A 144,179-nucleotide genomic window follows, 5' to 3' on the forward strand; every position below is an offset into this window, starting at 1 on the left:
ATAATGTTTACGCCACGATCTAGATTTTAACAGTCCTCCCTTTTCAACATATCTAGCCAGCTTGTTAATTTACGTCAATCCCCATTATATTTCTTATTTCGAGGTCATACAATGCTTTCATGTGTTCAGTTTTGAAGTCCGAAGTCTTAGGGCACATGCAGTTAGCAATGAGCGAACACAAAGGTGGTAAACATTGAATACCTAGGCAACACCCACACAGTATCACGACCGGTATCAATATAAATGTGAACAACCTCCATCCCCAGTCCTTCAAAGTGCCCCAAAACCAGCTTCCAAGCGACCATCCTTCCTGTTCCTGGTGAGCCTCTGAGGAAAGTCTGTGGAGGTGTTCGATTGCTTTGTAGACTGAGGGCGAGTTATCTGGCACGTAGGTGCAACAGCTGGATCCAATGATGCGGCATGCTCCTCCACGGTCAGCTAGAACTACATCTAGAACAAGGCGGTTCTGAAGAGCCAACAGGCGGACTGCCTGAAGCTCGGCCGTATTGTTAGTGAGGATGCCAGCCGTGATGTTCATGGTCGTTTCTACTGCCTGGGTCAGGTGTCGGATGGCGACAAGTCCCTTCACTGCATCCAGGAACTGTGCTCCAGTGGAGTCGGCTTGTTCAATGTCCCTTGCGCGCTTCTGCCGGTGATGGTTGGCTGGGGCCGCGTACGTTGGAGGGAGAATGAAGGCGATGTAGCAAGTACCCCCCCAACTTTTTGGAAGCCAAGTGTAAGCTTTGGTGCCACAAACAAAGTACATATTCGGAGAAGCAACAAAGGAGGGGGGATCGATGGAGTCCAATGTTCTGGTGATGTGGCAGGAACTGTGACCCACCAGCTGTGTTCCCAAGCCTTCGAGGCACACGAGGCCTGTGACATTGATAACAGACAGAGCCACCGTCAGAGTGGCAGCAGTTCGTTTCCGTAGGTAGGAGAAGGTGGGTCTGGCTGGATTATGGAACACCTGCATTTCGACTCGTTCCTTGGCAGGGATGTCCATCTGGAAGGAGGAGCCAGAGGTCAAAGGACAAAAGGGAGCAGAAGTCCTTCCGGTTTTGTTCAGCCAGAACCCGTGGTAGAAGTGTGACACTGTTTGACCAGAAGTGGCGTTGTCCTTGTAGCTCTCTTGCAAGAGGATCAACCAGGCAAGGCAAGAACCGTGAACTGAGAAAGGGGAAAGGGTGAAAGGGATGGAGTGTCCGGTGGCATGCGGGAGCAACCCGCAGATCCAGCAGTTTGTGGCGTTGACGGCAAGGTTGTGTTGGTGCAACAGTTGCACGAAGGAATTGTTCCAGAACTCCTTACACCTTTCTCGGAGCTGAGGCGAAAGGGAGATCAGGTGATGTTCTTTCATAGTGGTTGGCTGTGCAGTGGTCCGCAATATCTGATGAGCGGGTGCGCTCTCTTCCACGATCCAGAACGAAGTCATGAGGAGGAGGCAAAAGAGGAGGACAATGAAAAGGGCAATTGTCTTCGATTTGTGTATACTGTCAGTCTTTGGGTTTCGATAACAGGTATTTCCTGTTGCTTCCATCATCTTCTTATCTGGCGCTTCCATCATCTTCGAGGTGCTCGGTAGTGGGCAGAACCGCAGACTTCGTTTAGCCTCTCTTCGGGTAACCCTTGGTTGTGTTTAGGCTACCGTTCTGAGATTCAACTTAGTCTGTGGTCTACTTAGCCGAAGCTCCCTCCTTTCGACGCAGGAAATACCCTTCCCTGGATGGCACAGTGGGATCAGAGAATTTTGCAAGTTCGAGTGCCTCGGTATCAGGATAACAGTTCAATGATGGCCGGTCTTTGTTCAGCAGTTCTTCTTGGGTGCTGATGTTTTCTGTCGTGGTCAGGGTCGAGGAGACCTTCTTACAGTGGTGTGCGTGCAGCCAGTGTCGCTTCCCCTCCACTCGAAGAGCCGTTCGGGTGGTGATCAGTACTTGCCAGGGGCCCGTCCACCGGGGTTCCAGACTCTTCGTCCGTTGGAAATTCCGGATCAGCACATAATCTCCCGGTTGGATATCGTGACCCGGACCCCTGGAAGCATCGGGGATGGCCTGCTGCACCTGCTGATGAATGACAGACAATGTTTTAGTCAATTTGCACAAGTAATCAGACAGTAGGACGTCTGGGACGTCGTGAACGGAGGTCGGTTTAGGGGCAGTCCAGAGATTCATTGGTCGCCCAAATACAACCTCGTAGGGGGTCAAATGGTGCTTAGTGGGAGTGGAGCGCATCGATAGCAATGCCAGTGGGAGGGCATCTGGCCATTTAAGTCCTGTGGTGGCCACTATCTTCGACAGTTTTAGTTTCAGTGTGGCGTTGTGTCGCTCAACTAAGCCAGCAGATTGGGGGTGAAAGACTGCATGAAACCTCTGTTTTACCCTCAGCCCTTTCAAGATTAGTTGGATAACTTCAGCTATGAAGTGGGGGCCGTTGTCGCTCCATAGAATTCAAAACAAAAACAGGGGGGAACTATTTTACTAGTTCCACCAAGTTGCACAGCCATGACCACCGTATGAATCCAATGAATTAAATTTCAACCATGTTCATCTTCCTTTTTAACCATTTTTAATTTTGATCCGTTTAATTCTTTATCCTTTTCAAGCATTATTTCAATTCGTTTTATTCATACACTTTCCGTTACTGGAATATTCAAACAAACTCCAAGGCACAGGTTGATTCTGCATATCATGATGTTTATTTTTAAAAAACCCAATGCATTTCGGGATATAGAAAATCCCTTCGTCAGGGGCATCTAGAAAACGATACAAAGTGCTTGATATTAATATTTAGACCAACATTATCTATCTTATGCAATTTTGTAAATGATGTACAACTCATATTACTCAAAGGTATTCAGAGGGGTAAACAGTATATATCACGTTTTTATGTCACGTTTTTATACACTTACTTCTGATATACATTGATAAAGTCACTACTTGGGCGCCTGTGTCTGCAACTCTGTTAATGTACGAAAATGCATAATCTAACCCATCCCTTTTAAAGTTAAGCTTAGTTCTCGTTTCTACCACCCAGCGGGATTCCTACCATTTGAGCTTACCATGACATGCCTTTTTTCTTCAAAAATGTAGCTCCATCCAAAACACTCAGGTCCTAATCATGCTCTTTCTCTAGTTCCGGCATGTTGCTTTTCCGAGCGTGCTGACGCACAAGCTTTTCAATTAACGCAGCGTTTCTGCTGCTAGTGAAACCCCAATTTTTATCGACTCTCCGCCCTGTTAAATTACCCTCAGGTGTTCAACTCACATTCACCTTAAGCCTGAACTTCAATCCGCTGGCTACACCCACTGCAGCAATCCCACATCTATTGTTCAAGCAACTGCATCTCCCAGCATACACTTTGTCAACCTAAGTTAAAATATGGGTTTACCAAAATTATACATTTCCACTCAAAACTGTTTAAACATGATCGCAAAACCCAATGGAAAAATTGTTCAACCTTTAAATCCTGTCATTTGATAAATGCGATGTGAGTCTTAATGAATTAAAGAAATATATTTTCATTACAATTTACATAAGCATACCTTAAACTTTCTTTTGCGTATTTTTCGAACTTATTAACTAGTTATGTTCACCTTAAGCACTTATTTTTACTAGATCGGAAAGATCATTCCTATGCCATTGTCCCTCTTGGTTGCTTGCTCTTGTCTCCCGTTCTTGTCGTACATGCTTAATTTAATTTTCAACCAAATTCGTAATCATTTTTTACTTCTTTTGCCTTCAGGGTGCAATCTCAACAAATTCGAGACGAATAATTCTTGTTAAGAAGTTCATGGTGGTGAGATGCACACCAACTTTTTTCCATTGTTTGTCTTGTTTAATCCGATTCCACTTTTGCAAGCGTGCAAACTTGTTTTGCGCTTCGCCTCTAACGCTGCATTCAAAACAAAAACAGGGGGGAACTATTTTACTAGTTCCACCAAGTTGCACAGCCATGACCACCGTATGAATCCAATGAATTAAATTTCAACCATGTTCATCTTCATTTTTAACCATTTTTAATTTTGATCCGTTTAATTCTTTATCCTTTCCAAGCATTATTTCAATTCGTTTTATTCATACACTTTCCGTTACTGGAATATTCAAACAAACTCCAAGGCACAGGTTGATTCCGCATATCATGATGTTTATTTTTAAAAAACCCAATGCATTTCGGGATATAGAAAATCCCTTCGTCAGGGGCATCTAGAAAACGATACAAAGTGCTTGATATTAATATTTAGACCAACATTATCTATCTATGCAATTTTGTAAATGATGTACAACTCATATTACTCAAAGGTATTCAGAGGGGTAAACAGTATATATCACGTTTTTATGTCACGTTTTTATAAACTTACTTCTGATATACATTGATAAAGTCACTACTTGGGCGCCTGTGTCTGCAACTCTGTTAATGTACGAAAATGCATAATCTAACCCATCCCTTTTAAAGTTAAGCTTAGTTCTCGTTTCTACCACCCAGCGGGATTCCTACCATTTGAGCTTACCATGACATGCCTTTTTTCTTCAAAAATGTAGCTCCATCCAAAACACTCAGGTCCTAATCATGCTCTTTCTCTAGTTCCGGCATGTTGCTTTTCCGAGCGTGCTGACGCACAAGCTTTTCAATTAACGCAGCGTTTCTGCTGCTAGTGAAACCCCAATTTTTATCGACTCTCCGCCCTGTTAAATTACCCTCAGGTGTTCAACTCACATTCACCTTAAGCCATAGAATTCGACAAAGGCCGTAGCGAGGGAAAAACTCTTTCAGTAGTACTTTGGCAGTGGTCATGGCAGTGTTATCACGGGTTGGATAGGCTTCTACCCATTTGCTGAAGGCACACACAATGACTAATGCATACTTCAGGTTTTGGCATCTTTCTAGTTGGATGTAGTCCATCTGGAGGATCTCAAAGGGATGGTCGGGGACCCCAAACCCTCCCCGGGGTACCACAGTTCCTTTCCCAGGGTTGTGTTGCAAACAGATAAGGCATTGCTGGACCAGACGTCTGGCTGAGTCGGGGATTTTGTCGTTGTGCCAGACTTTGGAGATGAGTTCGATCATGGGGGCAGATCCTATGTGCGCAGGGGAGTGAGCCATAGTCAGTATGGGGATCAGGTATGAATTGGGTAGCAACCATTTGTTAGTGTCCTTTGTCCGCCAGCAGCCTTCATCGTCTTTCAATCCCACCCGTGCCCATTCAGTCAATTCGTGTGGTGAGCTGGCCATCTGGATGTCCCTAATCGTTTCCCTAGCGTCAGTCCATTTTTCTGCTTGTGACCTGGTCACATACATGCGTGTCGTTGTCCTATTCTCAGCTGTGGTTCGGGCAGTGATGTCGGCCAGCGCGTTTCCCTGTCCGACTAAGTCTGTCACCTTCTTGTGTGCCTGACATTTGATTACCGCTAATCGTTTGGGGAGGAGAACTGCTTCAATCAGGGCGGAGACTAAATCTCCGTGGAGGATGGGCGTGCCGTGGGACGTCAAGAATCCCCTTTCCCTCCATAAGAGTCCAAAATGGTGAACCACTCCGAAGGCGTACTGGCTGTCCGTGTAAATGTTTGCAGTAGTCCCTGTCGCTATAATACATGCTCGTGTGAGGGCAATCAGTTCTGCCGCCTGTGCGGATCGCTGCGCGATGCGGGCAGTTTCAACTACGGTTTGGGCTGTGGTAACTGCATAGGCAGCTGAGGTGGTGCCGTCGGGGAGTTTTATGCAAGAACCGTCTACCCATAGCTCTCCGTCAGGGTCTGTGAAGGCGGTGTCCCGGAGGTCAACTCTACTCCTAGTCTGTTCGTCTGTGAGGGTCACACAGTCATGTATAGGGGGGACATTCGGGTCGTTTTCGGGCAGAGGCAACAAGGTGGCTGGGTTCAGTGTGGTGCATCTTTTCAGCGTAATGTGGGGTGCAAGCAGGGTTAGTTCGTATCCGGTCAGTAGTGCGCTAGTCAGGTGTTGCATCTTAGTCTGGTTTAGGAGGGTGTCAACAGAATGGGGCACTAATACCGTGAGGGAATTCGAGAGTACGATCCGCTCACTTTGTCGGATAGAGACAGCAGCGGCAGCTACGGCTCGAAGGCAGGCAGGCAAGGCTCTCGCTACGGGGTCAAGGGTGGCAGAGAAATAGGCACATGGTCATTGCTTGGGGCCAATGGTTTGAGTCAGGAGAGACAAAGCGCACCCCTCCCTTTCGTGAGTGTAGAGACAGAAGGGCTTTGTGTAATCGGGGGTTCCTAGGACCGGTGCAGAACAAAGGGCGTCTCGAAGTTCTTTGAAGGACGATTGGCATTCGGGGGTCCAAGGGAGTGGGAAGGGGACATCTTTGGCTAGTAGGGAAAGTAGTGGCTTTACAATAAGGCTGACATTTGGCAACCACTGCCGGCAGAAGGAGGTAAGGCCTACCAGGGAGCGGACTTGTTTCTGGGTCTTTGGGACAGGGGTGTCTAGAATGGCCTGAATTCGATCGGGTGTAAGTTTTCTCCCGTCTTTGGACAAGAGGCGGCCTAGGTAGGTGACCTGGGGTTGGCAGAATTCCAACTTCTTCTTGGAGACCTTGTGGCCATTTTCCACAAAGAAGTGCAAGAGTTGGATGGTGGCTGTGACCGCAAGTGGAGTGGTGTCGGCCGCCAAAAGGAGGTCATCGACGTACTGTACCAACACCACTCCCTCCGGTAGCTGAACGGCGTCCAGCTGCCTCTTGAGGGCCTGGCTATAGATGCTGGGGCTTTCTGTGTAACCTTGGGGAGCTCTACAAAATCCATATGAGCGGGATTTTAACGTGAAGCCGAAAAGGTAGCGGCTGTCCGGGTGGATGGGGATGGAGAAGAAAGCGTTTTTGAGGTCTATTACAGTGAAGGTGGTGGCTGTGGAAGGAATCAGGGTCAGAATGGTGGCGATATCTGAGACTACGGGGTACTGAGGTACAACTACCTTGTTGACCTCTCGAAGGTCGATGATGAAGCGGTACGCTTTCTCATCTCCTTCGCCCTGCTTCTTCACAATGGGTAGGATAGGGCTGTTGCAAATATTGCTGACTACTTCCTCTACCACTCCTGCCTCTACCAGGGACTGGATTATCATTACCAATGCCTTCTCACCTTCGGGCGATATCTGATACTGTGGGAGTTTTGGGAGTATCGCATCTTGGCGGACAGTTATGCGCACGGGGTCGATCATCATTCGTCCTACATCAGCGTCAGTTTTAGCCCATAGATACAGAGGTAGAGAGTCAAGTAAGGATGCGTCAGTGTCAGAGATGGAGAGCATGTGTCGTGCATGATGAGGTCTGAGCAGAGTCGGGTTATCGTACAGAATGACTCGAACCCCGTCCTGTGAACACCTGATAGTAGCTCGGAAATGCTTCAGTAAGTCAAGTCCCATAATGGCATCGGGGGTGTTGGAGGAAAGCAGAAACGCCGTGTCAGTGGGGTTACTGTCCAAGTCGAAGGAAACCGGTGCGGATAAAGGGTTAGTGGAGGGCGTTCCATCAAAGCCTATTGATGTTATGTGTGAGCCAGACAAGGGTGCCCTTGGAATCAGTCGTTTAGATAACGCACTACGTGTCGCGCCAGTGTCTACCAGAAATGGAGACTTCGTACCTAGGACCTTAGCGGTGACGTAAGGACCTTGCTGGTCAACATAGAGCTCAACTGGATCCCTTCCTTGCCCTTGGCAGTCCTATGCAAAGTCGTGAGCGTTGTCGCAGTCAGACTGTTGGCACTGATTCTGTCGGGGGCGGTCAAATGTGTTCGGTCTGCCAGGTCTGTCATTGTTGGTGTCGTGGGTGTGCCCTCGTCCCTGCACTCTAGTCCTGGGGCTATTTGCCATGTCCCTTGTCTCTTTATTTTTTATCATTTCCAGGAGGACCGGGCATTGAGACTTCCAATGGCCAAATCCTTTGCAAAACGCACACTGGTTGTCATCGAGGTCTGTTCGTGGAGCGCCGGGTGTGGGTGTGCGGTCTCTAGGGGGTGAATTTCTAGGGGCATTCGGCTGGTAGTTTCCTCTATACCGTTCCCTTCCTGTCGTCACTCCTTGCAATTGAGCAATCATCACTCGTTCTTTCAAGTCCTTTTTCTTTTTCTCAGTCGCCCTCTCGTTCTCGTTCTTTTGGTGTTCGTAATACTGAGCCATCTGAAGGATAGCTGCAGGTTTGGAGGCCCCCCCAACTACTCTCGCTCGTCTGTAACTTTTGGGAGACCTCTTGCGATAGACCCTTTACGTAGTTTTGCACGAATAGGTGTTGTCCGGTTGCAGTGGTCATGTCTTGGCCACTGTAGTCGGAGAACACCGTCTCAAATCGGGAGAAGTATTCTGATACGTCTTCCTGGGGTTTCTGACGGCAAGCCGTGACTACCGACCAGTCTACCTTCTTCTCTGGGATCAGTGTCTTTAGCTTCTGAACTATTTTGTCCGGGAGTTCCAGTATGTCTTTTACAGGTTTCTTTCCGGGCTCCCGCTGCCTATCTAGTTCACTGAGTTGATTCCAGGTATGTCCGAACAGATCTGTGTGGTCGGCTTTTCGGATTTGCTTCCACACATCAGCCGGCAGACATAACCCGAAAAACAAGTCAATGTCCGCTAGAGTCATTATGGTTGAGCCCAAGGCTGTACCTAGTTCGGTATAAAATGCTGTCGGGTTCTTTCTTAAATCGGGCAGGGTTTGCCTAAAAGTTAAAATATGTAGAAACCATCGCAATGGACCGCACACCGCTAGCCCCTCCTCCGGATCGCCCCTAGGGACTCTGGTACATGGAGTCCTTGAGTGGATCACCCCAGTGGGTGCAAGTAGATACTTGTTGAACTGATGATCTCTAGACCCGATACATGTCCCGGGTTTTCGGATGTCGGCCGAGACATGGCTCGGGTTTCGGGATAACTTCCCTCATCAGTAGAGAAAATAGTTAGGGGTGGAAGAGAAGGCCGCCAAGCAACCGTCAATGGCCTCGATGCCCGAATTTGTGTGCGGTCCATTGCGATGGTTTCTACAAATTGGCTCCCTTGAGCTTTGAGTCGACGGGCTCCTGGACGACGCACCTGCATGCCGGTTCGGGCATCAAGGCCATTGACGGTTGCTCGGCGGCCTTCTCTTCCACCCCTAACTATTTTCTCTTCCGATGAGGGAAGTTATCCCGTAACCTGAGCCATGTCTCGGGCGACATCCAAAAACCCAGGACATGTATCGGGTCTAGAGATCATCAGTTCAACAAGTACCTACTTGCACCCACTGGGGTGAACCACTCAAGAACTCCATGTACCAGAGTCCCTAGGGGCGATCCGGAGGAGGGGCTAGCGGTGTGCGGTCCATTGCGATGGTTTCTAAAAGTTAAAATATCTTGCCGATCCCATGGTTGATAAACCCAGTTGTACACGACCCTCCCCTTTGCATCTGCATGGTTGATATCGTCGTTCGTTCCCTGACCTCGTGGGGGAACCCAGTAGGGGGCGGCTTCTCTGATAGGCATCATAGTGTTGCCTACTTCTGATGAGGACCCAGTCGTTTCGGGAACTGTAATCTTAACTTCTGGTTTCTGTTCCGTGAGGTGTCGGAAAACCTCAAGCGTTTGCATGAAGAGGTCCGCCGCGTCACGCTCGGCCTCGTCTCCAATATCGACTTTTCTATATAACGCTGTCAGTTTAGCAGGACCCCGATTCTGATACCTATCCTCATATGCGTTCAGGGTGTGGTAACTAAACCGTAAAATGAAATGCCGTCTGTGGCTACCGGCATGTGAATTGTGCATATCCATCGTGTATTCTTCGCTCTCCTTCTGTTCTACCAGTGCCTTTACTATCTTGTCAATTCCCTCCCGCTCATCTTTGCTCAATCTATTCAGTCTAGCCGGTGGCTGCTTGCTAGTCTCGGGTTCATCTGATGTCGTTACTAATGCGGCCGGAGCGGAGGCCGTGAGGGCTGGGGCACTAGCTCCAAGGTTATTCTCATTTGCACTCGGAGCTGGCAAGTGCTGTACTAGGGGTTGGGAGGGGGCATATGGGGGGGGCATATAGATGATCGGAGGACCTAGCAGCAACTCATCGTTCGCCCGTTGTTTGGAGGGCAGCTCAGGGTAGAGCGTAGAGGGGGTCCTAACAGGGCACTGGCCTGTCGACTCAGATTCCTGCTTTTGTCTGGCTTCCTCTCTTTCTTTTATCTCTTCTTCTAGTTTCTTAGCGGCCAGGTGGGCTGCCTTTCGTAACTCTTTTCCTATTCTTGCTTCTTCTCTTTTATTTCGTTGCTCTGCTTCTTTGCGCCACATGCCGAAACTATCAAGCATAGTGGGCGTGGTTTTATTGTTACAAAGGGCTGTTTCCAGCACGCTTATTTTTGCGTCATCGAAGGATCCTATCAGTGGCCACTGACTTTCCTGATCCTTTTAAGTATATTTATTCCATAACTTACTATAAGCTACGGCGACTAGTCCATATTTTAAAAACATATCCTTATTAGGGGTGCCCTCCAGAGGAGCCGGATGATCCACCTTTAATAAGCGGTCCGGGCTGAACCAACTACTGACCAATGGGGAGAAGATAGGCATGACGGGTTACAATGGGGACAAAAGTCTGCACTACCTATCCTTCACTACTTTGCGAAGACTGGACAGAATATTTCTATTCTGCAGTATTCGCAAATAGGGAATACCCAATGAGAGAACCAATATCGAACAATTAATGTCCGTTCAATCAAACAATCAGTGGCGAGAAAGGAATAGGCACGACGGGTTACAATGGGGGCAAAAGCCTGCGTTACCTATTCTTCACTATCTGCAAAGGAGGACAGAATACTTTTATCCTTTCCCGTTTGTAGACAGAGAATTCTCGAGAAAACAATCCTCGAACAAACAATGTTCGGGCAAACAATCAATCAGTGGGGGAGAAAGATAGGCACGACGGATTACAACGGGGGCAAAGGCCTGCGTTACCTACCCTTCACTACCTGCAAAGGAAGAGAGAATACTTTTATTCCTCTCCGGTCGCAGACAGAGAATCTCCAAGAGAACCAACAATTCGGAGAGTAATACTAGTATTTTCCAATCAAACAATCAAATATTTCCCAGTTTGTCGTGTAACACGACCTTACCCGGACCGTATGGACAGTTTCTCGTTTTCCGCTTCCAGCGCCCGATCGTCCTCTATTCTCCGTAATTGCTGTGGCACTCCTGATGGTTCCCAGTCAGGACCGTAGATCACTCGAGAGAGGTCTGCTCGGAACCAGTGAAGTTCGGATGATCGGCTGCCAGACGAGGGTCTATCGGGCAGGTGCACTTCCCGATCATTGCAGTCGTTCACTCCGTCGTCGGGACCTCTCCCACTGGATCCACGTGTCGCTGATGGGCCCCACGTTTGGGACGCCAATTGATGAAAAAGGGTTCAGGCAGGTCAGGTCGATTACCCCTTTCCCATATTTGCCCGGCGTTAGCCGCTTCTCACCCAACTCACGATTACCAAATAAAGAGGCAGGCGCTGGAGACTGGAAGGCAGGAAACAGGAGTTTATTTCCGACTGAACAGAACACGTCAAATCAGACAACAGGGTATCTTCTCGAGGTGCTCTCTCAACATCTCTGAGGCCTGGCCTCTTATACACTGGTTTATTACTTTATTACATGCAACACAGTCTTGGTAATGCTTTGAAGTACGGAAAAGGCGTCTTTGGAATCCCCGGTTCAGGCCCGTTCCCACACATATCTACAGTAGGAGTCCCCACCCCAATCTCAGCATGATGGCTATCGCGCAGCTGGACATTCCGCTGGGAACAGGAATGCGGGCGATCGATCGGATCTAGGGGTGTGAGGGCATTGATTAATCCCCGCTCCTTTGATGTGAGGCGAGGTCCTACTGTAGGGGCAATAAACCGCATCTGTTGGGCTAAGTGATGGCCTGGGGTCGGGCCGGACAATCGGGCAAGGAGGAAGAGGTTATCAAAGGGCCCGTTTTATGGATGAGATGAAAGAGTGTGGGGGTTTCGGCACGGGATGTGGCTCGGAGGCAGGGTCGCGCTGGAGGTGCGTTATGGCCCAGGCAGGAGAGATCGGGGGCTGTCCGAGCGCGGGGGATGCTTAAGAGGCGAGAGGGTGAAGGGGGGGGGGGAAGACGCACTGGCTATCGACAGTGGGCAGGGAGATCATGGCATTCAAAATGGCTGCTGCTTACGCGCACGCATGGATCTGAAAAGAGACAAGATGGCGCCGATAATGTTTACGCCACGATCTAGATTTTAACAGTAGTGCGATCTTTTAGCTACCGGCAGCAAAAAGCTTTACCCGTGTCCCGCAGGGAGGAGCCATCAGAGAGTGGTTTCTGCAAAAAAGCTAAAAACATGGCTCTTCACACAATAGACAGGGATTTAATAATTATCCATTATAGGCAGATCACTGATTCCCAGAAATGTCAGTTACTAGTCTTCTGAGCGTACTTATGACTTGCGCTACCACACTAAAAATTAAGTCTCCTGATAGATTTCAGGTCCCTGATCAGCGTTCTCCTCATTCTTCATAGGACACATTTTGCTCTTAAGTTGGTGGTGGGGATCGCCAGGATCGTGGCAAGAGTCATCCTGTGCCACAGGGACATGACCAGCCTCGTCAATTTGACGTCAAGGGAAAACAAGAGGATCAACCTCGTTTTCGACTTCTTTTTCAAAAGAAAAAAGTTGCCGCTTTAACAGCGAGATATGCCTCAGACATTGAGAACCCGACTGCTGGATTGGACTTGGGTGGTGACTCTGCTCGACAGCGCTTTGGAAGTTACCATAGTGCAGAAGGCACTGAGTCCTTGTGTGGAGGCGACAGCAACTGAAATTTTAATTACAGTAGAGACAGCTGACACCCGAGTTGCCCCCCTGAAAGACCCTATAATATAGGTTTTTCAAATTGAAGGTGACATTGAGCCTGTAATCACAGGGATTTTTTGGGAGAATCTGTCCTCCTCTTATGACATTTTGTTGGCGGAGGCGGATTGGCCCCCACCGTTTGTTCTGGCCGCAGCAAGAGGGGAGGACATGATACTTCCGACTTATTTGTGTTATGTCCCCAAGGAGCATGCAGAGGCCTTTGCACCTGAGTGGGCTTTGGCCCTTGTGCCGGCAGTGTACTGTAATCAAGTAGGATGGGTTAAAGATTCTCTGCCACATGAGATTCCTATGCCACAAGCTCAACCCCAATATCCCATCCGGCAGGAAGCTAAAGGTCCGGTTTCTGATGTTCTAATTGAGTTGGAGTATCAAGGAGTGATCGAGACCTGTGTGTCACCGATGAATAATCTTCTTTTTACTGTATCGCATAGTTTTAGATTACAGCTATTTGAACACTCATCGTCGTACTTTTGCGGTACAGAATACCCATAGCTCTGCTCTTGCAGACAGTCTTGTTCGAACGAATAAAATAACAGTTTTCCAAGGGCTTCTATAGCCACAACCTGTCCCCTAAATGCAGTCAACGGACAGCATACACGACCGGTGGAAAACAGAAAATATTATGGCGTTTACCTAAGGAGTATAAGAATAGCCCTGCTGTCTTCGCCGTCTGTGCTATCTCTTTGTTAGACAGCATTGACCCTGATGCATACTTGTACATTAACGATATTTATCTGACGGGAGACGAACTTTGGCCGCATCTATGCCCTGTTGACCGCATCATTTTCATGTTTGCGGACTGCGGGTACAAATTTAACTTTGCTAAATCTCACATCGCTTGCCATGAGGTGCTCTTTTTGGGCTATGAGCTCAATAATGAAGGTAGGGGCTTAGCACCCCACTTTCTGGAGAAATGCGCAAGTTTGCGCTCTCCAAATACTCTGAAAAAACTTCAGTCTTTGCTGGGATTATATTCCCGATAACGCCCAGCATATCAAGCCTGTTTATGCTTTGATACAACCTACATCTTCTAAAGCCAGCTGGCTTGTGGAACATTCTGCTACTCTGCAATCTTTGCAGTCTGATCTACTTGAATCTAAGTACTTGTTAACGTGTGACAACCACACAAACCTGGTGATAAAAATTGTATCAGGCGTAGTGGGTTTCACCCACTTGATGTACAATGAAGGCAACACAGTTCCTATTGCATACAAATCTCATTTGTACACTTTGGCCGAGATGCAATTTTCCACTGTTGAGAAAGTTTTGACAGCTGTGTAAATTGCAGTACTGAAGGAATGCGCACTGGCGCATGGGAAACGCATTTTGGTGATTACTCCTTACCCTTCCTTAAAAGCAGTGCCAAAGGCAAGTGTACCAAACTCTTAAGCATTACATCCCCGTTGGATACAATGGCCTACTTCTTTGATGCCTCCTGATATCACGTTTATCTTTGACCCATCTCTTTAGACACAGGAGTTCTTGCAGTATGAACACGTTCATTCACCTCCTCTGTCATTTCTCCCTTTGAAAGAGTACACATGTATTATTTACACCGATGGCTTGGCGCAAATGGCCACCGGCTCTAAACATGCTTAATCAGCGGCTTGTGCCATTGTGGCTGGTATAATGGCGAACTGAGAGTTCAAGTCTAATATAGTGCATACACAGGCGCTAGGTGACTGTACCGCCCAATTGACCGAGCTGCGCACTCTAGTTCTTGCTCTCGAGTTTGCAGATCTGAATGTATCTACTCTCATTGTGTGTGATTCTTATTACTGCGCTTAGTCTTTCAATGACAACTTATTCTTTTGGTCTCAAAATGATTATCGAGATTCTAAAAGCAGTACAATTAAGCATAAAATGCTTTGGGTTTGTGTGGCAGATCTTAAACAACGTCTGCCCCTCACACATGTTATACATACTCTTGGCCATCAGCGTGTTGGAGCACAAGCTTTCGGTAATTCTTTGGCTGATGAAGCAGCCAAATCTGCAGTAGCCACTTGTTCAATAGCAGCCATTACAAGGTCCAAAACTAAGATCGATAATGAGATCTTGACAGCTGTAGCTGCTACTACGAAGGGCATTAATTATCCAGAGGGTTTCCCTTCAAAGTATTCTTATCAGTGAACTCTCAAACAAGTTCCTTTTGCAAGAATACTGGACATTGGTGATTGGCTGATTTCCAACGTGGACGGCAGATGCTCTTTGATCAAAGCCGGACACAAAGGCTTGGCTTCGGCCCATGCCAGCGTGTATGCGAAAGTTTCTATCTGGCAGCAGCGTTATTGGTGGCATGGTTTATATAAACAGACCTGTAATTATGTACTTTCTTGTGACATCTGTCAGCAAATTAAGCCTTCTACTGTGACACGCCCACCACAAACACAGCTATACATTTCTAATAGGCCTTTTGGTTGTGTCTATCTTTAACTGCTATGAAGGGGTTTAAGTGGCTCAGTGGGCTAAATAATTAAGAGTAGGGATATATGTTTGACCCCCATATTCTCAGGTTTGTATACCTGCAGGCTGGCTTTTTCTCCTTCTGCAGGCAATAAAACGAGTACCTTCAGTAGCAAAAAAGATGGGATATAGGGTTGCAAGAAACTCCTCTGAGGTAATGTGTGCCCTACAAAGGACCCAAGCATTATAATAAATGAGCTCCATACACCTCCTTAGTGCAGTGCACGTATCTGCAATCTGGAGATAGAATGCCTTTAGTGCAACAATGAAGGGAAGAATGGCGCTGATGGGTCTGACTGTGTGAGTGTGATTGTGAGTCTGGCTCCATCTGTCTAAGTGTGTTAGGTGCTGTTTTTTATACTGGGAAAGTGCCTGTGGCAAAAAGGCTTTGAAAGCATATTTCCAAAATAACAACAGCAAAAGTACATCAGCCTTCTGCATGATCACAGGAGTTTTTGTCCCCTAATTTGTCAGTGCACATGACTTAATTTTCTCATTCCAGGATTCCTTTTTACCTTTAGTTTTTCTCTATAAATTCTTTATCGAATGTGCAGTAAAATGCATCTTTTTGCCTCTATTTTCCTTTTTTGGTTGTGAGTGAGTACCCTGAATTCCCCTCCGCCTGTAAGGGTTGCCCACTTCTGTCACTTGCCCCATGAAATTACTTTTGTACCCTACCACTTCTGAAAGTCACCAGCTACCACTGTCAACCATACACACCTCACTAATGCAGAGCACCATTGAGCAACAAAGACCCATCTTTCTGCCCAGGATGCCTAATCTGATCACTGGAATTCCAAATAGAAGCCTGTTAACATACTGACACTGCTGCTTGTTCTGTCACCACCTGGATCCATGGACGTCAATGCACCAAAATGCTTGGGGTAGTGGTAGTGCAAAAAGAACAATTGATGGACAGAATGCAGAACAATATTGTTGGACTTGGCCCTTTTTGCAGGGTCATCCCTAAACTTTTTGCCTTTCTCCTCGCCTTTTTCTGACATGGTGTTGGTGGTTTTAGGACTCTGGGCACTTTAGCACTGCTGTTCAGTGTGAAGTGCATGTGCTCTCTATGTTAAAGATGGTAAGATTGGTCTACACTTGTTTGGCCTATTTCATTTACCTGTCAGTCCCTTGTAAAGTGGTACCTCATATACCCAGGGCTGGTAAATTAAATGCTACTGGTGGGCTTGCAGCTCTGATTGCGCCACCGGCCAAAGTAGCCTTTCAAACCTATCCTAGGCCTCTGCCATTGCTGAGCCTTGTGCGCGCAGTGTTACTGCCGCTGTGATGTGGCACCTAAAGTGTGTGCCATGGCTGTGACCCCCCCTTTTACTGCATGTCAGTCACCCCTAAGGTAGGCCCTAGCTAGCCCTATGGGCCGGGTGAATTGTAGGTTTAAGATAGGACATGTACCTTAAGTGTGTTAAATGCCCTGGAAGTGACAAACAGCCATTTTTTGTTTCTCACTACTGTGGGGCTGCACTCCCATATGAATGCATTGTGGATGATAAGTGTTTCAGTGGTAATTCCTGATATGATAGGAGCAGCGTAGTAAGTTTGGTATGTTTGAAATAGTAATAATAAATGCCACGCAATGGTGTGCACAGATTTATTATGACTATTTTAGAAATGCCACTTTTAGGAGTTGGCATTTCTGTGTGCTATGTGTCTTCCTGCCTGATGTGAATTGCATGTCTGGCTTTTGAGTGACAGAGGCTAATGAGGTGTGAGTGGCTCCAGGAGGGGCAGGGTGAGTCAGCACTAGGCTGAATGGGACATCTGCATTTGGAGTAGTGGGAGGAGTAGTCCCTGGTCCCTGAATGTGATTGTACCTGCCCTAGTGAATGCTAGCTCCGCCTCCCTGTGGTGTGTCTGATGACGAGCCCCCACCTAACAATGGAGAAGAGGTGCCCTGTCAACAGAGTGCTCCAAAAAAAACCAGAACCAGTTGGGACTGGTTCCCCCAAAATCCCTGTGCTGCAGACAAAGAGTATATGTGTATAAATACTGGGGCGGTGCTTACTTGTACCTGTCTTGGGAGGCCGAAGGACTGCTGGGCAAGGAGGAACCGCTGTGAGACCCAGCTGCAGCTTCCTGGGGGTCACTATGTGCTGGCCTGCCTGTGCCCAGCTCAGCCCCTCTGCATTTTAGACTCAGCGCCTCAGGAGTACTACCTTACCCATCCCCAGGGCAGGGAGGGCTGGGGTTTCGCACCGCCGAGCTGTACATAGGCTCTGAAGGAATCCCCAATGTAGGGATTCCAGCGTAGGGATTGCTCTGAGTTGCAGGGAGACAGCGGGAGCCTACTCTGCATCTTGGCTTCAAAGCGGGAGCCCACCCCGCATTGAGACTTATTTGCAGAGGTAGTTCACCCCGCATTTTACTGACCGAAGTGGGTGTCCACCCTGCATCTGTGATTTCCAGCGGGAGCCCACCCCCACATTGGTGATTTTCGAGCGGGTACCCACCCCGTGTTTCAGGTGAAGAGCGGGTGCCCACCCCACTATTCTTTTTATGTGAGGCGGGCCACCCTGCACTTGTGGAGAAGAGAAATCACTGCCACGGCCCGAGACAAGGGAGAGAAGATCTGCCGGCTCGACCTGGAAGCCAGGCAGAGTCCGCCTGACTGTGGGCGGGGCTGCCCACAGAGTCCGGAAGTCAGCACAGACCTGAACGGGGCTCCAGTGAGCTGGTGGGAGCCCCGAGTATACAGGAGGAAGCCTTGCTGCATGCAGAGCCAGTGAAGGACCGGGTGAGGGGAGACAGGCAGCACTGCACCTAAGTCGAGGCGGGGCTCCCATGTGGTGACGATGTGTGGTGACGAGAGCCCCGGCGTGCAGTTCAGAGCCAGCCAGAGCCTCGTGAGCATCAGATCAGAGGGCGAGCGGAGTGCCCAGCAGAGCCCGGTGAGTAGGGCTTGGTTTGCTGATAGCGGGGGTGAGACGCACCCCCAGGTGCCCCAGTGCATAGCGCCCATCGGGCATAGTTGGTGCCAGTGCCTATTCTTTCCTGAGCGGTCCTGCCGGAGAGCGGGTCTCTTCAACGTTGGGGGCATTTTTGTTCTTAGAGTCCCGGAGTGGGGCTCAGGTGGCACAGTGGTGCCAGGCCTTTTTCAGAGCTGCACCGCACCAGCACCGAGGCCTGTAAGGGTGATCTGCCTCTGCCTTCTTGGTACTGATTTTGCTCCCTTTCCGCCAGGGGTTGCAAGGAGCAAGCCATGCCTGGAAAACTCCACGACAATGCATATATCCAGGAGCATCTCACTGACAAGTGACACTGCTTACTAACAGACAGAAGCCTCTATAGATGAAATCCTCCTGCTATTTCCTTTCCAATGGCCACCATTATTATGCTGCTATCCATGGCTTTCTTGGCATCAAGAAGGTCCATAACAGGAGGGAGAGAAAGAAAGCACGAAGGAATTAATCAAAGCCGTACCTTCAATTAGTGCACACTTCCCTTACACTACCATGCCCTCCCATTCATCACAATAAAGGAGTACATACCACAGTCTTGAAATACTGTCTTGAGCTATTGGAAACATTTGCGGTCTGGTCCACCTGGGAGGTGACAGGCAGATATATTTACCTGTTTCTGGTGTTTGTATGGAAATGTATTTGGTGTGAGCAGGGCCAGGAGTAGTTTGAACTTCAATAGAGGAAGTGGCAACAATACAATTCCTGCTCCAGTCCACACAAAACCCGAGAGCGCATGCGCTTTAGCTCACTTGAATTCCCATGCGCTTCTCCACAGCTAAAACGCTGTGGCTCGTGACTTTTGTCATTTTACAGTTCTAAACGTACTCTAATGCTGCGCCACTCTTGGGAAAAAAACGGGAAACAAAATGACTTCTCTTCAGGCTTCATAATCCATCATTTCGGGAAACTGCTAAATGGTTGGATAATTTTAATTACCTCTTTATGTCCCAGCGCTAGCGCTGTCTGTTCATCGCCGTGGAATTAAGTGCTGTGTGAGCTACAGCACAGTGTCCAAATAAATTCTCAGCTTCAACAGAAGCCGCTAATCCTGTTACGATTACCACATAAATAAAGCACAGCATTTCTAGTTTAGCCCTGATGAAAAATAGCCCTCATTTAATAAGATGGCAGTGGATTTGTGAAACTAAGCATGGGAATAACCTGAAATGTTAGCAACTGCGAAGAACCTCCAATCAATTACTATGAAGCACAAACAATACAATAAATGTTTAATTGTGTTGAAATATATCTATGTATAAAACAAATCCAAAGTCTCATCAAAATGCAACTGTTATCTGACATAGGAGACATGTACATATATCAAACATGTACTGTCTTGACAAATACAACCTCACACAAACTTATTTGCAATTACTAAGAAAGAATATGGCCCTCGCGTGCCATGCCTTTTTACGGTCGGTAAGGCTCGGATTCATAGGCTCGGGTGTGAGTTATAGTTCCCTTAGTACTTGAGAGAACCCTGACTATAAATGTTGAATTTCTATGGTTTTGTGTGTGTAAAATCTGAACCTAACAGTAACATCCCTGGGACCTTTGTTTTTTTAGTTAATTTCTAAGGCCTTTTAAATTCTATTTCCCATCTGTATGGTCCCTGTAACCTTTTTGTTTTTTTTAATTAAATTTCTACTTTTTTATTGCTATTTCCTAGCTATAGCGTCCCGCAACCTTTGTTTTTTTCAGTACATTTCTACGTTTTTTTCAACGAAAGTAGGGGCAGATTTACAAGCCACTTGAGCCACTTTAGCATCACTTTTCCCACGTTCAAAATGACACAAAAGTGGTGCAAGGGCATTGTAAGGAAGCCCTGTAATATTTAATTATAATTTCATACAGTCTAGGCAATAAGAACAGATGGCCCAGATGGCCCTGCTCAAGCTGCCACAACAACAGGCAGTTGCCCAATCTGACTCGTATATTTAAGACATGGTAATAGTATTTGTTGGTTGCTCGAAGTAATCAATAATATAATTATTAGTTCATATTTGCTTTTATAATGAGTCTCTATCCCAGTTTCTTTTACTTTTTAAAATATCCGTACAAAGTAACAAAATCCGTCACTACCCTGACTGTGACGCTACCACATGATACTTTACCACGCAAGTCGCTAGAACAACTTGCCTTAGGGGGGCGCTGGACTTTAAAATAGTTTAAATTACTATTCCAACTCAAGTCTATGCAACCATAGGGAAGGTGTTGGGCTTAAAATCCAACAGCAGTCCAACAATGCGCCCTGTGGAGCAAGTCGTTGTAACGACTTGCGGGTTAAAGGTCGAGGTAGTGGCTGTGTTTTAAAGGCTGGCTGTTGTTCTGACTGCGGGGCAAAGGATGTTTCTCTGAACCAATACATTCTCATGAACCTCTGCAATGGGCAGTAACGATTTGCAAATCTTCTGTTGATCCGGGAGAATAAAACACAAAAGTGATGGGATAAAAGCTTGTACTTTGGGTAGTATCCCAACCCATCCTTTCATTGCTAACCATGCCTCCTCAGATTGGACTCACCTATATGCAAATCAACCTTGGCCCTGCTCCTCATCCGAACAGTCCAGCCCAAACTGCCATGCTAGATCCTCACCAAGCCAAAATACAAGCATCCCAGGGCCAGTGTTGCCCTGATAAGGGCACACCAGCCAGGTAGGACCTGGTTTCAGTGGCACAGTGAGCACAGGACCAACATCTGGGCATACCTTTGCCACTTAGGATGTTCTTGAAATTTGTCAAACCACTGGCAATCACTCAGGGTAGTATACCAACCCATCATTGTGTGTTTGATGTACCACCTAAGTGTCAAGGATGTGGACCTGCACTGGTAGTTCAGGGTGGACTGTTCCCATAAGGAGCAGAGTCAAGGCTGATTTGCATATGGCTAGGTCAAACTGGGGTGGCACCTTTTGCTTGTTTTAGGATCCTGGAAAATAGACATAGATGGGACTGGATTACCCTGGTTTTGGATACGGGTCCTGGTACCATGAATGGCCCAAGGTTTAAAACGTTGAAAGAATGAAATCTAACACTACATCTTTGACATTTTGGTGGTACTTAGATAACCCCTACTTCCAAGCAGTGCTTTACAATTCATTTTCATAGCAAACACAACTTTTGAAAAAATCACAGGGTTCATGGTACTAATTTTTGGATACCTGGTACTCAGACCGGGGATTCTCCCCTCTGTGATCATTAATGATATTATATGAGATCTCAAGTATTTTCATCAATGCTTTCACTTAACATGTCATGAGTGATATGAGTATGCAGGGTTGGGGACGAGTTGGTTAGTTTACCTAACCATTGCTGGCAAATGACAGTGCTTTTTGTAGCCATAACTGAATTTTTAACTTTTTTCAGTGCATTTCTAAGAATTGTTAAAAGTACTTTTAGGTCAGGTCTTATGACAAAAGCTAACCATAATTTCTCTTTAATCATTCTTTTTCAGTAAAAATAAAGGTATTTGGGTTTGCCATTGTGATGATGAAATACATATATAGAGAAACATGTGGAAAGTGTGAAATATTTACCATGTTTCACAGATTTTTGCAAATATGATCTTTATACCGCTGCATGTACAAAACTGTCTGCTGTCCACTTTCTGGGTAATAATGTTTACACTGGCAAAATATTTTCACAGTGATGAATAAAATATTAGCTCCAAAAATGTATTAATGTTGCATCTATTATAGACAAGAGTTTAATTAGATGTCTTAGGAAACACCAATAACATTAAGCCAGATTCATCAAACTTTCATGCAGCGCAACGCAGCAAGACACCTTGCTTCATTTTGTTGCCTTAAAAATTGAGGGCATAAATGCACCATATCTACAAGATATGGCGCATTCCTGCTCTCTGTCTGCATTGTCATGCACTTACTAGCCAAACGCCAATGCAGGCATCCTTGCGCAAAGGAGCAAGGGTGCCTGTGATGCAGCACCTTCCTGCACAAAATCAATCTTTAGAAGGCTATTCCTCTTTCTAGGTGTGCCGCAGAATGCAGCAAACTTAGAAAGAGAAAACAACAAGGAGAAATAAAGATATTTGGCCTTGCTACACCTCTGGTGGGAAGGCATTCAATTCTGAAGCATTCCCAGGTCTACCGGTGATGGTAAATCTGGTAATGCCTCAGAATACATGGGTCGATATGTGGGAAGACTAACTCTCCACTCATGTACCACCCCCACCAAGTGGAGGTGGCCTTGCGTGGCTTGGTAAATCTCATTTAGCTTTTGTGTTGCCCTTGTGTGGCACAAGGGTGACACAACGTTTTGATAAATCTGGCCCTAAGTACTTAGCGGGCAGCTGCATGCTAAATTAAGAGATCACCACTGGCCCAGCTATGCTCTCTGTGCTTTCATAGATGCCGCATACTACTGCGCCTGCACATCTGACATGTTTTTGAATGTCACACACTAAACCTTTCTGCTTTCCAGAAACAAATCCCCAAAAAGAGAGTTTTTCTGAAGTGCAAAAAAATAATGACCAGGTTGTGGGGCTAATTAATATTTTATGTTCTATTTGTGACTGAAAAAAAGGAAACTAAATGGTCCACTCTCAATAGGACGAGCAGTATCATGCCTTTACTCCAATGGCACTTCTTCCATGTGCCATCGGAGTACGATTTATGATGGCAGAGTCAGTGGGTTTACTGCAGTTGGAAAACTGATGGTCAGCCTGGCTCATAATTGAGTAGGCAGATCTAGGGTTTGGCGTATGGGGCACTCCGGCACATCTCTGATTGAGTACCCAGCCTGCCCTACTCTAAATGAAGCCCTAAGGAACTGATTCTTTAGAAATATCTATATATGAACACTTGTATGGCTGGCCAGCCACTACACTGCCACCTAGGGTGACCAATTGGCATTGGTGAAAATTCAGGACGGTGAGTGTAAAAATTCAGGACAAATGGTCAAAATTCAGGACACAAATTCAGGACAGGAGGTCAAAATTCAGGACAAAACTTCAGGACAATTGGATAAGTTTTACAGACACATCAGAGGTCGCGCAATAGTATATAAGTAAGCCCAGCCATATCCAAACATATTCAACCATTTGCAAACCTATCCATCATGTATTCTTCCATCTATCCTTTTACTCATCCATCCTTTCATCCATCCATCCATTATCCATCCATTTACCCTTTCACCGTATGCATCTGTACACTCATCCATCCACTCTTCTACCCATCCATCCATTCACTCATCCATCCAGCCATTTACCCTTTCATCCAGCCATCCTTTCACTTACTCATCCATCCACCCAGTCACTCATCCTTCCTCCCTTTCAGTCATCCATCATCCTCCCTTTCACTCTCCATCATCCCTTTCACTTAGCAATCGATCGTTCCATCCACCCGCCCATCCATCTACTCATCCATTCATGAATCCATCCATTGACCTCAGCACTCATCCATCCTTTCGCTCAACCATTTATCCTTTCACTCCTTCACTCATCTATTCATCCTTTAGTCCATCTACCCTCCCTTTCACTCACTCATCCATCCTTACATCCACCCTTTCACTCATCTGTCCATCCATTCACCCTTTCACTTATCAATTTATCAATCCATCCATCATTTCACTCATCCATCCACCCACTCACTCATCCACCTTTTCACTCATCCATCCACCCTTTTACCCATCCAGCTACCCTTCCACCCATACATTCAGCTATTTACCTTTTCTTCCTTTCATCCTTCCACCACTCACTCATCCATCCCTCCATCCTCTTTCATTATCCATCTATTCAATGTTTCATTCATCCATTCACCCTTTCACTAATTCATCCAGCCATCCCTTCACTTACTCACTCGCCCACCTTTTCATAATAATTTTGAGATGAGCCTTTTTGAGCTGCAGGAGCCATTCCTGGACTAGGACAGAAGCCACCCAGGGCAGAGACAGGATCCACCACAGGAGGGAGGAGTGGGGGGGGGACAGGGGTGGGCATGCGGTATTCTAGTATCATCTTTGTCTCTTCCAGGGTGGGGTAGGGCTCCTCACCCCCTCCTGGACAAGACAATGAGAAGTCAGTCACTCTTTTCAAAATGTTACTTTTGCCATCCCCCACTGTGATGTACAGTACTTAAGGGAGCTACTCCAAGAGAACTGATTTAACTGATTGTCCTCCATACTTTGTTAATCACTGTGGGTGCGATTGTGCCATTTCTTTATTTTATTACATTAAAGATTGCATGTTTGAAGAATCAAGGTTTGCTTACAATTTAGTGACAGTAATTAAGCTCTGTGCTGTGAAGAGAACCTCGTGCTGCCTCGGTGTAATCGAGACCGGTTGTAGGATGTTTGGAGCCCTGGGCAGAAAGGGAATGTCTCAACCAAATTGCAGAGACATGACGCATTCCGGGCTGTTTACATCTAAATGGATGCCCCCTGCTCCTGAACCTGCAGCCCCTCCCTCTCAGTCACCTTCGAGCACCTCTTAACAGCTCATCAAGGGCTGGAGGTGTGAGGGCGGCAGCTTCAAGAGCAGGGGCATCTATTCAGATGCAAACAACCCTGAATGCGTCATGTCAAGTCAAGAAAGGAGGTGGGTGGAAGCTGTGCCCGGTTAAAATGACGGACAAATAAAGAATCCTTAACGGACAGATGGCCGAAATTACGGACTGTCCGTGAAATTTACGGACGGTTGGTCACCCTACTGCCACCTTAAATGTATTTCATACAATGGTGGCTGCCTCGGACCAGGGGTAGTGGGGTGGGGGGACTAAAAGAAAATAAATAAAATTAACTTAACTTCGCCACCGATGCTACATGCCTCTTCTCCGTTGTCCGCTGTGCGGCTCTCCTCCGTGCTGCACCCCGAAAGCACCCAGGCTCCCTGATTCTCCCAGCCAATCACGACGCTGCAACAGCATCGTCGTGATAGGTCTGAGCACTCAGGCAGTGCCTGGGAGCCTGGGCTTGTTCTCCATCGGGCTGTGCTACACAGCCATGTGGAGAACATGTTAGGTGCGCATGACTGTTTGGCCGGCCCAAGAGGGCACTTAGGGAGTTCAAATCACTCCTGCTCCCTCTGATGGCAGTGAGCCCAGCCCGCCCCGCCCTCACATTGCATTGAGTGGCACAGAAAAATAAAATAAAAACGTTTTATCATTTAAAAAAGAACCTTAGCCTTAGCCGAGTAGCCACCACTGATTTCATAAGCAATATGAGCAACCATTATAGTAAGGTGTGAGCAATATCCATTAAAAATGCTTTTAGTCAAACAGACTGTGTAGAAAATGTCAATATATGCGATAACACTATATAGTTTCTTTTTAATATGGAACACCTTCAGTTACCATGGTTCCTACATTCTTCCTGCATTTTTGCATGACACCATTTTTAAAAGTTGACATGTTTGGTTTTCTGGGACTGCATTTCAAAGTCTTGCTGGTTGATGTGACAGACTGACCCCCCTGTAAGCACATATATATGAGTTTTCTCTTCTTACGTAAGCCTTCAGAATCATCATGGCAACACGTAGCTGAAAACTGATTATATTGTTACAGCATCAAGGTACACGGTGTTCTCAGCCTCTAATTTGGCATGCTGCTGCCGCTCTGCTAGGTATGTGCCAAGAATAGCACAAGAAAGCAGGAGTATTAATATCCCCTGTCTTATCACCAAGGAGCTTCAATCAACTCATTAGCCTTTAGCATAATTAGGAAGAGTGAGAATGATCTTTCAATTGCAAAGCGTTTTGATGTTAATAGGCATGGAACCCCTAGTGTCCTGAAAGGGTGTGGGAGAGACAATGGATGCCCCAGGGAGGGCTGAATGGGCTTCTTGTGATCACTGCACAGTCTATTTCCAGACATCCAGGCTTCTTGGAAGGGATGTTTTTTTTAGGCTTGTGGGTTTTGTCTGCTCCAGGTGTGGGTGACACAGAAGCTGCCATCACTACATTCCCAGAATAAATAGCATCAAAAATTGTAGGCACAATTCAAAGTCAAAGGGTATGGTAGCCTCTGTGCTCACATTATACTCTTTTTGGTGCAGATGGACTATAGAGAATTACTACTGAATATGACATATTGATATCATCCTCAAACATGTGTGTTGTCATTGCGTTTGTGCTCATTTCTTCCTTTTTTTGTACGCTGAGACTCTGGCATGTTATTGAGCCGTGGCTGCCAAATCATAAGGCAAGCAAGTGGATGTCCAGAAGTGCAAAGGAAACAAAATACATATGTACCATGCTGAAAACCATTGTCCATAGAAGAATGGGGATTCAATATGGCTGCCTAAATTCGATTTTCAAATTATATCCATGGAACGTGGGGGATAAAGTCAAATTATTGTTGCTCAGAACCAATGCCATTATACTTTAGCATAGTGGCACTTTACTGGCATTAGGGCTACATTGATTTTTATTGATACTGAGAACATAATTTAGGGACTAAAGGTACAAGAGTCATCACATGTTCTCCCAAAATTTCAATTGAGCATCATACTGCTTTGCCCGTGGATCTAAGCAGGCCTCATTAATAGTGTTAAACACAGTGTGTTGATGCCACCGTGTGAGTTGCTGGTTTAGTCCATAACTGATGTAGCTAACTTGGACTTTCATTACAAGTGGCCTAGTAATGCTGATAGGGCAGAGACAGCTGTTACCGGCCTTATTGGGATAAACGTCCGATCAGAATACTGTGGGTTGGGAGTTCTTCACATGGGCATATCGCCTGCTGAAAGTAGACAAAATGTTGGATGATATGCTGAAAGTAATTTGAAATACCCATGGTGATAGGGTGTGGTATTTTATTATCCCATCAGTAATTCTTCATTTTCTTCTTAGAAGCCACAGGGACCAACACATGATCCTGCAGTTTTCTCCCACAGGATCATGAGTTTCCAGTGGTGTGAAAGTGGTTTGACCTTAGATTGCTTGGGGGATTGAATGCATTATTTTAGTTAAGGGACTCGCTGACACTGAGCAGCTTCCACAGCATAGGGCCAGAAAGGTTTACTCTTCTGAACAAATGTCTCTTCTTGTCTACCTAAGTGAACCAACGCTCACTCTTGAAGCATCAGGGAGACCCAATCAATCCTTGTGAATCATGTTAGTTCTGATGAGCATGTTATTCCCCAAGGCGGGCTTAATCTGACTAAACTCAACTCTGCTCATCAAACTGTAGCATCTGTCATATGATCTGGTGGCGAGCATCGCTTTGTTGGCATCTATCAGCATAACCACATTGCTCTGACATACATGTGTGTTGTTGCACACAACCGCGTCGCAGAAAAAGGCATAGAGACCACACTTGTGGAAAATGTGTACAACATAACAACATAATAGCAATTGCAATGAGGAAGCAACACTTTTGACTCCTAGTCCTAACTTCTACCAGTCTGCTCTTCTTTTGCCTGCAGCTTTGACTGCCTTTTGTGCCCTTAGCTTCAAAATGTGAAGACGACAATCATACAACCACATGTAGACTGTCAACAGTTGCAATAGCGGAATTTCCAGAGACAGTGGACACATTGATAGAGTCAATAATCCAGTTGGCTCAGGCAGCATGGAAAGCGGAGGAATAGGCGATATCATGCATTGGTGATGGTGAAAGCAAAGTCGCTGATGGAGGAGTTGGCAGCAATAAGACTGATGGCACTGGCAGTGTAGGTGGCATTGTGGGCTACAGCGCCATGAGGGATCAAATAGCAGAAATAAGAGGCTACTGTGTCTGGGAGCTTCAAGAGATGTCTTACTCCAGTTTATTAGTGACATATGCAGGCATTACAAATCACAAATGGGACAGCATGGCTGAAAAATGAAGGAAAGGTATCTTACTTGAGTAATGATGTAATTGGAGGCCAAACAGAATCAACTTTGGTTACGTCCTGCACGTCAGATCTGAAATAATGAGTTCCATTGACTTCAATTTAGTAAAGCACCCAAATATTATGCAGTTTGCTGTGTGCTTTCTGTAATTGTTCTCTAATATTAATCAGTTTGTTTTTACTTTACTATAGGAAGTTGTCATGCCTTTAAGGTAGAGTTTGAAATGCCTTGGAATTCTATGTCCCGTTGTTGTGTTCTGAGTGTGGTATTCTGTGTCCAAGCTGTTGATTCATGGCTGGCCTAGGAAGACTACGGTTGAGTATGCGCTTTAAAATAAAGCCTATTTCTTCTCAGCAAAGCTTTCTGGCTGCTCCTTGACAACAGACGCCCAGTCTGAACCTATCACTTCAGGAATTACTGTCTTAACATGCACCTGAAAAGATATGAGAGTATCACTACCAGAGCGAGCCCTAGGCCAAGACCCAGATGAAGGAGAAGAGGCAGACCCATTAATTTCAGTTACACTCGTTGTAGCATGAACGCTATATGATGTGTAGGTCAAATTGTAGGTGTTTTCCATGAAGGTCTATAGGATTGACAATCATTTGCATGGTGTACCCCCAGATCTGTGCTTTGACTGTTTTTACTTGCTGTAGAAATCTGTGCACTTTACCTCTGTTAACCGGTGATAAACTGACTGAGCTTCTCCTTTCAAAATGATGAAATTGGCATAGCCCTAAATGGTATATCTACAATATAAATAAGGTCCTAGTATATGGTACAAAATATACCAAGGGCCTGTAAGTGTAACGTCACTAGTGGACTAGAGTACCTATTGTGCCATTCACTACAGTGGCAGTATAAAACATGGCTTCAGGCCTACCACTGTAGCCTGACTTTATCAGCGTAAAGACTACAATGTGACCTTTCAAAATAAACCCTTCTGACAGGTCAAAATCTTCCTTTTACATATAAATGCGTCACCTCTATGTAGGCCTTGTAGTCCACAAGGCAGAGTGCATGGCATTTAAAAGTAGGTCATGTAGAAATGTAATGTTAGGCATACATACACTTACATAGACTAACACCCAATAAGCCATTTTCCACTGTGGAATGCCTAGCTGTCCTATGCAAAAACACCAGAGAATAGATTAAAAGTCCTAATATTGTATCTCAGGAATGGAGACATACTCGAAAAATAATTAAACAACTCTTTTTAATAGTTTATAAAAGTCCAATTCAATGGTGAAGTCATATTTGTAATAAATCTAAATGAAAAGTAACTATAGAGGCTATATTTGCATTTTCTCTCCCACTTCTGCCAACCAGTAAGTAGAATTTGAATAGGAGTGACAAAAATGGAAATGCCTCTTGAAGGAAACAATAGGCTGACCTGAATGTGCTGAGATGACTCATCTGAAGATCCCAGAATATGCAGGGTAGGAGGCTGTGATCATCCTTTTTATCCTTTTTGACATTACAGTGCCAAATCCGGCTTGAGTGTCAAAGGCTGCTTGAAAGGTCTGCTGGGTTTAAATATAAGTAAAACAAATTTTCCCTTGGGTTATGGAAGGAACAGGATACAAGGTCCAACTCACAAGTAGGTCATACCTCACAAGGTGCACAATAATACCACTCGTCAAGGAAAATCCCACCTAATATTCGAAACAGTTGCTAAATAGCACTGAAGTTTTACAAAAATCTTTTATTATTAAAAAACTGGTTACAATGTTAAAATGTCAATACACTTCCTATCTATCACAGTTATATGCAAAACAATTGATAAAAACAATTCACAAAAGCAATAAATGTAAAATCCCAATTACTATGTGCTTACAAAATCTACTACATAAAAAGAGAACAATGGTGATACAATATAGTTTGTCTTTTAAAAGAACATATTCTATGGGACATTTTAGAAACCTGGCCTGGAAACACTCATTTTTGAATCTGCCGGTCTGGGGTTGCCATAAAAAGGATGGAAACAGGATGCCAACACAATTTCTGTGTATCCACTGTCTGGTTGATGGAAAACACTACATTTGCACAACCAGACGTCTGTCTCTCGGTTTATTGGCGGTACAGTGGCTGACTTAAACTCAATTTTGATGTTAGATGTGGGAGGACACTAAGATTTCTATAGTATAATCCCCCCACACATAGTCAACCATTAGTGCTCACGTTTAGTGTTCCCGCAGACGTTCACCATCTTGAAAATGCCTAAGGTGGGTAGGGTTTACCCCAGGAACCTTTACCTCATTGGTTAGGGCAAGCCCAAAAGTCATAGCCATCCACTAGCTTGTGCTGGGCATAAGTGCGGCATCTTCAGGCACCCACTTCAGAACACTACAGGACTTGAGGGTGATCAGAAAAGGACTGTACCAACAGTCTTCAATCTGAGATAAGCCGTGAAGGAGTAGACTTGCTCCTTCTTGTACCCTGGACTTTACAATTGAGAAAATCGTTTTCTGATCATGTTGTGCATCTAGAATCTTTTTGGAGAAATACTCTTTTTTTTGGCTTTATTTGAAGATGATATTTGTTCTACTTATTCTGAAGAAGTTTAGTTCTTCTAAGGTGTAGGCTCTTCTCCATCTTCGTTCCAGTTGTTTGCATTGGAGGTGGAGCTCTGCTAATGTGGGTGTGAACCAGGGTGCTGAAATGTTCGGGGTTTGTTTGTTGGTGGGCTGTTTTAAGGGAGCTAGCTCGTTACTAGTGGATGTGATCCATGTATGGAGGAGTTGGGTATCATCTAGGGTATTTCCTGACAGAATGGGGATTTATGCACTTGCCAGGTGTGGCAATTCGGTGTTTGTTACCATCCTGGCCCAAATACGACTTGGTAATGGGAGAGATATTTGATTAGGAGGGACATTTGAGTCTGAGGTATTAATGTAGAATGGAATTAGCATATCATCTGACCATACTTGGGGGACTGGAGTGTTAACCGTTAGTGAAGTGAAATTAGAGTATACTTCATCGAGAGTGTGACCAGCCTGATGTGTGGGTACTGAGACCAACTGATGAATTCCAAGGGTTTCTAGGATTTCAAGAAAGGTATCTACTCCTGGTTCATATTAGCATTCTAAATGGAGATTAAAGTCCCCTAAAAGTGTGAAATTAGAGTAGCTGAGCGTGAGGTGGCCTAATGTTTCTCCTGGAGGTTCCAAAAATTCCAGGCTTTCCGGTCACTTTCAGGTTGGCGAGATCAAAGTTTATACATTGAAATCCATCCCGGAAGATAACGGCCACTCCCCTCCTCTTAATTTGTTTCTCTCTTGTCTACAGATAGTGTATTTATGGGGAGTGCTAGTACTATGTCCGGATCACACCGTTACTTACGCCATGTTTCTGTAATAAAAAGGAAATCAAGTTGTAACTCAACAATCCGTTCTTTGATGTCTAGAGCGTGTTTTGCAAAGGGAACACGCCACCCCTTTAGCTGTTTGTTGAGTGATGTGTCATTCAATGTTTTGCATCTGATATCTTTGATTTTTTAAGTTCCTGATGAGGGGTGATACCCCCAAACTGGCCCGGGATGCTTGTTTCCAGTCCAGAGAGAACCTGACTTGGCAGTTTGGGCTGGACTATTTCCATGAGGAGCAGGGTCAAGGCTGAATTGTATGTGGTGGGTCCAAACTGGGGTGGCATGGTGAGCAAAAGAACGATGAATTAAACCCAGATCTTTGTGAATGGGGTGAATGTTTGTATTGTGCAGCATTCCGTCTACCATTTGTTCCTTTAACTTTCTATAAGTGGCATTTTCAGAATTGCAAATTATTATCCGGCTCACCCTAAGCTGTGATTTTAAAATGTGATTACAGAGACATCAAACTAAAAAAATCTTTCCCTTCATAATTGGGAATTGCACTTAAAAAATTTAATACAGTAATCCCAATCTTATCCTGTTGGAGTGATAGGCCTTGCAGTAGTGAAGAACAAATTGTAGAGTTTTTCGCTATCAGGACATAAATTTGTAGATTTATGTAGTGCAGCTTATCACATGTGAGGGTATCCAGGTGCTGTACATGGGCAAGGGAAGATTAAGTGATTTGCCCAGATTCACAGGATGTTTAGTTGATTCTGAGAAGCAAACCCAGAGCTCCAGCTCCAGAGTAGGTAGCTCTGGCCACTGTGCCACTTCCTTTCCTCAAACTGCAGACACACAAAACTTAAATGTACGTGTCCTACCTTTTAAATACATTGCACTCTGCCCTCTGGGTTGTCCAGGGCCTACTTCAGGGGTGCCTTGTATGTATAAAAAGGTAAGGTTTAGTCCTAGCAAGAGGTTTATCTTGCCAGGTCAAAATGGCAGTATAAACTGCACACACATGCTCTGCAATTACAGGCCTGAGCACTGGTTAGAGGGTTAGTTCGGTGGGTGGCACAATAAGTGTGACAGGCCCATGAGTAGTATTTCAGTTACAGGTCCTGGGCATATGTCGTTCACTTCATTAGGGATTTATAAGTAAATTAAATATGCCAGTCCTAAAGCCAATGAGGTTAGAAAAAGTAGAAGGCAAAAAGTTGGGGGAAGACCACCCTAAAGCTGGCAAGTACAACACATACCCCCGCCTGAAAGTGGGGAGAGCTACCCATCCCTTGGGAGTTCTCATCACTAAGACAGAAAAATCTGGAGAGACCATCAGCATTGGCATAGTCTAACCCCGGATGGTGTTTTACCATAAAGTCCATTCCTTGTAGGGAGATGGACCACCTCAACAGTTTGGGATTCTTATCCCTCATCTGCATGAAACATCTTAGGGATCTGAACCAGGAAGTGAGTACCAAGCAGGTATGGTCTCAACTTCTTCAGTACCCAGACCACAGAAAAAGCTTCTCTTTCAAAAACACTCCACTTCTGTTCCTGTGGAAGTGTCCTCTTACTAATAAATGCTACTGTTTGGACTAGACCCTCTTCAATCAGCTGTGCTAAAACTGCCCATATGCCATGCTCTGAAGCCTCCATCTGCATGATGAATTGCTTGGAGAAATCAGGTGCCTTGAGTTCAGGTGCTGTAGACATTGCTTCTTCGAGGGAATCAAAGTCTTTCTGACAAGCGTCTGTCCAGACCACCAATCTGGGCTGCTACTTGGAAGTCAGTTCAGTTAAGGGGCGAAAATGACAGCATAATTGTTAAAACATCTACTGTAGTAGCCTGTAAGGCCTAGGAAGGCTCTCACTTCTGTTTGGGGTTTAGGTGGTTGCCAGGCCAAGGGAGTATCAATCTTGACCTAGTAAGGCCGTACCTTGCCCCCACATACCAGGTATCCCACGTACACCAATGAACCCTGCACAATCTTGTACTTTCAAGCCTTGATGGTCAGCCTGCCTGCTGCAGGGACTAAAGCACCTCATGGAGGGTATGCAGGTGTTATTCAGAACTGGAACACTAGCAATATCATCTAAAAGGTGGCATAAAAGTCTTCCTTATCAGCCAGCCCTCTGTCAACCAACATTTGGAAGGTAGCATGGGCATATTTCAAGCTAAAGGGCATCATCTGAAACAAGAAGGGGTTGTCTTGGGTTGAAAATAGTGACACCTCTTTGGACCACTCAGACAGAGCGATCTGCCAGTACTCTGATGTCAAATCAAAGGTACTTAGGAATTTGGCAGTGCCCAGCCTGTCAATGAGCTCATCAGTTTGGGATGGGGTATGCATCATTCCTGATGACTGAGCTGAGCCCTTGGTAGTCCATGCAGAACTGTAGTTCTGGTGTGGTGCCTGGTGGGACATCGTTTGGTACCAATACCATACGGCTGGACCAGGGACTATTAGAGGGCTCAATTACCCCTAATGCCAACATCATGGAAACGCCCTCCTTAATGCTAGCTCTCACCCTGTTTGATAAACTGTTCATTTTGTTCTTCACAGGTGGACTGTCTCCAATATGAACATCATGGACGCCTTTATGTGTGAGTCCAGGGGTTAGTGGGAACTGTGAGGCAAACTGTCCCAGCAACTGATTACAGTTACTCTGCTGTTCTGGCGTCAGAGAGGAAGAGAGGTTGACACACTTCACCGACCCAACATGTTCCTGTGCATAGGGAAAATCATGGAGAGGTTCACTCTCCTCTTTCACCCTCTCATCTGTCACAAAGATCATGCTCACTTCTGCCCTCTTGAAGCAGGGCTAAGTCAATTTACATGGAGCACTTTTAGGGTGTTCCTAAGGGACTGGCGGTCCATCCGGCCTCCCCCTTTACCCTCCCTGATTTTGTATGGGCTGGTCCTGCAGTCCTGGAGACCTTTAAGCTCTAATGGCTTTATGACCCATACTTTGAAGCCAGGGTGATACTCCACCAGAGTGCTCTTAACAGAGCTTCATGACTTATTGGCTGGCCTTTAAATTTCTTTTTGTCTTCTTCCAGAAGTGATGCATCTGGTTGTGGTGGGCTGACATGTAGTAGACCACATCCTGGGTTGGGCCACCCCTCTTTGAAAAGGTTTAGAGGTCCCCTAACGGGGTGGCCATAGATGAGTGCAAAGGGACTGAGCCCTACTCCTTTCTGTTGCACCTCCCTGTAGGCAAAGAGATGGCATGGCAAGAGGACATCCTACTTATGCCTCATGGGCTCAGGCAAGCATATGAAGCAGACCCATAATCATTACCTTCAAAGTCTCGTTGAATCTTTCTACAAGAGCATTGGTTTGGGAGTGATAGGGTGTGGTGAACTTGTAGGTCACACCACACTCATCCTACATGGACTTCATGTACACAGACATTAAGTTAGTCCCAGTGTCATACACTTATTTATTTAATGAGTTTTATATAGTGCTGGCAAGACCCCTAGGTATCAGAGCGCTTTACATTTGGTGACACAATGTTACAGAAAACGATAACAATTACACATTACGTCAAAAATAAACAACATATTAAAAGAGGAAAGAAAGGTGAGAGAAGTAGGGGGAGGGGAAGTGTGAAGGGGGAGCATGAGGGAAAAGATGGCAGGAGAGACGAAGGGAAGTCTGCCCAAAGACCAACTGGGTAGGTGACGATCGAGGAGGGAATCCACAGCCTGTCTCCCCTTTAGTTAAACAGGGTAACTCCATCGGCATCAGTCAAATAGCTAGGTCTCAACTGATTGTTTCTTTTCTTCTTTTTTTATGTTTAAATACCTTTATTGCATAGAATGTAGTTTACACAGCACTTAGCCTACAACCCCCGGGGGCCGGCTGCGTAAAACGCAAATCACATGAAATATTGGCGGGATAACACAGTCATGTGGCCGACAACCCTAGGGTCCGGTGGCGTGGTACAACAAGAAGGAAAGAGAAATAAGTTGCACACATTATACATTGTATATCACGATGAAGTAATAGGTCTGTTTTTTGTTTTATTGTTAGTGTTCATAGTGTGACAATAGTTCTCTGGCATCGGAAACATGCTATCAGTAGTTCGTGTTCTTGGGTAATTATAGAGAATAACCATAACAGTAACTGACACTGAGAACAGGGGTAAGAAAAGCTAGATGTTAGTCGCATGTGATGCCGCTCAAGTGTCAATAGGTAGGTGGCGGTATAGCGCACCAAGGCAAAGGAGCAGTCTCGGCTGGCAGCGGTGTCAGGAAGAGACCGCCATGGCCCTGATCGGTGCGCCTGTTGTCCCTATGTATGTGCTGTCCTCCAATATTGCGGTGTTAGTGCGGAGGTCAGGAGCAATGGGCATTACATAAAACTGTCCGTCCGCGTCCGGGCGTCGCAGTTCCCGGTCATATCCCCCAGTTCATGTGTATGGAAGTTTGTGGCATATGGTTGCCAATTGAGTTTTAAGTGGTAATAGGAACATGATCACCAATAGCACATGCGTGACATGTACAGTGTCTCGCCAATAAAGAGAGAAAAGGCCCTGGTCGTGAAACATGACCAGCTTATAAACAAAACGTGAACTGTATCAGGGGAAGGTTGGAAGAGGAGTGCAACGGAAGGGTGAAGGTGTCTGCGTGTAAAGAAGGAAGGAGGGTCGCACCTGTAGATTAGGTTCGATGGTGTGGGATCGAGATAAGTCGTGAGAGCAATGGGGTCGCGGGGAGGGGGGTCAGCGCAGGAGCGTACAGGTGAAATCCCCTGAGCGTGGCAGTCACAACAACCACACTCAAGGCGCGGGGTCAGCATTTGTCGTGTGGGAGAAGGAAAAAAGGTAGAGACTACTTGACAGTGTTAAGCGGGCTAAGAATTGCCAGTAATCTGTAGTGTACAGGGGCTGCATGTGTGGTTCTCCTCATATGCATGGATCGCGGCTTCTACACAAGGGTACAAATCTTCGGCCTGGGCTTGGTCGCAGAGAAATGAGGGGGGGAAGGGATGGAGGGAGCAGTTGGCGCTCGGGCGCTCCGCTACGTCCCATGCTAATGGGTTAGTCCAGGTGCAGGCCTGTTCAGGTGATGCCCTGTTCCAAACTTGCCTGCTGAAATGACTTAAGGACGTCATCCCAGAGCTGTGCAATGGAGAATTTCCTGAGTCCCGCTGTCTCCTCCCGGTGTAATACTGTGCTTTCCGCCCTTGCCCAATTGGTAAAGGACGTGTACCAATGCCGGGTATGCGGCGGCGTATTGGCCTTCCATCGTTTGGTCAGGAGACGTTTGGCCGTGATCAATCCCAGGTCCCAGAACCTGATCGGCACCTTGTTTAGCTTGCTGCGTTTATAGAGCCCTAGGATGCAGGCTTCCCAAGTTCGCGGCACGTTTTCGTTAGTACATTGTGTGAGTAGTGTTGTGACCTCGTCCCAGTATGTCTGGATGGCGGGGCATAGCCAGAGCATATGCAAGAGGTCCGCTCCAACTAAGGAGCAGCGCTGACAGGCAGTGTCGGTGATTGAGAAATACTTGTTAATTTTATCGGGAGTCAGATAAGCTCGGTGTAATATATAAAATTGTATGATCTTGAATCGGGGATTGCGCGGGACATTAATCGGTCCAACTAGCACCATCGTCCATACTTTATCAGTCCAGTCTCTCCCTCTATCCGCCGCCCACTTCTCTCTCAGCTGTAGGGTGGAGGTTTGCGTATGGGTTAGTAGGGCCTGCGTCAACCAGTGTACAATGTGGGAACCATTGCCCATAGTATGTAAGTATTGTAGGGAGTGATGCATTGGTGGCTCTTCAGATATGTCGCCCCAGGCGGTGGTCAGTGTGTGTATGAGGGATGCATGCAATAGGAATTGCCCAGCTGGGAGATCTGTGTTAGTCGTAATGTCAGCAAAAGGAAGTTGAGCTCCATCCGTATAAAGGTCTCCCATTGTTTCCACGCCCGCCCGCGACCAGCTCTCCAGCACAGTCTCTGTCAGCACCCCGGCCACTCTAGGTGTGCCCAGCAGGGGGAGTATCGAGGCATACGGTGTCGTCGTTCGGGTGAGTCGCAGGCATCGTAGGAAGCATCTGCGCGCCACTGCTAAGTGCAATTGGGAGGGGTAGGGGGCCCGAGTCAGTGGATGAAACAAGGTGCATATCTGTGTCTGGGTCCAGAGGGTGGTGTCCGGGGCAGTGTCTCCCAAGTTGTTGCCACTTAGCCATCCCGACACCCATTGCAGCTGCGCTGCTAAGTAGTACAGCTCCATATTGGGGACCGCTAGGCCTCCCGATTCAGTGGGCATATATAACTTTGTTAGCGCCACACAGGGCCGGCCTGTATTCCAGATAAGACCATGGAGCAAGGTTTCGAGGTCGTGGAATACTCTGGTGGGGACATATGACGGGATGTTGGCAAAGTAATATAATAGTCGCAGTAGGACTATCATTTTTGTCAGCACTACTCGGCTGGGCATGTTTAGGGGCAAAGTCTTCCAAAAGCCTATCTGTGCGCGAATAGAGGCAATCGCCCGTGTCAAATCTCCCTCCAGTACATCTAAGGGGTTCCGATATATGTGAATTCCCAAATATCGGAACGTAGTGGAATACCACTGCAGCCTCTCGCCGCCGAGATGGATATCACTTTCAGGCGTATCCGGGCTAAAGGAGTAGGCTCCTGACTTGGACCAGTTGACACGTAATCGCGACATATCTTCGAATGTCCGAAATATGTCAGTGAGAGATCTCGGGACATCGGTCAAATCCTTGACATACAGGAGAAGGTCGTCCGCGTAAAGCGATATCACATGGACACCGTCCGCCATCGGGATTCCCCACTCGTCTCCCTGAGTCCGGAGAATCGTGGCTAGGGGTTCCATGGCTAAGGAAAACAGCAGGGGCGATAGGGGGCAGCCCTGTCTGGTGCCTCTCCGCAGTCGGATAGCGTCAGAGAGCTGTTTGCCTGTGCCTACACGGACCGTTGGCCCTTCGTACAGCATGTCAACCATGTCGCCATAACCACCCCCAGGTCGTATTTCTCCATTACTGCCCTCAGATACGGCCATTCTACAGAATCAAACGCCTTTTTAAGGTCCAATACCAGGCAACCCGCTCGTGGCCAGTGGCGGGTGGCGTATTCCTGTATGCGAAACAGGCGGCGAATATTATGAGAGGTGTGGCGCGTTGGAACAAAGCCGTTCTGGTCTTGGTGCACTAGGGTGGGGACCAAGGGGGCTAGTCGCTGGGCCAGGGTAGAGGCGAGTATTTTATAATCCGTGTTCAAGAGGGCCAGGGGGTGATAAGAGCTCATGTGTGTGCCGTCTCTGACTGGTTTGAGTATTGAGACAAGGTTGGCCTCGTTGAGTGTAGGAGGAAGGGAGGAGTCATCCGCGGCCGCAGCGTACATCTTCAGTAGCTCAGGAATGAGGATGTCCGAGCCAGCCTTATAAAATTCGTCCGGTAACCCGTCCGGGCCAGGGGATGTACCGTTGGACAGGTTGAAGATAGCGGCACGAAGTTCCTCAGGTGTGAGCGGTTCCCCGAGTTTGTCCCTCTGTGCGTCAGTCAGGTGTGGCATTGGTAATGGGGAAAGGTATTCCGCTATGTCTGGATGTGGGACGCGGAGCTGGGAGCGATATAAGGCTCCGTAGTGGGTCGTGAATGCTTCGTGGATGTGGCGCTGTGTGTAGAGCAGCCCTCTCCCATCTACTTGTATCGCCGACACTGGGGCCGTGCGATCCTCCTGCTTTATCAGCCAGGCCAGTAGTTTGCTAGGTTTATCGCCTATGTGGTGTGTGCGCGCTGAGTGGACGGCATAATTAAGGTTGCGTAGGCGTTCTAGGAGGCGTGCGTGTTCCGCCCGTGCTTCTGTCAGGGAGTCGCTAGCGCCATCGACCGCCTCCTGTTCACGACCAAGCAGGTCGGCTTTCAGTCTTTTTAAGTCACCTTCTAGCTGTCTCTGCATGTGTCCCTGTGTGCTCAAGCAGTGCCCTCGAATCACCACCTTAAAGGCGTCCTATTCAACCTGGGGGGAGGACGCCGTGTCAGAATTGTCTTCAAAGTATTGCGCGACTTGTGTGAGAAGGGAGCCGCGGAAAGCCGCATTTAGCAGGAGGGCCGGTTGAAGTCGCCAAGTAGGGATGGGCGGGTGCGGGCGCTCCCATGCAACGGTGAGGATGTGTGGGTTATGATCTGAGTGTGTGCGGCCCATGTAGCGCGTGTCTGCAACAAGGGGGAGGAGGTCAGCGGATACCATAAATCTATCCAAGCGCACATGTAGATCATGTGCACCTGAGTAGTAGGAATACATCCTTGTCGCAGGGTTGTGTGTCCGCCATGCATCGTGTAGGTCCCAGTGTGTAGCCCAGCCGGTCAGCGCTTTCATAGCGCCGTGTGCCGGCGTGCCATCTTGAGGTGGGGAGGAGCGGTCTAATGTCGCGTCTAAGATACAATTATAGTCGTCCCCCAGGATCCACGGGATACCATGCCAAGCCGCCAATGTTGTCGAAAGTCGGGCGAAGAAGCCGCCCTGGTCAGTTTTCGGGGAATATAAGGAGGCCAGTACAACCTGTTGCACATCCAGTCTGCCTTGGCCACTATGTATCTGCCATCAGGGTCTATGTGGGTGCTTGAGGCCGCCCAAGGGGTCCCAGGACGGACCCATAGGAGCGTACCACGGGCAAAGGAGGAGTACTCTGTGGCGTATAGTTTTCCACGCCACCTGCGGTGTAGTGCGCGCACTTCCGTTTTGTTCAGATGCGTTTCTTGTAACAGTGCTATATTTATCTTATGGCACTTTAAAGAAGAGTAGATCTGGTATCTTCGTGTTGGTGTATGCATGCCCCTGACGTTCTAGGTACATATCTGGATGTCAGCCATGGTCACCGACTATGCAGGTCCTAGTCTCACCATCCGACCCTGGTTCCCTAAGCGGAGCTCCACTTCGACCGCCCCGTCCCATCCCCGCCTCCAGTCCAACCACAGCTGCATACACATTTAGTATTGACCCACGCAGGCGTAAAGGGGTGGGGAGAACAGGGAGCACAAAGAGGCTAGGAAAGGTAATACAACTGTAAATGCCAAAAGGTCGGCTGCCCAACATGTCGCCGTCCAAACACTCAAGTGAGCTGAATAAACTATATAGTACTAGGGGGTGCTAAGTGAATGGCAATAAAAGAAGTCAGGTAACAATATTGTCTACAGGGGTGGTATCGTCCCACCCCGGGCCAGTAAGGAAAGGCTTCATCCGGCAGGCATCACCGGGCCCCAGCCCGCCCAATGACGTGGGAAAAATGTCTGTCCGATGCCATAGGGTGAAAGGAAGGTCTGTGTGTTGGCTTTCACCTCCGTTGGAGCCGGGCCATAAGTCTCTAAGGTACATGCGCCCACAGCAGAGGGAGAGTCGCCGTGGCGGCGCAAAGCAGGTGCGTGTTAAGTCTGCAAGATATTACTCACTGCGTCCCGTTGCTGCTTTGCCGCTCGGGGCTAGAGGGCCCCCACGTCCGTCGTCGTTGAATATCGCTCATCTCAGGACGAGCGAGGACACTGTGGGTATGGCAATGTTGTCCATGCGCCGTGGAAGGGAGCTCTGAGTTGCTCCTCAGGTGAGAAGGTCCGCTGTTTGAGGTGTGACGTCCGGTAGGTCCGCGGATAACTGGGAGTCTGGCAGACCGTAGATGGCTTCGTCGTCACTCGGAAACGTGTGCGGGCTGGCATTAGGGGCAGAGGACGGCGCCGGAGAGCCGCTGATCTCCGTAACTTTGCGCAATGCATCTCGTTGCTCCTGCAAGATCAAGTCCACTGGTGGGGAGTGTGCCGCCATCTCCTGCGTGTGGGAAGGTGTGGGTGATCTGCGCCCGCGGCGCCGTTTCGATCCCCGTGTGCGCGACACCGTGGAGTTGCCCTGCGCTTTCCGAGGCATCTCAGTCACTCCGCCATCCAGCCAGGCCTCACCAGTGAAGAAATGGGTTTTGTCTTGCGCTACCACTCTTAATTTGGCGGGGAAGAGTAGGGAATACTTGAGACTCGCCTGCTGTAGCCGTCGTTTCACCACCAGGAAGGAATGTCTCTGCCTTTGCACCTGTATTGTGTAGTTGGGGAAGAACATCACCGTGGTGTTATCAATCCGGACTTCGCCGAGCTTCCTAGATTCACGGAGAATCGTGTTGCAGTCCCTGTAGTTGAGGACGCGAAGGATCAGTGGTCTGGGGTTGGAGCCAGTGGGAAGGGGCCTCGTGGGTACGTGGTGCGCACGTTCCACCACGAAGTGTGGTGATAGTGTGCCCTCCGGCAATAGGTCTCTCAGCCAGTCCTCCACTCGTCGTGTGGGGTCCATCCCTTCCCATTTCTCTGGTATGCCAACCAGTCTGATGTTGTTCCTTCGCGCCCGCCCTTCCGCATCCTCAGCGCGATCTTCAAAAATTCTACCCTGTTGAGGAGGTCCCCTATGTGTTTGTCCACTGGCTGACCTTGGGTTCCAGTGTCGCCACCGCTCCTTCCAGGGTTGTGGTGCGGTCTTGTAAATTCTTGTGGTCGACTCTGAGGTCGGTCAGGTCTATCGCTACGCTGTCAATTTTAGTTTCCAGGGAGGTGCGAGTTTGTTGGAGGGATTCTTCCAGGCGTTCCATGACAGCCAGCACGTTGTCCAGTTTCGACGTGACGTGGTCGGTATCCATCTTGGGTGTCTGCTTGACCAGTTTCCCTTTCGTCGACGCGCCTCTGGTTCCAGTGCGTGTTTTCACCCCTCCAGACATGGGCCAGGTGTTGCGCAAGAGTTGTTTCTGCGCTTTGAGAGGGGTCGTCACAGAGCGTGGCGTGCAGCACTAGTGGACGAGTAGTCAAATCTTTAGGAGGTCGGCGCTTCTGGGGACAGGCCGGTCACGCGGCAGTGCCAGTTGGAACGTCAGCAGGTAGGTCTCGCAGTTCTGCTTTGCGGGGCCGGAGCTAGCGCTGGTGTCCTCCTGGGTGGTTACGGGACGGTAGGGCAGACGGAAAGCGTGCACAGCAGGGGTGTAGGTGCCTCAATATGTCAACTTTCCGCCTGGCGCATGCTGTCCGTCTCCGCCAGTGTAGTACTCTCAGGGGAGCGAGTGCCCAGTCGGAGGTACGCAGTACTTATCACCCAAGGGGCCCGTCGCTTCTCGTCAGCTCCCCCCAAGATCTGCCATCTCTGCTTATAGGTGATGGCTGCACGGGATTACCAGTCTTTGGGGGGGTGTCTCACCAGTGGTCAGCGATGGTGGTCTCCCCTCTCCAAGCCGGGACATGGGCCAGTACCGGGCATATCTTGGTGTGCCACGGGGGTTGTTGTCTCTCAGTAGTCTATCCTCGAGGGCCCCGGTGTCTCCAGTCTCAAGGGTCCGCACCTGTGGGGCCCCTTTGAGCAGATGTCACTTCAAGCGTGCAGCAGCTCAGCCCCCAGGAGCCAGCAGCACACCAGCGCGACTCGGGGGCGAGCAGGTGCCCTCTCCAGGACTGCAGGTCTCGTCGGAAGCGGTGGCGCGCGTGTCGGTGCGCCCGGCCACGTGTGCAGCCCAGCCGCGGGCGTGAGACTCCCGCGCAGCTTACCGGGTCTCCAGCCCCCGCAGCCCCCACACTGCGCAGCGTCCCGCTGTCCTCTTCTGGCGGTAGAAGCCGCCTCGCCACCACAGCGCTGTAGCAGGTGCACAGTGGCACCAGGAGTCTGCCGCAGCCACACAGCCCCGGCAGGGTAGGGGCAGCAACCCAGCCCATCTCCACGGGCGACGCGGGTTCCAGCAGTGCGTCGTGTAGGCCGCCACTCGAGGCCTGGTTCCCCAATCGGGGCCGCGGTCTCGCATATTCAGACACCCCGGGGCTGAGATGGGCAGGGCGGGTGCAGATCTCTAAGCGGTGTGCCTCTCCCCCGTCGCAGGTCTCTGCGGTGTTGCGGGGGCGGCGGACCACGCCCGTCGCATCCAGGCACACCCACGATGCAGCCAGCAGCACAGGGTTCCAGCACGGCCGATCCGCCGTCGCAGCCGCCACAGGCCCCGGCACCATCCGGAGTGCGGGGCCGCCCCGCCTCACCAGCTCCACCGCAGCCCTTCACGGCGGTGCGGTCCGATGGGGGAGCAGTGCTGCAGGGGGGGCCACCTCAGTTGTGCAGTCTTGGGGACAGGGGGAGCCGCACGATCGCCCCCCCGCAGTCGCCGCAGGCCCCAGCAGGGCTTCGTGTAGGCCGCCACTTCAGGCCCGGCGATCTGATCCAGTCCACGGGCTCGTGTAGGTAGCACTCCTGGACAGCAACGTCCGGTGCGGCCGCAGTCTCCTAGGCAGTGTCGGTGCAGAGCCAGGAATGCAATCAGCTGTAAAAATCGGATGGTGGGTGGGTGAACGTTCTCTCCGGTTCCGCCCACAGTTTCAGCCTGCACAGGAGATTTGTAGCAGAGAATCGGCCCGGGGAAGGGGAGCTCGGATCGGAGCTCTACCCTACCACGTCTGCCTCCATTGCGTGCTAAGCCACGCCCCCATAGCTAAGTCTCAACTGATGAGGGAAAGTTCACATAAGAAAGTCCTGTGGATAAACAGGGTGGGACCCTTGAGCAAGGACAGGTAAAGATCACCATCAGAGCTCTAGCCACCACAGTTTGGGTCACTGATCTCAGAGGGATGGCCTCTAGGTAGCGGATGCCATGGCCCAACAAGACCAGGACAAATATGCTACCTAAGGCAGTGTTGGGGTCCAAGGGTCAAATTATGTTGATGCCCGCCCTTTCAAAGGGCGTGCCAACGACTGGTAATGGGACTAGGGATAATTTTGTTTTCCCCCTGATTTTCCACTGGAATGGCAGGTGGGAGACAAGCCTGGTGAAGTTCTTGTCTAGCGGTAAAGTTTCTGCCAGGGAGTAGAACCCAGTAGGAAGGTCCTGTAACACTGGGGGACCACCAGCACATGGATTGCTCCATTACCAGGAGCCTTAGGCTCACTATAAAAGATCATTCTTTTAGTAGATTAGGTGACCCCCAGAGGCTTTAACTGCTTCATGGGCTGATGCCTGTTGCCTCAATCCCTCAAGAGTGGAAAGCTCTTTCTGTGCACTGCAGAATTCCTCACTGTTGGGCCCACCCTCAATTTTCCAGCTAGCAAGCTCAGGTAGGTCACCGAGTGTAGCAATGTCTTCCCCGGTTGTCTCTGGGTAATCCTCCTCAGGGACCCATCATCCTCTACCACAGGACCTTCAAGGGCTGGTTTCCCCTTACATTTCCCCTTTCCTCTGCAGTTGTCTGGGCCATTGTTCTGGGCTCCAGATGCCCTTGACTTCCTTGGCAGGCAGCCATGGACCGTGTGATCATTCAGACCCATCATCTCCAAGTGAGCCCTGAATTGATCTCCACCTTCATCCAGGCAGTGTGCTCCAGAACATTGCCTAACAAGCAATCAACAGGCATGGCAGGGCTCACAGCAACTTTCAAAGAACCTGAATCTCCCCCACTCTAAGTGAACCAGAGCCACCGGTAGATGGTTGTCTCGAATGTTGGTGACTAAGACTTACTGGAATGTGTTCGGAAGGGCCTGCTCTGCAGAATCCAGCTGACATTTGACAGTAGTCATGCTGGCTCCTGTGTCTCGCAAAGCCTTCACCCTGTGCCCATCAACGGTGACCAACTGCATATACTTTGAACTATTTGTAAGCATGTGGGCACTAGGCACCATTTCTTTATCCTCCAGGGAAACTAGGGACACCTCTGTTTGCCCCCCAAAGTTAACTCGGACTACCACCTCCGAAGCATTACTCTAACCATCCCAGGTGTCTGCCCACCGGTGGGGGCCTATGCCCTCTTGGGACATTTGGAGTTGCCTCTTGGAGTGCCCATATTTGTTACAATCAGTACTTTGGGGTACAAGCCTCCCTGTCTTGTGAACATAGAACACCTTCTTATTAGGATCAGACAGGGACTGTTTACCACTACTCTCTTGAGAATGTTCTTGGGGGCCTTTTGAGAACTCCTTATTTTTTAGTTTTTCTACTCCCTCTTTTTTCTGTTGGGAACCATGAAAAGACATATTTTTGGACACTCTGTCCACCTCCTCTGCAAGTTTCCTGGGGGTCAGTCAGCTTACCGTCCGCCAGGTGCTGGTGCAACTCAGGAAAACAGATATTGAGCATGTGCTCTCTCATGATTAAATGGTACAACCCATTAAAATCACTAACCCTGCTGCCTCTCACGCAGCCATTCAGTGCCGAACAAGAGTCGTGCCCAAACTCTATCCAGGATTGGTTGGGGCGATTCTGGCTGCATTAAAGTCAGTGCTTCTCAGGGGACATGTCCAAACCTGACAATTAAAATGGCCTTCATTAGGGTATACTTAATTTATGTCCCCAACCTCTAGCATGAGATGTGTGTCCCTCTCCAGTGTAGGCATATGTTTCCACAGGCCACCCCTCCAGTACTCCTCCGGAACCCTATGAACCTTCAGTGCAACTTCATAAGCAGAAAACCATTTATCAGTGTAATCTCCCACCACATAAATGGGCACCAAAGCCTTTTTGCTCCATGTGAAACTGCATGTCTGCTGCCACCATCACTGCTGGAATCTGCCTGCCTGGCATTGATATCCAACTCTTTTCTCTGCTAAGCCTCTCTCTGCTCCAGCCTTCTTTGCCTCCCTTTAAGCCTTTCTCTCCCCTGCCTTCATTTTTAATTTGGCCATCTGCAACTTGATTTCTCTCTCGCCTCCTCCCTCTCCCTCAGTTCCTCTGGAGATAGGCCACAGGAAGAGGCACTGCTCCCTGTTCTCAGAGGGAGCTCAAATTCAAGGATTTCGCCCTCAGCCAATGCAGGTGGTTCCGAGGAAGAGACATTCTCAGGCTCTCCCAATCCATCATTCTTCTGCCAAGGCCCTGAGCACATATTGTAATTCCACTTTCTTGGTGGCACTCTTGGAAGGGAGCCCCATCTCCTTGCAAAAGTCTTTAAGCAGGGCCACTGGTTAGGTTTCCAAGTTGGCCAGCTCAATTTCCATGGTTCTAGTGGTAGAACCTGCAGCCAGATACATAATTTTGAGAGAAAATACCAATCAGGGAGGATTAAAAAAACATCAATATGGTCTTGGAAGTGCAGGTCGGATACAGTCCCAGATAAGTCACTCTGAAACTTCACCTCTTCACGTTTGTGTCAAAAGTCCCATTCGCGGGGGAGAAATTGGCTGGGAGGTTGGAGAGTGTCACTGATGGTGGTCGGCGTGTCGCCAAGAGCAGGCTGGGTATCATGGACTAGTGAGCTGGAGCCTTGCAGTGATGACCCACGTAGTTGGACGATGCTTGCTGTACGAATTAATGAACTTGCGGCGGCTTGTGCTGATTCTCTGTGTGAGTGGTACGGTTCTGGAGCAAACAGGCCCATTCGTGTTTGTGAAGAGCCCAAGAGCTTCTCTTTAATAGCTTAGATCCACACCAGGGCTCAGGAACTTGTTGAATATGGGTATAGGAGCTGTGAGGAGCCTGATATGTTCCTGAGACTCATATCAGAAGGCTAGCAGACTAGCCCTTGAGTCCTGTAGTATTGGGTATGTATATACTTTTTCTCTTACAATAGTATCAAAGTTTCCCTCATAGACCATAATATTTATATCCAATAGTTACTTTGCATAATTACAAATTCAATACAAAAAGTACACCCCTAAACAAATCCGTTTTTCTCAAAATATCTTTTTAATTTTATCAAAAAGTTTGTCGTTATAAAATATTATTTGTTTTTGTCTTTTTTATCACATCAGTTCATCAAGTTACAGAATGAAGGCTTCAGTCCTACAATACATATGTTCATTGATACATATATTTCTTTTAAGCCATGATAGTCATAAAATATACAAATATAAAAACATATATTACTACACCCCCCTGGATCACTTCACTCACACACACTTATACCAACTATCATACCACTACTTTCACTCTCAGAACATCAATGCAAACTATATCCCAACATGGTACTCAAGAAGTCTCGATAACAATGTATGAGACTCAGCACTAGATTGGTCTACGCGCGTTTCGGTGGATTAAATGATGTTCGACAACCACCTTCTTCAGGACCTTGTTAGATATAACACTTGTAGATTCCAGGGGACATGTAAGTCTCAACCACCAACGTCCTAATGGTGTAGATATTTTCTAATAATCAGAGTTGTCCGTTTAAAGCATCGGGAAATCTTATTCACACTTCCCATAAAGGCACCAAGTACGCATGGTTCACATAGCCAACTGTCCTATTCCAATGCTGTGAAATTTAATTTAATTTCTTCGGAGGTGTCACTGGGAGACCGACATAGAGGCAACGATTATCTATAGGAAAAGGTACTGCATAAGCATCACTATTATTGGACCACAACAAGTCGCTATGAAAATACCTAGATTTGATCCATTGGAATTGATAAGGAAGTTATTGCAGTCCCTCAGGACGATATATTTACTGAGCCCTCACAGCATTGGAATAGGACAGTTGGCTATGTGAACCATGCGTACTTGGTGCCTTTATGGGAAGTGTGAATAGGATCTCCCGACGCTTTAAACGGACAACTCTGATCATTAGAAAATATATACACCATTAGGACGTTGGTGGTTGAGACTTACATGTCCCCTGGAATCTACAAGTGTTATATCTAACAAGGTCCTGAAGAAGGTGGTTGTCGAACATCATTTAATCCACCGAAACGCGCGTAGACCAATCTAGTGCTGAGTCTCATACATTGTTATCGAGACTTCTTGAGTACCATGTTGGGATATAGTTTGCATTGATGTTCTGAGAGTGAAAGTAGTGGTATGATAGTTGGTATAAGTGTGTGAGTGAAGTGATCCAGGGGGGTGTAGTAATATATGTTTTTATATTTGTATATTTTATGACTATCATGGCTTAAAAGAAATATATGTATCAATGAACATATGTATTGTAGGACTGAAGCCTTCATTCTGTAACTTGATGAACTGTTGTGATAAAAAAAGACAAAAACAAAAAATATTTTATAACGACAAACTTTTTGATAAAATTAAAAAGATATTTTGAGAAAAACGGATTTGTTTAGGGGTGTACTTTTTGAATTGAATTTGTAATTATGCAAAGTAACTATTGGATATAAATATTATGGTCTATGAGGGAAACTTTGATACTATCGTATGTACCTTCTCCTCTTTTCCCTGACCACATTGGTTCTATAGAGGGGGTCCCCAAAATTTGCATATACTTTTTCTCTTTAAACAGAACTTTAAGGGGTAGAACTTAGGGTATGGAATGGGTAGAATGTTAAGTAGGTACTTTGCTATATACGGTGTGCTATGGAATGTAGAGACACACTGGGGGAGATGTGTAGAAGTGCGTTGAGCTGTTATATATCCTTGTTTGAAGAGTGATGCAATAAACAACTTGGAAGCAATGCTTGGTGTATATTGTTACTACAGTAATTTGGCGATGAGAGGGAGCAGTTTCAAACCTACAGACATGTACCACATTTTTAATATATTTATTCTGATTTGCATTGCATCGGTAAGACAACACACTGATCAATTCAAAAGTGAAATACAAGGATTTATGCAGTTTTTTAGGCAACGTACTGTTTTTGAGGTAATTTTGCATCTCAGTTCTCCCAAGGAGTTTCTGGCAACTCCTGGTGAACGTGACCTTCAGTGGGTTGAGTGGAAGGAGTGCTTTCTCAACTACATAGTTAACATGGAGGACAGTAGAGGATTTTTATTGTCAGAAGGAAAAGAAAGGATTCCAGTAATGAGCGACTCTTTCTTTCAAAGGATACAGGAGAAACATGAAACTATTGAGGATTATGTGTCCATTTTAAAGAAGCTCGTAATCATGTGCAGCTTTAGCCACTTGCACGATGAACTAATACACGACCAAATTGTAATAGATGCTAAAAATAAATCTATAGAGGAAAGATTGTGGGCAAAAGAATAAGCTAACCACAAAGATATTATGGCAATAGTCAGGAAGGCAGAACTATCAGAGCGTTGTGCCGAAGTTATATTGTCTCAGGAGAGGAAGGAGAATTTAGACTCTGTAAATGAAGGGACTGACAGTAAACAAACGAATATGCAGACTAGTGCCTGTCACAACGACCAAAGAAAGGATAAACGAAAGGGAGACAATACCGAACAAGGGAGGAGTGTGAATATTGTTTATTTTCATTGTGGTAGATCACATTCAGCTAGGTTTGATAAATGTCACTAAATCCGTACAATGCTTAGAATGGGACTTGGTAGGTCATTATGCTACTGTATGCAAAAGAATAGCAGCAAAAAAGATGAGAATGTGGATGATTTAAATGTGAAAAATGATTTTCGAAGGAAGGTAGTGTTAAACATTGTGGGAGGAGGAATCAACACACTATTATGTTGGGTCTCATTCCTGGGAGTTTCCTTGCAAGTGGCGGCTGATTCCGGTTCACCCTACACAATCATTGTAGAGTGCGTTTGGTAGAAACACTTTATTGCAAATATTCCAAATCACTTAGACCCTCCAGATATCACCTCAGACAGTTACATAGGAGAGAGAATTGATATGGTAGGATTTAGAAAATTGGTGTTGGATGTAAAAATAGACATGCATTGTGCAAACTGTACGTAGCTAAGGATAGACCCTCAGTGTTGGGTGGAAAAGACACGAAAAAATTGAGCACTATTTTAGATCCCAACAGTGAAGAGCAATTGTTCGTAGCATGTGAGGGATAAGACAGTAAAAAAGGGGTGTTGTTTCATGAATATACTTATGAGTTTGCAGGTAAAATTGGGAAGCTTAAAAGGTTTACTCCTCAGATAAGGTTAAAGAGTAAAGCCACACCAAAAACTACTTATAGCATGTAACATACCATTCATTGTTAGAGATGAAGTTAAAAAAGAATTAGAAAAGTTACTTGAATCACATATTTTTGAATCAGTTGGAGCATCAGAATGGGTCTCACCATTGGTTGTAGCCAGAAAGGCAAATGGTAATGCACATTAATGCGTTGACATGAGGGGACTGAATAATAATATTGTGGTGTGTCAGTTCGCATTACCAAAAATAGACAAAATGCTGTCTTTAACAAGACTAGCTAAAGAGTTTTCAATGTTGGATCTGCCGGCTGTGTACCAATCGATAGTGTCGGATCGGAGGAGCATCAATGTTTTATACACCTTTCGGCTGCTACCCATTTAGATGTATGCCTTTTGGGCTAGCGTCTGCAGCAACTGTGTTTCAGAGACTCATGGCACAATTATTTGGACACATACCTGAAGTTACATTCTTTAAGGATGAGATTTTAATTATGGGTAAAAGTAATAAACATCATGATGATGTGTTAAGAAAGGTGTTGCACATTCTAAAAAAGAAAGGGGTGATAGCAGAAATTGCTAACTGCAAATTTGCAGAGAAAAAGTCACATATTTAGGCCATGAAATAAGTGATGTTGGAATCAAACCTAAAGAGAAACTTGTGGAAACCATAAATAAAGCTATGTCTCCCAGATCTAATGATGAACTCAGGTCCTTTTGGGGCCTAATGGAGTTTTATTCAAAATTGATCAAAAATGGCTCACATGAATCGCATGAGATTAATATTGAAGAGCAAAGCAACATTTATTTGGAGTGATATGTGTCAGAAATGTATTTATTAAAATTAAGCAGGTTATAAGCAACGATTTAATTTTGCAAGGCTTTAAGCCCACTTCAATGCTTTAGTAACAATGGATGTCAGTGGGAAGGGTCTAGACAGTGTACCCACCCAAAGAACTAAACAAGGGAGAGAAGTTGTTATAGCATTTGGGTCTCAATCCTTTTAACCCACAGAGGAAAAGTACTCTGTGATAGAAAGGAAGACATTAGCGTGTGTTTGGGCATTGAAACACCTTTGAAAATTCTTGTGGGGAGAAAAGAAATGTGTATTGAAGTTGGATAATAAAGCCATAACCAAATCATTACCTACAGAGGTTTATCTAGAGCATCTGCAAGAATCACTAAATTATCGATGCTGTTGCAAGACATCCTATATGAAGTTCAATAAGTACCCAGTGTCAAAAATGTAACAGTTGATTTCCTGAGTAGAATGTCACTACCTCTCAGAGAAATTGACCAGGATCCCTGAAATTATTTTTGTTTAGCAGGTATATTACTGATAAGAGTATCAACTGTTTAAAGAAGAACGAATGGATTGAAGCATATAATAAGGATGATTTAAAAAAATGTGAGAGATAAAATTGTGACTGGATGGGGAAAGTTATAAAAACTGAGATACTAGGTGAAATTAAAGCATTTCTGGAATACATGGTGTGCTGGTTCATGTAGATATATCATAGTCCTGGTGGATATGTTTTCCAGCATTGATTTTGATGGACAATGGGGTACAATTTAAGTCAGAAGAAATGAAGACTTTGGCCATGATGGCTGGATTAGAGCAGAAATTCACTGCGGTATATCATCCCAGGGAAAATGCTGTTGTGGCGAGGGTAAATACAGTGATTAAAGTCATAGTACAATTGGCCAGTAGAGGAAGGAAAAATTGTAAGTATGAATTCAAGAGGATGTTATGGACATATAGAGTAATGCCACATGATTTGTTTGGTGAAAGTCCTTTAGTGACGCATGCCGCATTCGAAAGTGAATCCTAGTTGGATGAATAGAAGTAAGAAGTTGAATTGGAATTTAACAGAAATAAGGAAATGCATTATGGCATTGCAAGAAAAAAAAAAATATATTTTGATTCTAAACATGGTGTGCATGAAGTGCATGTTAAAAAGGATCAATGGGTTTGTGTCAAGTCAATTAGGAAAGTTGTTAAAGGAGAAAGTAAATTTAGCAGTCCTAAGAAAGTGGTGAAAGTTATGAACAACACAGTGGAGTTGGACGATGGCAGTACTTCACATCAGTTGTATTGCACTGGCCAAACATTACAATGAAAGGTAAAATAATGAAGGGAGTAGAAGTCGTAAAGATGTGTCGGGCAAGTTTTGTTTGTTGGAAGTTTTAAATGAGGAGGAGAATAGGAATGAGAATGTACATGATGTTGTAAATATGCAGGAAAGCAGGAATTAAAGTGGTGAAGGTGGTCAAAATGTTTAGCTTGACATATTGCGAGAAGATGTCTCTGAATGTTCTAACATCAACAAGCAGCTTTGGAAGAACAAGTAAGAAACCAAATAAATTCGAAAACTATGTCTGTACTTAAGCAATCGTATATAGGACATTTATATGCCTAATTAAGGCATATAGGACATTGATATGCATAATAGTTGTAGCATTTTTGTTTACGTTTTTTATGTTGTTTTTTTTCTAAAAAGGGGAATGTGTAGTATTGTGTTTCTATATACTTGTTCTCATTAAATATAACTTTAAGGGGTAGAACTTAGAGTATAGAATGGGTCAAATTTTAAGCAGGTGTTTTGATGTAATGTTGGGACACACTGGGAGGGGTGGTGTAGAAGTGTGTGGAGCTGTTATACCCTTTGTATGAAGAGAGACACAACAAACAAGTTGGAAACAATGCTTGGTGTATATCATTACTACAAGTCCCTCTGGAGTACTGGGTTCAAGATCGGTTCCAGGTCCATGTCTTCTTCTCCAGGCTAGAAGACAGTAGGGAGAAAGCCAGCACAGCAAGGTAGCAGCTCCTCAGAGTGGCAGTCCAGCAGAGTGGCAGTCCTTTCAGCAGCACAGCAGTCCTTCTACTTGGCAGAGTATCCACAGGTCCAGAGGTGTACTGAAGTGGAAGTGTCAGGAGTCCAGTACTTATACATAGTCATGCCTTTCAAGTGGGTAAACTTCCCAGAGATGACTTTGAAGTGCACACAGGTCCTCCCTTCCTGTTCTGGCTCCAGGTGCACTACACAGGAGTATGCAGCCCTTCGTGTGGGGACAGGAAACAGCCTGTTCAGGTGTAAGTGAGGTTTGGTTCAGCTCCTCCCTCCCATCCTGTCAGGATGGCCCATCAAGTCATACCTAAGCTCCAATTGTGTGTGGCTATCTAGAGGGAATACACAAAGCCCATCTGTCACCCTTCCCTGATGCAGATCAGAGGCTAGCAGCAAGCACCAAATGGCTAAAGAAAAAATATTCCAACTTTCTCAAGGTGGCATTTTCAGAAGTGCAATTTAATATCTGACTTTAACATATGTTGTGATTTTAAATTTTGATTCCAGAGACAACAAACTTGAAAAGTTTCTCTTCAAGGAGTTGAGGGACATCCACTATAAGGTACATACTCAGCTCCCAAAACTTATAGCGCCAAGACTGCAGTAAAGATCGCCTCATATTGGTACTGGACTCCAGCTCGCCTACACAAAATCAACCCCACCCAAGAAAACAAATGATGGAGATGTAGTGGAGGGACAGGAACACTAACGCACATTCTCTGGGACTGCCCAAAATTGGCAGGTTTTGGGAGGAGATTTTAGCAGCGGTAGACACACACTTCAATACCAAGCTCCCTAGATTTCCTTATATAACACTGGGTCTCACAAACCCGCTTACCTACCTACTCACCTCGAGGAGAGGTAGCCATATAACGTTAGCACTCAGAGCAGCACACCAAGCTATACTCACTCTATGGGGTACTGATGAGAGCCCGACAAAACTAGAATGGCCACATCGCATCTGGGATTTACTGGAGATGCTCTCTTCAGCACTCAAGTCGGAGGGTGCACATTCTGGGAGATTTGGTGCCCATTTATAGCACTCCTATCACAAGAATTTACTAAACTCACGTTTCCTTGATACCTTAGACTTCTATGGCTGACGGAACACCCCCACACGTTAGATGCATCTGGAAACTTGGGCACTAATTAGTGCTACTAAGATAGATTAGGAGATGCAAGCACCCAAGGGGGGGAAGGGTGAGGGAGGGAGGGGAGTTGGGGTGTATCCTTTTTGTAAACTTATTTTGTGTAATTAACCGTTGCACTGCAACCGGCTAGGCTGAATGTTGATGCCGAGTCGGCCATACAGGTCCTTGGTATAGCACTATGGCAACAATAAAACAAATTTAAACATAAAAGTTTCTCTTCATAATTGGGACTCACACTTAAAAAATGGAATACGGTAATCCCAATGTATGGGAGAGATAAGCCTTGCAGTGGAGAAAAATGAATTTGAGAGTTTCACTGCACCCTCCATCCGGGTTGCCTAGGGCCTACCTGAGGGGTGACATATGTATAAAAAGGGAGCGTTTAGGCCTGGCAAGAGGGTTTTCTTGCCAGGTCAAAATTGCAGTGTAAACTGCACACACAGGCTCTACAATGGCAGGCTTGAGCCATAGTTAGAGGGCCTTTTAAGTGGGTGGCACAATAAGTGCTTCAAGCTCACTGGTAGTATTTAATTCACAAGCCCTGGGCATATGTAGTATATTTTACCGGGGACTTATAAGTAAATTAATTATGCCAACTGGGGATGAGCCAATATTACCATGTTTAGGGGAGAGAGCACAAGCACCTCAGCACTATTTAGCAGTGGTAAAGTATATAGAATCCTAATGCCAACAAAAACGAGGTCAGAAAAAGTGGAGGAGGTAGGCAAAAAGTTGTCGGGAAGACCACCCTAAGGCTGTTCGGTCTACCATCCCCTGTCGGGAGAATTTTCCAGCAAATAGTCCTGGTCCAGTTTGTGGGGTCTTTTGAAGGTTCTGTTATTATGCAGCTGTCCTTCTTACCCTATATTTGTGTCAGAAGGGTAGGCGGCGTGTATTTTCATCATCTCTAGCACTGGGAAATATGGTCATTTGTAGCCAGGTGAACTGGGTTTGCCATTAGTTAAATTCTACAGTAAAAAGTGAGACTGCTTTTTGATTTGAAAATGTGTCCAAAGTACAGATCCCAGCTAATTTGAGAAGTGATTTCAATGTTAAGAATCATCAAGATCTCTTCACATAATCTTAAAATTTCCCTAAAGTCACCAACTGAGATTAGGGGTGAAAGCTTGGAGAGCCTGGTTCCATGCTCTGGAACCTACTTCTACTGAAAGTCTGTTGCATTGCTTCTTTTAATTCTTTAAATGCCAGCTGAATACCCACTTGTTAAAACTTATCTTTAAAACATGTCTTTAATTTGGAGGAGATATAAGTCAGCATATTCTTGAGACTCAATATTATGTTTAAGAGTATTTGATTATATTTGTAGTAGGTGATTTTATCATTTAAAATTTGAAATCATTTAGGGGCATATTATCAAGGGGGTTTATCTCCGCTTTTTTGGCTTTAGAAGCCAAGAAAGCGGAGATAAAAATATCTCCCTATTACCTAGCTGTCGCTAACACCAGTTAGCGACAGCTAGTAGGAGATAGCGACCATCTTGGACCCCACTTTGCATGTCAGTGATATTTATCACTAATGACATGCAAAGTGGGCGTGCCAAGATGTTAGTGACTGGAAACAGTCGCTAACATCGCTATCTCCTATTACCCACTTTTGGAGATATTCGCGCTAAGCGCGAATATCTCCAAAAGCTAACACCTGCCCTGAGCAGTTCTTAGCCAGTTATCCAATGGGAGGTGGATAACATGGCTAAGAGCATTAGCTCGGTAATGCCTGAATATCGCGGACTTTTCAGCGATATTAATGCATTGCGGCCGTTTTTTATCGCATTTGCGATAAACCTTGGTAATACCAAGGTTTATCTGCGATAAAAATCGCCGCAGCTCAGCGGTAAATGTTTGTCTCTAACCAAGCAATAGCGATAATTATCGCTATTGCTTGGTAATATGCCCCTTAGTTTGTGAGCATCTTCCAGGTGATATGCTCTGGCGTTGTCTGAGCTATATAAATGAAATACACACAAATCTAGTTTGCCTTTGTCCATATGTTTATCCATACATTTTTTTTAAAAAGGGGATTGCTCTAGTCTATTTCACTTGATGGAAATTGTATTTTAACAACCTTTTTGGATTCTAAGAAGGGCCAGCACCACTTTCCTATGCATAACTTCATTACATTTTTATGTAAAAAGTTGTTATATATACAGCTGGCTAAGTCCTGCTTGGGTCTTTCATTTTAACATTTCACAAGACCTATTAAATGTTCTTCGGCTATGATGCCAAGTGGCACTTGTAGTGGGAGTTCACTGGATGATGATGTTCCATTGTAAGTCTCTCCAGACATATAATGGCCAGATGTAAGAAGCCATTTTGTAATCACAAACTTTGTGACTCACAAATTCACAAGGTTTGAAACTGCAAAATCTCGTTTTAATATTTACTAAACCTGTTTTGTAAATAGGAAAAACCTTTTCACTGCATCCATTCTGAATCATAATTCGGAAGTGAAAGGAATGTCCCCTCCTAATTGTGAGTTTAAATGATATGTATCAATGGTTTTCGTGGGCAAAAGCGCCACTTCCTGCTCCTTCCAATGTAGCATGAAACGGGAAGCATCGTTTTAAAGCAACACACGTTCCTTTAAGGAACAGGGGCTGCTTAAAAAAGTTTCCTGGTTGGGAATGCAAATACAGAGATGGTCTCCTGTTCTTTGCAGGCAACCGTCCCCGACTTTGTAGCCAATCACAGTGGCTCACAAACTGTGTGCTGCCTAAATAATATTCATTAGGCAGTTTATTCTGTGATCCCCCTCCCCCCTCCCCCCGCAACTGGTGATTCTGCCGATTGTACCTAGGTCACACTACAAAATCAGAAACAGGTCTCAAAAAGTTAGTATGCACTTCGCAACCCCATTTTTTACATGTCGCTTTGCACATTGGAGTTAGGTCTAATGTCCTCCTTTCCACTGTCTTTGCCTGTAAAATGTACTACCACTGTTTATGGTTGGCAGTTGTGCGGCTGACTCTGATAACTAGATTGATTCTTTATTCAATAGTTGCATCAACTCTATCTGAGTGTACATTGTTTTGGATTACTGGAATGCATATAACTAAGCTCTCCACTTAAGTCTCTGTGCACTATGAACATTCAGTTAGTCTTTACTAAATGCCAGAATGAATAAATACGATAATTCTAATTCCATATACAGACAAACAAGATTTTTAGACCATTGTTTATATTTTGAGGTGGGTGTCTGGATGCTAGGTAACCCCGCCCTTGTGGGTTGTGGATGTGACGTCGGGAAGTCGAGCACTATATAGGTTCATTGTAGGCACTGGTTCAGTGCCTGATTACATCTTCCAGTTATTTAGGCTCACTTTACATTTGTTAGTACATTCACTTGACCATGCATACCTTCACGTTTGTTGTTTTCTGCCTTCTTCATTCCTGATGCAGTATTGACACAAGCCTCAAGTAAGAACAAACCTCAAGTAAGAACAAATGCTCTCTTTGCCACTGGATTCAATCTACCCTGGCTGATGAAGGGTGTTACCCAGAAACTGGTCCCAGGATGCTTGTTTTTGGTTCAGGGAAGGCCTGGCATGGCAGTTCGGGCTGGACTATTCCCATGAGGCACATGGTCAAGACTGATTTACATACAGCTGTGTCTGAACTGAGGTGGCAAAGCGAGCTAAAGAATGATGATGGATTAAACCCAGATCTGTGACTGGGGGTGAGTGTCTGAAAAGTTTCAGCGCTCCGTCCATCATCTCCTTGTGTTTGCTTTTGTTCGCCCTAAATTGACAGGGTATCCCCAGACGTGGCTCACTTTGCCACTGGATTCCAGCTAGCCTGGCTGATGAAAGGTGTTACCCAGAAACCGGTTCCAGGAAGCTTGTTTCCCATTCAGGGAAGACCTGGCTTGGCAGTTCAGGGCTGGACTGTTCCCATGAGGCACAGGGTCAAGAATGATTTGCAAATAGCTGAAGTGAGCTAAAGAATGATGATGGATTAAACCCATATCTGTGACTGGGGGTGAGCGTCTGTAAAGTTTCAGCGCTCCATCCATCATCTCCTTGTGTTTGCTTTTGTTCGCCTTAAGTTGGCAGGGTATGCCCAGACATGGGTCCCTTGCTCATTGCACCATCAGGATTCAAGCAAACCGGGCCGAAGAAGGCTGTGATGCCAGAAACCGGTCCCCGGGAGCTTGTTTCCTTCCCAGTATAAGAATTGGCTTGGTAGTTTGGTTTGCCCTGTTCCCATCATGCACTGGGACAGGAACAGACTAATTTGCATATAGCCAGGTTCTGAGCTGGGATAGTGCAGTGAGCTAAAAAACGGTGATGGATTAAAACCATGATCTCTTGACTTGGTAAGAGTATTCTGCATCATTCAGAAACTCTGTCCATCACCACCCCCCTTTTTCAAAATCGGTTTTATCCACACTATGTGTGGGAGGGTATACTCAGACGTGAGTCCCTTGCTCATTGCACCATCAGGATTCAAGCAAACCGGGCCGAAGAAGGCTGTGATGCCAGAAACCGGTCCCCGGGAGCTTGTTTCCTTCCCAGTATAAGAATTGGCTTGGTAGTTTGGTTTGCCCTGTTCCCATCATGCACTGGGACTGGAACAGAGTAATTTGCATATAGCCAGGTTCTGAGCTGGGATGGTGCAGTGAGCTAAAAAACGGTGATGGATTAAAACCATTATCTCTTGACTTGGTAAGAGTATTCTGCATCATTCAGAAACTCTGTCCATCACCACCCCCCTTTTTCAAAATCGGTTTTATCCACACTATGTGTGGGAGGGTATACTCAGACGTGAGTCCCTTGCTCATTGCACCATCAGGATTCAAGCAAACCGGGCCGAAGAAGGCTGTGATGCCAGAAACCGGTCCCCGGGAGCTTGTTTCCTTCCCAGTATAAGAATTGGCTTGGTAGTTTGGTTTGCCCTGTTCCCATCATGCACTGGGACAGGAACAGACTAATTTGCATATAGCCAGGTTCTGAGCTGGGATGGTGCAGTGAGCTAAAAAACGGTGATGGATTAAAACCATGATCTCTTGACTTGGTAAGAGTATTCTGCATCATTCATAAACTCTGTCCATCACCACCCCCCTTTTTCAAAATCGGTTTTATCCACACTATGTGTGGGAGGGTATACTCAGACGTGAGTCCCTTGCTCATTGCACCATCAGGATTCAAGCAAACCGGGCTGAAGAAGGCTGTGATGCCAGAAAACGGTCCCCGGGAGCTTGTTTCCTTCCCAGTATAAGAATTGGCTTGGTAGTTTGGTTTGCCCTGTTCCCATCATGCACTGGGACAGGAACCGACTAATTTGCATATAGCCAGGTTCTGAGCTGGGATGGTGCAGTGAGCTAAAAAACGGTGATGGATTAAAACCATGATCTCTTGACTTGGTAAGAGTATTCTGCATCATTCAGAAACTCTGTCCATCACCACCCCCCTTTTTCAAAACAAGATTTTTAGACCATTGTTTATATTTTGAGGTGGGTGTCTGGATGCTAGGTAACCCCGCCCTTGTGTGTTGTGGATGTGACGTCGGGAAGTCGAGCACTATATAGGTTCATTGTAGGCACTGGTTCAGTGCCTGATTACATCTTCCAGTTATTTAGGCTCACTTTACATTTGTTAGTACATTCACTTGACCATGCATACCTTCACGTTTGTTGTTTTCTGCCTTCTTCATTCCTGATGCAGTATTGACACAAGCCTCAAGTAAGAACAAACCTCAAGTAAGAACAAATGCTCACTTTGCCACTGGATTCAATCTACCCTGGCTGATGAAGGGTGTTACCCAGAAACTGGTCCCAGGATGCTTGTTTTTGGTTCAGGGAAGGCCTGGCATGGCAGTTCGGGCTGGACTATTCCCATGAGGCACATGGTCAAGACTGATTTACATACAGCTGTGTCTGAACTGAGGTGGCAAACCGAGCTAAAGAATGATGATGGATTAAACCCAGATCTGTGACTGGGGGTGAGTGTCTGAAAAGTTTCAGCGCTCCGTCCATCATCTCCTTGTGTTTGCTTTTGTTCGCCCTAAATTGACAGGGTATCCCCAGACGTGGCTCACTTTGCCACTGGATTCCAGCTAGCCTGGCTGATGAAAGGTGTTACCCAGAAACCGGTTCCAGGAAGCTTGTTTCCCCTTCAGGGAAGACCTGGCTTGGCAGTTCAGGGCTGGACTGTTCCCATGAGGCACAGGGTCAAGAATGATTTGCAAATAGCTGAAGTGAGCTAAAGAATGATGATGGATTAAACCCATATCTGTGACTGGGGGTGAGCGTCTGTAAAGTTTCAGCGCTCCATCCATCATCTCCTTGTGTTTGCTTTTGTTCGCCTTAAGTTGGCAGGGTATGCCCAGACATGGGTCCCTTGCTCACTTTGCCACTGGATTTAAGCTAGCCTGGCTGATGAAGAGTGTTACCCAGAAACCGGTCCCAGGATGCTTGTTAACAGTTCAGGGAAGACCTGGCTTGGCAATTCGGGCTGGACTGTTCCCATGAGGCACAGGGTCAAGACTGATTTGCATGTAGCTGGGTCTGCTCTGAGGTGGCGAAGCGAGCTAAAGAATGATGATGGATTAAACCCAGATCTGTGACTGGGGATAGGTGTCTGAAAAGTTTCAGTGCTCCATCCATCATCTCCTTGTTTGCTTTTGTTCGCCCTAAAGTTGGCAGGGTATGCCCAGACGTGGGTCCCTTGCTCACTTTGCCACTGGATTCAAGTTAGCCTGGCTGATGAAGGGTGTTACCCAGAAACCGGTCCCAGAATGCTTGTTTCCGGTTCAGGGAAGACCTGGCTTGGCAGTTTGGGCTGAACTGTTCCTATGAGTCACAGGGTCAAGACTGATTTGCATATAGCTGGGTCTGAACTGAGGTGGCGAAGCGAGCTAACGAATGATGATGGATTAAACCCAGATCTGTGACTCGGGTGAGTGTCTGAAAAGGTTCAGTGCTCCCTCCATCATCTCCTTGTGTTTCCTCAAGTAAGAACAAGCACTTTCTTTGACTGCCTCTGATAACATCTTCAGTCAGACTACCTTCCCTCCTCCCTCTACCTCAACCACCAACCCTAACATTCCATTAACAGCGTGAGGGGTCTTTATATATATGTACATAGACACACACATGCACATGCACGCACACACACACACACACACACACACGGATATTTAAAGGAAACACACACAGCAAGTGAACACTTCAACAATGCCAATAAAATATAAAGGTAAGGATAACAAAATATACCATACTGAATGCAAAAGGGAGCCAATAAAGGTCCAGTACCTAGGGGCTGAAAGTACTAATCCAACCAACAAGGGAGGTACTGTTCCTGTCAGAGAGAAAGGAAACTAGAAAGTAGAAAAAACGGTGGACAAATCATGAAGTGGGATATCCTTGGGGATGTAATGCTTAATAATCAGGCGTTGATAAAGGGTGCATGTATTAGGGTGTCCTAAATGTGTGGGGTGGAGAGATAGTGTATTCAAGGGTGAGGAAAATTCATTAAAACTGTCTAGGAGATACCAATTTTTTTTAATGTGATGGCAGTGAATATACTATCACTCCACCCCACACATTTATGACATCCTCATACTTGTATCCCTCATCATACGTCAAGAACAATAAAAGATCTCTGCTAAAGCAACCCTATATGGGCCACGTAGAGCACTGCAGCACCTGTGAGGTGCAGTGCCCAATGATGAAGCATGACATCCCCAGGGATGTGTGAGGGCACAAAGAAGTATAACATACAACATCAGGATACCACACCTGACCATTCTGAACCTTAACTGTAACCAGGTTTTATTTACTTACATCTTTTCCAGTCTGTGTTGCTCCCATTCTTCTGCTACGTTCTCCTTGACAAAGGGCTATTGTTCTATTTCCTCCCAATGAGGTCTAAACCATAATTTGACAGCTCCTCTGCTTCCGTCTTCACTACTGGCCTCTTCATTTCCATATCCAGTCAGCTCCAGAGTCTCTCCTAGGTTCTAGGACATAAGCCTTGTCCCAGCTAGGACTAGGGCTAGTCACAGCACTTTTGCATAGAGAGAGAGGTAAGTATAACAACACCATTGATACTTAATATTGCCACGTTGTTTGCATTCTGAGTAACTAAAAGTCTTACAGTGAATCTTTTTATATGTCTCTCTGTCTGTTAAGATATCTGAGCAGTGGTTCAGAGGTGATTCTCAGTTGCCGTGGGCCCCATTCTAAATCACTGTCTCAGGTATCTTTACTTTCATCCATTTATCCCCAATTCCTAACCTGTGTATCGCTAGTGAATAGCTGGGATGAATGAGATTAGGCCCTACATCTCTTCTTGCAAACTCCCTTGTTGAGTAACCTTTAACTTGTAGATGGGATGTCTAGCTGTCTTCCTTTGTATGTGTAACCTAGTAGCTGCAGCTCAGATGTTCCATTTGTACGTTCCCTCCAGAATTTCTCAGCATGTCATTGCTGCTGTGTTATACTGCTGTGGCTAGTGATGACGTTGCTACAGGCAATCTGAGCCATATGCAGTTAACCCACTTGGGTGGTGGATCTTTCAATGGCATGGGCTCTGTAAGCTCTGGGGGGCTCATTCATTATGGGAATTATAAATCTGCATGCTGAGAAGGACTAATCTTTACAGATGCATACAGTGTTCAGCAATTCACAAACTGCAGGAGTAGCACACCTTTAAAGCTGTGACTCTTGCAGCTTTCCTAATGTACTATTGAGTAATGTCATTTTTAAAAAGAATTTCACCAATGTGTAATTTAGCATGTAATAAAACAACACACTGTGGATAGGATGGCCAATGTGCAAAGGCATTTTTTCTGTTTTTCTCAGTGAGGAAAACATTTTTTTTTCGGCAGGGTAACTATTTCCTCTTCACGTTCTTGAAGTTTGGGTTTGATCCATTCCCTTTCCACTCTGGAAGAGGCAATAATCAAGATCTTTTCTGGACAAAAACTCACTTTGTTTCCAGAAAAAAAGAAATAAAAAAAGCTCTTGCTTCTTGCATGGTTAGGTATCTTTTTCCACAAAAAAACTCACCAGCTTCTGTAATGCAACATTGTATGAAAACTCACAAACAGATTGTGTGCCTCATGCCGGGACAGGTGCGCTCAATTTAATTTAGAAATGCTTCATTTGGAAAAAAGACAGTGTAAGTCTTAATAGTAAAGATAAAATTGAACATCAAGGTTTAAACGTACTGCTATGACAATCAGGGATAAAAGAACGTGAATCACTAGAGAAAACAGTTTCACACACTGCTGGTTTAGAAATGACTGTTAAAATTGCAGAATATGATTGCAATAAAGTCTGAGGGGCTTATTCACAAAGGTAACCTGATACAAAATTCTAACTTTACGACTTTTGGTATTCACAGAGGAAATTTACGAGTCGTATTTTTACTTCCGCAGGTCGGATAAAGTGTAATCAATAGGCCAGAATGCAATTTTTACAAAAGGGAACATTAGGAACATGTAATAAATGGTAGAGCAGGTCTTGAAAATCAGTTTGGCCAGGAAATAGGGTGTAGCCGGACACTACATTATATCCCAGAAAAGCTTTCTCCTTTTCATCATGGTACATGCAGTGCATAATTTGTCCTCCCCTCAGTGTTGACTGTGGTGTCAACACTACAGTCAACACTGAGGGGAGAGCAAATTGCACCATGATACAAAGGAGCAAACTTTTCTGGGTTATGATGTAGTGTCTGGCCATACCCTTTTCCCTGCCCAAACAGTTTTTCATGACCTCCTCTACCCTTTATCACACATTCCTAATATTCCTTTTTGTAAAAATTGCACTCCAACCCATTGATTACACTTTATCCGGCCCGAGCCAGAGATTACGGCTCGAGCCAGAGAGTACGGTCCGGGTGTGGAGGTTCCGGCCCGACTGCGGACATAAAGATACGACTCGTAAATCATCTCTGTGAATACCAACATTTGTAAATGACTTCTGTGAATACTAAAAGTCGTAAAGTTAGACTTTTCTCTCAGGTTACCTTTGTGAATCGGCCCCATAATGTCTAGGAGGGATTAGTGAATGGTGTAATAGTGAATGCGATCTACTTCATTACATATCCCAATAGAACAGAGAGCGAATGCATTTTGATAACATTTTATCATATTAAAGAGGGTAAAAAAATGTGAAGGTGCACTGCTAGATTTCTTTTGGTAAAAGACCTCTATGTGAGAAGACAACAATTTTCTCTGTGTTTGGCCTATGCTGGTACCATTCACACATCTCAAGGATTTAGGGCCTGACTTAGATTTTGGGGGATGGGTTACTCCGTCACAATGGTGACAGATATTCTGTTTGCCAAAATATAATTCCCCTAGGATATTATGGGATTTATATTTCGGTGGACGGGATAGCTGTCACCAATTTGAAGGAGTTACCCATCCGCCGAAGTCAAAATCTGGCCCTAAATTTGAATGGAGCAATGATAAATATAGGTCACACAGTCTTCAAAGAAGGCATGCCTTATGTTTTTTTTTAATATATATATTCGTTGTTTGATTGCTTAAAACCATAAATCAGCATAAACCGTACATTCACATTTTATAATAAAAAACTTCTCAAAATTCAATTTTTGGCAATAATACTATGTAAATGATCAAGTAAATTTACATTCACTGTGAGACAAGTGATACTGACCCACCTAGCAAGCAGCACAATATTCAAAATGATTAAATTAGGCAATAAAAGAAGATGTGGGTACATGAAAAAGCTACCTCAGTAAAACAGGGTTGTGAAAAATGCAAGAGGCAAAGGAGCGGCAGACTTATTTCGATAAGAATTGGTTATTATGACCAGTTAATCCTTTTAAAAAATAATACATGCTAAAGCTCAATTTGTCATAAAGCAATAAAAACCTAAAAAAACTCAGTACATGCTACATATAGCTAGTAATATAGGGCCATATGTAGGTAAATTCTATTTACCGATTCTAAAATACAGAATGTTACCAATTCGGTATTTCAGAATCGGTAAATGGTATGTAGCTAAAAATTCCGTAAATATTACTGATTCGGTAATATTCGGTATTACCGAATCGGTATTTACCGATTCGGTAATTCCCATTCATTCCTATAGGAATGAATGGGAAGCCATTCACTATTACCAATTCGGTAAATACAGAATCGGTAATAGGGGGATCACATTCAAGGGTGTCACATTGACACCCTGTTGCACCCCTGAATCGTGCATGTGTGCACGTGGCACACATACAAGCCCTAAGGGCATGTATGTTTGCCACATGGCACTGTTGAAAAAGCACAAAATTGCTTTTTCAAAGGTTTTCGATACTTACCACCAGCTTGTAGTTGGTGGCAAATAACGAATCCTTAAAGCACATAAGCACTCTTAAATGTGCTTCCTACATACCCGATTTGGTACATAATGATTCGGTAAATACAGAATCGGTAAATACCGATTCTGTATTTACTGAATCATCACCTACATTGGAAATGGCTCAATACCGGTCGGTAAGCCTGAAATTTACCAAATTTCGGGCTTTACCGACCAGTAATGAGCCACCTACATCGGGCCCATAGTATATTACATTTTTATAGGGTGCATCCCACTGAGAAAGGCTTGAAAGGTAGTGCCACCACAAAGAAGCAAACTCAAGGCAAGCGTGACGGCCAAACCCTTCTTTGGTGCTCTCGGGTTACCGATCCTTTGTGTAGAGCGACAGTTCTCCATTATGCAGCCCTTTAGAGTATATGTATCATCAGAAAAAATCTCTGGAATACTCTTAGGTCTTGTTACTGGTCAGGGCTGCCTCTATGCACTAAAAAGCTGATCTGCCTTCATAGATGTTGTTTAGACTTGTGGCTGATGCCTCACCATGAGTTATATCCCAACTACTTAAATTATTAACAACTGAGTCCACAAATGTGACTAATTGAATGGTCATAACCGTGTTGTCCAGATTAAGAGCATTGATAATGGCCTGCTGCACTTTTGGATGCCTAGTTTATTTTCTGGCCTCAGGAGCACTTTCTATTCTTCCAGTATAGCAGAGAAGCTACAGACAATATGTTGGAATGATTCCTTCTATGCACTACAGACCGTGCATGTTATTGCTTCCGATGGCCTAGTCCACCAAGCTACATGTTTCAGAAACAGTAATTTCCTTAGCCTAAGAGCCATAAAAGTAGGTTTTGTATATCTTGAATATGTGCAGGCGAGATATTGTTGTTGATGCCTCTGCTGATAGGAGTTAATAACTGCCCATGAGTGCCTATGCTTTGCCATTTACAACCGTGTCAAGCTGCCATGAATGAAACCATACTCGCCTTCTGATAATTTGCTTGAAGACATTTTGAAACATGTGCGAGTTCCAAAGATCTGTGTTGTTCAGATGTTGCAACATTGTTTGAGGTGAAAGAAATGAGGCCGTTTGACCCTGTCAGACTGAATTTCTTGCCAGAATAGTGCCTCCAAAATTCCCTTCCTGGCTGACTGGAGTTTGTGGCAAATATTTAGAAAGCACCTTCCCGTGGCATACGTTGATCAAGAAAGTTGAGTTTGAGTTAGATCTGTGCAGCTGATGAAGATCTCGGCAGGACAATGCCCTTGGAAACATGCTAGGGTGGTTCCCCGGCTAAAAAATCCTAACATGGATGCGGCCAGAACGGAGAGTTTCTGTTCCCTCTCCCTCCTGCCCTGGGTCTCTAAAATCTCTGAGGTCTATGTCAATGCCATTCTGACAGAGTATCTGGAGAAAAATATCATACTAGACCCCACTCAGAATGGTTTTCGTTCTGGTCACAGCAAGGAGTCTGCCCTCTTTGCTGTCACCGAACATCTGCGATAGGCCTTGGACGAGGGTCATACTTCGGCACTGATTTTGCTTGATCTCAGTGCTGTGTTCGACACGGTTTCCCACCAGATCCTATTGAGGCGTTTGGAGGAGGTGGGAATAGCAGGTGCTGCCCTGGGCTGGTTAGCCTCCTTTCTCTCCAGGAGGACATTCCAGGTTGCCGCCTCTCCTTTTGTTTCTAGAGTCTATGCCACTAAGCAGGGGTACCGCAGGGCTTGGCATTGAGCCCTACCCTCTTCAATCTGTATGTTCAACAACTGGCAAGGGTGGCTAAGGACAGAGGGCTCATGGTTGTGTCATATGCAGACGATACTCAGTTGGTAGGCACATTCTCCAATGTCTCGGGACGTTTGTAAGTTCCGAAGCGATCTTGAGGCTGTCTTGGAGTTGATGACTGCCAATTGTCTCCAGCACTGGTGGCCTGCCACGCTGGGGCCAGCACCTGCCCCAAGCAGGTGGTAGAAAACCTAGGGGTTTGGGTTGATACCGCCCTTTGCTTCCGTGCCCAAACCAAGAAGGTGGCAGGGACTTGTTCTCAGCTATTGTGGGGCTCAAGCCTTTGCTAGGCTTTTTCGCCCCCCCAATTAGACAGGTTATTGTCCAGGCTTTGATTTTGTCAAGACTGGACTGTGCCAGCTCCCTCTATCTGGATATTAACCAATCTGATATTGTCAGACTACAAAGAGTTCAGAATGCAGCGGCTCAAGCTCTACTTGGCCTGCTGAGGAGGTGTCCTATCTCTAATGCCATCCATCGCCTCCACTGGTTGCCTGTGGTCAAGCGTTTAGAGTTCAAGGCCCTTTGCATTACTTTTAAAATTCTTAATTTTGCATCTCCATCTATTCTGGCCAACTTGCACACTTTCTACATCCCCTCCTGCCAACTTCGCTCTATTGGACACAATCTTGTGGTTGTCCCTAGGGTGAGGAGGGCTCGTGCTGGAGGGCATTCCTTCCGTGTGTTGGCCTCGAAATTCTGGAACGCACTCCCAACTGCTATCCACAGCATAAAGTCCTACCTGCCTTACCGTAGAGCTATGAAAACATTCCTCTTCCCTCCGCTATGAGCTTTTTCTTACTACAAGCTGTGCAGTTTTCTGTTTTCAGCGCTGGGATGCCCCTTCGCTGGGGCAGCCGTGCGCTTTATAAGTCACCATAACATAACATAACATAACATAACATAACATAACATAAGAGTTGCTTTAAAGGTTCTAGTGATCAAGTTATTTAGAAGCTTGCCATCCCTCCCCATCAAGATCTTGCTGCCAAAAATTAAGGTTGGAATGACCTTTGCCCTCATTACCTTCATGAGTGGATCAAGACTAATCCCCCACAGCAACCTGCACAGTTCCAAAAAAGAAGACAAGAGGGCCAGGGCTTTTGCTTCCACCGCCCTCGTTTAGTGGACAAAGGAACACTTTGTATCAGTTTTAACACCAAGATATTACATGAGAGTTCCTTGGAAATTTTGTTGCCATAAAAATGCCAGATTCCTACTTTATTGATTTTTCTGCCCAGGACGAGAATCTATGTTTTATTTGGAATGACCCCCAATCAGTTTGCATCAATTTAAGAGTTCAAGGTGTCTAATAACTGCTGCAGACCAACTTTCATGTGGCTCAACAGAACAAGCTCATCTGCGTAAAGCAGGTTGATAATCGTTCACCCTCAAACTAGGGTAGGTGGCTATTTGTGTTATTGAGGACGCTAGACAGGTCAGCAATATATACGTTGAAAAGTATTAGGGCAAGTACACACCCCTGCTTGACGAGGTGATGATTTTCCTAGACACGCACGACTCATTGCCCAGCTTTTCTTATGTTGCTCTATCAAGGGTTAGGTCATTGTTAGGACTGTACCTTCTTCAGTTTCATGAGAGAAAAGTCAATGCTGACTCATCATGTGTGATTGAAAACTATTTCTTGCAAGGGCTTATGCTTCTTATCTCAGTTTATATCCCATTGTTTACAAACACCTGAGTTCAAAAAGCAAAAGAGTGCTAAGAATGTAGATTTTTTAAACATTTCAAAACTAAGTAAAGAATCTGTAAGGAGTTCCAAAAATCTAAAAACGAATGCAGTTAATAATGTAATAGGTTTTCCATTTTCTAACAGTTTTGGAGTTTCATTTCACCGTAATAAAGTTCTATTCCTCCTACAATTGGTGGTTGAAAGCATTCAACAAAACAAAAACAAACCTTTAAGTTAAGCGTTGACAACTCTGTTCTACTTAGTACTCCCTGAAAAATACATGTATAATTCTACTGCATTTATACATCATATTGTTGACCACTGTAATGGTGGTACACAGTTCACTTTGAATATGCAAAAGGATGCCCAGGAGATTTTAATGGTAGTGCTAAATGTGCTAGAAAATGAGGGATTCCAGTTAATGACTTCTTTAAAATAAACTATTCATGGAACCATGAGTATGTCTGTTGTTCTTATACAGGTGGAACAGACATTTAATAATAGCAATCTGTGTACCTTACAGTAACAGATTGCAAGTCAGTACCTTTTGACAAATGTTTTGGGAAAGCTGTCCAGAAAAAAATTCTGTCCAGACTACACATTAGTTGTGAGACAGTTGAAAATATCATTTTCTCATGCTACAAAGATGTAGAGCTGATGGTAATACAATTAATACCAACTTTAAAGCTGGTCAGATATCAATTTATAGGAAAATATATACCGCTGTTGCCATTATTTTTCATTATGGGGAGTCAATCAACTCTGGGCACTACACAGTCTACTTTAAAGATTCAGGTGGCTGGACTGGATGTAATGACACATTTCTTACATTAAAGCACAGGCTACCCTGAAAACTTCCAAATTCCTATCTCTTTTTTCTGGAACTAAAGTTCTTGAGAGAAACAAATTTTACAAAAGTCTGCGTACAGATAAACAGACACAAATCGTTAAAGTTTTTTGTTTTTTTACCTGATGTGGCCCACCAAGGATATTGACTATATAATAGTTTAAAACATGTTAGTATTAAAAAATGAAGGGCTCATAAAATAAAATAATCGTTATGAATGTGCATATTACAAACACCCTACATCACTTCAGTAGTGATATTCTCTCATACATTAAAAATGCAAATTACAGTTTGTGCGTGTGATGTCAAAAACTCTTTTTTAAATGCAACTTTCAAACATATAAACTATGTGTTTTTTTAATAAATCTAATTGATTTATTTTTCCCCAGAGTTCAATGATAGATTGCATTTTAATTAATTAATCAGACTACACACACAGTTAGTATTCTGGTGTATATAAATTGTATATATTACTTCAGGATATATTAAGTGTAAATGCAATTTTCTACAACAAAATAAGTTAAATATTTACATTACACAAATAACATAAATATATTAATAATAACTTAACATGTTCCTTTCGTTTCTGTTAAGGTAACAAGTGTCATAAAAAATGTCAGTATTTATCCACATCCTATTTGAAACCTTCATCACCCATACTTTATACCCGCGTTTACAAACCTTCTGTTATCTACACTACACATTTAAAACAAAACAAAAAAAATAGTTGCAAAAAAGAAAAAAAAGTCAAAACTTTCAAAAAACAAAAAGAAGGTTCTTTTCAGAGCTATGTGGTAACAATAAAGACAACAATGTAAATATAATATCTATGTAAGGCTAATAGGCGTATTTGGTGCTCACAAGACTTTTGCAAGAATTTCTAAGAAAAACTAAAAATTCATACAAAAAGGTAGCTAATGAAACTATAGTAGCTCTGAAAAGAGCCTTTTTAGTTTTTTAACATGTTAAACTTTGTTTTTATTTTTTAACATTTGTATATGTTTTTTGCCTTTTTATATTTTATAACAGGGTAAAATTAAAACATAGTGTTTGGAAAAAAATGTAACAAACAAAATATCTCCTTTGACCCAAACTGAAAAAAAAAACCCTGGAAAACAATAATACCAAAAAAACCTTTTGTACAAGCTTATCCTGCGCAGCTCAACTCATCTCCACTGAAAAAAGAACCTGCTTCCACATGCACACAAGCAGCAGAAAAGAGCTTTATTTAAGTAAGCAGGATTATTATCTGCCTCAGCAGAAAGTACCTGAGCGGGCGCAGTGTCTGCGGGGTTGAAAGGATGTTGATGCCGCTAAGGGCCTCTCCATTACTGTGGCACAAGCTAGCCTTGTAGAAGAATGGAACCATAAATGCCTCCACATTGCAATAGGGCTCATGCTTTACAGATTTTAAGTCCTCCAGTTAAACTCCTTTTTACAAGGTTTGCACATCACAAACTTAGCAGACACCTTTTTACCTCCTGGTCTCACCTCACAGAATTGCCACACCAGAGAATATTTGGCAGGTCGAGGAGGCTGAGATGGTGGAACTCCTCCTGCCTGCTCATCTGAAAAGAAGTTCATGTAAGGTAAACACAACAAGTGAACAGGGTCTGCCCACACCAAAATACAATACACAAGTGAAGCAAAAAGGATGACGTCTTCCTTTTGCAAATAATGACATTCTGACTAAATAAGTACAATGCCTTCTTTGGGTGTGTTTTCTCTCATGGCGTTCTCACAAATGTCCGCTAGTGTCTTTCGGCATTGTAAAAACATTCTTGCTTTATGTGTTAAATGGTACAATATATAATCAATTTTTGTAATTAATCAACACCTCTATGGTCTTACTTTGTTCAGAATCACAAGAAAACACTGTTTTTAAGTTAATTCCAAAAAAAACATCTTGTGGCTGGTTCGCAAGAGCTGAACAGGAAGTATAGCCCCTCAGACTCCATGCAGGGGATTGTGTGCTTGTCTCTCACGAGAGACTTGTGAGAGTAATTAATTTGTAAAAAAATATATATAGATATATATCATAAACATATATAAATAACACCCTTATTATGATTTAATATTGGATATCAAGTGCACACAAAAAAAAAACACTTCTATACCATACTAAAAATATATTACTCCACGATCTCACAAGCTCTTTAGGAGTATTAGCATACTCAAAAAATAGATTTAAATGGTCAAAATGAAAAGTATACATTATTGATACAAGCGATCACTCTATTTTTCTGAATTGCAATTACATCATCAAAGTAAAACACACACAAAGCTCTTGAAAAGCCTCACATTAAATTATTAAGGAACTTTCTGGAATGAACTCTGAATCTGATAGTTCCAAGAACATAGGAAATGGGGAACGTCATCTAAAATATATACGATATAAAGCCATTCTTTTTCAAAATGATCTGTGGAGGCTGAATATATTCTCCAGACATTCTACAATGTATACATTAAAAATGCATTTACTTTTAAAAATAACCTGGAAATTCACTGAAAAAAACAAAGGATACAGTAACGCTATAGTTAGGTGTGATATAAGTACCTGTTTTTGTTAAAAAAATTGCCTTAGAAACTCACTGAGAAATACAAATATTAAAGTAACATATAGTCAGGTGTGATGAAAAGATCTGGTTTAGTTTTTTTGAAAACCTTAGAGATTCACTGATAAAACCAAGGGAAGGCTTTCCCAAAACGCGTCGAGTTGCTACTTTGTTGCCGATGGATTTTGTCAAATAAACCACTTTGATGCAATGTCAGTGTTCGTGCATTCATACTATCCTTGAGGATCAAGGAATCTTTGGTGTGATTTGTTTCTGAGATAAGGATTCACCATCCAGCATGAACCGCTGTCGTTTGGTGGAGGGGTCATGGCGCCGTTCGGCTTTTTGCTGAACCTGTTTGATTTATGATTGATATATATATATATATATATATATATATATATATATATATATATATATATATATATATATATATATATATATATATATATATATATATATACAGGCTCCCTCTCACACCAAGGAAAACGAGTCACTCTTACAGCGGGTGCTTTAGACCGCGTTGGTGTCCGCGGTAATATAAAATAGCTCCAAATCCCAAAAAGATACCCAGCCGGGTTAATTAGGACAAAAAGCACTCCCAAGCGACTAGAAGGCAACATGGAAACGGAAACAACTGATAATACTCTCACCCAAAGACTGGCCAATGTTGATATTGAACAAACTGCACCTAAAAGTAATTTCAAGTTGGCTTCCAAGTTTGTTCCACAGACTGCGGTGGATTCGATCGACATTTTTTCCGATATAGTCACCAGGGATCTGATGACCATGAGAACCACTCAAGAAAATCGGAAGACTCGATTCAACACCACCAAGGAACAGCAGTTAGCCATTAAGTCCATCATGGATGATGAAACCATAGTGTGCAAACCCTCCGACAAAGGAGGCAACATTGTTGTCATGTCCAGGACCAAATATGTGGCAGAGGCCATGCGGCAACTGCAGGATGTTTCCTGTTATGCCACAATAAAGAAACAAGATTACTTATCCAGCATAAATGATCTCTATGTTTTACTTAAGAAATGGCACGACAAACAGATGCTTGATCTGGATGAATATCTTTTTCTTAAGACCACCAACCCTGTGTTACCTTGTTTTTACCATCTCCCCAAGGTCCATAAGGACATTAGAGACCCCCCTGGGAGACCTATTATCTCCTCAATGGGAGGACTGATGGAGAACCTCTCCAAGTTTCTAGACCACCATCTGTTCAGTTCTGTGTTGTCTCTGAAATCATACATCAGGGACACTTCGGACTTTATAGAGAAGGTGGAACTTTTGAACTGGCAACCATCCTATATACTGATCACCCTGGACATAACAAGTTTGTATACTTGCATAGATCATGACCAGGGTCTCCTTGCCATAGAGTACTTCCTCAATAAGAGAGAGTTGAAATTTGCAATGCATAATAGGATGCTATTAGAATTAGTTGCATTCTGTTTACGCAATAACATTTTTCTCTTTCAGAATACCATATATCGCCAACTGACTGGTACGGCGATGGGTTCCTGCTTCGCCCCCAGCTACGCGAATTTATTCGTGGGCTGGTGGGAGGAGCAGGTAGCCTGGGCCCCCAGACTGTCCCCCTGGAATTCTAAGGTGGTACTATGGAGCAGGTACATTGACGACCTGTTCCTGGTATGGGATGGTACTATTGAGGAAGCTAAACAGTATATTAATCTGCTCAATGACAATGAATTCCATTTGAAATTCACTGGGGACATCAATAAGGAAAAGGTAAATTACCTGGACCTGGAGGTGAGCATCAGGGATGGGCACATCTGCACTAATTTGTACCGCAAACCGACTGCCGGAAATAGCGTTTTACACGCGTCCAGTAGTCATCCCGGCAAATTAATTAACAACATCCCATATGGGGAGCTTTTGCGGTTAAAGCGCAATTGCAGCCAAGATGATTCCTTTGAGGAAGCAGCCAAGGAATGCATGGAGAGATTTGCGGTAAGAGGATATAGCCCCCATGTTCTAAAAGAGACCCTGAGGAAAGTTAGGAGCGTTTCTCGATCTAGTCTTTTCACTAAAAAAACAGTCTCCAGCACAGAAGGCAAATTTCGCATGATCACTTCCTACTCTGTGGACTCCCACAAATTGCGTGAGGTATTGGCTAAACATTGGCATATTCTAAAAGCAGACCCAATTATTGGCTCTGATATACCAAACATGCCATTAATTACATACAGGAAGGCGAGATCACTACGCGACCAAGTGGTCCATAGCTACCTCCGACCCATTGAGAAGCGACAGGGCACGCTGAAGGAAGCCCAGGGTTTCTTTCCGTGTGGAAAGTGCAAGGCCTGCTTCGCAAGTAAAAGAACCTTGCACTATGAGGTCCCAGGACATAACAGAGGGAAGAAGATCAGTAAATTCATGTCTTGTCACTCTGATCATGCAGTTTATTGCCTAGTATGTCCTTGCATGTTGAGATATGTGGGAAGTACGATCAATCCTGTCAAATTGAGGATATTGGAGCACATGCGTGCAATAGCCAATAAGGATTTTACTTATCCTGTGGCACGCCACTTCTCCATTAAACACAACAGTGACAGGAACATTTTGAGATATTTCTGTTTGGACAGAGTAGAAGTAAATCCTAGAGGGGGCAATAGGTTGCTTGCTTTAAGGAGACTCGAGTCCCGTTATATCATAGACTTAAAAACCAAAGCACCTAAGGGGTTGAACATGGGAGAAGAACTGGTTTCACACTTGGGTTGATAATGACGTGAAAGTGAAATATGTGAAATATGTAATATGTATTAATATTGATTGGATGATGATTCATTCAGTATATTTTTAGATGGTTCTTTAAATCAAGTTGAGGCTCGAGGTGTATGATGTCACTCTCATTAACTTTTGTTAATATTTGTATAATACATTGCTTGATACTTAGTTCCACCCCAAGTGGGCAGTCCTTATGGGCTGCCAATGCCGATCCACGGCAAGATTTTCCTGATCTTCCTGATGTATCTATCATTGATCAATGATGTGATAGATAGGTTGAAGTTTTGGTCATCTTAACCCTGCAATACGAATATCAATGATTGTCTGTATTTAAGTGATGCGGGTAATTATTAGGATGATGAATTTGCCGATACACGGCTTAATTTATGGTGTAACACACGTACAAGCAATGTTTGGTTATTTGATGTATTTGCACATTACAAGATGGCGCTCATGAGGCGTCCGTTTAGTCCCTCGTTTATGCCCATGACTTATGGGAAACATAGATAAGGATTCAGTTTTTGGTTGCACTGATGTAAATACTGACGAAGGGAGTTCCATCTCCAGAAACGCGTCTATCGAAATAAACCTACCCCGTGCTTGGGAGTGCTTTTTGTCCTAATTAACCCGGCTGGGTATCTTTTTGGGATTTGGAGCTATTATATATATATATATATATATATCTACAAGTACATTTGTAGGCGTGCCCACAATTTTTATCTGTGACCCCATGTGTGTGCCCTCACCCCAAAATTAACTTTTAGAGACGCCACGGGCAGATATCCTTTTGTGGATTGCTGCCAGGCATAAATGGAGTCATTTATGATCGTGAATCTGTAGCTTGGTGAATCAGACTGTCAGAAATTGGGTTACCAGTTGAGGGGGCTGAAACCCCTCTCAAGCAACACCGTAATTCTTCTCAGGGTGAAGTTACAAGAAAACCTGAAATTAGCCTGTGCTCAACTCTCAGATGGAGAGCGGGCCGGCTACAAGGGACCCAGTTAGACCTGCTGAAAAGAGTACCTTAAATTCTGGTTTGTGGAGTGTTACGAGGATCTGTGTCGAAGATGTGCAGAGCAGGCGAAGTGATGCATTAATTTAGAGATGCAACAAGACTGAGGTGCGAAGTCATGCTGCATCTTCAACAAAGATCATGTTTACAAGAGCTTGTGATGCAAAATCTGGATTTGAAGATGTATCTCGCAGTCGGGGCGGTGCAGAGTCCGGCATCGTCATTGAGGCTGCTGTTGATGAGGGGCACAGGGGCCTGTTATATTATGTTATGTTATTGAGGATTTATAAAGCACACAGCTACTCCATAGTGTGTCCCGGCACTGAACAGGCAGGGTGGGGCTAACTGTGAGCTCTGAACTGTGCTGAGGATGCATCATACTCCGGTGGCTCCAATGTGTTGAGGGGCTGTGGTGTGGGTCTTTGCGGCAATTCCAATCCAAACAACAGCTGCAATGCATCGGTTCTGCTCGGGTTGCACCATGCTGCAGAGGAGATGCGTCAGTTCCAATTGATCCACAGAGGCTGGCAGAGCACCTTAAGCCCACTTCAAACTGGGGTGCACTACTTGGTAGAGTAGACTCACAGATTGCAGAGTCCTGGTGCTGGGTCAATTTTGTTGGAGCCTTCTGTCCCTGAGGCTCGAGACAGGAGGCTTGCCAATCAGCCCTTGGAGTCACTCTGGGGTTCTCGGTTCAAGAGATGCTGATCCAGTTTTTCATACCAAAGCAGGAGGGCAGCAGGTCAGCACAGCAAGTTGGTACTCCAGCAAGGCAGTAGTCTGGCAGGGCAGTAGTCCAGCAGAGTGGCAGTCCTTCAAAAGCACAGCAGTTTTTATTCCTGCCAGAGCAGTCACAGGTACCGAGGTTTACTTGAGAGTTTACTGAAGTGGGAGAGAAGCTTCTAGAGGTCTCCCTTTGAAGTCCCTAGGAATCCTGCAATCCCTCCCCTGGCTCCAGGCTAACTGCAGGGTATATGCAGCCCTTTGTGTGGAAGTAAGACACACCCTATTCAAGTGTAAGTGGGGCAGTGCTCAGCTCCTTCCTCCCATCCTGACACAGATGGCCCATCCATGCACACCTAGGTTCCTTATTGTGTGTGGCTGTCCAGGAGGAACACTGAAATCTCAACTGTGTGCTACATGTAGGCATGTAACCCAGGCACAGGCTAGAGGGACTAACTGACTGAGGCACAGGTTTGAGGCACTAACTGGCTAAGGCAGGAAAATGCCAACTTTCCACACGTGCAGTAGCAGGGGGCGCAAAGGTCACCCGTTTTGGCACCTTTCCAAAAGTGGCATTTTTTCAAAATTGTAATTTAAAATTTGACTTCGCCAAAAGTTAGGATTTTTCATTTCAATTCCAAAGACACCAAAAATAAACTGGATACATGAGCCCATTTGAACATTACACCTTAATAAATGTAATAAGGTAACTCCCATGTTAGTCTACAGGAGAGGTAGGCCTTACAGTACTGAAAAACAAATGTAAATGTTTTTCACAACCAGAATATGTAACACTTAAAACTACATGACCTACTTTTAAAGTGCACTCTAACCTGCCCACTTCGCTGTCCAGGGCCTACTGTATGGTGACATATGAAAAGGGAAGGCTTTGGCCTGACAAAGGGTTGATTTTGCCAATCGACATGGCAGTGTAAACCTATACACACAGGCTGCAATGCCAGGCCTGAGACATGCTTAAAGGGCTAATTATGATGCTGGCACAATCAGTGCTACAGGTCCACTAGCAGCATTGAAGATAAGTCAATGTTGCATGTTTTAAGGGGTGAGCATGTGCACGTTAGCACTGATTAACAATGTTAAAGTGTGCATCACCCTAAGACCAGCAAAAAATAAGAACAGCAAAAATGGACGGGGCAGGAAAAAAGTATGGAAGAAGACCACCTGAAGGCTGCCAGGTCTAACATAGACTGTGTGTGTTATGCGCAGTCTCTGTGCCCTAATATTGATGGGGAACATATTTTCCACTGTGTGTAAATGATAGCATGCTCTGTAAACATTTTGTGCTAGCATGACATTTTTCTTTCGCTGATATAGTTTTTTGTAACTCATCTTCACAGCTAAAACTGCCCCGCAATTTCACTGTTATCCTTGACACTAGTTGAATTGTTTATGCGATGAAACCCACATTGTTTTATGGATTAAAGTCATTTTCTGCACAGTGCACAAAAATTCAATCTATAAATATTTTAAATAAAGCGTACACAATAGCTGTAGCTTTTTCTGGAACTAACAAGTGTTCTACAAACTATACTTTATTTTCATTTATACATATTTATGAAATGCTTCTGCACCCGAAGTTTTCATAATGCTTGTTAGAAAATCAAACACAAATGACATCACACATTGCCAAAAATACAATGGCGATAAGCAAATCATAAAAGATAAAACCTTGATAAGGAGCGCATGGCAACCACAAAGCCAGTATATTTCTTACATATTCTTTATTCCGTTAAATATTTTATATGACAGTGCAAAGCCTTCTTACTTTTTCCTTTAGAATTACTTCAACCGCTTCTTTCAAGTTCATAAATAGAACAATAGTGCACCGCCTTTTTCAGAACCATTTTATATATTTTCCTTTAGGCACTGTCAACTCAAAAAGGGTTGCTCCAGGTTTGGGCATTATGGGAAACGTCTTCTGAAAATTACCCCATATGGATATTGTTGTATTTTTGTTTCAAAGAGCAAACTTTAAACAACACACCAGTAAATTGCACAATCAACAAATAACCACAGACCAAGGACGTAAAGCTGTTGTAAATCAAATGAAAATTCAGAACATGTATTTCAGAGGTGCAGAAACGTATTTATTCATCGTGTCAGCACAAGTTATTTCACCCATCAATGCTTGACACAATTATATTTTATGATCCACTGAACATTTTCTATGTCAAGAAAAACGTAATACATTCAGGGAGTATTGATGAAATGCCTCAGGCCTGACAATGATTCTTGGAGATTATTCTTTAATGACAATTGGCATTCCTTCTAGGGTTCTGTCAGCAGCAGCTAATGTGTTTTAAAAGCTTGCACACATCACCGCACTTCTCAGAATGAAGAACTAAACTGAGCATGTTGCCAAACTGTAGAGTATATTTACACACATGTGAAGGTATAGCTTTTTGCTTTTTAATTTACTGTAGACTAAGTACTACTCACGAATAATGTAAGCATTGCAAACATTAAGGAGCCTATTTATGGGGAAGTCAAGCAGTGGAGCGCAGCAAGTCACTGTGCTGAGCAGCACTGCATGACCTGGAATGAGCAGGAATGTGCCATATGTAAGGCAATATGCCTTTTGCCTACCTAGAGCCAACGTAGGGACCCGTAGGTGCCTGCGTTGTATGAAGGATTGGTTTTGTGTAGAAAGGGGCACCTTCCAGCCAGCCGCGCCCCGTGGAGGGAGTTACGGTGGGCAGGGAGGTGGGGAAGGGGAGCGGCAGAGTGGTGGGTGCTAAAAACCGGCATATGGATAATTGCAGGTAAGTAAACAATGTAATTAATAAAACAAATTTCGTAGTGCGCACTGCATCGCATTTTCCGATGCAAGGCGCGCTACGAAATTCGTTTTATTAATTAAATTGTTTACTTACCTGCAATTATCCATATGCCGGTATTTAGCACCCTCCACCCTGCCCCTCCCCTCCCCGCCTCCCTGCCCCACCGTAACTCCCTCCACGGGCCGTGGCTGCTTCCAGCACAAAAACAATCCCGGCAGGCATATTCCTCTTTCTATCTATGCTGCATGCAACACACACATAGAAAGAGAAAGAAACGAGGAGAAATAGAGATATTTCTCCTTGTTTCGCCTTCCCTGGGAAGGTGTAAAATGTTGGCGCATTTCCAGATTTACAAGTTCTTGTAAATCTGTGAATGTTCCAAAAACTATGGGAGCTGCATGGGAACAACCATACAACTGCCATGGAACACCTTCCCAGGGCAGAGTAATGCAAAGAAGCGATTTGCGCTGCCTTGCGACATTCCAGAATTTTGGATCTACTCAGGGCCATGAAAAGCCACTTTGCATGGCTTCAAACATCTGTCTTAAGATTTGTGTTGCTCTTGCACCACATTTTGTGGTGGAAGAGTGATACAAACAGCCTTATAAATAGGCCCCCAAGCACTAAATTGTATGGTGTGCTCTTGGATTTGTGACTTACGCCCACTTCTCTGACACAACGATTAAGTAATATGTATGTCACACATGCATAAATTAACCAATTCCAAAATGTATTTCACTTTTAATTTCTTTTGGAATTAATTCTTATTTAGGCCATTTTATCCATCACCATTGTCTATTTATGATTTTTATAGGGTGTGTAGGATTCAAGGATTCTTGGTTGTATTGACCTGTTAAATGAAAGGGCAACATACCAAGCCACTCCTTTCAGTTTAGGGCCAAGGAGAAGTGCACGTTTGATTGGATTGAGGCACTATTGAGGTATAATCTAAAGTTCACAAAAGGATATTTAAGTAAGCAAATAGTAATATCCTTCTCTAGACTAAATATAATACCTTAGAGAAGAAATAAGGAATACATAATAAATCCCAAACTTTGGGAAATTTGAAATCTCAGAGAAAAGGACGCGTCATTATATCCAATAACAGACTCATGTAGAGGGAAGGAGATGAAAGATGTTTAGAAAAAAAGCCCCCAAAAAAACAAATAACAGTAAGAAGGAACACCTAGTAAAAATGCTCTTCTTAGGATGTCAACTTGAGATGTCCTGATGGAAATGCAATGTACCTTACATTTTCAGACCCCTTCCTCCGTTCTGATCTCACTTTACTGCACATGTTCAATGTCTGTCTTTGTATTCATTGTGTGTGCATTATCATGTTCCGCTTCATGTAGTTCTTTAGTCAACCATTTCCACACAAAAAATATTGTAATTGGAAAATGGAGCCTGGTGTGACTTTGTAATCCAATAGTGGTGTTGATAGGCAATAGCTTCTTAACCTGATGCCTTATCCACTACACTGTAGTTTCTTAATCTGATCAGGGGCGGCTCTAGGCTCATGGCGGCCCTGGGCATGGAGTGTAGGTAGGGAGCCCCGGAAGAGGGGGTCCGGGTGGGGCAGAGCGCGGAGGCCAGTGAAGCGGGGGGGGGGGTGGTTTCAGGGTGTTTGGAAGTGGATCAGAGCCGGAGGCCACCAAATCCCTGCCACGGCCCGCCACGCAAATATGTATCCATCCTCAGAGGATTATTATATATTAAGGATATATATTGGCGTGGTGGCCCCCTGGGTTTGGTGGCCCTGTGCAGGTGCACAGCTTGCACATGACTAAGGCTGCCCCTGACCTGATGTTCTAACGACTTAACCCTACGTTCATAACCTAATGTTCTAGCCACTAATCTATGACTTCTTAACCTGTTATTCTTCCAAATATTCTGTAACCTCTTTAACTTTAAATTCAATCCACTAATCTATAACTTGTTTGCCTAATGTTATGCCCACTAACAATGCGCAATTCAATATCAGGTGATATGCCTACTGAAAAGTTCAAAAAGCTTAAAACATAGGGGCAGTTCTCTGGCAATCCAAAGCTCTTCTATATTCTATATTCTTCTCACAGATGTGTGATCTTGTTAAAAACTACGGGGCAGATTTACAAACCCCTTACGTGACTTTTGCAATGTTGTTGCGTTACTTTTGTGACGCAGCTGCGGCATGAATGTTACGGCCCATTTACAACGTGACGCATCTAGGGAGATGCATCACGTAAAGCCCTGCTCCACATTATGCCTGCGTCAGGTATAATGTTTGCAGGGTGGGTGTTCCCACGCAAATAGTCATGTAGAACTGACGCAGTCAAATCTACAAGAATTCACTGCGTCACTCTACGCCTTCACTGAGTCAAAATCCCTACGCCTGCTCAGACCAGGCATAAGGAATAACGCAGGGCTATTTGAATGGGACTCACCCATCTATTGTGACGCATTGCTGGAGTTGCGTCACTTTCAAGAGTAACTCCAGCAATGCGTCACTTTTGCGCCAACAGTTGCGCCAGAATTTCTGATGCATCTGTTTATCCTTGCAACATAGAATACTGTATTGTAAATACAGCGCTTTCATAGTGGCGCAAAGACATTCGTCGCTGACGCAAGGAAATGGATGCATCTGTGCCGATGCATCAGTTCCTTGTAAATCTGCCCCTACCTGCTTTTGAGGAAACTGACGAAAATTTATTTCCCTTACCCTCTTTTGCTGGAGAGACCTAGAAACATGTGGCAATAGTGGCTGCTGTATTAACAACTATGTCCATCTGCTACTAATAGACTCTATCCAGGTAACTGTTATGATTCCTGATGAACCCATAACCTATCACTTAAAATAGAAACGAGTCCCAGTTTAGTAACCATTGCGCATAAAGTGCAGCATTTACATTTGAATTACCTCTATCTTAGGCAACTCTTTTGCCGGTGGCTCCAAGGTGAGTGTAAAGTAGAATGTTGATCCCATGTAACCCGCCGACATAATGAATTGGGATAAGATCTGCTAGGCTTTAGTTGATTCGACCTATCACATTAGATGAAAGAGGTCTTGAGGTATTTTGAATAGGTTAAAACCAGTTGAATCAGGAATGTTTCTCACTGTGTTCTAACTGAAGGAGGGAGATTGCTGCTGAGATTTTTGTAGAGGTGAGCCAGGATCAATGCTTCGGTGATATCAGTATTCTCTGGAGCTTTTAATATTCTCTTCCTTCAAGCATCCTATTACATTGCTAGACTAAAACCTATAACTTGGATTTGGATGAAAGATTCCATGCTGGGGAATATCTCCACTGTGCTGTACACTAGTTTCCAGCGCCCTCTTTGACGGCAAAGACCAATGATTTCTAAATTTCATTAGTAAAAAATATTATTGTTTTTATTTTTTTGGTACATTTTTTTTCTCAAAAATACATTACGTTGATGTTTGCTCAACGGATGCACGTAAAAGGTTTACTGGTGCACTGTACAAATGTCACATTAGTAGAACATTTTACTATAACGATTATTTCTCGAACTCTCCCCCCAAAATATTTCTGTATATTTTATATTGTGTTTTGGAGCTCACTGACAGGAGCTCAACTGGCACATTTTTCTACATTCTTTGTGACACTATAAGCTAAACCCATCCCTCACATCATTTTTTGCCCTACTTTCCCCATATTGGTGCATGCAGATTGAAGGAATGCCAGAGAGGTACCTGTATACATGTAAAGAAAGCTCGAAGCACAATGTTGATTTATGCAGACCTGGTGAGCTTCTTCTAATAAAAAACTAACCTCTTGGGCCCTGATTAGGAGTGACCTATTGAGTTTTACACGCCCTGGATCTCAGGCCCATTAGAATCCTAAATTTAGCAGGAGCATTGCAGGAAAGTGCTCATCCACAATACAAACAATTAAAGCAGCTCCTGAAGGACTTGAAATCTCATTCACACTGTCAGTGTCTAGGAAAACCTGGACATCTGAATACAGGGAAAGCAAGGGCACTGCAACTGCAAGTTACTCCCACGAAAATCTCTTATTTATATGCAGACCACAGCGGGCTGCATTGTAGCTCGCTGGTGATTCACTGCAACAGCGGCTGTAAGATCTGCAGCACACTCACTTAATTCCTTACTCAGTGACCTACATCCGTCTACACGTTTCTTGTTGAACAGAGTGGATTCCAGCTAGCCCTGATGGCCACACACTATTGAATACATCTGCCAATAGAGTGTTAGAGGTAGGCGCATGAGGGATTCTCTTAACTTTACAATTCCTCCCACAGTCCTGGAAAGGAATGGGATAATACCGAGGCACCACATTCTATTTCTGTATTTTTTTTAAAGAGTTAATGTGAAAGTGGGTTAGAAGCGAAGTTGCTAGGAAACTCGTGTCAGGCTTGGTAACAGTAGTCAAGGATTTGAGCAGGAGTGTGGCATGTGAAAGATTGCTAACTGCCAGTTAGGTAATAGTCTCCTTGTTTGTGTCATCCCATGGAGAGATCCTTTTTAAATTATGGATACTAATTAAGCCTCTGTACACTGCTGCACGTATGCTGCTGCTTGTCCAATCAATATTCTACATGCACGCAGAAACATCTGGAATACTTTATGAGCAGAAACCTTACTGAGCGGATTTAGCACATTTAGTATAAACGTTATAACTGTGAAATAAAATGCACACATTTGGCAAACTTTTTCTGTCCCTACAGAGCTTTGTGGTGGATAGAAATTCATTTAATTGCAATAAACCAAAATCAAAAAAGTAACATTTGTTTTCAGGATTTTCTTTTTTCCCTTTCTAGAATTCTGACACTTTCTATTCAAGCCGAAGCCTTCCAATCTAGTCACATTTCTATTTCTTTTTGCAGATATGGGCCGGTGTGCTCACCAATCTACAGCCAGATGTCGGAATGACATAATTAAGACAAAGAGTCAAACTAGAAATAACAAACTCTTATTGCCAGAAATTGGTGTAAAACATAAGGAATGCAAAGTAGCGTGCACATCACAAACATCAGCAAATTGCATAGAAGCCACGTTGCAAAAATGCAATCAAAACAAATTATAATAAAGACAAGAAACATTAGCACAATCTTATAAGTGGTGCAAAAATTGCAATTCCAGATTAAAAGTCATCCCTGCTGACAGCAATCACTTTGCCTCCACGAAAACACACTGCAGGATGATCAGGGTTGGCATGATATCAGTGCTCTATGTGATTGTCAGAATACACCGATGGATGGCAGTACAAGTGGGAGGAGGGAGGATCAGAGAGAGGGTATTTAAAAGGAAACATCATCACTTTGAAGCATTTCATTGGTAAATGTTTCCCAAAGGCAGATCCAGTGATTTAATATATTAGCTTGGCCTCATCCAGGGGAAGGATGCATATTGATGCCAATCGTTGGATGTACATGTGCACTGTACTTCAGAGCTACATATGCAACAGTAATACCTGTTCCAGACACTTTCTTTTAACAATGCTAAATAAACTATTTTCGATTGTTTTAGGGGTTTTCTATTGTGAGTATTAAAAATGGCGATTAATGTGTTCTACTACTTGCAAATTTACATATATAGGCTGAATTAATATGTTTGCAATTGAAACTAATTTCCTATGATGTCTAGAAACTGATTTACTAGTGGGTTTTAGTTATGCCACATTTCTATGTGAAATGCCATCTTAGACAAGAAGAATTCTGTCTCCGTCAATCACTCCTGTTCCCCACACACACATTTTCTCCCAGGGGATTGGCAGAGCACAGACAACCTGATATGTAATGATTTATTCCACTGTTATGACTACATTGATAACTCATTCTGTTCACTAGGATATGTAACATCCTCAAGGTCCCTTCCGCTGTGTGTTTTCACCCATTCATTCAGAATTGGGATGGTTGTTGTGTGTTCAGGTAACAATGTGTATTTTAGCTCTGTTCTGATTTGCTAAAGAACAGATAGTTTTGCTTACACCGAGATGATTTAGCTGTTTTACTAATTTGTTACGCAAGAATTGTGTAAAAGATCCTCATTTTTTAAGACCATCCTGTTCTACTAGGGATGCTGCCTAATTCTTTCCTGATTTTGCTACTCATTTGGGATTTAGAATGATTTCTCATTTTGACTATTGTATATTACTTTGCATCTGAATGCATTACATTTGTACTGCTTATTTTTGACTTTTGTAAAAAAAAACTTTAACTTGTCACTGATCTTGAACTCGATTATTGATTATTGAGTGGGTCCCATTAATTTTGAATTGAATACTCTGCTAACTGATGTTATGGAGTTGCCATGACGTGCAAGATCAACCTGTTTGTGCACCGCACAAGGTAAATACATTTTGGGATGGCTACATTTTGGGGATAAGGTTTTTCTCCAGCATCTACTTGAACTAAACAGTTTATACATACATGCACACAAATACAGCACTCTAACATGGAGTGTGTATTTACTATTCTAACTCTACGCTTACTATGATACTGGGGTAGGTTATCCAGTGGACCTAAGCAAATATACATTGTGCTTTTTTTATGCACTTGCCCTAGTGTAGCTAAACACACTTTGGGGGCTAGTTACCATAGACTTTATGGTCCCTACAGAGATTGTATTTGTCACGCGCGCACACACACACACACACGCATACACGCATGCATGCACGCACGCAAAACCCCCCCATGTCATAGCAATCAATAATGGATAATGCATATGAAAACATAACAACCTGCTGAAGCAAGTGCTCAAGGAGGCCCAGGTTCTGTGATACTTGATTTCATTCACCATTGCTGTGGAATGCAACTTTGTTTAAATAAAGAAATCTCTTACCAAGAGACCATTATCACATTGCTCCGTTTATTGGGGAAGTGTTGAAAAGCCTACTATTTTCCCTCACTCCACCACAGACATAGCTGTGTCAGTCACATGTGATCCTTATCTCACCCTCCGTCCACATTCTTAATTATGGTTTTCTAAGCAATTTGTTCAGATTATGGCTCGATTGCCCCAAAAAGAATCATATCCAACCTATAAGTACTCCTAAACATGGATGCAGGCTTACAGTCTTCCCCAGTCATAGAACTCAGCAGTAACATGTTTGGAAAGATGCACCAGTTGCAAATTTACAACTATGCTACCAGTGGCGAATGGTGATCCCTATACATGTGGAGGGGCACCAGAGCGGATGCATTAACCCACTAACAGGCACTGTGATAAATGCCTTTAGTCTCGATGCCAAAGCTCTCAATCAGGGCTAGTTAAGAGTGTTTTATTTATAATGAGCCATGATTGAGAGATCTGATCTTGAGTCTGATGGCAGTGTGAGTTTCTCACAATGCCTGTCAGTGGGTTAAAAAGGAAATAATAATAAAATATTTACTTACCCATGTGTCCTTGGTGTTCTCATACTTTGAAGCCCAAGCACGAGTCTAGGAGCCTCTTCCAACTCCTCTCTAGCACTCCAGACGCTGCTCTCATGCTGCTGATCATATTTATCAGCATAGGAGCAGCGCCAGGATTGGCTGGAGTGGGCTGGCTTGATTCTGGTTTACGCACAGTAGACCTGTGTCTGCTATCCACCCAGCTGTCTTGGACAGCTTGAGTGGGGAGGTTTAAAGTGTGCATGTCAGGCTGGCTGTTGCAAGACAGTCAGCCAAAGTGACATGCGCACTTTATACAGGAGTGTGCACCTCCTCCCCTGCTTCAAAACAGTAGCAGTGGCCCAGCTTTTTCCTCACTCTTGGCTCGGGCTGAGAGCAGTTTTCACATTACTATGTCATGTGTTTTAAGATATTATTCCTCCAATCCCAGTTCCAAATTGTAAGTGAGTTGAGGTTTGGGGTTTCGCCAACAGCACCTGCATCTAACGGGAAGAAAATAGATTTAGCAGGAAGGTATTAGGCTTCCAATCTCCACACCCCAATACATCTGTCATAAGGAACTTAACTTACATTTTATTGAAGATTTTAATAGGGCCCGCACTGCTCTTTCTGGCTATCGGTCTGGAAAAACCTGGCTGCATCCCTAACAAGAGAGATCATTAGCGATTATAAAGGATGTGCAAAAGGAAAAGACATACCATGGCTCTCAGGGGTGCATCAGAGTCTTTGTAGCATTAATAAGAGAAAAATCTATTCAGATCCTAGCACAGCTATGGCTGCATACAAAAGTGAGCTTAGAAGTGCCCTCTATTTGTTATATAGAGCAGAAAGGTTCGAAAAGGAATCTAAAAATCCCTTGTCCATAGCTACATGGCCATTGAAAATCCTCCACACTCGCTGGCTAATTATACCACCCTGCCAGTGCGCCATTGGTAGAGGAGCCTTCTGTTTCGTCTAGGAGCTGGCACCATCACATTTGTATTATGATTTCCCCTTGGCTACCACCCTGACCTTGATTGCACTTCTTGTCCTTGTGATGGCCAGAGTGGTTAAACCATTTTGCACTTCTTGTTTATTTTGTAAATACTATTTAAAGTATATTAAGTGGCTTGTAACTCCATATTTTAAAAAGCACCTGCCTATTAGTTTGGGAAATGCTTATTTAAAATTACTTACCCTGGACAATGATGAGTTGGTCTTTTGCATAGGCACTTTTTCGAGAATTGCAGTTCGAGCACATACAATGATGTCTAACCCTTGAACTTTTATATTCCCCTCTAATGAATCTGTATTAATTTTATGATTACTGTATATTGTTGCTGCTATGGTTTTATCATGACTCTCTAATTTGTAAATTTTTTCTTTTAACTTGTCTGTTGTTGTGTTTTTGTGCTTTAATGGATACGATGTTATCTGAATAAAGTGTATTTGAACCTTGTAAGCAAGATACAATAGATTGGGAAAAGGTAGCATCACTCTGCATATGTACCTTGTTTTCTCTTGTTTTTTTTGCCATGGGTAAAAGTGATATTCCTGCGGAGAAACCCCTTCTCCTGTGCCCCCACAAGATTGGGAAGTGTTAGCTCACCTTTCTCAACCTGCACAGGAATTTAATTCAGTTCTTTGCTAGAGCAAATATCTGACCATTTTTAGAGTGCGATAACTTCCAAGTTTGTGGGTTTTCACAAACTCTCAAGGCACATGACACCTTCATTTGCCCAGTCTTCACTCCAGATCACTGTTCTTCCAATGGCTGTCCAGTTAATTCATGTCAGCATCTAGATAGGGTGAAGGTACTGTGAAAAGCAGTGTCTTTTGCACATCAATCTCAAGTTCAGCACCATTTATTCAAAGCAGAGGCAACTGGTGACATTTGAAAGTGGTGAGGAGTGAAAGTTGGGTATGACATTTATGTGGCAAGCGAAGTGAGTGAGCTCAATGGACAAAAGTAGGGTTCGGTGGTGGAGGTATCCTCCCCCCGAGAAAAATCTGAAAAAAGTTTGACCAATGGTGGATTTTAAGTCGGATGAAAAACATGGAGGTTTCTAAAAGGCGTTTGACCTGAAACTTGTAAGCTATTTTTCTGATTCCCATAGTGTGTCACCCTACCAGTTTTTTTTGTTTCTAGCTGAGATTTCTTTTATTGTATCCAGCACAACAACTGACATAAACTTTAAACCTGCCAAGACTATTGGCTTTGTCAATGGTTATTAGCACTTTAAGATAAATGAGTAACAACAATTATGTTGTAAATAATATTAAAAATGTTTCAATTATACAATTTTGAGACTGTGATTTAAATAGTCTTGGGAGATAAATATTGGTCTTCAGTTATGAGCACATCATGTTAGACACATATATCCTTTTTCTCTCCACATATCATCCATCTGTATATGTTAAACCTCATCTCTTTCCTCTTCAGCACCCTCTTTTCACTCTCTCCTGAATGCAATTCCCCACATCTCCTTCACTTCACTGCCCCCAAACATACACTCAACTCAGTCACATCTAAGCACTTTATTTAATTTTACTTTCACCCTTAACAATTGTTTTATTAAATGTGTACTGCCTAAATTTACCTGTTGGATTGTGGGCTTTGTAGTTTGAAATCTGCTGTTTTACCTGCCCATGACTGCCTAATATTACTTGTTGGTTTGTGGGGTTTGTAGTTTAAAATCTGCTGTTTTGCGTGTCTATGACTGCCTACATTTACCTGATGGATTGTGGGCTTTGTAGTCTGAAATCTGCTGTTTTACCTGGCAGTGACTGCTTAACTTTCCCTCCTAGTGTTGCCTCTAATCTGCGCTAAAACCTGTGTGTAAGCAATCCACCACTAGCTCCCTTTTGTCTTAGCAAGTGAAAAACAAAGAGTGTGCTTTGAGGCTGCAGTAATCTGCTCTTAAGGCTTAAACTGTGTTTGGAAAGTGTATGTAGCACTTATTTTTGGCTAGGAGAGAGAGTTGTTTAAGGGTGAGAAAATCAGTATAGGCCTTTACCTGCAGAACACCTGTGTGTGCATTGAGACTGTCTGTCTCCAAGGAGATTCTGAATTGAGGAACAGCTCTCACTCCCTTTCCAAGCAGCCTGAGCTTGAGGTCACACACCCCTATATAAGCTGCTATTGGACGTTACATCTGTGCTCTGATTGGTTCCTGTATCTGGTGTTTCTATTGGGCTTAGGGTTTGGTTTGTTATTGGCTGCTAGGTCTTGGGGTGTGATTGGTCCCTGAGGCTAGGGTGTCTATTGGTGTTAGGGCTTAGTGTTAGTGTTCTCATTCGCAGATAGGTATGGGGTTGCAATTGGTTTCATGGGGCTAGGGTTTCTATTGGGCAGAGGACTTTGGGTTTAGTCTTTTATTGGCTGCTAGGACTAGGACTGTGATTCCCGGGTATCAAGGCTCAGGGCGGAAAGGACAACCGCAGGTGCCTGTTTGGGCCTGTTCAGTACTGCTTCCCTTTTTTCCATTTACCAGCACCCAACTCATCCCATCAATAATCACAAACATATTATTACGCTCACAGCAAAAGCACTCCACACATTTAATATAAACAAACCCTACACACATTTCAATGCCTCAACAACCACTACAAAACTCCAAAAACAACACTTATACATCCTTCGACCCCAACCACCACACAGTGGTACCGTTACTCACACACAAAGCACCACTGTATCCTATACCACTAACCAATGCACTCATCACCAACACAACCCAAATCAACACCATACATAACTATATCCCATCCAGGTACACACTCCCTACTAATACAAAACACCAGCTCTAACCTCTCACGCATCACATACACTCTTTTCCAAAACACATTACCACCCCCTTTACCTCACCAACAATACTTCACATACAAATAATTCTCAGAAAACGTATACATGATCATTTCCTCTCACTACTCTCAAAAAACAAAACCTACCACACACGAGCATGACATAATCTCACACACACACACACTACCTCATAATACTTTCCATCACAAACCAGAAACATACACACACTCAGGTGTATGACGCAATTTTGCGGGTGCCAGAGTGTGGAGGACTCTAGGTGCCAGACTACCCCAGCAGAGGAGGAAGACTGTGGGAGACCACGCGCCATGAGCGCTATAAAAGCATCGCTCATCTCGCACGGGATGCTCCCGGGCTAAGCTCGGGTCTGGGGTGGGACCATAAGCGCCCATCAGACACCGGAGGAGGCTGGTCTGTGCCCCCTCTTGGTCCTCTAGAAGACATTTATCATGTAGCAGCAGGAAAACCAGCTTATTAAGGAGTTTTGGGGCCTTAGACGCCAATACATCAATACAAGAGGAGGGCTGAGGACCACTGGCCCCAGGAACACTTGCAGCAGGTGCCAACCTTGCTGTCTGAAATGTGCCCGGAGGTGCCTATTTCCATTGCTGGAACTCCCGTGACTGGATGTGGCTGGGCATGGCCACTCCCCTTGGCTGCAGCTCCTTAACATAGGCAATAGGTGTGCTCACTCCTCTTCATTGATATTTGACCATTTACCTACCCTAAAGATGGTACAAAAGGAAGATCACGGTGAACAAAGAGGGCTCCCTCAAGAGACCACAAGGTACTACTCTTGATTCTTTTTTGGTGCACGCGGCAAGTGTGCTTGATAATGAAATTACACTGGCTCAACGGTGTTTATCAATAGACAGGGGAGAAAATGCCATATGCAGACACTAATCCTTGCTATGACCCTGCAACAGTGCAAAGTGAAATCACCCAACAGGCTGAAACGGGTATTGTGGACCTGACAACTGCCCCAACTTCACCTAATCTTTCCCTACTAACTGCAAGCAGGCCTCCAACACACAGGCCCAATCCAAATGGCATGTACCAGATCAAATAAGACCCCAAATGTATGTCAATGTGGGAGCATAAAGTCAATTCACCCTCGCTGTATTGCACAGATAAGACACAGTCCACTAACTCTGACTCTATACATGGATTGACTCTGGAAATAATAACATCTAGTACACTTGAGTCAGTACTGATTACTATTATTTTGGAAAAACTCATTAAAAGTTACAAAACACAATAGATAGCATCAGAATTCTTGACAGTTTAGTTAGGCTGGCACAGCGGAGTTGCAGCACTGATGAAGGTGACTGCGAGGCTGATAGATCCAATATACAGATTAAAAACAGTCTCGCGAGGGGCATGGCCGGGCATGATGGCCGATCAGACATAGACCCTCCCGGCTCCCGGTCCACGCTCTGTTCTGGTACGAAAAAGGGCGGCTGCGGAAACCTAGGAACCGCCGCAAATAGAACATACCTCTATCAGATGATGTGACGCTCCAGCGGAGGCCATTTGCGTACCTTGACCGCCACAAGAACTGCCCTGTTTGGCTCCGTGCAACCTCGAAGGGGGACGACAGTGTCAGCTAAGATGGCGGGGTGAGCCCTGCTGCGGCCGGAGACTTTCCCGATCCTCTATGGGCAATGCGGACGCAGGATCCCACATATGTAGAGCAGCATCAAGATTGAGGTAACAGTTGGCATGGAGGCAATCGGAGCGGCGAGCTTGGCTGCTTAACTTGGCTGGACTTGGCCTCCGTTGCGCGCCCCTGACTCCAACATGGGGGCCACACTTCACTTAATGGCGACAATCACCAACACTCGCAACTTTAAACCCAAAGCCACCCACCTATTTCCCATCAGATGGCACGTCCAATATTGCGCATAGCGACTACACTTGTGAAGACTCTGCTGAGCTGGTGCCTGGTCGCGATTGCCCTGGTAGCGTAAGATGCTGATCTTCGCAATCTCTTTGGTGTTGACATGCTGACACACCTCCCCCAAACCCTAGAGATCACCAGTGCAGCGCAACCCACTGCATACAAGCCTGCACTTGCGACTAGTGTCAGAATTTAGAGGCCACAGTCTGGTGCCTTGCCATCCCCACTGAAGCTAACTCCTGACTGGTTCCTTTCAGATGGGTGAGCGGTAATTCAAGACTCTCTTCACCTCCAAGGGCATTAACCCCCACCTGATGGTCTTGCTCCCACGTGGCGACACCGGCCCCTCCCGAGCACTGGGCGACTGGTCACATGAATCCCTGAAAAGAGGTCACGGCTATTCTTACGGTGTGGGTTCTTGCAGCCCTTAAACAGCACTTCATGACGCACCCCAGTCAGATCCCTGCACACTCACACCATCCATGACAAATCTACACGCCTCTGGAGGTCTAACCATATGCCGCCTAAGAAGACGACTACCACGACGCCAAACAAAGTTTCAGACTTCTTCTCGACCTCAGAAAAACGATCAACGCTGCGAGGAGATGCAGGTTCTGCAGCAATGGCTCTTACAAAGGCGGAACTCCTTACCATGTTCAAAGACTTTAAATCTGAGTTGCGCAGTGACATCAGCCAAGACATCAAATCCTCCATGGACCAATTGCGGTTGGACTTGACAGAACGCTTGTCTTCCCTGCAACATCCTGACAAAATTCCACTCTAACAAAGTCAAAGAGGCAGTCCTCCAGGCAGCTAGGATGGACTCCATCTCATTTCAAGGCCACTCTTGCACCATCTACCAGCATGTAGCACCGTCTACCTTGGCAGGTAGACACCTACTCAGACCTGTCACCACTAAGTTACGAGATGACAAGAGCAGGTACAGGTGGACTTACCCATTTGGGTTCAATTTTGAGTTTCAGAACAAGCGACACCACATTACCGAAGAGGATGGCCCCTCCCAAGGTAAAACTGGAGAATCTATCCGAGGATCCACGTCAACTTCAGCATGGTCTGTTGGTGCATGCAGGGGCCACCGATGAACTCTTCAAGACTGCACCATGGGACTGAGTCTCACAGTCTTCTGCATAACTGCCATGGAGGCCGTCATTTCCAGAAGCATTCAGTGACAATCAACAGGGGCCTGCTCACTCCAGGAATCTTCCGCTCTCGATCTCACTGCTACCCTTGTACCTGAAGCTTCGGTCACCTGTTCAGAATGAGGAGAGTACATGGACATTGGGAGCTTAATAAGTAAGATCTGTGTTGCTTCCTTTTTTCTATAGTAAAGCAGGTTTGAAAATGGAGGTAATTACTGCCTTTAGATATGTGCTGTTATCTGGGGTGTTGCTAAATGCCCTGCTCACCATTGCAGACAACTTACCGGTGACATTTTTCTAGGCATGGACTTACATTATGGCTTGCTTTTTAGCCGCACAAATATGAATCTTCCAACGGGAAGGGCATGGATGGGGTCCTCGGATCTGCTGTCCCCCCTGGTCCCTGAGAGGTAATTTTAGCCCCACAGGGGGACAAAACAGTAGTTTTTATACTGTATATTTGTTCCTGTTTGCTTTCATCCTTTTAGGGGTTAACGGGTGGGAGGGACGGACGGGGTGGCGGCTTTTAACAGTTGATTCTGAGGGGCTCTCTGATATCTGGGAAAGCACAGTCTGCATGCTCTGGCACTGCACACCCACTAGGGGACAGACTGGGTCCGGGGACAGGATAGGGCTTCTGGGGCTCTTGGTGAACTGTATTTTTTCCCTATGACATAATGCTGATTACTATTGGAACTTGGAACGTTAAGAGTCTTAACTCCCCCCAAAAGCGCCACAAAGTGTGGAAATACATTATTGACCATCACCTGACCATAGTTGCTTTGCAAGAGATGCACTTAGCCAGTTCTGAGGACACACGCCTCGAACACTTTCCACTAATTTATAGGTCCTCAGCTCATGCGAAACACAGAGGGGTGGCAATCATGTTTCGCTCTTCCATACAATTCCAACCATTGGGAGTTCAGAGTGATAAAGATGGCCGTTGGGTTATGGTCAAAGGGTGCTTGAGAGGGAAAATTTGCACTTTTGCAGCAGTATACACCCCCAATACTGGTCAGATGGTTTTCATACACACTCTATTGGGAAAATTAACGGACACTGCAGAGGGTCCATTAATCCTTATGGGGGACTTTAATTTGATTAGGCAGAAAGAATTGGACAGTACACACCCACAACACTCGGACATGGGCACTTTTACCATGGATACACAACAGCACATGCATGACATGGGCCTCCTGGACGCTCGGCGCACTCTTTACCTGCAGACCCAAGACTACACGTTCTATTCCCATGTCCATCGTACATACTCCTGGCTTGATTACATCTTTATTAGCCAGTCCCTGCAGGGTGCCCTACAGGATGCCAAGATCTTCCCTCTCTCGTTATCAGATCATAGCCTACTCTCTGTTAGTCTCACTTGGTGTGGGAATGCCCCGACTACCCCCAGGTGGTACTTTCCGCTGTTGCTTGCTCGGGACAAGGAATCCTGTACGAAATTAAGAGAAACCATTACTGAATTCTTCGCTATCAACAGGCCGGAGGACACGTCGGAGTATACCACCTGGGATACACTTAAGGCTGTTGTTAGGGGCAATGTATTGCCCTTAATGCGGCACTAAATAGGCAGCGCGCTAGTGAAAGGGAGCTATTGGAAACTGAGCTGTCTTCTCTTGAACGCACCCATAAATTCAACCCCACAAGGCAAACTCTACTCAATCTAACGGTGCTTCGATGTAAACTCCGAGCTATTTATATTAACAGGGCGGAGTTCACGCTTCTCAAACTTATCATACACTCAGGGCAATAAAATTGGTAAACATCTTGCCAGACAGCTAATAGATAAGCGAGAGAGAGAAAACATAGGTGGCATTCGGGGACCCTCTGGGGAAACTACACATAAGGACGAGGACAAAGCTGAGATCTTTGGTTCCACTTCGAAAACGTATACTCTGGGTTGACCCTAGACCCGGACACCCAATGGGACTACTTCAGTCATTGCCCCTGCACCAGGTGTCTGCTGAATGGAAGGACTTGCTCACCGCTCCTATTACCATAGACGATGTTACCGCTGCCATTAAAGCCTTGAAGCTCCTTAAAACTCCCGGGCCGGATGGCTATACAGCCCTCTTCTATAAGACATTCGCCCCTGACGTTAGCTCCACCGTGCACGTCTTTTTAACAAGATGGCAGAGAAAGGCGCAACCTCCGGCACCATGTCCGAGGCCGTGATCTCGGTGATACCCAAACCAAGAAAGGACCCCCAGCGCTGCGCTTCTTATAGGCCGATTGCCCGACTTAATCTTGACGCAAAACTGTATTCCTCAATTATAACCAAATGACTAATTGACCTCATGCCCAACCTCATACACCCTGACCAGTCGGGATTCACCCTTCCTGGGTTGGTGACATCACCCTGTAGTCCATCCAAAATCCCGTGAGAGTACACGAGTTAAGCTGGGGTTGCTTTAGAACTACTCCTTCCTGTTTTGGTGACATCATCCTGTAGTCCGTTTGAAATCTCGCGAGAGCACGCGATTAAAGATGTTATCGGTAAACACTGTTTGCTTTAACAACTATATCCCGGTATACGCTATCTGTTTTTCGTGACCTGGTACTCAAAACCCTTCCTGTAGAGCTTAGGAAATGTTTCCCCCTTTTTTGTTTGCTATTTCCAACACAATGTTTAAATACAACCAGGCTGTGGTTGGTTAAAACTACTCCTTCCTGGTCTGGTGACATCATTTTGTAGTCCGTCAAAATCTCGCGAGAGTACGCGAGTTAAGCTGGGGTTGCATTGAACTATTCCTTCCTGGTTTGGTGACATCATCCTGTAGAGCTTACGAAATGTTTCCCTTTTCTGTTTGCTATTTCCAACACTATGTTTAAATACAATCAGGCTGCGGTTGGTTAAAACTACTCCTTCCTGGTCTGGTGACATCATTCTGTAGTCCATCAAAATCTCGCGAGAGTACGCGAGTTAAGCTGGGCTCAACGTATGAAATATAGGCTCTTTCGAGCAGCCCAATGCCTCCCACTGACTCAGTCATCGTTTGGGACAACGACGGACAGGTAGGCTCTAGAATCAGTCTGGGCTGTTTTTTGGCACTTGTTTTATGAGGACTTGGTTAACATTAAATAGTGATAAACAAGCCAACTACCTCATGGTTGTCTCTTTAAAAGTTTGGCCCCTTTTATCTGTCAGCCTTGAATAGGGGACAAAAGGTCTTTTTGCTGTTTTGGTAATCATTTTTTGAGTTTATTTAAACTACATATGCTAAAATATTTTTTGTAAAGTCTAGCTAGAGAGTTGTAAGTGGGTGCGAGGACTCTCTTGGGTGATAAGTTTATACCAGGAAGTCAGGCTCTATGTGCAAGACACATTGGTGCACCCCAAGCATTATTAATAGACAGAGCAGGGTAAAAAGGGCTCGCTCTATCCATACTAAGTGTAGGGGTTGTCTTGTCCTTACAGAGCGGGGTCTCACATTTACCTGAGCCAGGTCCAGGAAGAGGTGAGGTCCTTTCCCCGGGCACACTGGGTGAGTACTTGAAAATCTTGAACACTAATGAATAGATTACCGTTTTTAACAGACCTTTGAACCTAATAAGGGTCCACATATGTTTTTGTTGTTATAGATCACACCAGGTGCCAAGGAGGAATTGAAACAGATGTAGGAGAAATATATCCTTTACTGTTATTAATTCACTTGTGTGTTTTTTATTATAATTTTTTCACACGTTTCTCACTAATTTGGCAGTAGCATTCTTTGAGAACAGAGACCCTGACGAAAGCCTTGGGTTTCCTCCCATAATAGGCTGAAACATGTTGGTCCTCTCGCAGCTATTTGTTTAAACTGCGTTTATGTTGTTGCACTGTTCTTGTTTTTAACAAGGAAGGGGCTTATGCCCAATAAAGTAATTTTTGTTAAAGCTCCCTATCCTGTTTTAACCATCACATTCATCTTCATTTTTTTGCACTGCACTTTCCCATCAGATCATCATCATTTGGTCTAATCCAGTAATTGTAGGTCATTACCCCATGCCAAAGATGGGGGTATGCCGTACGTCTTAATGATCAAGAGACAGAATACCCTGGCAGGATTACCAAATGAAAACATTGATCCATACAAGTTATTGATTGGAATCCATAATGGGTTTTGATTAGCAATTACAGGTGGCCCTTTTCTTGGCGATCTGGTCTGTTGTTCATAACTGTTAGCCACTTCTTTATCTTGATGTACTTTTTAGACATGAAGGTATTTTGAAAGATATTCAGATCAGGTTTCTGATTTAGACCTCTAAGTTTGTTTGTTGTTCATGTTGTTCCTTCAAGGGGATAGAACTTAGACGGGTCTTTAAATGTCCCTTTAGCCCTCCGATACCGCTTTGTTCGTTATATTCATCAAAGAACGCCAAACACACAATAACACTTGTCGAATTATACACCTGATAGAAAAAGCCAAAAGACGCCAAATACTTGCGGTTTTAGTAGGATTGGACGCTGAGAAAGCCTTCGACAGGGTTGATTGGTTATTTTTGTTCCACACACTGACGACGTTTGGATTTTTGCCTACATTTCTTAATATGATTAGAGCTAATTATCTCCACCCCCGCTCTAAAGTGAAGGTTAACAGGGTACAATCATCCTCCTTTGTCCACTCTAGAGGCACCCGACAGGGGTGTCCACTCTCACCCTTAGTTTTTGCTCTCAGCATAGAACTGTTAGCATTAGCCATCAGGGCTAACCCCGTAATCCAGGGATTACCATTCACAGGGGTGTCACATAAAATGTCCTTGTTCGCGGACGATGTCCTTATGTCCCTCTCTGAGCCTGCTACGTCCTTTTCACACTTACAGTCGGAACTTGAACGTTTTGAAGCAGTGGCAGGGTTTAAAATAAATCGTATATACTCAACCTTACCCTCCCACAAGCAGAAGTCCACAGACTCCAGTCCCTTACCCCTCTACCGTAGGCTACTTCTTCTATTCAATACTTGGGGGGTTCAACTAATGTCAAGAATAGAGGGGCTCTACGCTGCCAATTTCCCCCCTCCTTGCGCGCATTCAAGCAGAAACTCACGAAGTGGAAGCCTCTCTTCTTATCATGGTTAGGCCGAATGCACGCCGTGAAAATTACGCCTCTTCCTAAGCTCCTCCATCTATTTCAGGCCCTGCCCATAGAGTTAGAGAGTGACTTTTTCCGAAGAATGAAGGCTATGATCCTACATGTTATCTGGCAGGGGGGTCGCACTCGCTTGTCCTACTCTCTCCTGCGCCGATCTGGCAAAGAAGGGGGGAGTTGGCCTCCCAGACATCCACTTATATTACAAAGCGGCACAGTTGAAAGTCTTGGTTGAATGGTCGAAACAGGAATCTGATAAACGTTGGTTACATATGGATTGCAGTGTGACAGGGAGGACTATTTGGGATCTGGTTTGGCGCCCCAGAAAGGATAGACCTAAGAATACATACATCAGCACTCCCACAAGCACCACCTTAAGAGTATGGGACTCAGTCACAGGTGACAATAGGTGGACTTCGTTCCCCTCTCCATTTACACCGCTCCACTTCAACCCAGCATTTCCTCCGGCCCTACATGAGGGACCCTTTGATGCCTGGAGGAGGGGAGGATGCTTAGCCTTGACACGTCTCTTCCATAATTTTGACCCTCTCACTTTGGATAATTGCAAGCGGGACTATGACATAGGGAACACAGAAAGGTATAACGATACTCAATTGATTCACTGGGCCCTTTCTCCTCAGGTACGGGAAGCAGCCACTCGGCCTCTCACAAAATTCGAGGCCTTCCTCACCAAGACTACTTCTATGAAAGGGGGGATTTTGTTTATATATAGCTTCCTGCTTAAAACTACACTATCCCCGCGCCCACGATATATGTCCATGTGGGAAGATTTGATTCAATGTGTTATTTCTGATAAGTAATGGACGCATTAATAGTCTGACATTATACGAGTCAATCACTCCACGGAGGTCAGGGAAGTGCATCTGAAGACCATGATGGACTGGTACCTGCATCCATCCCAGCTTAGGCAGATCTTCCCCACCGCCTCCCATAGATGCTGCAGAGGGTGCGGATTACTTGGGGACTTTCAACACATATGGTGGGATTGCCCGACTATCCGCCCTTTCTGGGAAGAAATTCTGGAACATATAAAGGACATGTTGGGATACCCCATCCCCACTACCGTGGCGGGAGTTCTTTTGGGGCTGCGTGACTGTTCCCTGGAACACCAGACCCGAGCTGATAAAATGATCATGTGACTCTGTATTGGAGCAGCTAAGATTAGCAGCCGCCTGGAAGAGGAAGGAGGCTCCGGCTATCTCCCTTTGGCACTCTCGTCTATGGAAACTGCTCAGCCTTGAACGCATGTCTGACATTTTCATGGATAATTGTAAGAACGTTGAATTTAAATTGGGCCCCTTGGTCACCTTTCTTTCCCGAGGCCTTCCATCCGCTGTCTGTCCTTCCTCCGTTAGAGCCCTTCATCTCTTTCAATTTTGATTAGAGCTCTAGTGTCATATGGTTCCTTCACTGTATGAATGTTGCCGCCACCATGGGAGGGGTGGGGTTATTTAGTTTTTTATTTACGTTATCTCATGTTTGGGATATGTTTGTATACGATTTATGTTCACTTTGTGTAACACCTTCCAATTGGAAGGCGTAGGAAAGTTACCATCTCAGAAAGAAGGTGAAACCTCTCTAGAATTACTTGCTCACATTTTGGGCCTGAAAGAACTCACTCCAAGTTCGATTATTATCAGAAACTGTTAGAAGCGGCTGTCTCTAGTTGGCAGAGGTATACACTTCTGACAAATAGGGACACACCTTTTCTAGTCAGGGCAAGGGGATCACACACTTAGATAACCCTGCTCACCCCCTTGGTAGCTTGGCAAAGCAGACAGGCTTATCTCAGAGGCAGTGCGTTAAGCATTTATGACCACATACAGTAATAAAGTGAGTACACTACAAATGGACACGACACAGTAGTATTATAAAAATAAGGATTTTTATATAAGGCTTAGCACAAGACCAAATAACGACAAAAATATACCACGATCTTAATAAATACTCTTGGAAGGAAAAATAATAATTCAAGCACGGTTTCTTCTTAGCACAAAGTCTTTAGTATCAAAAGCAACTCTTCTTCTTTATAACACAGTTCTTGGCAACAATGTAACCCACACGGGAGTCACACGACGTCGAGGCAAAGTTAATCCAAAGGTTCGGCGTCGACCGCGAGGAGCGCTACGTCGAGCCCGGAGTCGCACAGACCCCAACAACACAGTACCTTGAAAAAGTGAAGCACTCGATGATCAGCGGCGTCGAGATGTCTGGCGTCGCGTCTTCGGCGTCGATCGGGCCTCGGAGTCGGGGCGATCTGCAGCGGCGTCGACCGAAGTCAGGCAGGAGCAGCGCTCACGAGATGAAGCAGGATACGGCGTCGTCGATGTCGATGTTGCAAGAGTGAGCAGCGCTCACGGCGTCGAGAGGGCTCGAAGTCGATGCGATCAGCAGCGGTGCCGACACGACGTCACTTGGAGCTGGAGCCGAACTCACTACTCACTGGCGTTGTTGCTGGCGTCGATCGGGCCCGGCGGCCGGCGTCGAGGAAGCGGGACACTGGAGCCGTTACTCACGATGTCGAGCTGGATTCGTCGGCGTCCGTCGGCGTCGAGGTTGCTGGATTCTTTCAGAGGGGCTGGATTCACAAGTTCCAGCAAACAGCACTTTAAGCAGATGAAGTCCTTTAGCCCTGTGACTTCAACAGGAGACTGGCACTCTTCCAGCCCTTGGAGATTTTCTTAGCAAAGATTCAGAGTACACACACAGTTCCTCTCTCCTGGTTCCTTGGCAAAAATAAAGAAGCAATGCAGGATTCCCCCAACAAAACAGCACTCTGGCAGAAGGGGTAGGCAGTCCTTAGATCAGCAGGCTTCTTGTCCTTGGTTCAGGTTTCCTTGTCAGAAGTGATCTAAATTCTTGGTTCAGGGGTCCTTCTCTTATACCCCTTTTTGGCTTTGATCCCTTTGTCCATGCAGGGGAATTTCCCCCCATCTTGGGTTTGTTGTGGGTGTTGCCAGGCCGAAGCACCTGGCCTATCCACTGTGCAGGGCAGAGTCTTCAGCCGCCCAGCAGGAGCGGAGCCAGCATTGTCACTGGCAGGGGCAGGGCCATCAGTTGCCCGGCAGGAGGAGGGCCAGGAAAGTCCCTGGCAGGCACAGAGTCATCAGTCGCCTGGCAGGGGGGCGGAGCCAGCATTGTATCAGGCAGGGCAGGCTATCAGGAGCTACTCTTCCCCTACTCTCAATGCAAATGCCCCACTCATCCCACACTGACTCATTCAGACCTCTGGAGCCACCCAGCTCCTGTCACATGCACACCAGAACCAGCAGAGACCGGTAGACAGTTAGACAAGAAAATAGCTACTTTCTAAAAGTGCTATTTTCAAACACAGAGTCCAAAACCATCCACACAAACGGATGCGTTATTAAACCCTGAGTTCAGGGATACCAAACTCGACATTGCACCATGCTCCCCGAGCCCGCTAGGATTATAGCATTAATAATCCTGGCAGCCCATTCTAACTGATGGAGAGCAGGTTACCTTACACTAGTGAAAAACGAATATGGCTGTAATTCACTATTAGGACATGCCAACCTTGTCAGGCTTGTCCTACCTTATGCTTACAATGCACCCTGCTCGCGGGCCTACCATAGGGGTGACTAACATGAAGTTAAGGGAAGGTTTAGGGACTGGCAAGTAGGTGTACTTGCGCAGTCTGCGTGACAGTACCAGACTGCACGTGGTCTAGCAATGGTAGACCTTCAGACATACTTTTACTAGGCCGCTCTTGTGGGTGGCACAACACGTGCTGCAAGCCCACTAGCAGCATTTGTATTTACAAGCCCTGGCACTCCTGGTGCACTCTACTAGGGACTGACAGTAAACCAAATAAGCCAAACATGGAATTCAATCAATACAGCAATTTCACATAGGGAGCACTTGCACTGTGGCACTGATCAGCAGTGGCACAATGCCCAAAGCATTTACCAGCAAAAGCATCGTAAACAGAGGAGGCAAACAGAAAAAAATGGAGGAGAGACTCATGCCAATGATGCCAGGTCTAACACGTGTCCCCTCCAGCTGAAATGTGGGGAGAACTACCCTTACCCTAGGGAGTCCTCATCACTAAGGCGGAAAAATCTGGACAGACCATCAGCATTGGCGTGATCTGTGCCAGGGCGGTGTTCCACCGTGAAGTCCATCCCCTGTAGGGAAATGGACCACCTCAACAGCTTTGGATTCTCACCCCTCATCTGCATCAACCATCTGAGGGGCCTGTGGTCTGTCTGAACCCGGAAGTGAGTCCCAAACAGGTAGGGTCTTAGCTTCTTCAGCGCCCAGACCACAGCAAATGCTTCTCTCTCTATCGCACTCCACCTCTGTTCCCTGGGAAGTAACCTCCTACTGATGAAGGCTACAGGTAAGTCTCGGCCCTCTTCATTCACCTGAGCTAGAACAGCCCCCACACCATGCTCTGAAGCGTCCGTCTGGACAACAAATTCTTTAGAAAAGTCGGGTGCCTGGAGTATGGGTGCTGTGCACATTGCAGTTTTCAGGGTGTCAAAGGCCGTCTGACAGGCGTCAGTCCAGATCACAAGTCGTGGCTGCTTCCTGGAAGTCAGCGAAGTCAAGGGGTGCACAATGTTACCATAATCCTTGACGAACCTCCTGTAATAACCCGTGAGACCCAAGAAGGCTCTCACCTGAGTCTGGGTTTTGGGCGGTGCCCATGCCAGGATGGTATCAATCTTGGGTTGCAGGGGGGCCACCTTGCCGCTCCCTACTTGGTGCCCCAAGTACACCACTGAACCCTGCCCAATCTGGCACTTACTGGCTTTAATTGTGAGGCCTGCTCTGCGCAGGGCCAACAACACTTCCTGGAGGTGGCGCAAGTGTTCCTCCCAGCTGGCGCTGAACACTGCGATGTCGTCCAGGTAGGCGGCACTGAAATCCTCCAGTCCAGCCAAGACCTGGTTGACCAACCTCTGGAAGGTGGCAGGGGCATTCTTCATCCCAAAGGGCATAACCCGGAACTGGTAGTGCCCATCTGGTGTGGAGAATGCTGACCTCTCTTTTGCCCCATCAGTCAAGGCGATCTGCCAGTACCCAGACGTTAGATCAAACGTACTAAAGTACCGGGCAGCCCCCAACCGATCTATGAGCTCATCAGCTCTGGGGATGGGGTGCGCGTCAGTCTTGGTGACTGAATTGAGTCCTCGGTAATCCACACAGAACCGAAGTTCCGGTGAAGCACCAGGCGCTGCAACCTTTGGGACCAAGACCACTGGGCTGGCCCAAGGACTGCTAGAGGACTCAACCACCCCTAAGGCAAACATTTTGGAGACCTCCTCCTTGATGTATGCTCTGACCTTGTCAGTCACTCTGTAAGCCTTGTGCTTCACAGGAGTGCTGTCCCCGGTGTCCACATCATGGACACACCACTGAGTGACACCAAGAATCAAGGAAAACAGATCAGGGAATTGTCCCAACAATTGGCGACAATCCTGCTGCTGTTCAGGGGTCAGTGTGTCAGAGAGGACAACACCATCCACTGACCCATTCTTGCTCTTTTGCAGACAGGAGGTCAGGAAGAGGCTCACTCTCCTCCTCCATTCCAGCATCTGTAGCTAGGAGCATGCCCACTTCGGACCTTTCTAAGTGGGGCTTCAAACGGTTGACATGCAGGACCCGCAAGGGGTTCCTGGGAGACTTCAAGTCCACCATGTAGGTGACATCGCTCTTTTTCTCCACAACCTCAAATGGTCCAGTCCACCCATTCTTGAGCGCACAAGGTTCCACAGGGGACATAACCCAAACTTTCTGTCCAGGCTGAAGCTCTACCAGAGTGGCCTTCTGGTCGTACCACCGCTTCATCTCCTCCTGGCTGGCCTCCAGATTTGCCTGTGCAAGATCTCTGAAGCACCTAGTCTGGTTCCTAAAGGCCAGCATGTAACTGTATACATCCTGGGGAGGTTTCCTGGGAGATTGCTCCCAGCCTTCTTTGACCAGACTCAAAGGTTCTCTTACCGGGTGACCATACAAGAGCTCAAAGGGGCTGAACCCTAGAGACTTTTGTGGCACCTCACGGTAAGCAAACAACAGGCATGGCAAGAGGACGTCCCATTTACGCCTCATTGGTTCTTCAAGACCCATAATCATGCCTTTAAGGGTACTGTTGAATCTTTCAACCAACCCATTACCTTGAGGGTGGTAAGGAGTGGTGAACTTGTAAGTTACCCCACACTCCTTCCACAAAGACTTCATATAGTTGGAAATGAAGTTGGTGCCCCGGTCTGACACCACCTCTCTGGGGAACCCCATTCTGGAGAAAACACCCATCAGTGCCCGTCCCACCACGGGGGCCGTCACCGTTCTGAGAGGGATGGTTTCCGGGTACCGTGTGGCATGGTCCACCAAGACCAGGATGAACCTGTTGCCTAGGGCTGTCTTGGGGTCCAGGGGCCCAAAAATGTCAATCCCCACCCGGTCAAAGGGGGTACTGACCACGGGAAAAGGTTGGAGGGGAGCCTTCTGCTTCCGCCCGCTTTTCCCACTTGCCTGGCAAGTTTGACAGGTCTTGCAATGGATATCTGTATCCCTTCTCATCTGAGGCCAATAAAAATGGGTGACAAGCCTGTCATAGGTCTTGTCCTGCCCCAGATGTCCAGCTAAAGGAACGTCATGAGCCAAACCCAGTAGGAAGGCTCTGAAGCGCTGGGGTACCACCAGCACACGGGCTGACCCAGGCTCAGCAGCCTTAGGCTCGCTATACAGGAGGTCGTTCTCCCAGTAAACAAAATGTGACCCTGACTGATCACCTGAGGTTTGGGCTGAGGCCTGCTGCCTCATACCCACAAGAGAAGGGAACACTTTCTGTTCTGCACAAAATTCCTCCCTGGAGGGACCACCATCCTGCTGCCAGTGGGTCAGCTCGGGCAGGTCTCCCAGTTCAGCAACTTGTTCACCTGTGGGTTCCAGGGCATACCCCTCAAGGTCTGCCTCCTCCTGGACCACGGAAACTACGGGGGACGGTTTCCCGCGCCCCCTGCCTCTTCTCTTCACAGCTGGGTCCTGGGCCATACTTTCAGGCTCCGGGACCCCATCAACACCCTTACTTGCTGTCATGGATCGAGTGGTTGCACACACCCACTCTGGCACACCCAACATTTTCAAATGTGTCTCCCTCTCCACCTTAGCCTTAGGGGAGTCTTCCAAATCATTGCCCAGGAGACAATCAACAGGCATGGCGGGCCTTACAGCAACTTGAAGAGTACCTGAAACTCCCCCCCCCATTCAAAGGAAACTTGAGCTACCTCACACTCTCTCTGGGAGTTGTCAGCAGCTATCACAGGGTAGAATGCGTGGGGAACAACCTGCTCTCTGGACACCAAGTGACACTTGACAGCTGTCACACTCGCTCCGGTGTCTCTGAGAGCTTCCACTTTATGGCCATTAATGGTCACCCACTGCCTATATTTCTTAGTGTTACTAGGCAGCGGGGGTGGAGGGACCAATTCCATGTCTCCTAGAGAGACCAGGGACATCTCTGCGGGACCCTCCCCTCCATGGGCAACCATCTCCTCCCTTCCCAGGGCTACACTCGCCAACTGACGGGGAGCTGCACGTGGTGGTGCAGTAGAGTTCTTCAAGGGACACTGAGGATCATAAAAACGGTGTCCCACCTGCTTACAAGCGAAGCAGGTCATGGGGCCCCTACGAACAGGTTTACCTGTCGGGGCCTCTGATTTCTTATCTGGGGGAGGCTGGGAACCCTTCCCTTGGTTCCCTTGGGGATTACTTTGGGGCCCTTTCTGGAACTCCCTCTGTTTACCCTTGTCCCCCCCACTCTTCTGCTGGGGACCCTGCCCACCTTTGGCTGAGTCTCCCACTGGACCCTTGTGGACCCTGGTACTGACCCAGCGGTCCGCCTCCTCAGCAAGTTTTCTAGGGTTAGATATCTTGCTATCAATAAGGTGCTGGCGCAGCTCTGGAAAACAGTTATTAGACAAGTGCTCCCAAGCAAACAAATCATAAAGAGCATCATAACTTTCCACTTTGCTGCCCTTTACCCAACCATCCATGGCTCTGCAAAAATATGACACATATTCCACCCACGTCGTACCAGGCAACTTCTTACATTCTCTAAAGGCCTGTCTGTACTTTTCTGGGGTTAGGCCATACCTTAACATTAAAGCATCTTTCATATGAGCATAAGACATCCTATCCTCAACAGGCATGTCTAACAGGGTATCTCTTCCCTCATTCACAAAGCGACCCCACAACCCCGCTCCCCAATCCTTCTCAGGGACCCGGTGGGCCAACAATGCTAACTCATATGCTTTAAACCATTGACCAATATCCTCATTGTTCTGAAAATCTTTGATCACATCTTTGGGAAAATAAAACCTACTTTCTGCAGGCACAGATGGGATGCTGCCACCAGAGGGATTCAATTCTAACTCTTTAGCTTTGAGCTCCAAATCCCTCATCCTGGTATCACGCTCAAAAGCTAACTTTTCTCTTTCAAACTCTAACCTTTTGATCTAAATATCAGCTTCTCTCCTGCCTCTTGCATTCTCTATTTCCAACTGCCCATTTATCTTAAGTTTTGCCATTTCCATGTTGTAAGCTCGCTCTTTCTCCCTTTCTTCTCTTTCTTCAGGAGAAAGACCTTTGGAGGAAACACTGCTGCCAGGAGGGGATGTGGGCCCATTCACTGGCACCTCCTCCTCCCCTTCCCCTTCCTCTGTCGGTACCACCACCGGATCAGAGGGATCTCTGGCCTCTAACCAGGCCTCCAATGCTTTGAGATATTCTGCTTTCTTGGAGAGGCCTGGTGTAGGGACTTTCAATTGCTTGCAAAAGTGTTTCAGCTGCTGTGCTTTGTAATCCTTTATCTTACTCCTATCAAATTCCTCCCCAACAACAGCAGGGGTAGTGACTCCGGCATCACTCATGGTCAAAACTGGCAGTTTCAAAAATCAAGTTCCAGGAAAGCGGAGAACAAAAATAGAATCCTTCCAAATTAGATTGTGGCTGCGCTATGGTCTGCTTTCACTATGTAGCGCACACTAATCACTGCACATGGGTCATAAATGCAAAGTTCAAATCCTCACCGCTGACCCACCAATGTTAGAAGCGGCTGTCTCTAGTTGGCAGAGGTATACACTTCTGACAAATAGGGACACACCTTTTCTAGTCAGGGCAAGGGGATCACACACTTAGATAACCCCTGCTCACCCCCTTGGTAGCTTGGCAAAGCAGACAGGCTTATCTCAGAGGCAGTGCGTTAAGCATTATGACCACATACAGTAATAAAGTGAGTACACTACAAATGGACACAACACAGTAGTATTATAAAAATAAGGATTTTTATATAAGGCTTAGCACAAGACCAAATAACGACAAAAATATACCACAATCTTAATAAATACTCTTGGAAGGAAAAATAATAATTCAAGCACGGTTTCTTCTTAGCACAAAGTCTTTAGTATCAAAAGCAACTCTTCTTCTTTATAACACAGTTCTTGGCAACAATGTAACCCACACGGGAGTCACACGACATCGAGGCAAAGTTAATCCAAAGGTTCGGCGTCGACCGCGAGGCGCGCTACGTCGAGCCCGGAGTCGCACAGACCCCAACAACACAGTACCTTGGAAAAGTGAAGCACTCCATGATCAGCGGCGTCGAGATGTCCGGCGTCGCGTCTTCGGCGTCGATCGGGCCTCGGAGTCGGGGCGATCTGCAGCGGCGTCGACCGAAGTCAGGCAGGAGCAGCGCTCACGAGATGAAGCAGGATACGGCGTCGTCGATGTCGATGTTGCAAGAGTGAGCAGCGCTCACGGCGTCGAGAGGGCACGAAGTCGATGCGATCAGCAGCGGTGCCGACACGAGGTCACTTGGAGCTGGAGCCGAACTCACTACTCACTGGCTTATGACAGACTAGAGAAGGCTAATTAGAATACGATGGCGCCTGCTGTGTGACACGTTTATATGGTTCTGTGGTACAATCTGCGACGGTGCTCCAGAATAGAGGAATAGCCCAGAACCCCCAAGTTGGACCTTGGTCCTAAATACAACAAAACAGGGATCTGTGCACACGTCTGTTATAAAAACTGCAAATTATCAACAGTTCAGTTATACAATTCTGAGACAAAATAAGGTTTTTGTAGATTCAGTCTTAATTGTTGTTATCTTCTATTTTATTTTTTCAACGCCCAGCCAACACGTGTTTCGTCAGGGTGGTGTACCCTCGACTTCGTCAGGGCTCTACAAATGTACAATGGTTCACATGTTACATGTATCCACACTGAGTAATTTGCAAGTTAACTCGACTTTGGTGAGTTCTGTGCTGATTTAAATCTCGCCTTGGTGAGGAGTTGGTGAGGGGTGTTTCAAACAGGTTCATAGGACCTGGATAGTGGTTTTCCCATTGTAAACCACCTGAAGTGAACTGAAGCAATACTTAATCCACATGAATATCATGCAAAATGGTGTTTTACTGAGTCATCTCATACGTGTATCTTGCACCCGAAATTGTCCGTGATCCCCTGGACATCCAAGATATACATTTTATATTTAAGTGCACCAGAGGAAGATTGAAAAAAGATTTAGAATTTTTTTTAAATTAGCTCAGCACAATCGTGCTCTTACCCAATAGGGCTTCTAAAATCCACTGACTGTTGCAACAATTCAGTATGCTGTAAGGGGCATCAACATCATATAGGTTGCATAAGTATAACATTGATTGGTTTATCCGAGCATTCCCTATAAGATCTGTATTTAATGCTCATAATGAGAGTCTTACCTCTCCACCGGTTGTACTTCCGTCCCGGCTGTATGGTGATTTGAGAAGTTTAAAAACGGCCACCGCTTGGTGTTCAACAGGTGTAGCGTCAGTATCAACGTATATTTGTGGTTGAAGCACTACAAGGGGAGAATGGTTTTATGCCTATTACCATCGTTGTTTATAAGTATTTATTCCATTCTATTTTAATGATATTATACACGATCAATACTTGTTTATTTACATCTATTCGTGATCATCTGCAATGCGCCCCTCCCCCGTGTTGTTAGGCGAAGCACAAAATTCTCTATATCCTCTATCAGCGTGCTAACTCTAAGATTTGCTCAAAATTGCAAACGGACCCTGCCAATGGTCCTCTATTTATTAAAATTACTCGACGCTTACTCAGTTAAAATTAGCTTCGCTTCTGTTCTATTAATTCCCCTTACCTTGTCTGTGCTCTTGTCGTTCTAGATTAGAACGCCGCAGCTTGAGTACCGCTGCTCCCTGCGTTCTCGCGTATGAATGCGGAAGTGCACTCCACGCTTACTATATTGCCGGTGAACACTAGAACGCGCATCCCTTTCCGGAAATGGCAGATTGGCCATCCGGAAGGGAACAAACGTAGCTACATTCTTGATTAATAGATCGCCCCGCTTTTTTATATAATATCCTCTTTCGTTCTGCAACAGCACTAGGTACCTTATTAGGATATTAATCCCCTCGGTAAATCTGGATTCATAGCTATTGATTTTCTTATTTATTATTTAGAAGAGAACACGGAAGTTAAACGGTTTATTATCAGAAACGGCAAAAGAAATCATCTATGTCAAATAACCCCAATAAAATTATGGATACATTTTAAATATATCATATTGGAGTACGTCTAAGAAAATGGAGGGAAAGAAGGAGTGCGAACAAGTGACATTCTATGAGCTTGTGATGTGTTACATGCAAACACAAAATGTCATTTAAGACCTCTTAGTTCTGTGAAGCAGGTGATCATGCTATAGCTATGTTATAGTGTTCATGCTAAAGCTAAGTGACTTTGTAGATTATATTTAAACATTGCTTTATCTATGTCATTGGTGATCTCGTAGAGCTCTGTTACAATATTTACTATAACGGATCTACATTTTCAGTGACTCTTCACGTTATAAATACATACAGATTACAATATGTTCTTGTTGTAGGTGGATGTTACATTTTCCACAAAACGACTGAGAATTACCTTCTCAGTATAATTTGCGGAACCTTTTTTCTTTTTCTTTTTTACAGTACATACATTATTTATTAGTTCCCCAAGAAAAATTGCAGCTCTCGATCAGAATTCAAGCCCTGTTGTACCGAATCCAAGCGCATTATCCAGGTTGCTTCTGTTCTACGCAATGCTAGTTCTCTGTTACCACCTCTTTTGCTTGGCATAACCACTTGTATACCAAAGAAGTCAAACTGCTTATAGCTACCTTGTTTTGCACAGGACATAGCATGTATAGCCATGGGGTATCTTGCATCCCCTTGCTTGATTACCCTAGCATGCTCACTAATGCGATCTTTCAAACAACGAATAGTACTCCCAACATATTGCATCATGCACTTGCATCTCACAATATATACCACATATTTAGTGAGGCAATTAATGTTTTGTTTAATGCAATATTTTCTCTTGTCTGGACCCTCAAATTCCATGGTTTTATCCAGCGCCCATTTACATACTCCACAGGTACCACATTTGTGGAACCCCATAGAGCGTTTGGACAACCAGTCCATGCTTTGTGATGTGTTTGGTACACTTGGGCTCAAAATATTCTTCAATGTATTTCCCCTTCTGTATGTGATCATTGGTCTTTTGGGTGTGAAGTCTTCTAGTGTCTTGTCTGCCATCAGGACATGCCAGTGCTTGTGCATTACTCTACTGACCATGTTCGCTTGCTGATTGAAGTTAGTCACTAATCTAACAGGTTGGCTTGTGGCCGACCTTAACGGTTTCTCTTTTAATGTATCTGCTCGTGCTACCTTGGTTATACGTGTAGCGGCTGCCTCCAAGGTATTTCGTGGGTAACCCCTTGATCTGAATCTTTCTTTCATGCCTTCCAAGTTCCCCAGGAAGTCCTTTTCGGTGCTGCAGTTGCGCCAGTTACTGAGTAAGCGTCGAGTAATTTTAATAAATAGAGGACCATTGGCAGGGTCCGTTTGCAATTTTGAGCAAATATTAGAGTTAGCACGCTGATAGAGGATATAGAGAATTTTGTGCTTCGCCTAACAAAACGGGGGAGGGGCGCATTGCAGATGATCACGAATAGATGTAAATAAACAAGTATTGATCGTGTATAATATCATTCAAATAGAATGGAATAAATACTTATAAACAACGATGGTAATAGGCATAAAACCATTCTCCCCTTGTAGTGCTTCAACCACAAATATCCGTGGATACTGACGCTACACCTGTTGAACACCAAGCGGTGGCCGTTTTTAAACTTCTCAAATCACCATACAGCCGGGACGGAAGTACAACCGGTGGAGAGGTAAGACTCTCATTATGAGCATTAAATACAGATCTTATAGGGAATGCTCGGATAAACCAATCAATGTAATACTTATGCAACCTATATGATGTTGATGCCCCTTACAGCATACTGAATTGTTGCAACAGTCAGTGGATTTTAGAAGCCCTATTGGGTAAGAGCACGATTGTGCTGAGCTAATTTAAAAAAAATTCTAAATCTTTTTTCAATCTTCCTCTGGTGCACTTAAATATAAAATGTATATCTTGGATGTCCAGGGGATCACGGACAATTTCGGGTGCAAGATACACGTATGAGATGACTCAGTAAAACACCATTTTGCATGATATTCATGTGGATTAAGTATTGCTTGAGTTCACTTCAGGTGGTTTACAATGGGAAAACCACTATCCAGGTCCTATGAACCTGTTTGAAACACCCCTCACCAACTCCTCACCAAGGCGAGATTTAAATCAGCACAGAACTCACCAAAGTCGAGTTAACTTGCAAATTACTCAGTGTGGATACATGTAACATGTGAACCATTGTACCTTTGTAGAGCCCTGACGAAGTCGAGGGTACACCACCCTGACGAAACACGTGTTGGCTGGGCGTTGAAAAAATAAAATAGAAGATAACAACAATCAAGACTGAATCTACAAAAACCTTATTTTGTCTCAGAATTGTATAACTGAACTGTTGATAATTTGCAGTTTTTATAACAGACGTGTGCACAGATCCCTGTTTTGTTGTATTTAGGACCAAGGTCCAACTTGGGGGTTCTGGGCTATTCCTCTATTCTGGAGCACCGTCGCAGATTGTACCACAGAACCATATAAACGTGTCACACAGCAGGCGCCATCATTGATCGTATTCTAATTAGCCTTCTCTAGTCTGTCATAAGCTATAAAACGATCAGGGCTGCCGCCACGTGGAAACACAATTTGAATAAAGAAGAGAATCAGGTTTATCCTGTCATTTAAAATGGACAGAGATAAGATAGCCGCAGAGCTGTTTCAAAACCTAGCGAAAGGAGACACAGTAGCAGCTAGTGTTAAAAACACAAGCCAGACGAAGGTAGAGGGGATGAGAGACAAGTTCATCAAATTAGAGAAACTAAAGAAAAATGAGAACAGCAAATGGTGGGATGGTATCACCTTAAGACAATACATGAGACTAGATAGGGTACCGAGAGGGCTACGGGCCCAAACTTTTCCGACATATGATGAGCTGGACGAAGACTTGTTAAAACTATGGGAGGATTAATTAATCCTAAATTCTAAAACCCTAATGGGTATCTTAATAGATAATGCCGATAGGAAAGTAGGGGCATACCAGCTAGAGATCAGCAAGCTAGAAAGTGAAATAAAAGATCTAAACATGCCAGAAGTAGCAGAAAAGAATTATGCTATATTAGCTGACGTACTTTCAAAGCACCAAGAAGATATCAAGCAACGCAAGGCCAGGAAGCTAAAAAGGGACGAAATAGATTATAGAGAGGGTAGAGTATTCACCTTCGCCCGAAAATATGATGATATAGCTAGAGGAGAAAATAACACCAATCGGCTATATGCACAATGTCCAAGCTCAGTCTCATCCAGTTCCACATCAATCAGTGTCCCACTATCCAGTGATGGAGAAGTAATTAATGGGGCGAGTACCAGCAATCCCACCGTGGCAGATAATTCTTTCTCAAAAGAAATGCAGAGAATCAAGAAAAGCAATAGATTGCAGCCTAAAGCAAGTGTACAAACGGCAAAAAAGTCAGGAGAGGTAAAAGAGCCGGCAGTAAACGAGTACAAACGCAACCTAAGATCAGGAGACAAGAGAGTATAGGAATGTGCCCAGAGCAAGGGGTAGAGATAATCAACTTATCCTGTTTGAATTTGACTGATGATATGAGCTCATTGTTAAAAAAGGGCTTAGGTTTTTGTCCACAAGAAAGTGGTGATGTATGCAAGTCAAAAATAGATGTTTTCAAATTTGTCAGAAACTTAAAATTGAAGAAATTGTTTCAAAACAAACCACAAAGCAATAAAAATGCAAAGTCAATTCCTGTGTGTGGTGTGTTGGATGGGTTGACAATACAAGATGTCGTAGATACTCAGATGTTGTTATCAATCACAGAGCAAGAAATGTCGCCAAATGATCTAAGCAATCTACTAGCTGATCTGGATGTTGAATGTGATACAAATATTTCTAGTGGTTTGAAATCCAAGTCAACATGGGTGCCAACTCTAACCGGGGGAACACCATAGACACATTTCATAAGTTAGTTGAGAAAGACATTGATAAACATGCATCGAGGATTAAGTTCTATAAAGGCTCGAAGAATGATAACTTGACACATGGAGAAAGGAAAGCTTTAATGGAACTAGCTAGAGACACCTCCATAGTCATTAAAGAAGCAGATAAAGGGGGCAACATTGTCATCATGAATAAATCTGACTATGACAATGAGGTTTTAGGGCAGTTGTCAGATAACACCTGTTACGAGAAATTACAAGCAAACCCTACTAACACGCTAACCACACTATTTAACAAGCATTTGAAACAATGGTACGATGAGGGTCTCTTAAATGATGACGAATATCATTACCTTAAAATCCACAAACCAAGATATCCTGTACTATATACGCTACCAAAGATACACAAAAACCTCCCATTTCCACCCGGGAGGCCAATTGTGTCCAGTATTGGGTCACCATCAGAGAGAATGGCTGAGTATGTTGATCTATTTCTACAGCCGATGGTGCAAAGCCTCCCTTCTTATGTCAGGGACACAAAACACATCCTGAGTTTACTTGCAGACATTGCCTGGGAAGATGACATCATTTTGGTTTCATTAGATGTTGTGTCATTGTACACGAATATAGATCTAACGTTAGGGATGGCAGCCATAGAATGGTATTTTGGCAAAAAGCCAGCGGGACAATTGAGTCATAGTAAAATGCTCTTGCGAATGATTGAGTTGATACTGTACAACAACTGCTTCATGTTTGAGAGAAACTGGTATAAGCAAGTAAAAGGAGTCGCGATGGGATCTAAACTTGCCCCTTCGCTGGCTAATTTGTTCATGGGTTATTTTGAAGCAAAATGGTTATGGAGTGAAAATGGGAGCCGATTCAGTGACTATATTGTATATTGGGGTCGATTCATCGACGATTGTTTGCTATTATGGTCAGGAACAGAAACGCAATTACAAGAGTTCTTTATGTATCTGAGTACAAATACACTAGGAATGCAGTTCACGCACACTTGGAGTAGACAAAGTATAGTCTTTCTAGATGTGGAATTATATGTGCAAGAGGGTACAATACAAAGTAGGTTATATCGTAAAGCCACATCCTGCAATTCTGTACTTCATGCCTCAAGCGCACATCCAAGCCATCAGATCAGGGCCATCCCCTTTGGAGAGTTTACCAGGGCTAGGCGCAACTGCAGCACCGAAAAGGACTTTCTGGGGAACTTGGAAGGCATGAAAGAAAGATTCAGATCAAGGGGTTACCCACGAAATACCTTGGAGGCAGCCGCTACACGTATAACCAAGGTAGCACGAGCAGATACATTAAAAGAGAAACCGTTAAGGTCGGCCACAAGCCAACCTGTTAGATTAGTGACTAACTTCAATCAGCAAGCGAACATGGTCAGTAGAGTAATGCACAAGCACTGGCATGTCCTGATGGCAGACAAGACACTAGAAGACTTCACACCCAAAAGACCAATGATCACATACAGAAGGGGAAATACATTGAAGAATATTTTGAGCCCAAGTGTACCAAACACATCACAAAGCATGGACTGGTTGTCCAAACGCTCTATGGGGTTCCACAAATGTGGTACCTGTGGAGTATGTAAATGGGCGCTGGATAAAACCATGGAATTTGAGGGTCCAGACAAGAGAAAATATTGCATTAAACAAAACATTAATTGCCTCACTAAATATGTGGTATATATTGTGAGATGCAAGTGCATGATGCAATATGTTGGGAGTACTATTCGTTGTTTGAAAGATCGCATTAGTGAGCATGCTAGGGTAATCAAGCAAGGGGATGAGAGATACCCCATGGCTATACATGCTATGTCCTGTGCAAAACAAGGTAGCTATAAGCAGTTTGACTTCTTTGGTATACAAGTGGTTATGCCAAGCAAAAGAGGTGGTAACAGAGAACTAGCATTGCGTAGAACAGAAGCAACCTGGATAATGCGCTTGGATTCGGTACAACAGGGCTTGAATTCTGATCGAGAGCTGCAATTTTTCTTGGGGAACTAATAAATAATGTATGTACTGTAAAAAAGAAAAAGAAAAAAGGTTCCGCAAATTATACTGAGAAGGTAATTCTCAGTCGTTTTGTGGAAAATGTAACATCCACCTACAACAAGGACATATTGTAATCTGTATGTATTTATAACGTGAAGAGTCACTGAAAATGTAGATCCGTTATAGTAAATATTGTAACAGAGCTCTACGAGATCACCAATGACATAGATAAAGCAATGTTTAAATATAATCTACAAAGTCACTTAGCTTTAGCATGAACACTATAACATAGCTATAGCATGATCACCTGTTTCACAGAACTAAGAGGTCTTAAATGACATTTTGTGTTTGCATGTAACACATCACAAGCTCATAGAATGTCACTTGTTCGCACTCCTTCTTTCCCTCCATTTTCTTAGACGTACTCCAATATGATATATTTAAAATTTATCCATAATTTTATTGGGGTTATTTGACATAGATGATTTCTTTTGCCGTTTCTGATAATAAACCGTTTAACTTCCGTGTTCTCTTCTAAATAATAAATAAGAAAATCAATAGCTATGAATCCAGATTTACCGAGGGGATTAATATCCTAATAAGGTACCTAGTGCTGTTGCAGAACGAAAGAGGATATTATATAAAAAAGCGGGGCGATCTATTAATCAAGAATGTAGCTACGTTTGTTCCCTTCCGGATGGCCAATCTGCCATTTCCGGAAAGGGATGCGCGGTCTAGTGTTCACCGGCAATATAGTAAGCGTGGAGTGCACTTCCGCATTCATACGCGAGAACGCAGGGAGCAGCGGTACTCAAGCTGCGGCGTTCTAATCTAGAACGACAAGAGCACAGACAAGGTAAGGGGAATTAATAGAACAGAAGCGAAGCTAATTTTAACTGAGTAAGCGTCGAGTAATTTTAATAAATAGAGGACCATTGGCAGGGTCCTTTTGCAATTTTGAGCAAATCTTAGAGTTAGCACGCTGATAGAGGATATAGAGAATTTTGTGCTTCGCCTAACAACACGGGGGAGGGGCGCATTGCAGATGATCACGAATAGATGTAAATAAACAAGTATTGATCGTGTATAATATCATTAAAATAGAATGGAATAAATACTTATAAACAACGATGGTAATAGGCATAAAACCATTCTCCCCTTGTAGTGCTTCAACCACAAATATACGTGGATACTGACGCTACACCTGTTGAACACCAAGCGGTGGCCGTTTTTAAACTTCTCAAATCACCATACAGCCGGGACGGAAGTACAACCGGTGGAGAGGTAAGACTCTCATTATGAGCATGAAATACAGATCTTATAGGGAATGCTCGGATAAACCAATCAATGTAATACTTATGCAACCTATATGATGTTGATGCCCCTTACAGCATACTGAATTGTTGCAACAGTCAGTGGATTTTAGAAGCCCTATTGGGTAAGAGCACGATTGTGCTGAGCTAATTTAAAAAAAATTCTAAATCTTTTTTCAATCTTCCTCTGGTGCACTTAAATATAAAATGTATATCTTGGATGTCCAGGGGATCACGGACAATTTCGGGTGCAAGATACACGTATGAGATGACTCAGTAAAACACCATTTTGCATGATATTCATGTGGATTAAGTATTGCTTGAGTTCACTTCAGGTGGTTTACAATGGGAAAACCACTATCCAGGTCCTATGAACCTGTTTGAAACACCCCTCACCAACTCCTCACCAAGGCGAGATTTAAATCAGCACAGAACTCACCAAAGTCGAGTTAACTTGCAAATTACTCAGTGTGGATACATGTAACATGTGAACCATTGTACATTTGTAGAGCCCTGACGAAGTCGAGGGTACACCACCCTGACGAAACACGTGTTGGCTGGGCGTTGAAAAAATAAAATAGAAGATAACAACAATCAAGACTGAATCTACAAAAACCTTATTTTGTCTCAGAATTGTATAACTGAACTGTTGATAATTTGCAGTTTTTATAACAGACGTGTGCACAGATCCCTGTTTTGTCACTACTCACTGGCGTTGTTGCTGGTGTCGATCGGGCCCGGCGGCCGGCGTCGAGGAAGCGGGACACTGGAGCCGTTACTCACGATGTCGAGCTGGATTCGGCGGCGTCCGTCGGCGTCGAGGTTGCTGGATTCTTTCAGAGGGGCTGGATTCACAAGTTCCAGCAAACAGCACTTTAAGCAGATGAAGTCCTTTAGCCCTGTGACTTCAACAGGAGACTGGCACTCTTCCAGCCCTTGGAGATTTTCTTAGTAAAGATTGAGAGTACACACACAGTTCCTCTCTCCTGGTTCCTTGGCAAAAATAAAGAAGCAATGCAGGATTCCCCCAACAAAACAGCACTCTGGCAGAAGGGGTAGGCAGTCCTTAGATCAGCATGCTTCTTGTCCTTGGTTCAGGTTTCCTTGTCAGAAGTGATCTAAATTCTTGGTTCAGGGGTCCTTCTCTTATACCCCTTTTTGGCTTTGATCCCTTTGTCCATGCAGGGGAATTTCCCCCCATCTTGGGTTTGTTGTGGGTGTTGCCAGGCCGAAGCACCTGGCCTATCCACTGTGCAGGGCAGAGTCTTCATCCGCCCAGCAGGAGTGGAGCCAGCATTGTCACTGGCAGGGGCAGGGCCATCAGTTGCCCGGCAGGAGGTGGGCCAGGAAAGTCCCTGGCAGGCACAGAGTCATCAGTCGCCTGGCAGGGGGGCGGAGCCAGCATTGTATCAGGCAGGGCAGGCTATCAGGAGCTACTCTTCCCCTACTCTCAATGCAAATGCCCCACTCATCCCACACTGACTCATTCAGACCTCTGGAGCCACCCAGCTCCTGTCACACGCACACCAGAACCAGCAGAGACCGGTAGACAGTTAGACAAGAAAATAGCTACTTTCTAAAAGTGCTATTTTCAAACACAGAGTCCAAAAACCATCCACACAAACGGATGCGTTATTAAACCCTGAGTTCAGGGATACCAAACTCGACATTGCACCATGCTCCCCGAGCCCGCTAGGATTATAGCATTAATAATCCTGGCAGCCCATTCTAACTGATGGAGAGCAGGTTACCTTACACTAGTGAAAAACGAATATGGCTGTAATTCACTATTAGGACATGCCAACCTTGTCAGGCTTGTCCTACCTTATGCTTACAATGCACCCTGCCCGCGGGCCTACCATAGGGGTGACTAACATGAAGTTAAGCGAAGGTTTAGGGACTGGCAAGTAGGTGTACTTGCGCAGTCTGCGTGACAGTACCAGACTGCACGTTGTCTAGCAATGGTAGACCTTCAGACATACTTTTACTAGGCCGCTCTTGTGGGTGGCACAACACGTGCTGCAAGCCCACTAGCAGCATTTGTATTTACAAGCTCTGGCACTCCTGGTGCACTCTACTAGGGACTGACAGTAAACCAAATAAGCCAAACATGGAATTCAATCAATACAGCAATTTCACATAGGGAGCACTTGCACTGTGGCACTGATCAGCAGTGGCACAGTGCCCAAAGCATTTACCAGCAAAAACATCGTGAACAGAGGAGGCAAACAGAAGAAAATGGAGGAGAGACTCATGCCAATGATGCCAGGTCTAACAGAAACTATATCCTACAGTTGAGCCGCTCACCGAGGAAGGAGTTTGATTTATATTGGACAATACATCTTGTTCAGCACTTATAACTTTGTTGAATTATACTGCTCAGAGAAGGAGCACAGAGGGAAACACAAGAACTAGGACGCCCTCCACTCATTAAGTCACAACAATAATGATGTCCTAGTGCTCGAGGCAGAAACAATATTGTCAAGAAATCTGCGGCATCACAAGATGCACCAAAATTACAACATACCTCCCCTCTTGCAATGAATTTAGGGTAGGGGATGCCTCAGTCTGCTGCCACTATTAAAATAGCCCAACTCTGATAGACTTAACAAACATTTACAAAGCCCACATTCACCTAGTGTAACATAGAAAAAAGGTGAGAAAACGAGATGGCACCTCACGGGCGCAACACCAATGGGACCCCTGGCTGGTACTCACCAGGATGGCCCTGTTATCATCATTGGTACCATCAAGCTATAACGGAAACGTGTCCTAAACCCAAAGAAATGATCGTGCGTGATGCAGTGAACAAAAATTATATGTGACTCAACGTACAACATTTAACACATAACACATATTCTATTCTGCAACTAGGATTAGTTCCTTTAATTTTGTTCCTATTTGTTGCATACAAAACATATATAGAATTAAAAAAGGAGGTTGTGAATACTACAAATCGATTCACAACCTACTCACAGCCGACATGTTTCATTGCCTTGGTTTGTATCAGGCAATTTCCTCAGGGCATATACCTTTCAATGCCACTGCAAAGGACACTGGGCTTTGCGCACTGTAGCAAGACATAAACAATAAACAGAATCGAGGTTATCCCACTTTGATGCCTTAGTCAAGTCAAAAGTGCTTATATGCGTCGCATACACCATCATGCTGCAAAGTGTTAATATTTACCCTTCAATAATCCTAACCTCTCATACCAGCCGAGAGGAATTTGAACAGGATCACAGCTCCCAATGGTAAGCTTTGTTAAGTCTCCCTCCATTCTTGTTACTGCATTAACAATCAACCAGGAAATATTAAAAACATCGTCTTATACCTGTGGTTTTCGTCATTTATGCTCGTAGGCTCCTTCCTATCCCATTTAAAAAGTTACCGGTAGTAAGGAGAAGTCCGGCGCTCAATCAGCCCTGGAACACCGAGGCTCTTCCCTGCCGGTACCTATAGCGTGTGACGCGCTGTTTTGCACAGCATCTGATTGGCTGCGTACGTCTCACGTACATGGCTGTCATCTTGGATTGGTCTTAAACACATTGTAAACAGAGATTCGTATGTGTAGAGCGACAAATCCTCGCGGGATCTCGCTATCATAACTTTATTGTAAATGACAATCTCAGCCCATCACTTTTATCTAAAAAGTGCATATCAATTGCGACCTTGTTTATTGTATTGATGTCCACACCTCCGTGAAACATCATTAATTGTGTAACACCCTAACCTATAACTCAGCTATTCTGCTGTCATCTTATCATGTCATTCAATATGTGGCGAGCTGGAAAGTACTAAGTGGGCCGTGCAAGTCTAGCCTATGTTGTTGCCTCATTCTATTTAGTGTCTTCCAAATTGCGTGTTGCAATGCGGCACCTTAATTAGATACAACCAGCAAATCCGGTTTGTAATTTTTAGAACTTTATTGTCCAGACCACTTATTCACATATTCTACTCAAAAGATTGTTGATTTAGGGGGCTTTTTTGTTGATACCAAAATGGTATCAATGTCTACAATTTCATAAGGCACCTTTATTCATCTAAGGCCATAACTAAGATAGTGCGAAATATGTCCTTGCCATTGTGTTCTAATAAAGACAATCATCGTGTTATATCCCTCTACCTAATATGATGTATATATGGAATCCTAAGTGGCAAGCTCTAGTGTTATGTATGTGCTCTCTTATCACTTACAGGTTTTCACTACCAAGGTTTGCAGAGGTACCAGCATGTAATGTCCCAAGCCCCTATGTTCCCATCAGTCAGTAGATACATTCGCGAAGGAACATCTAGCGTAGTTTATTCCACTCCAGAAGTTCGTTCAAGCCCCTCTGCTCGCTCTTCTCCTGAAAAATCCATCTGGCTTCTTTTGTGATCAGACGTCTCTCTACCGTTTGGGCATCCCCTGTCACTCTCTCCAAGACAACCCAGGTGAATGTATGTCTGTTGCGATGGCAATGTTGTACCAGCTTAGTAGTCAGTTTTCTGCTTCTGATGGTGCTTAAGTGTTCCTGTATGCGGAGTTTTATTTTACGAGTGGTGAGTCCGATGTACTCCAGACCGCATTCACATTTCAATCTGTACACTGCGTTGGCAGTGTTACAGTTACTAAACTGTTCAAGGGTCCAGTTCTTTCCTGATTGGAGAGTCACTGATGATGTTTTGCATGTTAGAGGACACACCGAACAATTTCCACACGGAAAATGCCCATTGGGAATGGTATCAGGTTTTGGATCTAGACTGGTTCTTACCCTGGTATGAACCAATTTGTCCTTTAAGTTACCAGCTCTCCGAAACGCGAAGCGTGGGGGTGGCATCTTATAGTCCTTGTTGGATAATAGTGTCCAATGTTTTCTGATTGATTGGCGAATCTTTGTCGCCATGGGGTCATAAGTCATTATCACCGGGATACATTCCTCTTTCTCTTTGGTGCGAGTCTCTAGTAACGCACTACTGGGGGTGTTCAGAGCCCTTTTCTTAGCTTGTTTAATGACTCTCCGAGGATAGTTCCTAGCTTCTAACTTCGCGCTGAGTCCTTCCGCTTGTTCTTTATACATTTCGGTTGAGGAACAGTTCCTCCGATAGCGTAGGAATTGCCCCACGGGCAGATTATCTCTTAAGGCTCTGGGGTGATATGACTGATAGGAGAGCAGTGAGTTTCTGTCCGTGGGCTTTTGGTGTACACTTGTTTGGAACCCCCCTTCCATTGCCTCAATATCAAGATCGAGATAGACTGCTTCGTTTTTGCTGTATGACCAGGTAAAACGCAAACTCCGATCTTGCGTATTCAGCCAGTTCAAGAACTGCAGGAGAGATGTTTCTTCTCCTGACCAGATGCAGAGCACATCATCAATATATCTCCTCCAAAGGCGCAAATGGCCTTTGAAGGGATTGATGTCAGAGTTGATGATATGCTCTTCAAACTGGCCTACATAGATGCAGGCCAGACTCGGTGCCATGGTTGCGCCCATGGATGTACCTGTAACTTGAAGAAACAGGTCATCCTTATAGCTAAAGAAGTTTCTTGTCAGTGCTAGTTCAACACATTGCAGCACGAAGCTCTGGGGGGCATCATAGAACCACTCCTGAGAGGCTAATGCCCGCGCTGCTGCCACCAGCGCGGCATCCTGAGGGATACATGAGTAAAGTGACTCGATGTCGATAGTCACTATATACTCCGTCATGGGGTCAAATGTCATTTCCCCCAGGACATTCAAAATGTCCATAGTGTCTTTGACAAATGATTTCTGTGTGATCACAGATTCGCGAAGATAGTAATCAGCGAACTGTGATAGTGGTTCCAATATTGATTGAATTCCTGATACAATTGGCCGACCCGGCGGTGGCCGGGCCGGCTTGTGTATTTTTGGAAGAATGTAGAAGGCTGGGGTCCTCGGATTGTTGTTAATAAGGAACTCCGCCTCCTTAGCACTGATCCATTTCTTCTCTTTCGCGTTGCCAATTAACTCCGTTATGATTACCAGTAGTTCAGGAGTGGGGTCTTTCTTCAAGGGTTGATAGTTAGCTCTCTCATTTAGTAAGCGGTGAACCTCAGCTTCATAGTCACAGGTGTTTAATACGACCACTGTGCCGCCTTTGTCGGCGCTCTTTATTGTGATGTTACTGTTGTTTTGAAGTGACATCACAGCTTCCCAATCTCCTTTGGTCATGTTTTTAAAGCCATTATTTTTGTTGTTATTTTCGATCTTTCCGATATCTTCCAAGACCTTCGCCTCAAATACGGCCACTTCCGGCCCCACAGCGCCAGTGGGTGGACAGAAAGTAGAGGGTTTCCTCAAGTTCGTATTGAAACCTTTGTTCTCCTCAAAGGGTTGTTTTGCAAAATATTTCTTCAATTTGATTTTTCTCACAGTCTCGTGAAATTCAATCCGACACCTAAAGGCGTCGTGTGAGGGGGTGGGGACAAATCCCAATCCCTTGTTGATCACTTTCTCCTCGTTCATGGTTAGTGGGTGGTCAGATAAATTGACCACAATGCTCTTCAGAGTGGCTTCCTCCCTCTGCTCCGCGTATGTCGCGGGGAAAATCTTTGCCATTGAGGTGCTGGGCGGCTGCCTCGTCCTCTCCCCTGGCCTTGTTGGCCCGGTCCCTTGTTTGTCGCCTGTCCCTGCTCTAAAAAAGTTGCTCAACAATGCACTCAGATCTGAGTTGGAAGGTTCAGGCTGGTTGAATCTCACTCTATTGGTACTTGGTCCAGGTTCAGGCTCTTCTTCACTGGACGTGTTGTCAAAAGTCCAGTTTGAAGGTGTCCGCCTCTGTTGTTGCTGCCTGGCTCCTCTTACTCCACCAAATTGTTGCTGTTGATCTTGGGCAGATTGGTAGTGTGAGTCATTCACATAAGGAAACGCCCATTCATGTGTGTAGCGCTGTAGGTTCCGCTGCAATCCTCTGATTTTCTGGGTTACCATATACTGCTTGTATTCATCCAGATCTTCCTTTATCTTCTGTAGATGTTCCTTCGCGTCCGTAAAACTACTATCACGACTGATTGTTTCCTCTAACTCAACAATCTCTTTGAGTACCTCCTCACTCAGCCTCTGTGCTGTTTTAATTATAAGGATTAACCAGTCTCTGGTACATTTATTTCCAATAAAGCTCCAGTCAAGGCGGAACTGTTTATCATCAAGAAAGATGCGAGGTTCGATCCTCACTATTAGACTCGCTGGGGATGCTCCTGCTCGATAATACTGGGACATAAGTGCCCCATGAAGGGCAATCCTTATGTGTTTTTTCTTTAAATTACTTAACTTTTCCCATTCATCTCTTACTGTGTTTTTACTTGTTAGAGGATTATCTTCGAACAACGATGGACCGGCCAAAATGGCAGCAATCTGCTCGTCCGTGAAGGCCAAGCAGTTTTTGTCCATTCTATAGTGCAGACTTACTCACGGTGTAAATGCCCAGCACAAGAAGCGTGTTATTCCAAATGCATCAAGTAGGATATTGACAAAAGTATTAAAAACCTTGAATAAAAATCAGAGATAACGTAAGGGCTCGAGAAGAATGGTCTCACGGCTGAGCCGCCGTACACAATATGGACTAAGAGAAGGAGCACAGAGGGAAACACAAGAACTAGGACGCCCTCCACTCATTAAGTCACAACAATAATGATGTCCTAGTGCTCAAGGCAGAAACAATATTGTCAAGAAATCTGCGGCATCACAAGTTGCACCAAAATTACAACATACCTCCCCTCTTGCAATGAATTTAGGGTAGGGGATGCCTCAGTCTGCTGCCACTATTAAAATAGCCCAACTCTGATAGACTTAACAAACATTTACAAAGCCCACATTCACCTAGTGTAACATAGAAAAAAGGTGAGAAAGCGAGATGGCACCTCACGGGCGCAACACCAATGGGACCCCTGGCTGGTACTCACCAGGATGGCCCTGTTATCATCATTGGTACCATCAAGCTATAACGGAAACGTGTCCTAAACCCAAAGAAAAGATTGTGCGTGATGCAGTGAACAAAAATTATATGTGACTCAAAGTACAACATTTAACACATAACACATATTCTGTTCTGCAACTAGGACTAGTTCATTTAATTTTGTTCCTATTTGTTGCATACAAAACATATATAGAATTAAAAAAGGAGGTTGTGAATACTACCAATCGATTCACAACCTACTCACAGCCGAAATGTTTCATTGCCTTGGTTTGTATCAGGCAATTTCCTCAGGGCATATACCTTTCAATGCCACTGCAAAGGACACTGGGCTTTGCGCACTGTAGCAAGACATAAACAATAAACAGAATCGAGGTTATCCCACTTTGATGCCTTACTCAAGTCAAAAGTGCTTATATGCGTCGCATACACCATCATGCTGCAAAGTGTTAATATTTACCCTTCAATAATCCTAGCCTCTCATACCAGCCGAGAGGAATTTGAACAGGATCACAGCTCCCAATGGTAAGCTTTGTTAAGTCTCCCTCCGTTCTTGTTACTGCATTAACAATCAACCAGGAAATATTAAAAACATCGTCTTATACCTGTGGTTTTCGTCATTTATGCTCGTAGGCTCCTTCCTATCCCATTTAAAAAGTTACCGGTAGTAAGGAGAAGTCCGGCGCTCAATCAGCCCTGGAACACCGAGGTTCTTCCCTGCCGGTACCTATAGCGTGTGACGCACCGTTTTGCACAGCATCTGATTGGCTGCGTACGTCTCGCGTACATGGTGGCCATCTTGGATTGGTCTTAAACACATTGTAAACAATGATTCATATGTGTAGAGCGACAAATCCTCGCGGGATCTCGCTATCATAACTTTATTGTAAATGACAATCTCAGCCCATCACTTGTATCTAAAAAGTGCATATCAATTGCGACCTTGTTTATTGTATTGATGTCCACACCTCCGTGAGACATCATTAATTGTGTAACACCCTATAGCTGAGTTATAGGTTATATAAACATTTCGGCTGTGAGTAGGTTGTGAATCGATTGGTAGTATTCACAACCTCCTTTTTTAATTCTATATATGTTTTGTATGCAACAAATAGGAACAAAATTAAATGAACTAGTCCTAGTTGCAGAATAGAATATGTGTTATGTGTTAAATGTTGTACTTTGAGTCACATATAATTTTTGTTCACTGCATCACGCACGATCTTTTCTTTGGGTTTAGGACACGTTTCCGTTATAGCTTGATGGTACCAATGATGATAACAGGGCCATCCTGGTGAGTACCAGCCAGGGGTCCCATTGGTGTTGCGCCCGTGAGGTGCCATCTCGCTTTCTCACCTTTTTCTATGTTACACTAGGTGAATGTGGGCTTTGTAAATGTTTGTTAAGTCTATCAGAGTTGGGCTATTTTAATAGTGGCAGCAGGCTGAGGCATCCCCTACCCCAAATTCATTGCAAGAGGGGAGGTATGTTGTAATTTTGGTGCAACTTGTGATGCCGCAGATTTCTTGACAATATTGTTTCTGCCTTGAGCACTAGGACATCATTATTGTTGTGAAATATACTGCTCCCCTGTGAGGGATGCTGTGACGGTACTATCTCAGATTGTATACTGTAAAATTTAATAAAAATACCTTTGACAAAAATAAAAACAGTCTTGCAAAACCATCCGTACCACCCGCCCGCTAACAAATGCGCAATGGACCCCGTCTCACGGGTGGGAGTGTATGGAGGTGAAAGTTCTACAAATGGCAGTATATCTAGAGACGAGGACCCCAATACAGAGGGTTTTCCTGGAATCCCATGTCTGTGCACAGCAAAGTAGCAGCAGAAGTGAAGTAAGAGCTAGCCTAGAGAAATCCCTTCAAGTGGATTACAGAAAATGAACTTCTTCCAATCAGGACAAGCTGGATCTCCCAACAGAGTGCTGTCCTTATGTGACAATTTTAACTATTGTTCCCCACCTACTTGCTAATAAGAATTAGTCCAGTCTCAATTAGCCCACACAATTTCCCAAACTCGAACATGAAATCATACCTACTATTTGGACTTATGCATTGAGTCTTGGACTTCGCAAGATAAATATCCCCCTGCATCATGTATATGTTATTTATGTCACTTTTGTACAGCACTATGTCATGTATCACTACCAGTCACTAACTGTACACTACAGTTAATTGTTTCTTCGCCATATGTTTTTGTCACAGACAGCCATTTCATTGATTTGCCTACATAAATGCAAAGTAAAGAAATAGATGTTTTTGCATATATACGTTGTTCTTCTTTATGTGTCACCTGGTTATATAACGAATGCATTTTCCTTTATGTATTTAATACATTCTACAAATGATTTGAGCTACCCGACAGAACCACTTTTTCTTCACTGGTTATCATGCAACACAGATTTTTCCAATTCTAGCTACCAAGATATTTTATTCGTTAGACGAGTGGGTTGGATAGGTTCCTCAAGAAAACACTTACAGGGTGATTGTATTGAAGTTCATTTTAGATCCCCTGGGACAAGAAACGCTGTTGGACTCAGGTCATTTGATCAGTATTCTGCCCCTGGGGTATTTCTTCAGATATCTCATGCATACCCACCAACTATATTTGATGACGGTTGCCCTACCCAGTACCGGGGCCACCACACCTACATAATACCAACTCGTAACAGGTTGCAGCCTCTCCCTGACCTTGATAATTTAAATTGACTCCTTAGTGGTCCTAATGATTGTAAAAAGAATCCAGCCAAAGAATTTACAAGTCAACTACAGAGGGCTAGATCTTGTAGAGTCAAAATCTCAATCAACGTGCAAATTACTATACCCCCAATGCCATGCTCATTCAGAACTAGACCCTAACCTATATGGAGAGAAGATAGCAGAAGTTCCTATGATACAGGAGCTATCAATCCCCCAAAAACTATTAGAAGTTATCTCTTGGAATGTTGCAGGGCTGAGGTCTAAACTGTTGGATTCCAACTGGGCTAATTTAGTAGATGGATGCCATATATGTCTGTTTCAGGAAACGTGAGGGGTATACTCATTCAAACCAGACCATCATTGGCAGGCCGACTGTTCGGAGGCGTACTACTACCGACCAGGTTAGATCTTGGCCTAAAAAGTATTAACCACATTGCGGAACTGAAGGATCTAGTATTTTGGGTCAGATTATGGACTTGTAAAATGCAGATCCCAGTAAAAGAAGCCGTAGATGAAGTGCAAAATCTCGATAAAGCAGTCAGATGAGTGAAGTGGTTCAGAGAAGTGAGGCAATGTTTATCGAGATTGGGGCTGAGGGTTATGTGGGAGGATCCTAAATCACTGACGAAAGTTGCAGTATCTCTCCTAAAAACATACGGGCACATGCATCAACCTATTTAGGAAGTGCAAACGGTGCGAATCGGTAAATTCGGCCGTTTGCGCTTCCTAAATACGTTTTTGGGATGCATGAAACAGAGTTTCAAAATTCGTTATTTTTTGCATTGCCTAAAAATGCGAATGCATTTAAGGAATCGCATTTGTGCGATTCCTTAAATGCAATGCATCATTTTTTTTAAAATTGCGAATTTTGAAATAGGAAGTGCAAATTAACACGAGGTTGACCTTCGTGTTAATTTGCAAAAATCTTTAAAAAAGCAAAAAAATTCATTTTTTAAACTTTCATGTTACAGACACACATGTCCTTAGGACATGTGTGTGTGAAACAGGCACTTTAAAATACATTTCAGGGGTGCAGGGGGGGGTCCTTTGGACCCACCTCTACACCCTTGCAATGCATCAACAAATTACGAGTGCAAAAAAAAAAATGCAAAACGGCATTGATTCCTATGGGCCTCTAGGCCCATAGGAATCAATGTAATGCCATTCTTTAATTGCGATTTGCAATTAAGGAATCGCAATTTCCGAAAATTAAGAAATCCTAAAAACTTTTAGGATTTTGCCATTCCTAAATTGCGATTCCTTAATTTTCGCAATTTAGGAAGTGCAAAATCCTACAATGATGCATGTGCCCGATAGTTCTTGGCCCACATTCAGTTCCCCTGTCATAATGTTGCAGTACAGGGTACCCTAAATGGAAGGTTTTTAGATTTTAAATGTATATTTTTATTTGAGTCTGTAATGGATGAAATTGAAGCTCCACATGCATGTACACTTTATTTATAATTTAGGGATGGAACGTTGCCTATGAATTACAGTAGAAGTAAATGGAAGCAACCTACTTCAACTCCACTGTGTCCTGCAGGTAACCTCAGTCCTGAATCGATAGACCACTTCATGTTCTTCTGCCCATGTTATGCACAGGTTAGGAAAAAGTGGATAATACTGGCATATCGCCTCCTATCGTTTGCCGACCAGCAGATGCTTTGCGAGTTCTTACATCAGATACAACAAAATGGCTAGTGTTCACTCTATCACAATATTTGCTTTATATCAGGTGCTTTAGGATTAAGTTACTAACTGTAGGGTAAAATATTGGATGACACAGACTAAGGCCCCTCATGCCAATTGATTCCTTGATTCCTGTGGCAATGTTTACTTTTTTAGTGTTGATGACTATACATTTTTTTGAACATTTTTTACTTTCTCTATTTTATACTTCTGTGATCTTTTTTGCCATGACTATTTATTTTACTATTGTATAATGTATTTTATTAAGGAAGATTGATGAATATAATTTTGTGAATGATCATTACTTGGGCGAATAAAGATTACTTACTCACACCCACTCTTACCCTGCTAAGTACACAAAAAATACACACCCTAAACCAACTGTACTGACAGGCCTTCTCTGTATCCCCACACCTAACACATATACAGGAACACAGCAACTCTCACCATTGGGCAGTTAAAACCTTACAACATGACCCACATGCTGCACCTCTACCCCTAACTCATACACCTCCCACCATAAACAGATGTAATCAAAATAAACAACATGCCACTCTTCACATTTTTGCATCTCCATGTCTACTACATAACAAGGTTACTCTACAAAAACTACACAGCTCACCAACTCACTCTCAACCACCATCTCCATCACCTACACATGTAGACCTATCAAAATGCCTTCTTAGCCTGCTGGACGAGGAATACAATACTGAACAACTCCACTATTTCTATCCTCATGCAGCTAATGCCATCACTAAGGGCACTCATGCTGCAAGTCCACAAAACACTGCTCGCTCTTCTACAAAACAAAGTCACACCATCACCAAAAAACAGTCTCTAAACTGCCTACTAATAAATGCTCTATCACTATCAAAAAACAAACATCACATCTATGAACGTCTCATTGACACACAACCTGTCATTCTTTTCATAACTGAATCATGGTTGGGAGATGACATGGCTCCAGCCATTCCTTTAGGCTATCAAACTATCACACAAAATTGTATAGGCAAAAGAGAAGGTGGCCTAGCTATTGTGTAAAAGCAAACATGAAATATAAATAAAGCTGATGACATCTTCATTCAAGGTTGTGAAGCCCTCTTCACCAAATGCAACCCTACATAATCTTCCTTCTGTAACTTCCTACTACTTAACAGACATACACCTAGCAATGCAACATTCCCAGACACACTTCTAGACACAGTTTCAAAAGTGATAACACCACACTCCAAACTTTGTGTTCTTGGTGACCTAAACATTTGGTTTGACAAGCAAAATATGCCACATCCAAAAGCTATCATCACTGACCTAGACGCACTGAACCTATATCAGATCGTCCACAAATCCATACACATCTCTCAACACATCCTAGTTGTCATTTTGCCAATCCAGAACTAGTTACCTTTCAAACAAATACTCAAGTCACATGGCCAGGCCGCCATTGGCTTGCTTTCCAACATTAAAACAACACATCTAAAACAACCGTACATGCATCCACAGATTGACCGTGGTACAAACTCAATTTTGAAACTGATAAACACAACTAACAACAAATACAGATCTAGACACAATAAATTAGGTTCAAGAGCTATGTGATTGGCTACAGGATGCTTTTGATATCCTAATATCACTCAGAACAACACAAAAAAACAAAAGAAAACAAGCACCTTAGAGAAATACAGAGCTAGAAGAGATAGAGCAGAAAATGAGAAAGCTGCAATGTGCCTGGTTCAAAACAAACACAAATCAAGACAAACTTCGTTTATATAAACATAACAGATTATGCAAGTTAGCAATCAAAAAAGGTTGTCAGTTTTTTGTAAGGCCGGATTTCTGTCCGGCCACGGTAGAACGGAGGTGGCAGCTCCGTCAACTGATTAATCCCTTTCAGTCTAAGGGGGCCCAGGTATTCCTGCTTTTCCATTCCAAGCTTAAAATCGTCTACCAGGGTCAGACCAGGGTCAGACCAGGTATTTTGAGTCTGAGATACAGGCCAAAGCCTATTTGGATACTTTGAAATAAAGCATTTAGCTTAGGGCTTAGCTTAGGGCTTTGGTTACTGTCTGTAGGGCTACTTCTCAGGTTATTAGTAGGGTCATAGCCACTTATTGAGTTGAATAGTAAAATATGGGTTGTTTTTTTAGATGGCGCTACTAGAGAGATGTGCTCTTGCTGGTTAATTTGGTTGGTGCACGGATGGCGGCAGCACTTGGGGGGAGGGGTGCGCTCATACCAGTCTCCTCATCACTGGAACCTCGGTTCCTGCCTAGCGTGGGGGGTGGTAGGGGTAAGGGAGGGGGGAGTGTGGGCTGAAGGGGGGTGGAGCGGGGGGTTGGGGTTGGGGTGCATGCAAAAATAAAAAGCTTGAGAAATGTTTTTTTTTCTTTTATGGCATACATTGCAATGATGTATTAAACCAAAGACAAAATGTAAATGTAATGTTTCTGGTAAAAAAGAAAATTTTTAATAGCGTCAGTTAGGGTAAGCATAGCATCATGGAACGTATGTGGTCTAAACAACGGGAAAAAGCGCGCTCTTTTTGCAAGGGTAATCCAGGCATTGCATTTAGAAGTGTTGTGTCTGCAGGATACTCATGTCCCCTGGAATAGGAGGGAATGCCTTAAAATTCCCGGGTTTGAACTAATAGCATGCTCACAGCAGTCCTCCATGATACGAGGTGTTGCCATTTTAATGAAACGGGGACTGGGCTTTAGTGTAAGATCTAGTCAAGATCCCGGGGGGAGATGGGCAATAGCTCAGCTGTTGGTTAATGGCTTACCTCTGACGATTTGCACAGTGTATAGCTCCAACCTGGATGACCCTGCGATATTAGAGTATCTTAATGTTGAATTGGCTATGTGGCCTCGGCCTATATGCTTCTGCGCGGATTTAAATATTAATTTGCCTGCAAGTTTCAATGTTGTAGGGGGGCAGAGTTATGCGGGATTAAAACCTAGAGTATATAGGGCTTTGCAAGGGTTAGTTCAAGAACATCGCATGATTGATCTTTGGTTTCACCACTGCAGGAACTTAGATGGTTCTACATATTTCTCAGCTCCCCATAAAAAAATGGTCCGGCTCGACTACTTTTTTGTTTCAAGTCAATTGGCAGAAACCACTACAATTTCTATGTCTCCCAGAGTTATTTCGGATCATAACTTACTGACTATCAACTGCTCTTTCACGGGGTCTGCTTGTGTACCCAGATCCTGGACGTTTGAAAGGACGCTGTTGGTGGAACCATCATATCTAGATCATATGGGATCCTGGCTTATTGAATTTTTGAATATTAATAGAGGTTCTGCCCCAAGTAATATAGTCTGGGATTCGTTGAAGGCTGCAGTTCGGGGCGAGACCAAGAGCTTTTCACTCTTTCGTCAGAAGCAAATTAGGGAAACAATCAAGCTGCGTATGGACGAACTGCGTCATGCAGAGGTCCAGCTTACAGCGGCGATTACCGGGGGACTTGATATATCTCATTTGCAGTTACAGGTTGCATGCATTAAAGCCTCCCTGCTCGAGTTTCTTGGCCAGGACCTTGCAGCCAAATACTTACAGTTTCGATCTATGATGTTTGAGCATGTGAAAGATCTGGCAGGGTCCTGGCCAAGCGGCTCCATCAGCGAGGCCTGGCTAATGGCATAGATAAGATCCAGGACGAACACGGAACTATTCAAGATACCCCGGAGGGTGTGTTGTCAGTTTTCTCAAAATTGTATCATACTTTGTATACTGAGGAAATCAGGGCAGGCATGATAGAATCAGGGTTTGGTCCTTTTATTGAGGAATTCAGCACTTCAAGAATATCGGTACAGCAAAATGAGATTCTTGCAGCACCTATTGAGTGGAAGGAGGTAGAGGCAGCTTTAAATCCGTTAGCTAGTGGTAAGGCAGCTGGTCCTGACCTTATCCCACTGGAATTCTATAATATATTCAGGGTGGAGATCAAGGACGATCTCTTAACAACACTGAGGGATGCACAGCAGGGTAGGTTTCCAGATTCTTGGCGGTTTACTACAATTATCTTGCTGCAAAAAAAGGACAAACCGGAGCTGGACCCTGCCTCTTTCCGCCCAATCTCGCTTATAAATGCTGATAGTAAGCTTTTTTTCGACAATACTAGCGGCAAGATTGGCGAAAGTAATTACCCCCATAGTTTCCATCCGGCAACACGGATTTATTCCGGGAAGAGACACAGCGGACCATGTGCGTCGGGTTATAGCCCTTCTGGACTGGGCTCAGGCTACGCGTACTCCCCTCGGCGCAATCCTGTTAGATGCCGAAAAGGCTTTTGACAGGGTTGCGTGGGGCTTCCTGTGGAGGGTTCTTCATTGGAAGGGGTTCTGTCATAGCTTTATTGTAGCATTGCAGTCATTGTATATTGCTCCTCGTGCAACCCTGTCTTTATCTGGCTCACAATCAAGACCGTTTGATATTAGCAGGGGCACCCGCCAGGGGTGTCCTTGTTTGCCTCTTTTATTTGCACTTTACATTGATTTATTTATCAATAAACTGGAACTCTCATTTAATATTCCTCCTGTTAAGGTAAATCTAGTTGAGTATAAAGTATTGGTGTATGCCGATGACCTTACTGTTCTTACTAGTAACGTCCTATCGGCCTTTTTAGACATTAAGGAACAGGCGGATTGTTTTGGCCGTATCTCAGGATACAAACTTAATGTCCAGAAAACGCAGGTAATCCAGTCTTCTACTATGGGTCTTTCTGATGCACCAATTGTACAATCCACAACTTACCTGGGCGTCAAAATTACGGCTGCGGTAGAGCAGATACAGGAAATGAACATATCACCTATAATAAGTACTGTTAACTCTACTCTGCGCAGGTTAGACAATTTACACCTTTCGCTTTTTGGCAGGAGGAACATACTCAAAATGCTCATCCTACCAAAATGTCTATATATCTTTAGGACTATCCCGCTGGAATTCACCCAGACTAGTCTTAACAGTGCAGAAAGATGATGTAACAGGTTTTTGTGGAGTTATCGTCAGCCCAGAAGGGCTGCTAAATGGATGCGTTTACCACTGGAAATGGGAGGGTGGGCAGTCCCCAGTCTCCTGCTGTACAATTGGACTGCGTTTTTACAACACTTGGGTCAGCCAATATTTGGTCAGCGATCTTCACTTCCGCCGTCACTTAGTCCGTCTATATTTGAGATTGGGTTAGGGGAGGAGGCCAAGGGGATTCTCTCTTTAATCCTTGAGCCCAGTTACTATAAAAAAACAAGTTCAAGGTGGTCAAAGCAATGTACTCAATTTGGAGGAAGGTGCGGCGGAGGTGGTTAATCCCCAATATCAACCTTTCTACACCTCTAGCTGCTGCTAGGTTGTTGCCCTCTATTTTCCAGGATGCAGTCACAATAAGGTGGAGATCGCATGGCATACTTACTTTGGGGGATTTGGCTTATGAGGGCAATATGGCTTCATTTACCCTCTTGAAAGAGAAGTTTGGTTTGGGCACGCATGAGTTTTTTAAATATTTACAGTTGCGTAGCTACATATCAAGCCTTTTGCATACTTCTCCAACTGCATTCATGAAAAATGCACTTATGGATCTGATTCTGAGGAAAGCGCGTACAGGGACCCTCTATCAAAATCTTGTTGCGGGTCTCCCAGATGATCTTTCCTCCCAGTGCACGAAAATAGATCTTAAATTAGGAATAGTTGGTACAGATATTGGTCGAGCTTTGGAACTTGCAAATTCAGCTTTAATTTCAGGGAGCCTTCGTTCCCAAAGTTATATGGCTTTACTCGATTTGTATTACGCCCCCGATAAAATATCTAAATGGGGAGGGGGAGGGGCCCAGGGTTGCCCGAGGTGTGCTTTGCCAGCAGCTACTGATGTACATATGTTTTTTTCATGCGCCAAATTGGATGAATTTATTCGTGATGTACAATTCTTTATTAATAATTCTTTAAAAATGTCGGTTGACATTACAGCAGAGCTGGTAATAACGGGTTCTGAGACACAAAGTGCCAGGTCAGTTTGGGAAGCTGCCTTTCTTACTATTGCAATGGCATTACTACGGTTATGTATAACCTCTGAATGGATTAATCCGGTCCCCCCCACCTTCCCGAATTGGAGAGCAAGGATCTTACCTACCTATAATTTAGAATCAGCGGTATTTTTGAGAAGTGGCAGGAAGAGACGAGAGAGGGGTGGGAAAATATGGGCACCATTTAAGCAGTGGTTGAATAACTAATAGCTTACTCTTTGGCTTTGCTTCTTAGAATCCGCAGGCGCGCGCCAGGATACTGTTTGATATTATGGTTTAAATTTGGTTTGTGGTACGGCGTGCAAAAATGTATTTCACTACCATGATTGGAAATCTTTCTTTGTTGTAAATGTTGTCTATTTTCAAGCTTTTTTTTAATAAAAAATAATAATAAAAACAATAGAAGAGATAGAGCAGAAAACTAGAAAGCTGCAATGTGCCTGGTTCAAAACAAACACAAATCAAGACAAACTTTGTTTATATAAACATAGCAGATTATGCAAGTTAGCAATCAAAAAAGCAAGAAAATACACTATTCACACAGAATTCAAAAAGCTAAAAGTGCTTATAAAGAATTCTACAAAATTCTCAGCGAATTACATAAACCAAATTGCCTAGAAAGAGCTCATCCCATTACTCAAGATTTCACAGGCAATCTGGCAAATCACTACACAACCAAAGCAGGTACGTTGGACTCCTATTTGAAAAAAAGGAAAAACCACCAGCACGGACCCTTTTCCAAAACAACCCTCCAAAGGTAAGCTAACCCAACCTCTGCATTCCTTCAAACAAATATCACATAATGAATTTATGAACCTGCTAAAAGCAAGCTAGCCTGCCAGCAGCTCTTCCGACCTGTGTCCACCACAAACCTTCCAGAAAATTCTTCTAACTACCCCTGCTGCCTCATCAGTAAGAAGAATCATCAACAATTCCTTAACTATGGGAACATTTCCAGAAGACCCAAAAAATTCAACATACGCCCATTACTAAAGAAAACAAACCTAGACCCGCTTAACCCTGAAAACAACAGACCAATTACAAATGGACCTTTCCTGGGAAAACTGATACAAAGATCAGCATTCTCCCAGATGTCACAATTCATTGAAGATAATTCCATACTTTTAACCTTCCCAACAGGATTCTGTCCAGGAAGAGACACAGAATCTGCCCTCATTGCCACCTTGGATGACCTTAAGAACGCTCTTGACCGGAACAGGGTTTCTGCTCTATTTCTCTTTGACCTCTTAGCCACGTTTGACATGGTTGACCATGACACTCTACAAAGCCGTCATACAGGGGGACTGCTCTTGACTGGATCACATCCTACTTTCAAAACAGTACTAATGTCATCCATACACACGCTTTCTCATTCAAACAATACTTCACAAAAGGAAGGATCCCTCAAGGCTCTATCATCTCACTCATATATTTTTCAGCATCTATGTGAAGTCATTACCAGCACATATCAATCAATTTCACCCCACATGCTATAAATATGCCGATGACACTGGAAATAGTCACATTTGGCTATTGGAAAAATTATGGCCCACTGGCCGCCTGGCGTGCCGATCTGGCAACACCACCTAAAGTATCTAAGAAGTAATACACCTCAGAATTACCATGGACTCCAAGTTATTAACGAACGCCCAAGTGGACAAACTAGCAGGATCCAGCTTCATTACTATAAAAGCTGTGTGATGGATTTTACCCCACCTGGGATTTCCACACAAGATCCAGGCTACTATCTCTCTTTTTCTGTTAAAACTCAACGCCAACATACTCTGTCATTGATCACCTGTAACAACTATGAAACTACGACGGATTCAGAATTCTGCTGCCAGACTACTCTTACATAAAAAGCCACACGCCCACATTTCACCTGCCTTGAAGGTCCTACTTTGGTTTACCAGTTGACAGAAGATCCACATTCAAGCTGCTTTGCATCACCCACAAGGATACATGGAACAAGGCCACTCTTAATCAGAAAGAAAATCACCAAATCCATTCAACAAAGGAACCTCTGCTCTAGATTTCCATCTCGCCTCAAAATCCCACCATACAAGAAGAAACATAGGTGGCACATCTTTCTCTGTTCAAGCAGCCAAACTATTGAACTCGTTACCCCTAAACATAAGATACACCGATAACTACCTTATCTTCGGAAGACTCAAGAGTTGACTCTTCCCCACATAACTATTATACTCAAACATACATATACAGCATATCCCTGTGTATATAAGCAGTCATTTGCATTTTATATGTGCACCTAGATATGTGCATTCCTTTGTATAAATGTGTATAATAATCTTGTTTATAAATAAATAGATTTTGATTAGTTCTGCCTAATAAATGTACATATTACTTATGGTTATATTTTTCTGTGATTAATTAGTATATAGGTCACTGCATAAATAAGTAAATTGTTATAATAACTATTTATCTACAATTGCTTAACTTTTGGGGCAATTATATATATTACCTACTGGCGGTCACCAGTAGGTATATATAGTTAGGATTTTTTCTCTATGGGTTTTTTGAAAATTCTATGTCTAATAACTTTGGCGTTTGTGGACGGAATTGGCTGAAATTTTCAGGAAAATGGCACATTTTGTTTCTGAGCAGCCCTTGAAAATTTGGGGGGGGTTCGTCCAGTGGGGGCCGAGAAAAAAGGGGGGTCCCAAAACGTGTTTTTAACATTGAGTTTTCCATAGGGCGGTTGGCCTCACTTTTAGCCCGAACGGCTGAATGGATTTGCACGAAACTTGGCAAAATTGTAGGGACTGGTAGCCCGATGTGCCTTTTGTAGGTCTCAATATATGTGCTCCAGTGGATTTTGAGAAATTAACGTTTAAAAAAAGATATATATCTGTAACAGCGGACCGGGCAGCGGCCCAGGACGCGTACTTTTCGCGCAACGGAGCTTTGTGAAGCGAAGCTGATTGGTTCTCTGGCGTCTGTCAACATTCCAAACAGTCCGTAGCGGCCGCCATCTTGTCTCTCGGTAGGATCGAGAGACAAGAGGAGGCCAAAGCGAAGGGGCAAATGACCATAAGGGGGAATAGTAGATCCTCGCTGACCCCCTAGGTTTGATGTGGAGGTTTTAAAAGGGCCCCGCGGGGCAAAAAAAAAAAATAATAATAATAATCGAACGGCTGAATGGATTTGCACGAAACTTGGCAAAATTGTAGGGACTGGTAGCCCGATGTGCCTTTGCTAGGTCTCAATATATGTGCTCCAGTGGATTTTGAGAAATTAACGTTCAAAAAAAGATATATATCTGTAACAGCGCTCCGCCTCGCGTAACGGAGGTTTGCGAAGCGGATTGGTCATTCTGTCACTGGGCTATAGTTGGGCTACATCTGGCTGATATTTGGGCTACATTTGTTTTTTTGTGTGTCTGGCGGCCATCTTTGGGCTACATTGGGCTACATTGGGCTTCATTGGGCTACATTGGGCTACATTTGGGCTCCAACATATATATGGGCCAATGTAGCCCAATATATATTTTTCAAAGTTAATTTTCGTAAAAACCACTGGAGCATATATCTTGAGACATAGCAAAGGCACATCGGGCTACCAGTCCCTACAATTTTGCCAAGTTTCGTGCAAATCCAATCAGCCGTTCGAGCTAAAAGTGAGTCCAACCGCCCTATGGAAATGAAGGAAATGAATGGGTAATTTGTAATTAGCAAATAGCTAATCGCAAACTAGGAATGGTAAAGAATCGCTATTTATTCCTTAAAGTTCGCTATTTAGGAAATGCAAAAAACGTTGATGATACATATGGCGGTTCATCTCTAACAAGATAAGAAGCATAGGGATACATTTATGATGACTGGCGCATCACCAGGGATGTGTTAGTCATTCTGTGCCGCTGTTCCGTCACCTATGGTGTGCTGCATTTACAATGCGGCGCATCATGGGGCAAAAACAGCACAGATGCGTGATGTATCTGTGCCGTAAAGGTGGCGCATTGCTGGAGTTGTATCGCAAGTGTGATGAAGCTCCAGCAAGGGTCGGGGGTGCCCCTGTCGCAGGGTTTCTGTTCTCACACAGAACTGTGGACAGAGGATTGGAACCTCGGCGAATTAGGGTGTCCCAAAACTCACGTTAGTAATCAAAAACTCCTTAGCAAGCTAGGTACAGTGTCACATTGGATATAACAAACTCTCAATGTTTAGACAATCCAGAATATGAACTTATAGTACCTCAGGATACGTGGAACTCATGAACAGTCGGTCGTTATATATTTCTTAGAAACCAGAACATGGAGTTAAGAAGAACACATGTGTATTTGAAATGTTTATTTACTAATGCCGTCTTCTGAGGCGTAGTATCTTAGATTATACAAGTACACATATTATCAGTAGCAAAATTACCAGCATAGTCAGTAGTACATAAAAAGCGAATGGTGACAGTATGTTAACATGCTGTAAATGAATAAGAGTTAGCAACACTTATAAGCAGCCGCGGGCCGTGGAGGGAGTTACGGTGAGGCAGGGAGGCGGGGAGGGGGAGAAGCAGGGTGGAGAATACAAGTACACATATTATCAGTAGCAAAATTACCAGCATAGTTACTAGTACATAAAAAGCGAATGGTGACAGTATGTTAACATGCTGTAAATGAATAAGAGTTAGCAACACTTATAAGCAGCCGCGGGCCGTGGAGGGAGTTACGGTGGGGCAGGGAGGCGGGGAGGGGGAGGGGCAAGGTAGAGAGGGCTCCACCCTGCTTCTCCCCCTCCCCGCCTCCCTGCCTCACCGTAACTCCCTCCACGGCCCGCGGCTGCTTATATCTCACCCTCCCTAATACACATATTATATTATTTGCTAAGAAGGTCTCTTTGTGTTGGTTTAGGGCGTGCCCATACTTTAGTGTCTTAGATTTGAAGGAATCACATCAGCATACACCAGCTCTCTCTTCATGTGAACCGCATCATCTGTTGTGTATGTGTGTTCGGCAAAGCAATATAAAACCCGCCTCATGCCCAGAATTGGCAGAAGTTGCACTTATGTTATGAGTATGAAGTCGTGGAGATCAGACCTCATAACAATTCTGTATCGTGTTGTTCTTGAAACTTTAGCACTCGCTGTACAGATATAGTTTAACAAGCAAAGCAGATAGTAGAGCAATAACATATTATTCTCATGTAAACCACGATGAACTACTAGGTGGAAAGCTAAAGCAACAACTAAGTGTCGTGTGCAGAAGTTGCAAAAAAGGAAAAATGGCGTTTAAACCGGTAATGAGCCCATGCTAACTTAACACGGTGTAAAGATATCCAGGACCTAGATGGCACCTCCCCATGATCCGGAAACGAACTGAATAAGATAATAGAAGTGCCATCTCATGAGAGTAGATTGCAAGTTTATATGTGGACGGTCCGCAAGGTAAAGCATTAAAAACTAGGAAAATTTAATGCTAAAGAAAAATAAAACAGCCAAGTACTTTATCGAGTCTTAAGCCAATAGGCAAGGTAAATAATAAAAACTTGACAAATAAGTCAATGAATTGTCAATGAAATGCTAGTACTCAGCATATCAAACATGAAAAAGGTCTATGACATAACTGTGTATGCAAAATAAGCTGCAACAGCCTCCAATAGGAAGTCACCGTCTTCATCCGAAAACAGTTCAGCCATCCAATTTAAAAGCGGAAAAGAACATACGTGCTCTCCCAGCACCGGATCCTCTATCACCATCAGAGGACAGCTCGGTGGGTTTTCAAGAAAGCTCTGTTCCAAGAAAGACTGTGCTGCCGCCAGTAAATTCCAGGGACCAAGTAGTCCATGCATCAATGCCACAGCCATAATCCTTTCGCCAGGACAAACCAACTCGTGAGTAATGATAGGAGTCATCAGCTGATTAAAGTCGACGTCAGGAGAAACCGGTCCGCAGAGACACAAATCAATGGCCCAATCGAAATCACAGGTCAGGCAGTGAAATACAGGCTGGACACAGGTGAAGTAGGAGAATCGAAAAGATAATCCATATGCCGTGCTTAATATCGCCAACGGCATTGTGCCATAATATTCTAGCATGCGATTGCGGAACAGTGTCAGCATCTGCAGGGTGGGAGGTTGCATAGGAGGGACATCCATATTTAAAAATGTAAAAAAGCACAAGAGCGTCCGCTGGTAATGCAAGTAAAAATGCCAATCCACGAAGCAGAGTGGAGAAAATATAATGAAAGGAAGCAGGGATGACTCCAAAGATTTTCTCAAATGAAGTCACGAGACCACTGGTAACAACTTTAAAAAAGTGCGCCAGGGCCTTTGTGGAGGATGCGTTAAAGATAGTCGGAACCATCTTGCTGAAATTGAAAGGCAAATCTTAATTGAAAAGGGTCTGCACCTCTGTACGGGTGTTCGCTATGTGAAGCACGAAAGTTTCACGGGCCGAACTCAAGGCCACCTCTCTCTGAGACAAAAGAGCTCTTATTCTTGCCATGCCGATGAAATGTGCTCCCAAGGTTGGTATTTGTGGCCAGATTGAAAACTCCCTATGTTCATGTGTGGGAGGAAATAGAACATTTCTGCAGCAAATAACCCGTTCACTTACTGTTACGATAAAAGGAATACTTTTAATTAACTCAGAACAATCTTCATTATTGAGCATCAAATAACTACCATTTTCCAACAACTTGAACGTGGGGATGATAGCAGGAACTGGCGTGCCTTGCAACACGCAAGCCATATTTGGTCGGTGTTTGTTGCATGAACCGTGTAACTGTATGTGCCTACACATTAGTGAATGATCTGGCGTCTCAGTGCATTCCTCTCCATTCAGATAAACTTCTTGATCATCTTTGAAACATCTGTATGTGTATGGAAGCGACCAGACCTCATGAAGAAAAGCACTACCTAAAGGTTCATAACGACCTATTGGTATATATTTCATACAATTTGAAAACTTATATAAAGCAAAAGGCAGCGTTATTAAACCGTGGATAAGGCACGTTGCCAAAAAACCCGCAATCCTCTGCTGATGATGTCACTGAGCATGTCATGAATGATGTAATATGTGACATCATCAGCAGTGGATTACGGGTAATAGTATCTCTAGTTTACTCCCCTATAGCTGTCTTTCTTTTAACATAAGTGTCTGTTTCCTTCCCTTATACTTACTGTTTTTGGTTCGCTTCCGGTTCGCGTACCGGCGAGCGAACTGGGAAGCGAACTAAGAGAAATAGAGGTTGGCACAGTTCCAAATATTGTACCAATTTTTTAATAACGGGGAGGTAGTTCTGAAAAGAACTTTTTTTTTATTGTTTTTGTTGTTTTATATTTTTTTTATTATTTTTCGGAACATTTTTTTACTTTTTTTGAATTTTTCTGAACAGTTTTATATTTTTGGGGGTTTTTCTTGGAGGGGGCAATGAAAACGATTCATTGTAAAGGGCTCAACAGGAGCAACAAAACAAAAAAAGAAGTATTTATTATTTTGGGCGTTTCGTACAAACTTGCATATGATAGTCAATAGCTCTGTTGATCAGAGTGATGCTTCTTTCTCCGTAGGAAATGAATCCATCGCAAAATACGCAGATGTGTTTTACTTCACCAAATTTCATTTGTATATTTGGCACCATCTCCCTGCCCTCTGGTCCCGTTACTTCCGGTACAACAGATCTTCTGGCCATAATAGGGAGATTATCTAGGTCGTTCCGAAACTGTGCAGCACTGTAGTTGTTAGGATGCCACCTAGTCATATGGCGATGCATTGTGTAGTTTCCGTAACTGTATTTTTTCTCGGTTCCTCTGGACAGTCTATCTTGACATATAAGGCAAGTTACGTATCTTGCATTTACTTTTTTCTGACCTTTGGGAATTTTAAAAAATTGCCAAATGAAGTTTTCTTTCCGGTGAGACGTCTTGGGCTGCTCAGGCAAAAACTGCCTCTCTTCGTGCTCGTCGTCCTGTTCCTCTTCTTCCTCTTCTTGTTGAATTATAACTTGAGCAGGTGGTCCACTCTTCCTTGGATGTGGTGGAGGTGGTGGGGAAGCACCAGCTGAAGCTACTAAAGAAGCCATTGCTCAGTGATCACAAAGGGTCTTTCTCTCACAATGATGAAAG

The sequence above is a fragment of the Lissotriton helveticus genome, chromosome 8 (genome assembly GCF_964261635.1).
Source record: "Lissotriton helveticus chromosome 8, aLisHel1.1, whole genome shotgun sequence".
NCBI classification, from domain to species: domain Eukaryota; kingdom Metazoa; phylum Chordata; class Amphibia; order Caudata; family Salamandridae; genus Lissotriton; species Lissotriton helveticus.